The following is a 133,094-nucleotide window of genomic DNA, read 5'->3' on the forward strand; positions in this document are numbered from 1 at the left end:
TATTTTTTTCCATTTCTGCCGCGTTCACAGGTTCTGTACTGCTCTATGACTTGGCCGCTGCTTCTCGACCACTTTTTGTATGTTTTGGTGTTTTGCTTTATGTTGAAGTAAACATTTTACCAGATTTTTTCTGTAAGCACTTTTATTTTTTACAGTAAATTGTAAAGCTCAAGGACCATGCATCTTGACTAATTTAAGAATCATTACAAATACACCAAGGTAGACATCCATATAATAGTGAGAATTTAAAAGCTATATCTAAACATTCTATCTACAGTGAGGGAGGATGTGCATCTAAGCAACATTTGATCACAGAACTTGTTTTTCTCGGTGTAATTAACTCGCGTTGAGTCACACATTTTGACATTTATCTAATACTGAAATTTCCCTGACGGACAATAAAGGATTTTCTATTATATTTTATTCATAATATGTGCTGTATCAGCCTCACAAAGAGTGTTTAAAGATTCAGTGTAAATAAGGGACAAATGAATGTAACAGAAATATGTAATTATTCTTGTCTTGTTTGCCATGTTTGATTTTTCACGTGCTTGGAACATTTCTGTTTCCTTCCAGATACAGACCCCTGTCTTCTGGAGAAGCAGGAGCAGCAGCAGCCCACCTATGTTGCTCTAAGTTACATCAACAGGTAAAGAAAAGCATTTAGTTTAAAAATGAACACATCTATGCCGATAGAAAAATCTTGGACGCTCTTCTGTGTCCGTCTTTATTACACGTGTCACAGGAGGTCTAAGAGGTACTGCTGACTGTTTCACTTGCCATCTGGTGGGTTGCTTAAATGAATTGCTGTGGTATTGTGTAGCTGAGGTTTTCTACTGCCTTAAGTTCACCCCAGCTGTCTTTGATATGGGACTTTAATAGAGGTTATAAAGGCGTTCTGCAAGAAGCTAGCATATGACGTCTGCCGCCGTCTCCCTGCCTTCACCATCACGTGTTGATGTGGCTGTGGCTTAATGTGTTAATCCCAGTATTGCTTTAACAATGTCTATGTTAACATTTTATTTTTATTATAGTCATTTATCAAAGACTTTACTAATGTCTATAAAACCCAATGGTGTATCTTTTTTATTCTTTTCAAACATACACCCGTTGGTTGCAAACCTATTAATATTACAGCCCCAAAGTAATGGGCCTCTTTCCATATAGGTTTATTTTTCTATGAATATTGAGATATTTTCATTTTTTAATGCCAGGTTTATGACGGACGCAGCAAGACGAGAACACGAGGCTCTGAAGAAAAAGGTGCAGCCCAAGCTGTCCTTGTCTCTAACTGGCAATCTGTCCCGCAGCAAAATTCCCACACCACCCCGCCACACCAGTGGAAACCTCACCCCTCCAGTTACTCCCCCAATCACTCCGTCCTCTTCCTTCCGCAGCAGCACACCTACAGGTAACCACCCACAGGGTTCTTGATAACCTCAACCCAAGAAGATATTATGTATGGAGATATAATAATGGAATGACCTGCACTTGAATAGCTCTGTCCTGTGTCAGAGGACTCCAAAGTGCTTTGCACTACAATTGTTTACACGTTCACACTACATGGTAGCCATAGCTGCCCTGGGGCACACTGACAGAAGTGAGGCTGCCGTACACAGACACTACCAGTCTCTCCCACCACCACCAGCAGGCAATGAGGCTAAAGGGGGTCAGACTGAGTGGGGCACGAACCTGCATGCCTCTGGTTATAGGCCAGTTGCTTAACTCCTCATTTACATCCATCCATCCATCCATTTTCGGCCGCTTATCTGGGATCAGGTCATGGGGGCAGTAGCCTAAGCAGGGAGGCCCAGCATTCCCTCTCCTCAGCCACTTGGACCAGCTCCTCTGGGGGAATCCTGAGGTGTTCCCTGACCAGCTGTGAGACAGTCTCTCCAGCGTGTCCTGGTTCTTCCTTTAGGCCTTCTCCCGGTTGGATGTGCCGGAAAACCTCACCAGGGAAAAGTCCAGGAGGCATCCTTACCAGATGCCCAAGCCACCTCAACTGGCTCCACTCGATATGGAGGAGCAGCGGTTCTACTCCGAGCCCCTCCCAGAAGACCATGCTTCTCACCCTATCTCTAAGGGAGAGCCCAGCCACCCTAACCTGCAAACCCTAACCCTTCCGACTAACGGCCATGGTCTCGGATTTAGAAGATGTAGCTGTCCCTGGCACCATGAAGAAAAGAACGGAGAGCCTCGACAGGTGCATAAACTTTTATTTGTTTCTCTGGTCCGATGCCTTGGACTTCACTCCATGAGTTGCACCGTGAAAACTGTTTAAATATACAAAGCATAAATAAAGGTGAACACAAATTCAATGTCATAACAGAAAAGAGATTATATTCTTACATTTACCTTGCTCCATTTGCCAAGGGTGCTAAACAAAACAATAGTTCCTCATAAGCTGCTTCATCTGTAGCTCTGACTAGCCTAGACTAGACAAGAAAAACAAACAATGACTATAGAGTGTCAAACAAGTTACCCAAACAAAGCATCAATACAACAAAACTTACGTGGAGATGCAGTGGGCAACGTGCAGCTGAGGTAAATTCAGACTAAATAATTTCAAACAGTGTCGTCTTCAACAAACAAATTAACCCAAGTAGTTTGTGTTTTTTTCTCTGGAAGGGTGTGGCTTATTTATGAATTCTGTGAGCCAGTTAAGGGTCATCACCATCAGCTGCTCAGCTGGCAGCTACAGAAGAGCTGATTCTCATCCCGGCTGCTTCACACTCAGCTGAGAACCGCTCCAATGAGAGCCGGAGATCATGTTCTGATGAAGCCAACAGGACCACATCATCTGCAACAAGCAGACTCAATCCTCAGGCCACCCTAAACAGATCCAGTCCACACCTTGGCTGCACCTAGAAATCCTGTCCATAAAAGTTATGAACAAAGTCGGTGACAAAGGGCAGCCTTGGTGGAGTTCAACTCTCACCGTAAACAAGCTCGACTTACTGCCGGCAATGCGGACCAAGCTCTGGCACCAGTCATACGGGGACCTAACAGCCCGTGCCGTATCAGGTACCCCATATGCATGAACTAGTTTTTCACTCCTGGAAAGGATGCTTCTAATCTTAGCAATATTCCGAAGGTGGAAAAAGGAAATCCTACAAACCTGTTTAACGTGGGATTGAGGAGGTCTTCAAAGTATTCTGCCCACCGATCCACAACGTCCGGAGTAGAGGTCAGCAGCACACCGTCCCCACTATAAACAGTGTTGGTAGTGCACTGCTTTCCCCTTCTGAGGCACCGGATGGTGGACCAGAATCTCCTCAAATACGGAAGTCTTGTTCCATGGTCTCCCATGCCCGGGTTTTGCCTCTGTGACCAAATGGTCCGCATTCCGCTTGGCCTGCCAGTACCCATCAGCTGCCTTTGGAGTCCCACAGGCCAAAAACACCCTATAGGACTCTGTCTTCAGCTTGACGGCATCCCTACCCGTCGATGTCCACCAGCAGGTTTGGGAATTGTCACCACGACTGGCACTGACAACCCTGCGGCTGCAGCTCCGGTCGGCCGCCTTGACAATGAAAGAACGGAACATGGCCCACGGAACATGGCCCACTCAGACTCAATGTCCACCGTCTCCCCCAGAACATCTTAGAAGTTCTGTCGGAGGTGAGAATTGAAACTTCTTCTGACAGGAGACTCCGCCAGACATTCCCTAAGAGGTCTTCGGGCTGCTGTTTGTCAGCTCCCTCACCGAGGACCTGTTTGCCATGGGTGACCCTGCCAGAGGCATAAAGCCTCAGACAACATAGTTCCTAGGATCACTGGGACACTCAAACCCCTCCACCACGGTAAGGTGGCAGCCCAGGGAGGGGCTGTAAAATATGTCATTTACATAGGTTTTTTTTTTTTTTTGTTTGAACGGTTTAATATATAAAGAGAAGAATGTGGATTTTACCATCAGGAAGTCAACAAGCTTGAATCAAGGCCTTCTTCTCATGATATTCTGCTTTATAAATTCCCACAGGTAGTGATTGTGATGAAGCGGATGTAGAGTTTGAGGCATCTGACAGTGATGAATCGTGGACCACAGAGAGTGCCATCAGCTCTGAGTCCATCCTGAGCTCCATGAGTATGAATGGAGGAGACGAGAAGCCGTTTGCTTGTCCTGTTCCAGGCTGTAAAAAGAGATACAAGGTATGCCTCATTCACATTCTAACATCTTATTCAAAGATATTTTATAAAACATTTTACCTCGTCAGCTGAGAATACTAGAAAAAATAGGATGAGATCAAGTTTTTTTTATCCACAGAAACAAGTTCAAATGAGTCGAAAATAAGTTGTTTTTAGCAGCAAGTCACATACATCTATAGCAGTTTCTATTCACGCCTGGTGTGTGTGTGTGTGTGTGTGTGTGTGTGTGTGTGTGTGTGTGTGTGTGTGTGTGTGTGTGTGTGTGTGTGTGTGTGTGTGTGTGTGTGTTTGGGCCACAACAAATCTTCAGTTGTTTTTTCTTTTCTTTTTTCATTAAAAACACATAATATAAGACTGCATTTATTATGACAAAATGCACACCTCCAGTTTTCCTTACCCAGTAATACTCCTGATTGCATCCTTTGGCCTGGCCTTGAGCTAATGTGTTTTGATGAGATTTTCTGTTTTTGTGTCAATGCCCCCATGGAATTGGCAAAGTCTGTAAACAAACGTTATTCTCTGTTTATTCTGCAGAAACTCATTTCTCCTAAAGAAATTCATTATCTCCTACCATATCCGGCACAGCGTGCCCCTTTAGGGACATTGAAGGAAATAAAAAGTTAAACATTGTTTATTGTGTACATGACAAAGTATTACATGCTCTCAACAAAGACCTATTGGTTGGTTATGGGCTCGACACACGGGAGGCGACAAACGACCGCGATCAGTGAAATTCGTCGCTGTCGCTTTTATTACCAGTCACACGGGAGGAGATCTGCTGCAGCGGCCAGCGGCAAAGCCGTCTACGCGTTCTGTTCCATGGCGAAATCGAAACTTCCGTTGTTTTGTTTGGCTGTGTCAGGTTGGAGGGAATTAAGGTTATTTAAGCTGTTCAGAGTTAATAAAGCGGTAGATATGATGTTTCACAAGGTGCTGCTAGAGTTATGTGAAATCTTACTTCTGATTTTATTATATAAAACATAATAGTAATCAACTTCTCCTCCATGTTTGCTCGGAGGTGTACGGAGCATCCTGTCCGCTCATTGGTCAGTAAATGAAACTGTCGCGTGCCCGTCCCATTTACCGGTTCCGTTAGAACTTATGAGACGGTGCATCCATCAGGGTTCGAGTGGGGGTGTCGGCGAGTTTAATCGTACTAGACCCGGGTTTGGACCACCTAATTAGAATCGTGTCTTTTATTTTAAAGGTGAAATGACTTGTACGAATAGCCAGCCTCAGAGTACTCCACTTCTTTTAAACTCGTTACCTTTTGGTTAAGATACTAGAGAGAAGTCTGGAGGCAAGCCAAGCCTCTCAGCAATTGTTTGGGTTATCCGGATTAATTGCGCCTCTAACAGCTTATGTGGGAGGTTGGTAACTATAAAATGATTTATGCTAGTTGATCAGGCTATCATAAATTTATCAATTTATTTATTAATCCAACCACTCCAGCTGTTAGAGACTTTTTCAACCTGCAATCAGAGCCAAAATAACCTCTAATATTCTGTTTTTATCGCCCTTAAGACAACTCGTTACTCGCAAGGAGGGGGGAGTTAAACTCCTCTTATCTTAAGGTTTCTTTATATTATTTTATTACAAACTGTAAAGTAAGTCCTGATAATTCAGAGACCTATGATCGACATGCTTACCTCTGTGCAATTATGGCCTGGGCTCCAAACGTGAAGCTTTAGAGAAAACCTGAAAGAATCAGGATTATGTTTCTTTTCCAAAAAAGGTTTATTACAAAATAGAAAATACAAAAATGGGTAAAGTAAAAAACAACTGCTATCCCCCAAGGAGGAATTAGTTCAAAATGATTAAATAAGAGTTAGTTTACACTAGCTCCTGTCTTCTGAGAATCTCCCCAAAAACTCTCTAAAAACTCTTTCATCCCCCATCCAGGTTTGGACGGGGGATGACCCCTCCAAATCTGCTCTGTCTCTTCTTGTCGCCTGCCCCAGCTCTCTCTCTCAAGCTCTCTCTGCTGTTCAGAGCTGTTCTTATATACCCTTCCTGGGCCAGCTTAAGGTCATGGGGTCATTTACCAGATACACACTTTGTAGCTCAACACAAAACATTTGGTGTCATTTTCACTACATGCAGCATTCTTCTTAACACAGGTCATTACATCATCTTTTGCAGTATTCTTCAGTTTCTCTCCAATGTTCCCGAGAGGTCTTCTGGATCTGATGGGCTTGTCTTCACTCTGTTCTCCTCCAATCCCATCTTTCCAAGCCAGGGGTGGATCCAGGGGTGGGGCCAGCCAACCTGACCTTTTGCCCAGTTCTGTCCTCTTGTCCCTGTGACCCTTGTGTGACCCTTGTTTCTGACCACAGTTTTTTGACCTGCAGCACAGCTCCTGTCGGCTGGCTGATTTTGCTCGCACAAGCCAGTCCAGTGTGGCTCACCTTTTGACCCCGTACTTGCCACTATCTTTGGCATGTGGGGACTCGCAACAAAACCTCTGTTGATTGGTCCTCGTTCGAGCGACAGCGATGAAAAGTTGAAAATGTTTCAACTTTCTGGGATTGCGTCGCTGGGTTGTCCGTGCACGACACGTGCACGAGTGCAAAGTTTCACACGCACGTTTTTCGCGTTTTGCTTGGTAGTAGGGAGACCCGCGATTATCGCTTTGTCGCGCACGTCTCATTGAAAATGAATGGAGGAGAGGCGATGTCGCCTCCCGTGTGTTGAGCCCATTATCCTGAGTAAAGGCTGGCAGACACCCCAATGAGTTGACAGAAGGCCCTCCAGAACCAGGCGCTGAATTGGGGCCCTCGGTCCACGACCGCATTTTGGGGAAAGCTGTGGAGTCATATGACATGCTCAATGAGGAGCTCTGCCATCGTCTTGACTGTGGAGAGACCAGGTTGAGCCACCAGGTGGACGGACCTAGAGAAATGGGAACCAAATATAGCAGTGGAGTTCCTGCCATCGACGGTTGGTAACACCTTTGATCAAATCCACGCCTATGTGTGACTAGGGTCGAGATGGAATTGGCAGAGGTTGGAGGAGTCCAGTCTGACATAGGGACCTTGGCCTGAGCACAGGTAGGGCTTCCACAAAGCTCTTGACTTCCTGTGCCAAGGAGGGCCACCAGAGAAAGCGGTGGATGAACCGGAGAGCCCGGGCCACACCGTCATGTTCGGCAACGGGAGAAGAATTCCCCCTGACCAGGGTCTTTGACGGCACTGGGCAGGCACAAAGAGGCGATTGGGTGGTGTCTCTGGCGGTACAGGGTCTGTGCCCTGGACTGCGTGAATTCTGCCCTCCAACGGCCAATGCAACAATGCCAGGACACGTTCAGGGTCAACGATGGTCTCAGGTTGGTTTGGTGACTGGACTGTTAGTGCTGATGGGAAAGGGCGTCGGTTTTGCCGTTCTTGGAGCCAGGTCAGTAGGTGATGTGAAAGTTGAAGAGTTCAAAGAAGATGGCTCAACGGGCTTGCCAGGGATGGAACTGTTTGGCGTTCTTGGTTTTGGTGATTTGTCCAAATCAGGAAAGGTTCCGGCGTGCCCATGAGCCAACAGCGCTACTCTTCCAGTGTATTATTAAAAAAAAAAACTTGTATTTTGGTTGATTAACCATGTTTCCTGTTCATATGGCTGGGGATTGAGATGAAGTAATCATCTGTTGAGTATTTTAACATAAAATTGTTTGATAATGTTGATTTGAAAGCCAAACTATCGAGTCCACCAGACACTTGAACACTGGCTGAGTAACAAAAGAGCAAACCACACAGGGGTTAAGATGCTGCTGGTTAAGGATGCTCTTGTTAATTAGAGATTCAATCCAGTTAATTTAGTCCCAACATTAACATTTATTTTTTATCACGAAATGTTCAAATACAATATGAGAAAATTCCTACTTTTAACCTTTTATAAAAAATCTCTGTCAGAAGTAGATTTTGTAGTGTCTATGGAATAGATATCATCTCTTCATATTTATAATGAGATCAAATAAGAAAACCTATTGTCATGAATTATTGGAACAATATAGAAATGAAACTCAAGGAACTGGGAAGGCATTAAGTGAAATAATCAAAAAAGACAAGAAAAACATTCAGATTGCCCAATTTATTTATAAATGACAATCAAATAATCGAAAATGAGAAAGAAATTACAGATTCCTTAAATGTTTTTTTTTTACTAAACCTACATTAGCCAATAAAATAAAAGAACCAAAAGACATACATAGATCACATTTTGATCATACAAAACAATTTAAATTCTCTTGTTGAGATGTTGAGGAAAATGAAATTATTGACATTGTTGAAATAACAAATAAATAATTAACTGATTGTTTTGATATCAACATGATGAAAATGAAATAAACTTATGTGATTAAACCTTTTACATAAATCTGCAATCAGTTCTTTTTACAGAAAGTAGTTCCAATCTTTAAAAGAGGAAATACATTTTCATTAATGACCAGAGATATTAATGATCCATGCCTGGCATGAACCCCATCTCTGGACCTGGGCTTTTAAACCAGAAGAGTGGTTCTTTTTATTACAGGGAAGTTTAATACACTTTGCATGATCTGAGAGACGAGAAGAGAGAGAGACCTCCAAACGTTTAAGCAAAGTTTATTACCTAAATGATTTTAAACAGTTTAACAGGACTAACTCTCTAGTGATGAATGTGAGGTGGAGTGTGTGTTGGTGCGATGTCAGTTCAGAACCTCCGTTCTGAAGAAGCGAGTCTGAGTGGGAGATGATGTTTTGCTCCTAACTGATCAACGTTTGAACCGTGGTCAGAAAACAACATGAGACGCCATCTGTGTCGCTCTACATTATCAGTGGTGGGACTTCCGTCTTAGATCAGGCTGCCAGGTTCACGACCTTCCACTGGTACTGGAGCCGATGGAACAGCGTCAACAGCACGACAAACCAGTCTTTGGATAGTCTCCAGGTAAAAAGCGGCAGGTGTTTCACAGCAGCGAGTTCAGCTTTTATTCTGAAGGAACCGTTGTTTTGTTGATAACAACGACAGGATTTCCCAGCTTGGCAGTTCTCAGTTTAAAAGTAAAAAAGTACAGATGGCCGGTCCGTACTCCACTTAGCAATTATGAACATCAGAGGATCTTGAGCTGGCTGAATACTGAGCTCAAAATGGCCTTGTTCTGACTTATTAATCTTGGTGTTTATTATTTTGGATGAATCACAGCTGACAGATTAAATAAACACCACAGAGACTCTGCCACGCTTCAGAGTGAAGGTTCAGATTGGATTTTGCGACCGGAATGTGTCTTGATTATTTATCTTGTGTATCAGCTGACTAGTGGCTAGGATACGTCATTTCCTTATTAAACATTAATCATAACATTGTGATTTCACAGATCGGTCCCATGGTTATTATTGACTAACAGTTGTGTTGATTAGCTTTATTAAAATAGAGTTCTTTGATTAATTAAAAGAAAAGAGTTCATTCTTCGTTCTTCTGTCTTCACTGCTGGAATGGAAACATTAGAAGTGAATGCATGACCTTGAGGCTGCTTCATGCACACTGACACTGTGTCAAACAGAACAGCTGTTAGAGGGGAGAAATGGTTCCTTCATCACGTTACATAAGCTTGACAATTTTGTTAAGTATAATTTGTTAAGTGAACATCAGTATGGATTTCACTCAAATCGATCCACTATAACTGCTATTATGGTCTAGTGGAAGACATAGCTACTGCAATAGATAATAGTGAATATGCAGCATTTTTTTTATTGATTTAAATAAGGCCTTCGATACTTTAGACCACTTATATTTAAAAAAAAACTGAAATGTTTTGTGTCAGGAGGCCAGCATACTGTATGTCTGGCTGGAAAGTTATCTCAGCAATAGATATCAATGTGGACTCTGGAAAAAAATTAATTACACATGGAGTTCCTCAAGGCTCAATTTTGGGTCCTAAATAGCTCATAATTTACATTAATGACCTTTTTGAAGTTTTGAAAAATGCTAATTGCATTTTATACGCTGATGATACCAGCCTGTACAGTTCTGGGAAGGACCTGACACTGCTCCTCCATACAGCTGAAAAAAGCTGTCTGTACCAAAAAGGTGGTTTGACTTAAACTGTCAGCGAATCTTAGCAAAACAAAATATATTATAGTTGGAAATGGAACTAAGGGATCATAAAACTCTAAAAATGAATGATATAGAAACTGAAGGGTTTTTGAAAATAAATTTTTAGTAGTAACCACGGATGGAAAACTGGAAATCACACATAAATGCACTAAAAATAAAATTAGCTTAAACGATTGCTGTAATAGGTCAAATTTAAAATGTTCTGATAAAAGATCTATTTTATTATTGTATAACACCCTCATACCTCCTCACTTAACCTATGGCTTGGAAATATGGGGAAATAATTACAAATCTAATATTAATCTTAATTTCTTACTCCAAAAAAGGCCACTTTCAGATTTTTATGCACCAACAAATATGATGTTTGAAAAGTTAAAATTGTGAAAAATCCATGATTTTGTTGACCTTTACATTGGTAATAGTGTTTAAGGCTCACAATAATCTTCTTCCTTCTATGAATACAGGAATAATCAGTATAACCTCAGAGGAGGTGGTATTTTTAACAAAGCAAAAATGAGAACTAATAAAGAAGGTTGTATTTCTGTAAGAGGGGTTAATTTATGGAATGATTTGGATGATACAGATTAATACAGTAATGGCATTAAAAATATGTATAAATCAATTAAAATTCAAAAATATATAGCTCTAGATGAAAACATAAGGAATTAGTGTTCAGTGTTTTTGTAATGGATTTGCAAATGATTCAATGAATTAAGTAATGATGTGATTTAGTTTTAAATAAATAATATATATATTTCTACTGCGTCGCTGGTTTTGGGTTAAATCGCTCATGAATGTTTTCCTTTATTCATTTTTTTCTTTGTATTTCTATTTCTGTTGATATAACATGTGGTCATAAAGTCTGCTTTCTTGTAAAGAGGAATGTAATTAGGGTTAGGCACAAAGATTCAGCCTAAACCCTTTGGTGTTGTAGTACATGTTGTTTCTCTCAACCATTTAGTGTGGTTGTGATCGGTGAACTGTTACTCATGATGCTTTTATGTCCTCCTCTGCTACAGAATGTGAATGGAATCAAGTACCACGCCAAGAATGGCCACCGAACCCAGATTAGGGTACGCAAACCTTTCAAGTGCCGATGTGGGAAGAGCTACAAAACGTCTCAGGGTCTTCGCCATCACACCATCAACTTTCATCCACCGGTCTCCACTGACTTCATTCGTAAGGTGCAGCAGTAGAGGCTGAGGGCCAGTTCCCTCGCTCTTTCACACTCACCTACACGTCTCCATCACCAGCCGTGGTTTTCCCTTCAGCCCTGCCCACTTTGAATTCTTTGTCCAAGTTGACCGTGTTCTTCTTCTAATTTTCCAGAAACACCAGGTTTATTGCATTAACTAAGTGTATTACAGTTTCATTCCTCTTAAGTTCACACTTTTGTATTTTGCACATTGAGGAGATTATTTTCCTGACATTTGTTTGTGTGTTGGTGTTAGAGGGTAGAAAAGAGGAACTCTTTGCCTTTGTCATGCTAGTCAGTGTCTCTTTGAGCCTAAATCATCTAAAGTATGACGGACATGAATGAAAACACAACGTGTTAAAGCATTATCCTCGAGCCTCGGTGTGAATAACCCGTTGTTGGTTTTAATAGAATATCTTTTCTTTTTATACGACAAAACCCCATTTTTGGATGAGTTTTACAACACTTGAGTGGGAGCACCTAAGAGCTATCTCAGGTATTTTTCTGCACGCGTTTCTGCTCCACGGACCTACCCAAGTGTTGTAAAAGTATTAAAGTTGTTTGTTGGGATTACGAGTTCAGTTAAAAACTTTTAATAAATTCTCTCCTTGCTACTTTACAGCAAGGGGCTAAAGCACTTTGTAAATGTTACCGAGCATCACAGCGTTTTCTACCATTAGCTTTGTTCTTGTGTAAACACAGCAAGTAGGCATTTGCACACGTTGAATGTTTTAATGTTTTTAGATTTCAATGTCAACAGCAGTTGCCTTGGATTGCAAACCGTTCCAAAAAAAGTCCTGAGTTTGGACTTCAGACAAGGCGAGTCCTGCTTGCCTTTTGCATTCATGAGGGAACCTTTCAATGGACCGGCTAGGGTTGGTAGCCATACGTTCAGCTGACAGTCTAATTGTTAGAGTCATAAGGATCTCCTATGTCTCTCACTTTGTGCCAAAACAATGAGGTTCTCATCCCCAAATACTCTGTCACAATAATAATAATAATAATAATATTAGCCATTACATAACACAGAATACAGTCATGCTTACACTAATGGTGTACTAAACCATTTTACTTAATAGAAACTTGCAACACACAAATGTGATGTTACATTTTTGATAAAGTCAGGATAGGGGAGTTTTTACCGCCTCCGTTTCATCACCACCGGTTCTTTCTTTAACCTTTTTCTCTGTTTTTCTGTTGTTTTGCTTCTGAGGAGCAAAACTTTCTTGCAATGTTTTAAAATCACCCTTTTAAAGTTTTTATTGTCAAAAGCACCATAATAAAAATGCCACCATGATGTGAAATCTGAGCTGTTTGGTACCACCAAAGTGGAAAAAAAAATCCAGGAAACCTAAAAGAGGACCTGACCTGAAGAAAACCGGATGTTAGGATGCCAAACTGTTGATCTGAGCCATTTTAAAAAAAATCCTGGTTTTCTAGGATTCTAATGCATAAAAATAATAGGAATTTAGAAAAAACACATCATTGTGAACACTTCAGCATTAAACCAGTCTCAGTAAGTCACATTGATGCATCTTCAACCCCCCCAAAAGATGTTCTCTATACTTTTCAGATGAGTTTGGGCAGCTGGTTTGGTTTTTCCATGTGAATTTGGAGTGTTTAGCACAAGTATCCGTGTGCACAGCGGGGAGAGCTTGGCAGTGGACGGTGTTCCCGACACATTTTAATTTTCACACCAGAGTGGGTCCATCTTTGATCCAGCCCAGCCTGAAGATCCCAGCTAGTGCTGGGATTGAGACCGTCCTCGCTAACACATTTATTCTGGTTTTGCTTTTTTTCCTCACATAGATGTTTCAGATCATCACAACCATACAAAGAATACCCGAGTAAATACAAAACGAACATTTCATTGAATGAGGGGGAAAAGCTACCCTAACCAACCTGTTCCAACACGACTAAGGTAGGAATAGTTGATTCGAACAGCCTTGGAGGAAACGAAGGCAACACTGGTATCGAGTCTCTCACATCACCGAGGTCCCGCTCTGGTTTAGACTTGTTAGGATTCAGCCACATTGGAGGGTTTTGCAGAGTAAACTTAACATGTCAGCAGGAACTCAAACTGGTTTTTCTGCTTTGTTTTACATAAAGTAGTCTGCAGAATATTTAATAAAGTCTCAGGGATCATCGAGATGGTTTTAGGCTGGGAAAGTTATTTTATTGTTGAGTCTTATTGAATTTCTGTAGCACGGGTGTGTTGCTTTTTGAGAGCCTTTAGCTGTGTGTGTGTTGTCAGACAGGTGTTACTAACGTGATCTGTGGCTGCTGGGACTGAACGCCGGTTTCCTGATCATTCATGATTTCGCCAGGTTGGTTTGGGTATTTGTTCTCTGAATAAACAAAGGAATTAGAAAACTGCGATTTGCATCAACGTGGGTTGTGCGTGTCTGAAACAAGACAGAAAGTCATTTTTCACAGACCGTACATATTACTGGTTTTGTTTCTTCGGTAGACGATTCCTCTTCTCCATTTTAACTCAGGAAAAAATCCACGTTGCCTGTTCCTCGCATTAAAGTTCAAACTTATTTCTACAACTGGTTTGTTTGAAATGCTGTCCTACAGAAACGAGTGTATGACTCAGAGGGGAGGGAACCTGTGCCATTGGGTGAAAACCTTTACATGAGTCGTCTGCGTGGAACCTCTGGAAGGGTGTACAGAGAATGTACGGTCACATTAGAAGTGCATTAAATGTTTTTGTGTTTCTGTCAAACAAAAATAGATGTTGTACTGTATTTCTTCATAAAGCTGCTTCATGTAAAGTTTTGTTATATTTTACAATAAAAGTTTATCTGTTCCTTCGACTCCTGTTTAATAAATCAGACACAAATCAATGTCAGAGACTTTATTAGTTCATTTAGAGACACGAAACCCACTAAATTAATGAAGCTATTTGAATGAAATCATTTATGACGGTAAAAGAAAACAAAAAGGAGATCTGAAAGAAGCTCAGCATGCACTGCTTAGCTGATGAAATGAAGAAACTTAAGAGACGATCAAAACAAAAACCTAAAGGAAACCGAACCAAAAGTTACCCACAGGACAGACACATCGAGTCCGTCTTTAAATCTTCTAAAATAGATGAAGTTCTTCTGTATGATGGTGTAGATATAGTCGCTGAGGGTTCCTCCCACCGCGGCTGCTTTCTACTGACTGGTACAGCAAAGCAAAGAGGGAAGCATCTGTATGTTTTAGACGTACGTTTGGTAAACACTCATCTTTTTCCCTGATTAGTTTCATCCTGTAGTCTAACAGATCTGTGAGAACCAAGTCAGTTTTAAATCATTAAAATATATTTCTGCATGAACAAGTCTTGACCTTCCAAATCTAAATAAAGAGAAATCTCTGAACAAAAATGTTTTGTTAACTGATACCCAAGCCCTGCAATACACACTGATTTATAAACGTCATCTCGACGTGGATCTCCAAGTAAAGTAAGAGAGCATAAAGTCAGAATTGTCCTTAAAAGAGGATCTTCACACCATTACATGCAGAAGAGGATTTAAGGTGAATTATTCCAGTGGCTAACAGAAAGATGGCAGAGCCGATGTGCTGACTTTTCTTTCTGTTAGTCAAAGTTGAGCAGGTGGCCGTCAAAGTGAGTGAGAACGTGGTTCTCGAAGACCTTCTGGTCGCAGTCCAGCGGGAACTGCTCGCTGCACATGGGGCAGATTTTCCAGTGGCTCTCCACGTGCTCCTCGAACTTGCTCTGGTCATAGTTGGGCGGGAAGATGACCTCACAGAGAGGACATCGCTTCATGTCCATGCTGCAACACACGGGGGTGGGGCATGTCATTAACGGAAAGCAGAGAGAGCACTCGTATTAAAGGTGGTAGTGGAATGATCCGGGCCAACCAGAGGGTGGGCGGCCTGCTGCTCACATCATCCCAACAAACTAGTGTGTGCTGTCCCGATGCACATGCTGAGCAGCAGCAGGGCACGGCTTTGTGTGTGTGTGTGTGTGTGTTGGGAGCGGTGTTACCTGGGATCAAAGCAAAAAGCGTTCTGTCCATCATTGACAAATGAGCTACGGGTTTGTGACGCTGTGGGCTGCTCAGTGGTGTTGACCTGGAAGAGAACCACACAAATACTTTCAGGAGAGTTAAAACAAACTAAAGAATCCGTTCTAGAGTTGATTCTCAACATGTAACAGTTGCCTTTTTGTCATCGTTGGAAAAGCACAGCTGCCTGGGTGCCAGAAAGAACCATAATGAGTGAGTGAGTGAGTGAGTGAGTGAGTGAGTGAGTGAGTGAGTGAGTGAGTGAGTGAGTGAGCGAGCGAGCGAGCGTGTGAGTGAGCGAGTGTGTGAGTGAGTGAGTGAGTGAAAAGGTAAACGGGGAAAGCCGGTTTGTTTCAGATCCAGGTGTGTGGCTGAATGAGACAATCACCATGGTAACAGACTAAACTAAACCTGCGTGGTTTCCCTGGTTACCGTCCACCTGGTTCTTCACTTTTTAAACAATCCATGTGATGTCGAGGCAGAATTGATTGCTCATGCCTTCAGCAGGAGAGGAGCTCTGATTTCCATCAGAGCAAACTTTGCACCTCTTCCTGTTGGCCGAGCACAACCTAACGACAAGCCTGTCTTTGTATTTTAAATACTTGAAAACAAAAATGTACAGGATAACTATATTCATGTTCAATAAAAGTGTGATAATGCAAAGAAAACGTCGTCTGGAGGCTTCACTGACTTCATGCTGAAACAGACAACTTCTAAATATCGACATGGCAGCCGGTGAACGGGGGAAGAAATCCCTGTCGAGTTATATTTTACAGGCCAGCTTTCCTGAGCAGTGGGACGAGGGGGCGAAGGACTAATGAAGAGTAAATCTGAGAGCAGGAGGCTTACGTTGTTGTTTTCCTCTGGCTCATCGTGGCCTTCTGGCCGGCTGTGGTTGCGTGTGGGTTGGATACAGACCACGTTGCTGTCCCAGGAGGGCGGGCCCACGGGGGGCAGCTTGAGCGACTGATTGTCTGGGAACTCCTCCTCTGTCTCATCTACTGAGAAAAAATTGAAAACATCTGTAAATAAAAAAAGTGAATATAGAGATCTGATTTGTTCATCTTCCCTTATTTTTACCTTTGGAGTCTGAGATGGAGTAAGGGTTTCCAAAGTGCAGCTTACTGGGGCTCTGAGAAACCAGCAGAGGGGTGGGGGTGTCCTGGGTGTAAGGGACAGGATACTGAAGGACTAAAGGCACAACGGGCTGCAGATCCTCCAAACTGGTTCTCTCACTGGCCCCCTGATCACCCTTCCCGCTGCTCCTCTGGAGCTCCTAGAGGACCAGAGCAAAACGTTACAACAGGCCGCCTTTATGAGCACGTCTGCTACGAGAAGCCGTGTATGGCTGCTTGTCGTCACAGCCAGCCAGCAGCTTCTGCTGGGACTTTTCACACAATCAATTTAATTAATGCCTCAATGAAAAGCAAAAAGTCTCACTTTTAAATAACTTTGTTTTATTGATGTTATTTGAAGTTAATTCAGTAAAAACCTCAAATAGTGTGACTTCACCCCTGAGAACGGCACCAGCATCAACTAAAACTAAGTGGTCCGAAGTCATGGAGAACTTCACTTCTACAATTAGAGGCGTGTGAAACACAGGGCAGGCTGAGAGGGAAAATGGCAGGAGTGTGGAGTAACTCAGGGACATTTTAGACAAGTCTTTAAAAGAGAAAATAAAGCCGTCACTAACCCCCTCCAGTTTTTCTTTCTCCTTCACAACAAGGGCAAGAGTGTCCTTCAGCTCCTTCAGCTCCCGTCCTTTCTCAGCTACCTGGCTCTGCAGCAAACAGACACAAAAACAGAGGAATGGGAAAACGGTTTCTAACCAAGTCTTCAGACGTATCGTGCCGCTGATTGAAAACTGTGTGCCTGAAATACAGTCGGAGCTTGGGGTAACTGATCCCAGCCATAAACGGCTTCCTTTTAGCAAAAGTCTGATTTATGCACAATACGGCTCAAAGCAAAACAACCTGTTTGAATTCCTGCTGAGACATTAAGCAAATATCCGCCTGACCTGAGCCAAGCCCAGCATTAGCTGCACATCTAGAGAGGACTCCTCCAAGCCGAGCTTTACTCGTCTCCAGTCTGACATAAACAGCAGTAAAAGGTCAACATGCAGACAGGCCTGCTCATAAACAACACTGTCAGAGTAGCTGTGTTCAAGAGGAGATAGCATCAAAGTCCCCATCCCTGAGCTAGAGCAGCCCTACTCGCTGGTAAAAACACTCAGACAGAGCTGCTTTGAAGATACCAGAACGTTGCCATCAGCCTGAGCTAAGCTAAGCGTCAGCACACCGGCTGCTCCCACCTTGTAACGATCTTCTGCTTCTGCCAGCTGCAGCTTCAGATTCTCATTAGTCTTCAGCTGCTCCTTGAACTTCAGCTCCAACTTGGCCAATTCATCAGCAAACATGCCACTACGCTCCTTTTCCTCCTACAGAAGGACAGGCGTTGAGCGTTTAGTTTGACACATTTTCACTCTGAACTAAATGAACAAAAATCTATTTTTTAAAGTCTTACAAACAGCATCTGCTTGCACTTTCTGTACTTGTCATTCCTGTCAGAAGCCTCTCTGCTGATCCCCTTTAGCTTCTCCTGGATGATAGCTTCCAACATGGGATCAGCCGAACCTGGACTGCCTGTAAAATCAGGCGTAAACAGCTGAAGCAGCCACATTATGTTCAGTTTCTCAATTAAAACATTTCATAAGTGATTTTAAATAAACAAAATCTGTGAAAATACCAAACATAACAAACTCAGCGAATAGCAACCCAAATTATCGTTATTATAATTCTGAGGCTTTTAGGTAACTCTCACAGATGCTCGGATCTGAAATTGATAATTCATTCCTGATGATCAGACTGAGCTGATACCTGGCACGGATGTGTCTGGACTTCCTGATGCTGGCACTGCCGTGGTCACTGGTGCTGCACTTCTCTTCAGGTCCTGCCCAAAAAACAAAACAGCAGCAAAAGAGAAAAGACATCAAAATCACTTAGAACATATAGAATTCTTCAGAAAACAGAGGACGGCTGGAGCCCTCAAAGTGAGAAAAAAAGTTTTAATGGATGCAAACGAGATACTAACATTTCGACACTTATTTGGTCTTCATCAGAGTAACATCAGAGTTGGTTACTCTGATGTTACCCTGATGTTACGCCGATGTTACTCTGATGTTACCCTGATGTTACGCTGATGTTACCCTGACGTTACCCCAACGTTACCCCGATGTTACTCTGACATTACTCCGATGTTATCTGATGTAACCTGATGTTACTCTGATGTTACCCTGATGTTACTCTGATGTTACCCTGATGTTACCCTGACATTACTCCGATGTTACCCCACCGTTACTCTGACGTTACTCTGAAGTTACCTGATGCTACCATGATGTTACCCTGATGTTACTCCGATGTTACCTGATGTTACTTGATGTTACCTGATGTAACAATGATATTACTTTGATGTTACCTGAAGTTACTCTGATGTTACTCTGTTATTTGATGTTACTCTGAAGTTACCCTGACGTTACCCCGACGTTACTCTGACATTACTCCGATGTTATCTGATGTAACCTGATGTTAATCTGTTGTTACTCTGATGTTACTCTGATATTGCCAGATGTTACTCTGTTACTCGATGTTACTCTGATGTTACTCTGATGTTATCTGATGTTAACTGATGTTACCCTGATGTTACTCTGATTTTACCCTGATGTTACGCTGATGGAGGGTTGTCACAGTGTGAAAATTTTACCTCACGGTTATTGTGACCAAAAGTATCATGGTTTTCGGTATTATTGTGGTATTTTTTTAAACATGTTACATTTTCAGATAACTACATAAACCCTGTATATCAGGAAAATATTGTCCTCAGTTTGTGTCTAAATTTTGCCTAAAATGTGTTATTTTGTAATTATGTTATTTGTTTACATTTTTCCCCTTTAGTCTTTAAAATACCAATATTTGCCCATAACTTCTTATTTGTTGTCTGTTTGATGTCATCATTTTAAAAATATTAGACCAGATGATACTCAGTACTCAAGCAGCCTTCTAATCAGATACTTTTTTACCCTTACTTGAGTAATAAACCCTATATCAGGAAAATATTGTCCTCGGTTTGTGTCCTTCCAGTGAGCTTTGCAGATGTGGGAAAATGTCATCAGGCGGTAATCATTGTTAAATTCATAATTATTCTTGGAGAGAGACCAACTCTTATCTGCCCCTGGGAGCCCCGTAATGCATAGCGTCATTTCAACATGGGGGTGTCCGTGACACGGTTTATATGCAGGTAGCGGCGCTGCGGCTGCTTTATATAGCGACTTGTTGCATTCTCCCTCAACCCAAATCCTCGGATCAGGCATTTTAGCTAAAACGCTAACGTTAACTTGCCTCGCGTTGACTGTAGAGTTGTGGGTGATGGTCACGCAGATGTGTCATGAGATTTGAAGCGTTCCTGCCTTTCACAAACACTTTTTCTGCACGTGCTGCAAAAAGGATAGCCGTCTTCTATAAACTGTCCCTCGGCATTCTTCAAATATCCAAAAAATGCCCGTACTTCCCACTTTGTCTTCTTTAAAGGATAATAAATGTCCTGAACGCTGCCGTCTCCTCCTTTGGCCATTATTTCAGCTTTAGCTTCAAGAAGGTTTTGGTTGTAAACAACAAAGCGCGCATGTGCCGCCAGCAACTTCAGCAGATGATACGGTGGCTGGTAAGGGTCACCGCGCCTACACCTCAGCCGCGGTAAACCCACCGAGATAATATAGTTTTTTAAAAACAAGACGTTATTATTATTGTCAACTTTTTTACCGGGGTTTACCGCTACACCGATTACCGTGACAACCCTACTCTGATGTTACCCTGATGTTACGCTGATGTTACCCCGACGTTACTCTGACGTTACTGTGAAGTTACCTGATGTTACTCTGATGTTACTCTGATGTTACCCTGATGTTACCCTGATGTTACTCCGATGTTACCTGATGTTACTCTGATGTTACCTAATGTTACTCTGATATTACTCGGATGCAACCTGATGTTACTCTGATGTTACTCCGATGTTATCTGATGTTACTCTGATGTTGCCTCATGTTACCTGATGTTACCCTGATGTTACTCTCATGTAACTCTGATGTTACCTTGATGTTACTCTGATGTTACCCTGATGTTACCTGATGTTACCCTGGTGTTACCGTGATGTTACTCTGATGTTACCCTGACGTTACCCCGATGTTACTCTGACATTACTCCGATGTTATGTGATGTTACTCTGATGTTACCCCGACATTACTCAGACATTACTGTGAAGTTACCTGATGTTACCCTGATGTTACTCTGATGTTACCCTGATGTAACTCCGATGTTATCTGATGTTACTCCGATGTTACCCTGATGTTACCTAATGTTACTCTGATATTACTCTGATGTAACATGATGTTACTCTGATATTACCCCGAAGTTATCTGATGTTACTCTGTTACCTGATGTTACTCTGATGTTACCTGATGTTACTCTGATGTTACCTGATGTTGCCCTCATGTTACCTGATGTTACTCTCATGTAACTCTGATGTTAACTTGATGTTACTCTGATGTTACCTGATGTTACTCTGATGTTACCCTGACGTTACCCTAACGTTACCCCGATGTTACTCTGACATTACTCTGATGTTATCTGATGTAACCTGATGTTACCGTGACGTTACTCTGATGTTACCAGATGTAACCCCCAAATTCCACTACCTCCGCTCCGCTGCGCTCCGCTCCGACACGAAAGCCGGAGCAACATCGGTCCCGTTGTAGTCAATCAGAGCAATTCCACTACTGCGGCCGTGCTCCGGCAGTGCGGCGCCGTGCGCCGCCCTCTGTTCCGGCGTCCGGCAAAAATAGAATCGATCCTATTTTTGCCGGACGCCGAAGCACCTCCGCAGTAAATGGACAGAAATCACAACCGTCCAACAGGAAAAGGAGCAAGCACAATTTCCGTTTTTCACAATACATCGATAAACAAAAGGCGTTTTTTGTTTCATATGCACAGGTTTAACAACTTTTAACAACTATCAGTGGCGGCTGAAGTTTAAATGCACAAAAGTAAGCCATAAATACAGTTTCCACTATCAAAGTAGTCACACTTTGTTGATCCAAACACTGCTGATCTCTCAACACAAATGATGGGCAGATTAAACAGTTCATTTCGATGCTTCTCCCAAACAACGGGTGTTTGGATCTAACTTCCGCGTTTATTGCTCGGACTGTATCGCAAGATCTCGAAAATCCTGCGCATGCTTATTTGCCCACCTCAGGTCTCCGCACCGGAGCGGAGCCGTTGTAGAGCGGGTAGCAGTAAAAATTGAGTTCGGAAGCGAGCGGCTGCGGAGGGCGGGGGCGGAGGTAGTGGAATTTGGGGGTTACTCTGTCACCTGATGTTACTCTGTTACCCAAATAATACCCTGATGTTACTCTGATGTGACCCTGACGTTACTCCGATGTTACCCTGACGTTACTCTGATGTTACCCTGATGTTTTTGATGTTACTCTGATGTTACTCCGATGTTATCTGATGTTACCTGATGTTACTCTGATGTTACCCTGATGTTACCCTGATGTTACTTGATGTTAGCTGATGTAACACTGATATTACTCTGTTACCTGATGTTACCTGAAGTTACTCTGATGTTACTTTGATGTTATCTGATGTTACCCTTATGTTACTCTGATGTTGCCCTGACGTTACCCCGATGTTACTCTGACGTTACTCCGATGTTACCCTGATGTTACTCTGATATTACCAGATGTTACTCCGATGTTACCCTGATGTTACCCTGATATTACTCTGATGTTACTCAATGTTACTCCGATTTTACCCTGATGTTACTCTGATGTTACCCTGATGTTACTCTGATGCTACCCTGATATTACTCTGATGTTATCTGATGTTACACCGATGTTACGATGATGTTACCCCGACGTTACTGTGAAGTTACCTGATGTTACCTAATGTTACTCTGATATTACTCTGATGTAAACTGATGTTACTCCGATGTTATCTGATGTTACTCTGATGTTGCTCTCATGTTACCTGATGTTACTCTCACGTAACTGATGTTACCTTGATGTTACTCTGATGTTACTCTAATGTAACTCTGATGTTACCCTGATGTTACTCTGATGTTACTCTGATGTTACTACTCCAGCATTCTGATTGTTCATTGGCTTGCTGAGCACCGATTAGTGAGTGGATGACGCACAGGACGTCCTGCTTTTGATTATATAATTCTTGAAAACATCATTTGCAGAAACATTAAATCTAGCGAGTCCTGCTCTTTGCCTTTAATGAGCACGAGTGAAGAGCACTGTCTGGTTTCTGGCAGAACCTACCCCTTGCTGTTCAGAAAGTCTGACCACTTGCTTTTGCAGTCGCTGGCATTCCTTGTATTTTTCCTTGTAGTGTTCTGCAGCCATGTGCAGCCGCAGCTTTAGGTCCTCCACCTCTCTCTGCAGCTCTGCTACAACAGCCGGGTCTGTGGCGGTTTCTTCCTCCACTTTGGCCTGTTTATGTAAACGCAGAACAGATTGGACACAAACATCAACACTCTGATTTAAAACTCTGCTATCACTATAAATAAGCAGAATAATTTGCGACTAGAAGTTGTCAGCTCTGCTTTAATTGCCATCCTCACTGCTTCTGTCTTGGCTTCATCCTCCATCTGCTCCACCAGGACCTCCAGGCGGACACACTGGGCCTGAGCTTCCTCTTTGGCCTTACGGAGGGCATCCGCCTCCAGTTTCATGTGGTACAGCTCAGACATGGTGCGGTCTCGTGTACTGGAGGCATCCCTCAGCTCAGCAGCCAGCAGAGCGGACTGCTGCTGGTTGGCCTGGAGCTGCTCTTCCTTTTGCCGTAGCTGCTCCTTCAGGACCTTCATGTCTCCCTGTCACAGGCACATACTTCAGGTCATATGTTTCATTCATTTAATCTCTGTGAATGCTTAGGTGTTGTAGTGTAACATGTAAAGCTGTTTATACCAGAGGGGAAACTTTGGACAGGATCTCTCGGTGCTGTTTCTCCTTCTCTGTGAGGCACGTCTGCAGGCGGCCCACCTCCTCTTTAAACTGTGCAATGGTGTTTTCCTTGTTAACATCCACAGATTTCAACATCTGCAGCTCGGCACTCAGCTTCGTGTTCTCCAGCTCTCGGTTCTTCAGGTGAATCTGACGATGATCAAAGACAGATTTGCGCGGCCCACACAGGGGGCAGTAAAACACAAGATGAGTTTATAAGACAAACTTTTTGCCTCATTTATATTGAGACCATGTATCAAAGAGCATATTAAAACAAGACCATTAAAATAAATGTTGCATGACCTCAATCACAAAGCAGAGATTAAGATAGGCCTATAAAGTTGTCCTTTAGCAACAGTCCTCGTGTGATGGCACAAGTTAAATTAGATATGAGGGTTTTTAGCTCCATTTCTGTGGTGACAGTACAGTATGTGGCACTCCCACTTCCTGTGCAGCACCCACCACAACACCAGACACAAAAACAGCAGACGGAGTAAAGCTCAGCCTGAAATGTTCCCAAACACAAAGCAATGCTGAAAACAGACAAACAGGAAGAAAAAAGTTGACTGTTTCTAAGTTTGGTGATTCTAAAATAATAAAAACAAAGTGGTCATTTGCTTGGATTGTAAATCTCACCAGCGCTACGGCTAAAACAAACCGGTTCAAACTTTATTCACTAGTTTTTTTCCTGAAAGACGAAATAATTTATCTTTAAATTAGATTTAGAACCCAACATTTTGAAAGCTCAAGTAGGAACAAGTCTTCTCAGCACTAGCATTTATTAACGGAGTAACAAAAACCACTTCACCTTGTAAAGCTCCTTCTCATCTTTCTCATTCTTGAGGTGAGAGTCGAGAGCGTCCTTCTCCAACATGAGTTTCTTTACTCTGTCTTTAAGACTAAACAAAACATTTTCAAACATCCCATTACTCACATATGTCAGTGCCAATAATTATTTTACAATTACAATAAATATGACCAAAACATATCATTGAGTCACATTTGAAATAACTCGCCTATCCAACTCCGTTTCCTTTTGAAGGCCTTTCTGTGTGACTCCAATCAGATCCTCCTCCAGCTGTACTATCCTGGCTGTGGCCTCCTCCAGTTTCCTCTTGACATCCTCCTTCTCCTCCTGCACAGCCTGGGATGCATGCTGCACCTCCTGCACACACACAACCAAACAAAGTATGGCTGAATGCTTCAGCTTGTTTGTTATATAAATAACCATGACTGTAATTTGTGCCAAGACCAATGTGAACCTACAGAATAAATCCTAAAATTAGAGCAAACTTTTGTTTCAAGCAGGTAAAATTTTGAAAACGTCTGGAAAACACGTGAAAAGCATAAAACGTCATAGTCGCTAAACTGAAAGTTATGACTCTAAGTGGAGTTTTGAACTCTGAAGATGACATTAAAAAAGAAAAACAAAATAAAAAATGTTACAGTTTGCTTATGGGAGGAAATTTGGATTCTTTATATTCACAACACATAAAAGAAGTCTTATAAAAGTGAAGTCATAAAATTAACAGCCACAAACGCTGTAATCATATTTTCATCTGCAAAACCAGCAGATTTATGACACAGGAGCGGGCAAGATGAATTATTACTGACAATGCCTTCAAGACTTAATGTTGCGCTATAAAAGGGGAATTTCGACTTTGATAATGTAGACATTTATATTTGTCAGAGCGTGATTTACTCTTCCAGGGAAACGGGAGTCTGAGGCAGTGTGGGAGTTTGGACAGCTTCACTAGGGGGTGCTAAAAGACCGCATGAGTACGACGGTCTGAACATGTTCAAGGAAAAGGAGAACATCTCATAAATGACTGATTTAAGCCTCTGCTGCCAATTTAAAACAATACTTTTATGATGCTAAACCATTTAAGACGATATTTTGGTTCAACTCAGTAGATGAGATGGTTTAGAACAGTCGAGTTTCCCTGCCAACCCAGCTTGAGCTTACTTGGTTCTCTCGTTTCAGCTGAGCACAGATCTCCTTCTCTCGCTCACAGCCCTTCTGCAGGCTCTCCTTCTCCGCTTCCAGCTGTTCCTTCTCCTGCTGCAGGAGGGCCATGTTTCTGAGGAGTTCATCCTTCTCTTTTTGAGCTTCTTCCACCTTCTGCTGCTCAAAAACAAAACCAGTAAGGATAAACTAATCGACTCTCATACATTTTTATTATTTACAGCAAGGAAAAAGTGAAGATGAAGTACCTCAAGGAAACCAGCCTTGGTGGTGACTACAAGGATGTCAGAGTTGCATTCATCCTCAACAGTGAGCAGCTCATCCTCAGAGGGGCTGTTGGCACGGAACTGGAAAGGTGTGCTAGCCCCTCGGATCTCCCCTTTGTGGGTCACATAACAAAACTGGTAGAACTCGCCGTCGTCGTTGGGAACGTAGTACCCTGGGGAGAGGAAAACATTAGGTCAATAATCTTAATGCCGGACAGAGCTTAGGAAACTAACACACCTACCCACAGGTAAAACTAGGAAATGCTGATCACACACTACCTAAGATCACATTAAGTTCAGATACGAGGAAGTGACAGCCTGTAATGACCTCGGGTTTCAAAAATGAAAAAACACAACTCAAACACATTTTTCCTCCATTTAACTCACTTTAAATTATTTCCATATAAAAAGTGGCATTAAAATAAAAACACAAACTCAGGTGTAGCCGACACCAACACGTAGATCTGGGGGTAGTGGGGTAGTGGGACAGTTCTCCATATCCACCAGCTGAGTCTGAAACTTTTACAGTCTTCTGAACAGCTCTCTTATGTGCGGTTATTAAAAGGTGTTGGAGTTATAGAAGCGATGGTATGATCTTACCCTGAAACACCACCGTTCTGTTGGCCGTGGTGCCTTCCACGTAGTTTTCCGGGAGAGGTGACCACAGGAATGTGTAATAGTCTCTTGCTGTGCTCCAACCAACCTGTGACACATTGAGGGGAATCTATTAAACCAGATGCTCCAACCACATCAGCGTACTATAATAATAACAAAGGACCAACAGGGAGATTTTAGAGAATCTACATTGTGTCACTTCCAACATATGTCACACTGGAGAACTGAGTTATTGGATTTAGAAATGCTGCAATATTACTGTAGAAACATGTCTTTGTCCTAGAAAAAAAACTAAGATTGTCATCTTGCACCCACCCCCTGGCCAGTGGCCCGGCCCTCATCGTCAACAAGCCCAACCGTGGAAATGTGGCAACAACTCACGTTCAGCAGAAAGAAAATAGGTGAACATTTTATCCACAGGCCACTTGGAAATGAAAACCAAAATGTGATTATATATATTTTATGTGTCACTAACTGATGTTGTGTGTGTGTGTGGGGGGGGGGGGGGGGGGCATCCACTACTTTGGACCTGTGCCATAAAACTGTCAAAAGAAATCAGCATCACATTGAGTGGGCTGCTTTCTGGGGTTCTCTCGCACGCACGCACGCACACACACACACACACACAGGTTATATTTAGTTTGTTCTTCTCTCTTTCTGAACAGTTTGTTTCCTCAGCTGTGCACAAACAGCCTGCAGCCAGAATGCTGTGAGTGTTCAGCAGAGCTACCATAGAGGGCCCCCCCCCCCCCCCCCCCCCAATTGTTAGCAGTGCTTCCAGCCTCCAGCAGTTAAGAACAGGAAGCAATTAAAACATGTGCCTAGTTAGTGAGTGTCGTTACTAAAGGCTAGCCCTTACCAGTCCACTCATTAGAGTTGCCGACGTGGTGTTTGGTGAAAACTGAGAGGAACTTAAAGCCCTCTGGTGAATAAATAAGAGAACAGCACAGAGACAGGGTGTACGACACCCTAAAGAACGCTCAGATTTATCAATGAAAAACAATGCTCTCAGTGAAGTGTCTTTAGTTTTAGGGCAAGGTTTGCTGCTAGAAAGCTGTGAGAATATTGCTGCAGGAAGTGATGTATTCACGTGCCAGTCGGAATGCATGGATTCAGGAGTGAGTTGGTATTGAACCACTGAGAGGCTGTACTCAGACACAGTTTAATTATAAAGCTGAGCTTGCTTCCTCTCAAGTCACACACTCAATCTGGCGCAACAGACTTTCATGAAGCAGAGCGTTGCTCACACATCACAGCACAGTAAATGTTCCAACACCAGCAGCCAAAGTTGCATTTTACTAAAACAAAACATTCTTCCTTATTTGTGTATCATCAGTTACACATTTGGTCTATGTTCATTTATTCAGTCAGATTTTCTACCAAATAAACATCATTTGGTAAACAGTTGGAACAAAACTTTTAATTCCAATATGTAATCACAATTCATCTTGATGGTAAGTCACAATTTAGCCAACAGAACCACGCTCTTTTACTTCTTAAGGAGGTTAAAGAACAACTTTCAATTGGAAACTGCTCTTTGAGCTTCTATATAGTTTATGAAACATTGTTGGGGCTAACAATGGCCCAGGAGCCCCGATAAACGGCCCAAACAAACCAGGGTATAAGCTTTTCTCAGATTAAAATGTTTCTCAGTGACTTTTACAACTTTACTAATTTGCATAGGAAAGCAGGTCGAAGATGGAACAAAGTTTTTGGTACATTAGACACACCAAGCAGCCTTTATTCAACAAGGTAAACGTGGTTTTGAAATTCTAGGACTCTTTAAAGGGATTGGCCAGACTCTTCATGTAGGAATTCAGTTTAACTACACTTTCTATAAAAAATAAAACCGGATTACATTTTTCATTTTGTTAAGCAATTTTGTTATAAATCATTACAGAAAAACAAAATTCTTTCCCCTAAATACTGAAAACTGTTCTGTGCTTACATCTCACAGGGCAGCTGCTGCAGATAATGCCATGTGATTAGCTGTATTTTGTTCAACTTTGTGCTCTCAACAATGACAGAGAACTGTATTTACAGCTGCAGCAACAAGTCTGAGCCATGTGTCGAAGTCCTATATGCATTTTTAACTAGCATAGCAACATTAAAGTCATAAAACTGTTTTTGAGAAGAAACATAGTGAGCTGAAGCACAACACTAGCTTCCTGCAATGACCATTAGCACAGCTGACTACAAAGGCTGATCAGCAATATTCACTTAATGGTTTAATCTAAAATAATAATCTACATATTGCAACTACAAATCCATCTGGAACCGCTACCCTTCGTGCCCTTTTGGATTACAGCCAAAACTAGATGAGCTAACGAGTGGCCACAGCACCGCCTTCAGAAGAAGTTATTACATTAAACATATAGATGTATATATACATCTATATACATATGTGTATATACAGGGCATGCAGAATTATTAGGCAAATGCGTATTTTGTCCACCTCATCCTCTTCATGCATGTTGTCTTACTCCAAGCTGTATAGGCTCGAAAGCCTACTACCAATTAAGCATATTGGGTGATGTGCATCTCTGTAATGAGAAGGGGTGTGGTCTAATGACATCTATACCCTATATCAGGTGTGCATAATTATTAGGCAACTTCCTTTCCTTTGGCAAAATGGGTCATAAGAAGGACTTGACAGGCTCAGAAAAGTAAAAAATAGTGAGATATCTTGCAGAGGATGCAGCAGTCTTAAAATTGCAAAGCTTCTGAAGCGTGATCATCGAACAATCAAGCGTTTCATTCAAAATAGTCAACAGGGTCGCAAGAAGCGTGTGGACAAACCAAGGCACAAAATAACTGCCCATGAAGTGAGAAAAGTCAAGCGTGCAGCTGCCAAGATGCCACTTGCCACCAGTTTGGCCGTATTTCAGAGCTGCAACATCACCGGAGTGCCCAAAAGCACAAGGTGTGCAATACTCAGAGACATGGCCAAGGTAAGAAAGGCTGAAAGACGACCACCACTGAACAAGACACACAAGCTGAAATGTCAAGACTGGGCCAAGAAATACCATACCATACAATACCATCTTTATTTATAAAGCACATTTAAAAACGGCATGGCAGCCGACCAAAGTGCTGTACAGAATAAAAAGTAAAAACACAATATAAAACAATACACGGTCAACAATAAAATGCACAACAAGGCAGATAATTAAAGTCAATAAAAAGACACATAATAAAATAATAAAAGTCAGGGATTTATCTCAAGACTGATTTTTCTAAGGTTTTATGGACTGATGAAATGAGAGTGAGCCTTGATGGGCCAGATGGATGGGCCCGTGGCTGGACTGGTAAAGGGCAGAGAGCTCCAGTCCGACTCAGACGCCAGCAAGGTGGAGGTGGAGTACTGGTTTGGGCTGGTATCATCAAAGATGAGCTTGTGGGGCCTTTTCGGGTTGAGGATGGAGTCAAGCTCAACTCCCAGTCCTACTGCCAGTTTCTGGAAGACACCTTCTTCAAGCAGTGGTACAGGAAGAAGTCTGCATCCTTCAAGGAAAACATGATTTTCATGCAGGACAATGCTCCATCACACGCGTCCAAGTACTCCACAGCGTGGCTGGCAAGAAAGGGTATTAAAGAAGAAAAACTAATGACATGGCCTCATTGTTCACCTGATCTGAACCCCATTGAGAACCTGTGGTCCATCATCAAATGTGAGATTTACAAGGAGGGAAAACGGTACACCTCTCTGAACAGTGTCTGGGAGCCTGTGGTTGCTGCTGCACGCAATGTTGATGGTGAACAGATCATAACACTGACAGAATCCATGGATGGCAGGCTTTTGAGTGTCCTTGGAAAGAAAGGTGGCTATATTGGTCACTGATTTGTTTTTGTATTGTTTTTGAATGTCAGAAATGTTTATTTATGAATGTAGAGATGTTATATTGGTTTCACTGGTAAAAAATAAATAATTGAAATGGGTATATATTTGTTTTTTGTTAAGTTGCCTAATAATTATGCACAGTAATAGTCACCTGCACACACAGACATCTCCCTAAAATAGCTAAAACTACAAACTAACTAAAAACTACTTCCAAAAACATTCAGCTTTGATATTAATGAGTTTTTTGGGTTCATTGAGAACATGGTTGTTGTTCAATAATAAAATTATTCCTCAAAAATACAACTTGCCTAATAATTCTGCACTCCCTGTATATATATATATATGTATATATACATATATATATATATATATACACATATGTATATATACATATATATATATATATATATATATATATATATATATATATATACACACACACACACATATATATATATATATATATATATAAATATACATATATGTATTTACATATATGTATATATACATATATATATATATACATATACATATATATACATATATACACATATATATACATATATATATATATATATACATACATATATATATATATATATACATACACAACGGTAAAACTGGCAGCACATTGTTTTACTTTTCTGTAGATTATTGAATTATAGTTTCTTTCTTTCTTTCTTTCTTTCTTTCTTTCACACTGAGAAATCACATAATCACATAATCAAATCATAAGCTACATCTGACTTGATGAAAACTTGTCCTCTGCTATAATGTTAACACAGATAAACCGGACTTGGGGACTGTGTGCTCTAGCTGTACTCTAGTACTGTGTACTCTAGCTCCCCGTGAGATGTCGCCAGCTGCCCAGGGCTTAGACCGGGAACAATTTTGTATTTTTTGTCACGGTACTCAAAAACATCAGATTTTCTTAAAAATTCAGCAGTGAAAATCCAAAAACCTTTTACATCTGAGGTTTGAATACTTTTTTTACACATGCCATTAAAAGGAATTCTGCCTCTGGGCATTCAGTTTAATGTTATTACTTCTAGTGCTTCCAAAAGTTGGAGTCAGGACCTCAATATTGTGAACTAGCAAAACTTGAATGCATTTTTGGCAACAGCTAGAGCCAATTTAGTGTGCAGATTATCTAGGCTTGTCTATCACTGCTATCAACAGTGGTTGGAGACAAACAGCTCATCTGCCAGCAATCGCAAAACGAATGAAATGATTTAAAATCCAAAGCGACACATTTTTCAAACCACTTGCTTAGAAACAACATTTTTTAAATGTGACAAGTAGTAGATGTCTTCCTTGATGCCATACGCAATACTTGCTAAACTGGAGTGCTAGAGTTCAAATGGCCTCCAGGTAATACTTGAACAGCCTCTACTAACCTAAGATGACCTTTCCAAGGTCTCAAGAATACTCTTAACTGCATTAGTTCCTGCTATTTCAGCTGTTAACTTTACTTTTTCTCTAAGTGTTTTTGTCCCCAGAAGAAGCTACAACGATGTTCTGCTGAGCTGTGGTGGCCTCATGGAGGGGGCCATCGTCTAGCACACTGCTGCTAACCACTTAAACATTCTCCCTCTCCGGATAATAACTTTTTACTCTCTTTGACATTGGATGTGCTACTACTAGTTTACCCGTTTAATTATAGTTTCACTAGGATAAATACAATAAAGTTTATCTGTCACCAAATAGAATATTTGCTAAGAAATAACAATGAATGTGTGTGTGTGTGTGTGTGTGTGTGTGTGTGTGTGTGTGTGTGTGTGTGTGTGTGTGTGTGTGTGTGTGTGTGTGTGTGTGTGTGTGCGTGTGGCGTGGCGTGGCGTGCCGTGCGTGCGTGTGTGTTGTGGTACATGGCTGCTTATACTGAGCCAAGATCCTCTGGAGGTTTCTTCCTGTTATAAGGGAGTTTTCCTCTCCACTGTCGCTGCATGCTTGCTTAGTATGAGGATTGCTGTAAAGTCTCCAACACGAGTCAGTGACTCAGTGCAACCTGCTGGGTTCCTTCCATAGGAAACTTTTTACTGATTGGCTCAATGAACCGAACTGCATTGGAATGTTACTATGTGAAGTGCCTTGAGATGACTCTTGTCGTGATTTGGCGCTTTATAAATAAACTTGAATTGTACTGAAAAAAAATTCAGAATATGTATTTATATATACAGTTACGTAGAAAAAGAGTAGATAAAAATTAAAGAACCAACTAGGGCTGAAACGAATACTCGAATAATTCGATAAAAAAATAGTCGACTTTTATTTTGTAAATCTTTGTTTATGTACACTTATGTACTAACTTATACAATCTCCTTCCGGTATGACCGTGACAACGTTGATCACAGCACCTTAATTAACAGACTTTGTGGCTTGGTGGGGATCTCTGGAACTGTTCTAGACTGGTTTAGATCGTACCTTTCTAACAGAAGTTACAGTGTCTGTAGAAACCAAATCATGTCAGATTCTACTGATCTGTTCTGTGGGGCACCCCAAGGCTCTGTTTTGGGTCCACTCTTGTTTCTAATGTACATTCACCCTCATGGACAGATAATTGATTATTTTCATAATGCCTCTTATCACCTATATGCAGATGACATTCAGCTGTACTGCTCCTTTAAGGATTCTGGGTTCTATAAACTGAATTACTAGAGTGTCTATCAGCTATCACCAGCTGGATAGAAGATAACTTCCTTCAGTTAAACTCTGAAAAGCATGACTGATCATTGCCCCTGAGAGCATGGTTCCCCTGATTAGCCAAAAACGTGATCATTTATCTTCTGCCATCAAGTCAAACTGAAAGAATTTGAGTGTTGTTTCTGACCAATCAATGTCTCTTGATGGCCACTCAAAAACGTTGGTCCGAAACAGTTTTTATCACTTAAGAAATATCTCCAAACTGCAAAGGTTGGTGTCAAAACTTGAAATGGTTCTCCATGCCTTTATCTCCTCCCGTCTAGATTACTGTAACACACTTTTCACGTTTTAACAAAAAAGCCCTTGACCGCCTTCAGTTGGTCCAAAACTCTGCAGCGAGGCTCCTAACTGGAGCAAACTGAAGAGCACACATCACTCCTGATGTCTCTGCACTGGTTACCCGTTAACTTTAGAGTTCATTTTAAGAATCACGGCTATAACTTTCAATGCTCTACATGGTCAAGCTCCTCCCTATATTACTGAAATGTTAAAGCCTTATGCTCCAACCTGAGCCCTCAGGTCCACCCACCAGAACCTTCTAGAAGTTCCAAAGACCAGAAACAAAAGTTGAGATGATCGCTCCTTCCAGACTGTTGCACCTTGACTTTGGAATGATCTTCCTTTATCCTTACGCAGCACTGACACTCTGGACACTTTTAAAACAGCTAAAGACCCTTTTATTTAAAGCTGCTTTGACCTAAATCATTAATTTTCTTATTTTTTTATTTTATTTTATTTTTTATTTACCGTGTCCTGTCTGGCTGTGAAGCAAGCAGAATTGATGTCTGAATGCTGGTATCAAGCCTTACAGATTTACTCTCAGGTGGAGCATTTAAGCGTCTGCTTTTAATGTCACGCCTGATACTTAAAACTTTATTGTTATTGTTTTTGAATGCTTTGTAATTCCGACCAGACACAGAGACAGAGGTGAAAGAGAAAGGAAAAGAAAATGTGGGGAGAGGGGGGGGGGGGGGGGGGTTCCACAAAAATAAACAATAATGAACAAGAGTCTGCTTCTAGACCTGCAGAAAAAGACAAAAAAAAAGCAAAAGGACAAAAAAAGTGGGACACAGCAACAATACAACAAGATCTAGCCATCACTGCGTCAATTTGATGAAGAAAATATATAATCAACATTGCTTAACTGAAGAATCACGATAATAAATCACAGTGCATTAAGTGCCCACCACAGTCTTAAGACCTGTGTTTAACGTTCCCAAGCCCATACTTTTGAGAGCACCATGTGAGCACCCGTGTGTGTACACGCGCTTGTTTATTTAAGGTTTATCTATAGGAGCGCCCAACAGAGAGTGCGAGGGACCACAGATCTGCCCCCCAAAGATGCGCAGGAGACGGGGGGAGCTCCAAGTCCCAGAGATCCAGGTGCTGCCCCAGAACACAGGAACCCCAAGGAGACTGCAACCAGGAAGGCTCCCCCCCCCCCCGGGGGGCCACAACCAGCAGCCGGCAGAGTCCCGGGAGACATCAGCGGCAAGCCCACAGGCCCGCCCGCAGCCTCCCACCCCCTAGCCGGGCGAGCCCGGGACCCAGCGACCCGGGACCCAGGGACGACCACCCCCGCCGGGGACCCAGCAGAGCCCAGGGACCCAGACCCCACCAGGCAGCCACCGGGATCTATCAAGCAGATGCCTGAATCTTAAACCCCCAGACCCGGTTGCCACGAACACTCAGGCAAACCATGGCACAACCCCTCACACCAGGTGTGGTAGGGGGAGGGGGGACAAAGATCTATATCATCAAGAGAGGTTCCAGGAGAGGGGAGGAGTCAAAGGCCCCACCTGACATATACAATCATACACAAACACAGTCACACACTCCCTCCCTCATGCTCACACATGCACATACAACCCAAGACTTACAAAAATGCACGCCGGACACCCACTCATGCTCCCCATACACACCCTATTCACTCTGGTCCCGGTACTGCTGCACATTAGGTACAACCATCACCGGTAACCAGAGTTTGACCCTTTCTGCTGGGGTGCTGATGAGCAGGCTCCCCCGCCCAACGCTGAGCACAGCAACCCACCACCCCAGACCCCAACCAGACGGCCAGATCTCCCTCCTAGCCTCCAGCCCCAGGAAGCCAAGCAACAACAGAGGTGGCTCCATTATAGTGTTGTGTGATCATGAGGTGTATTCCATGGCTGTGGTGAGTGGGCAGTGCGGGCATCATCCGGCCTATGCCAGCTGATGCCACCGCACCACCCCACTTACACCCTCAGCCCTCGGTGTCTAAGTGCGGTTTAAAATTGGAAGAGGGCACCGGCACCCGGGAGGAGGCTGAGATATCCCCCTGCCAAATGCCGTTGAATGTGCTCACTCCCAAGGCCCTAAGTGTGTGTTTGTGTGGAATGTCGTCGGTGGAAGTGTATAAGGTGCAAATAAAATTGGGGGGCAGGTTGCCACAGGAATGCGGAAATGGGGTCCATACCCGCACTCCCTGACTTGCCCACTTGCCCCAGCAGAATATCTATGCCCATTCCCACATTTGCACAACTTCCAGAATATATGACATGGGAAATCCAGGTAAAGTTGGGTCCTCCCCCTCCCCTGTGATGGAACGGCAGAGGAGCCAAGGTCTACCTGAGGCCCCCGAACCCGGGCCAGGCACTGTTGCATGTTCCTGCCTTCTTCCCGGCAGCATACATGTCAGGACCCGACCCCCAAGGCCCCGCCCAGATCCCCACACAGGGCCGGCCATCCCGGCCAACAGCAGTACGTCCCCAGCACAAAGCATCCCAGTTTCAGGCATCAGCTATGGATCTAAGACAAGGTGTGTGCTGTAGAGTTTAAATGAAGATAAACTGAGTATCGCCAGTATGCTAACTGAGACTGAGAAATGTTTAGCTGGTACCTCTAAAAGGCAACAAGTGTTTTTTTTTTCTCCATGTTTTATTGCAAGTCAGTATGAGAATTAGACTAAAATGTTTGAAGAAGGAATGATCTTTTGTATAGCACCTCTCTAGATAAAAGTCACTAAGCACTTGCTTGCTTGTCGGCTTTGGTTTTGCATGCGTTTTTTTTTTTCAAGTATTTTATTTGTAACGTTGGAATTCTTATCTTTATTGCAAAAAAATTTATAACAGTAAATGTATAACAGTTTGGGAGTTAGTTTGTTTTATTGTTAGAAAAACAACCCTAGTTGTTAGCTGGAAAACAAAATGTATTTTCTCTATATTTCAGGAATCAGCATCATTTGACAGACTGGGCCAGAAAATCCATCCTTCTCAGCTGAACATGCTTCTGAGTTAAAGACTGCAAATGAAAAGGAACTGAATAAAATAAATGTTGTTATATAAATATACTGGTTGACTCATTTTTCACAACTAGTACAGCTCTGTTTACATTTTTACCGCATTTTCAAGTAAACAAAGGATTATCCAATTATTTCATTAATGAACAACTATAATAATCGATAGCTGCAGCCCTAGAACCAACCAGTGTAAAAAGAGCATATTTGCAAAATGAAAATTGTTTACTTCCATTTCAACAAATGAAATAAAGAAAACATGTGCAAGAGCTTTACAGGGAGTGAAATAAAGGCGTGTGTGTAAAATATGTACTACAAGACCCCAACTTTTATTTGGCATCCTTCCACAATTGAATGGAATCAAATAGTTGCTCTTAATAAGCTGCAGTAGTTTGACCAAGAGAAAATAGTGAACAATGTTTAGAACTTCAAATCAATGCTGATGTGTAACTTACCTTCTGGTGACACTTAAAAATAAATAGACTTTTAACGACTTTTTCTCAACAACTAAGATGGACTTCAGCCTTAGCATGAGTAATGATAAACTCTAATTTCTTTGGTTCCATCTTTAGACAAAGACCAAACACAAGGAGCCAAATCAAGCAGGAAGAGATGTGAACAGAGCTGTAAGTTTGTGTTTTTGTAACAATCGTCAGCCTATCTACACTTTCATCTGTTCTCTGGTAGATAAAACCATGCAGGTGGAGAAGAGACTAGCTAAACTTCAGACGAGGCCAAAATAAATTACTGCCACCGTATTGGGTTTAATGTGCCCCCTGTAACGAGATCCATGTGGGACACTTAAACGTGTGCTTGGGTCAAAATGCTCCACTCCTCTTGCCAAGCCTCTTGCCTTTTCCTTTTGCAGTATGAAAATCCTGAGCAGAGATTTACTTATTTCATGTTGCAACTAGCCAATATAAGATTTACCTTCTATGGTAGTCACAGAACTAAGGTAGGTTTACATTTCATAATACCTTAAATATGCCAACCCAGTCCTTTGGATGTGGTTTGATGAACTTTGTCAGGGTATAGTGACACTCCAGTGCAGCATGAGGAAGGTAACTCTTCCCCACATTCTGGAAGATGACATGTGCAAAGTTTGACGTGTCCATGTTTCTGCTCAATGAGGTTCTGTCCAGGTACAAATCCATCAATTTTTCAGCAGTGCCTAGACAGTGAGAAAGAAAAATGAAAAAATTAACAATGATATCCTGTGACTGGTCCACAGTTATTATAAGCTTTAGATTTTACAAAAGGCACTTCTCAGACCAAAAAGACAACATTGTGAGAATGCATTTTTAAACCTTAATGTGTAGAATGACTGTATCTAACTTTCAGTGATCTAACAGTTCATCTACATCTACTCGCTTCAATGCAACTAATGTATGGCTAATGACACCGAAGTGACTGTTTCACTCCTGTTCCATAAGTTTGACATCTGTTGCCAGTTACAGCTCAGCAATAGAAGTTTCCGGATGACAAGGAAAGATGAGTCATACACAGTAAGTTGATAATAAATACATTTCCCCGTAATATCAAGTCGTTGGTAATTGAAAAAGTAGCTTGAGACATTTTTAGAGCCGATTACAACAAAGTCAGTTATCAAACTGTGTCCTATCTTGTATCATGGCGCTAGTGCACATGTGGGCACCTTTATGCTTAAACATGGTGTTCATTATGGACAATTCATGATGAGCACAGAAGTCCAATAACAAAACACCACTTGAATTCATATTTGGGGGGGGGGGGGTCCCTTCAAACCACACGTCTCCAGATCTCATTGTTGTTGCCCATGTGAGTGTTGAAGTCTCCAAGGTGAACAAGGGAGTTACCAGATGGAGTGCTCTCCAGCACCCCTCCAAGGACTCCAGCGAAGATGGATAGTGTGATCTGCAGTTTGGTGCATAAGTTCAAGCAACCGTCAAGACCCGTCCCCTCACTCATTGGTGGAGGCAGGCTACCCTCTCATTCACCGGGACACACCCCAACGTATATGCACCAAGACTGGCTGCCACAAGTATGCCCACCACTGCTAGGCGCTTCTCAGTGGGGGCAACTCCAGAGTAGTAACATGTCCAGCTCCTTTCAAGGAAACTGGTTCCAGATCCAGAGTCATGCATCAAGGTGAGTCCGACTATATCTAGTCAGAACCTCTCAGCCTCTCACACCAGCTCAGGCTCTTTCCTCACCAGAGAGGTGACATTCTATGTACCAACTGCCACCTTCTGTAGTCGAGGATCAAAGCGCCTTTGGCCATCTACCATCTCACATGGCCCTTCCCACGAGCGGTGAGCCCATGGGAAAGAAGACCCACATCTCCTCTTCAGGCTGTACCTAGGGTTGCAGGTATTAACTGGTTTTACTATTAACCACGGTTAACCCCCCTGTAAAAAACAGGTCCAACATGGCCTATAAAAAGCAAAAAGACAATAACGTGACCTGCACGGATAAAACAAAAGTGAAACTTGAATGCACACACACTAAGTGCAAACACTAATGATTAATTGTATCCCGCTACATTACAGCGTTAATAAAAGTGCTCCTCTTCAATGAGTTTGTTACGTGCACGTCTCAGCAAGCTAACGGCCTGACCGAGGCCATTGTGAGCATGTTGGCCACGAGACTCCTGTCCATGGTCGGCGATCAAAGTTTCAAAGAAACGATCAAGCAGTTATTTCACCACAATGATGAAAAAGAAACATGAACAAACATGTGTGTGTGTTTATGTTTCTCTCTGGACACAAGTAAAACAAATACTAGAATTTAATGCATTTTATGATTAAATAAAAATGTTGCTGACTGAGCAATCAAGAACTACTTTCTTTGTGCTAAATTTTAACTTTCTTTATTTGGTATAACAGAATTAATAATTTGGTGAATAAACTAACTTTAAAGATATCGGCCAGAGGCAAAATTCCTTTAACGGGCATGTGTAAAGAAGTATTAAAACCTCAGATGAAAAAGGTTTTCGGATTTTCACGGCTGGAATTGTAAGAAAATCTGATGTTTTTTACCAGAGCAGGAAAAACAGAAACTAACTTCCGGTCTCAGCCCTGGACAGCTGGTGACGTTTCACAAGGAGATCTGCTGAAACAGCTGTAGTTAACAACGCCTGACTCCGGTGTTTCTGCGTTAGCGTTATAGCAGAAAACAACGCGGCCAGATGTAGCTTCTGAAGCCTCTGCTAGTCGGTCAGATTTGTTTTTTCTCTGGGATAGGGCCACGAGAACGGATATTGGATTACCTGAGACGTTCAACCGAACTCCGACCCCGCCAGCTGTTTATCACTACCAGAGGTGCAGACATGTTTTGGACCGTTTGACTCAGAAGACCTGCGACCCGATTTGGACACCTGGGGATGATTCTATTCATCTTCAGAACCGAAATCAGTCCAGTTAGTTAACTTTTATATTTTACTGCTCATTTCTGTGCTTCACCAGGAGCTCTAAGCTGAAGAGTTGTCAGCTGGTCTTAGCTCCACCATCCGTCTTATTATAATTCAATAATCTACAGAAAAATAAAATAATGTGCTGCCAGTTTTACCGCTGTGTGTATTTATTGATATGACTCTGGAAAATATTTAACTGATAGTTTACCAGAATAAATCTTCCTGATGCTGGAGGAACTCGCTAGCTCAGTTCGTCGTTTGCACTAATCCAGGATAGCACGGAGGTTCTACCGGTCCCAGGAGGATCTATTGTTGAAATATGGGGATCATGTTTTAGATTATATCTGTGTGTGTGTGTGTGTGTGTGTGTGTGTGTGTGTGTGTGTGTGTGTGTGTGTGTGTGTGTGTGTGTGTGTGTGTGTGTGTGTGTGTGTGTGTGTGTGTGTGAGCTAACACGGTTAGCAGTGTTCCTGCAGTCATGCTAACAGGACTCGTCTGGAGTCCAGAAGTAGCGGTGCGGTTCTAGATGGATTTATAGGTGTAGGTTATTATTGCAGATTAGACCGATGTCAATTAAAAATGTGTGTAGGACACGGACATATAACCCATATGTCCCAGACCATTAGCTGCAGCTGTGAACGCAATTTTCTGTAATAATTAAAAGCACGAATGTAAACAAAATATAGCTATTCACCATACTAGCAACAGCAGCTACCCTGTTTTATTTCTTGGAGTGACGTATGCGAAACACAGTTCTTCACTGTCTGGAGGAGAGAATTTTGATTTTCTGTAATGATTTATGACAAAAATCCTTAACAAAATGAAAAACGGAACCCAGTTCATATTTATATAGATGGTAAAGTGTAATTATACTGAATTTCTACCATTTTAATGCCGAGCCTTTAATATATTTTATCTTTACGGTAAAGCAGACCCTCAGAGCTGCATTTCCTGAGTTAAGATTGGAAGATGGAGCCCTTCAACCATGCCACCATGCCTCTTGTGAACACAAGTCATTTTTGGTTTTAGGTGCCTACCTCCATCTGACTGTAGCATTTGTATTAACATGTTACAGTTAATTAAAAGTTGTCTGATAAGCTACCATCCTGTCTTTATAATTAGATGGCACATAACTTATCACATTTCAAACTAGAAGCTAATGATGGGTATAATAGAGAATCCTGGTGCAAAAAGCTTTACTTTTATGAATGACACGATTAGTTGACTAATCGTCAACATAACTGCCATTAGTCAACTATTAAAATAGTCATTTGTGGCAGCCCTATTATGTTCTGTTGTTTCTGTAACAAAAACACGTATTTGTCGAAGTTACACGTTATCCATATCCATTAGTTGTTAGTGCTTTATTGTTTTTCTCAGTTTTTTTCTGTTGCGTCACGAATAATTGTTTGTCACTCAAGATATATCTAGTCTATTGTCTCTTAGCTTTTACTTACATATTCAGTAATGTTCATTCACATAATAAATGTTTCTGCAGCAAAGGCTTGACGCTTTAATCATGCCTCTTAACGTAGCAATCAGGTATATTCACTGGCACAGAAACACCTCCTGCATATAATAACGAGAAGGGCTTGTCTCGAAAACTGACTAACGTACTACAATAAAAAAAAATAATGAAAAAAGAACACTAAACAGAGTTTTACATCAGGTGGGAGTTTCCATTTTAGCCTCAACTGACTTTTGTATTCGACGCAATAGGCCCTTGAAAGAAAATGTAGCCACAGCTAGCTAGCGTTAGCTACATACTTAGACAACCATATTACCCATTAATGACATAGTAAACATGAGCTTCAAAGAAAACTTAACTATCGAGAAACATGTTAACCGCAGACCATGTTTCGTCATCTAAGGTTACACGCAGTCAACAGCACAGCTATCAGCTGAGAACAAGGTTATAGCTAACGTAAACAGTTCGCAGTGGCCTGTGCAGACCTGCTTTCTAGACGAGTATCAAGAAGATAGAGATAATAAAAGTTGTATTTATCGAAATATTTAAATAATGTACACTGAACATACCTGGATGTCATGTTAACCAGCGGCTAAAATCCAGATGTATCATAAGCACAATTGTTGACGCAGTTCAGTGGTTTCCCCTGTACTTTTCCTGGAATAATAACAACACTGCGTCATTTCCGGAAAGGGCCTGGTTTAGTAAACATACGCCAGTGTACTGAGATCAGCACACAGCAGTATGTGATCCAAACGCTGTTAGGCAAAATGTAGATGCATATTTAAAACACGTGCGAAATTTTTAATAATTTTGGGGTGAGTTGAGGTTTGTTTTTTTTTTATTCTGTTTTTGATGAAAAAAATTGTGTAAAATTTCGTTCCTCCCACCGCCGTAAAGGTAATCGTGAATGCGGGGATTCCATTTTTCTTCAGCTACTGCCCTGCATTTCATTGGCTGGAATGGACTTCTGCCGTGCCAGCATCTCTTACCTGATTGGACAGCCCGCTTGTCAGTTCTTTTACATAGACCTACGTCAAACATAAAGTTAGAGGAAAGAAGTATGGCCGCTGTGTTGAGGGGTCTTCGGTATCTGGTCGGAAGATGTCAGAAGCATGTTCACATTGCGTACGGTAAGAAAGCTAAACAGAATCTAGTTACTCACGTTGCAGATTAAAACATTTGTTTTAGCTACACAGCTTGTTGTTTGAATGATTTAGTAGCATTATAACATGTTACTTAACATTTTTGAGCGACACGTTCAGTAAATGTGCTCTTGCTGTTTCCAGTCAAGTTATTTCAGAATATGTTTTAATTAATTTGATTTTATGTTTGTTTGCTAAAGCTACGTATTTGCAGCTGCTGTGTGTATGCAGACAGTCAAATCTCGTTAACATTTTGTTCTTTTTAATTCTGTCTGTCTGCCGCAGTGCCATTCAGTACTTAAATATAACAAAGAAGTTACGTGTGAACATGAATTAAATATACCGTAAATCCTCTAATACAGGCCCGGGCCTGTATTTGACTCAAGCTCATCAAGCTCCAGGCCTTTATTGGAAGGATGACCAGAATTACAGGCAGGCCTCTATTTCTATTTGAGCAAATTGAACTAATGGTTCGCTGGAGTTTTTGACAATTAAAATTGCGCCCTCATTTTCAAAGTTAAACACATTTCTTTTAACAATGGTAGTTTCTGCTTCAGCCCTCTCCCCTCCCCCTGCGCAGCGGCCGCAAACTCACTGATGCGCCTGCAGCCTCTCGGAGTTCCTGCTGCTCTAAACATTAAAATAATTATTTCATTTTTTGTTCCTCACTTCTGATGACCTTCAATGGTGTCTGTTTGTTGCAACCAGCAGGTACAAAAACTAACTTGTTTTTATTTGACTATTTTTCTGTCCTGTCTGTTTATTATCTTCCTGCATCTCCTCTCAATCCTAAAGAGAAACTGCTACCTGGGTTCATATATATTCACCTTATGAGTTACCTTTGAGCTGCAGTTCTAAAAGATCTACCGACCACAAAAACAGCAGAGTACTCGCTGCTTGGCGGCCGCATCAGTGATCGGTGCGTCACCGAAGGATAAGGTGATGCAGCGAAACACATTAGGCGCAAATAAAAGACAGAAAACATTAAAGGAAATGAGCCGACATGAACGATCGCGTGTTAAATTAGTTTTTGAGGTGGCGACACCTGATTTGATAATGTTACTGTGGCCGTGCGGCATGCGCAAGCTGGTTAAGGTTAGGATGGGGGTGAGGGGAAGGTTAAATTGCAAGAGGGAAAAGGTCACAATTTGGTTAAATGTCCGTTTTACGGCGGGTGTCAGTACCGACGCCCTGGCACAGCGCGTGCGTCCACCCCCCACCCCCCCCCCCACCCCCCCGACGCGCAGGAGCTTGTCACCTGCTGACAGCAGGCTGCAGTCTTTTCCGTGGACTGCATCTTGCCGGTCATTATCACGTGACAGCGACTAGTCGATGACAGGCAGAAAAAGTCACTATAGAGCAGTAAAGTCGACTAGTGACTTGTTCATACAACCCCTACTGCTCCCCAGAGTGTTCTGCAGCATAATCAGCACGTTCTCTTTGAACTTGATATCAAATTTTCGCCTCCTCTTCGTCTCCGCACCAGCCAAATCGCGGTCTGTCACTGGCAAATCAAAAGTGAGACGGATGACACAACTGCTCGCTATTGGGCGGACAACAACCAACCAATTAAATAACTCTCATGCACCACTCAGATGATCAGTCATCATTTCCTCACAATTCCCTTCTTACTACTGCATGTGAAAGCGTTGCAACACGTACTACATGGCAATTAGTTGTCGTTAAAGTGGATGAGTTCCTTTCCACCGCCAGCAAAGTGGAATGTTTTGTACATGCCCCAGAAGCAAAGGAGCACTATCATTATGTTTCAGGTCCATTTTTTTATGCACTATGCTTCCATACCATGTCAAACTCCGTAGTTAAGGCCCTCTCTTAGGCTCACACCAGACTAGCCAGCCTGGTCTATCTATGCACTTCAGCTGCACTCCTCCTCCCCAGAATCCATGGTCTGTCTCCAGGGAGATGGAACAGCCTGGAAGAAAAATCAGTTGGGCTTCTGGCCACCCTGGAAATAATATTTGAGTGCCATCCTCTGTGTACACCTTATCAGCCTCCAGGGTGCCATTATTGACCTCTCTCCTGATTGGGCAGGCCCAAGAACGGGCAGCAGTGCTCAGCATTGATTACGCCCAATTGTAGCTGAGCTACATAAGACCATTTTCCTTCCTTAATATAGCATTGTTTTTTGAAAACAATGTAGCCAATTTGCTGCAGCGCTGAGCCGGCATCAGGGAGCCATAGGTGGTTCTGCTGCCAGATACTTCCGTTTATCTTGGACATGCTTTTATTGGGATCAAAGCTGCGCTCATTAAGTTTTTTTAACAAGCCACTCCTAAAGGTGTCTGTCTTCCACAGTCCCCTCATGAATAGTCAGGTGATCTGAGCTCTAGCTCTAAAGCCCTTTTCAGACTGACATTCTGGAACATTTGCGGACAATTCAATCCGGTTTTTAACCGGAACTGTGTTTTCAGACACCAGGGTATCCGCGGGTCCTTAAAAAGTCTTAAAAAGTCTTAAATTAGCTTTTCCTAATTTAAGGCCTTAAAAGTCCTTAAAAATGACAAATAATCCTTAAATCCAGTTTCCAGAGGTCTTAAATTACCAATGACCAATGGTACCAATGAAACAAGATTCTTTTATTTCTATAAAAATTTCGTGAATTTCTAGTTAGTGTTCAGCATTTTTTGTGTATGACGTTGACGTAAGCGGAACCGTACGCAGTCAGTTGGGTGTGAAAGGGGGCTATTTTTCTAGATAAGCACATTAGCTGGTTAAGCTAGTGGGAGCTTGCGCCATGGGGAAGGGCAAGTTTAATGGTAACTGGATGGCTAATCCCACGTTTGTGACGTGGTTAGCACCGGTTCCAGGCAATAGCTGGAAATTATCACTTAAATTTAATTTTTAAAATAGCTTAAATTTGGTCAAAGGGGCCTCAAAAAAGGTCTTAAAAAGTCTTAAATTTGGCTCCCTTAAATCTGCAGGTACCCTGGACACACCACTTTTGTACCGGAACTTGTCCTTTCGGCTGCGTTCACACAGCAGGTAAAAGTTCCAGATGTCTGACGGCAGCGGGGGGTGGGGTGGGGGGAATCGGACTTATGTTAAGAAGAAGAAGAAAATATCATTTCTATAGCGCCTCTCAAGATAAAAATCACGAGGCGCTTAAGCATAATTCTGCGCACACGAAGACGCATAAGAGACCTGGATGATGAAGCTCAATGGTTAAAGGAATCACTGAAGCGGTGTGAAGCGCTCTGTCGTGCGTCTAGGCGGTACCGTTGTCGTGTGCCCGTCCCATTTACCGGTTCCTTTAAAACCCAGTTCCGTTAGAACTTATGAGACGGTGCATCCATCAGGGTTCGGGGGTGTATCGACGAGTATAATTGTACTAGATCCGGGTTTGGACTATCTAATTAGAATCTTGTCTTTTATTTTAAAGGTGAAATGACTTGCACGAATAGCCAGCCCCAGAGTGCTACACTTCTTTTAAACTCGTTACCTTTTGGTTAAGATACTAGAGAGAAGTCTGGAGGCAAGCCAAGCCTCTCAGCAATTGTTTGGATTACCCGGAATTAATTGCGCCTCTAACAGCTTATGTGGGAGGTTGGTAACTATAAAATGATTTATGCTAGTTGATCAGGCTATCATAAGTTTATCAATTTATTTATTAATCCAACCTTCCAGCTGATTAGAGACTTTTTCAACCTGCAATCAGAGCCAAAATAACCTCGAATATTTTGCTTTTATCGCCCTTAAGACAACTCGTTACTCGCAAGGAGGGGGAAGTTAAAACTTCCCTTATCTTAAGGTTTCTTTATATTATTCTGTTATAAACTGTAAAGTAAGTCCTGATAATTCAGAGACCGATCTTCGACATGCTTACCTCTGTGCAATTATGGCCAGGGCCCCAAACGTGAAGCTTTAGAGAAAACCTGAAAGAATCAGGATTATGTTTCTTTTTCAAAAAAGTTTTATTACAAAATCAAAATACAAAAATGGGTAAAGTGAAAAACAACTACTATCCCCCACGGAGGAATTAGTTCAAAATGATTAAATAAGAGTTAGTTTACACCAACTCTTGTCTTCTCAGAATCTCCCCAAGAACCAAGCCCCGCTCGATCTGAGCTGCATCCTTTTATATCACTTCTGAGACTGCTCTAAACAATGTAAGAGTCACAAGTCATTCTCTCCTGACAGTTTAGGTCAAGGGGTCATTTACCAAATACACTTTTTTAGCTCTACATAAGACATTTAGTATCATTTCACTACAAGCAGTATTCACATGAGGGCACAAAAGTTACATGCTGCACTCCTGGAATGAGAGCACAGGTCATAAATCTTCATATTGGTAGCAAATTGTAGATCTTCTTTCAGCATTCCTGAGAGCTCCTGGGTTCAGTTGGACTTTTTCTCACTCCATGCCAGTCCTTCTTTTCCCGCCAGAGGTGGAGTTAGGGGCGGGCCCAGGGGTGTGTCCATGGGTGGATCCACAGAAGCCAGCCTGTCTTTTGACCCTTTGCCTAGTTCTGTCCTCACCAGCAAGTCCTGAACTCTTGTCCTCTTGACCCTTGTGTGACCCTTGTCTCTGACCACTGTTTCTAAGCCTTGACTGGTTGCTCGGACTTGCAACATCCCCCATGAGGACGAACTGAGGCAAAGGACCATAAAAAGATAGAGCAGCAATGCAAGCTTTCATAAATCTAGCATCCATCTCACTCAGGAACGGCTGAACACTCAGACACCTAACTGTGGCCTCCACATCAACCCTCATTCTCATCATAATGCCATCATCAGCTACGGGTAAGCACAAGGTCCCTTTGCGGGTTGTTACATAACCTTTAAACTGCTTTCTCCCATCTGTGGGATCTTCGCCCAGAAAGAATAAAGATAAATCCATCACCGGAGCCTCTCCACGCGGAAGCGATCCCATCATTTGAGGTGGGAAGCTGGCGCTGAAAACCAAAACATGATTTTTCGTATCCAACAAAGGTGCGGTCCCAAAAGAGTTACAGACTTCTGGGCCGAACCATCCAGTCTTTACAGACAAAATATTCATAAACTGAAAGCAATCTATAATCTTGCCTTGACAAACAAAGTAACACCCCTTCTGGGATTTAATCCTCCATCTCATTTCTCTCCCAGGTGCAATTCGGACAGGGGAAGGAATGCCTGCTGGCTCACTACTTAGACAGACCATAGGGATTTCACGTATCACATCAGGACACGGGACGCATGTCGAAGCTGCCGTCATTACTGATACAACCTCTTCAGCCACGTCAGATGAGGGCGCCGTTGTCAGCTCCTCGTCGTGGGCCTGCTCAAGCAGGGCATGTACTCCCGGGGAGGACAACATTAGTATGTCGTCTTCCTGATCAGTCTCCCGCTTGAATCCCTTTTCCATTTGGTCTGGATGTACTGAATAAACCTGCAAGACACGCAGCGTTTATTCATCGTAGCATGTTCACACTGGAGCCCGATTGTCTTAGTCTGAGGCAATCCATCCCTCCCGCGATTCACGGTGCACAAATAGTATGCGCCATTCAGAGAGAAAACAGTTGATGGACCTGCGGAGGGGATTAATCCCTCTATGATATTCTGCCGAATCGAGTCCATCTGGAAGGAACATAAAATATGTTCCACATGAGATATATAACTCATTCCATGAAGCAATAAGTAACTGCATTACTGCATAAACACTTCTTAATTATAGGAGAAAATAGATCATCAGAAGCTGCAGGAAGAACCACACTACAATTCCTATCTGCAGGCATAGTTTTACAACAATAATCCTCACAACAAGTGTACACCAGTCATGAAATGTCTACAACATCTTAAAGACAAACTGGATAAAATAGTTACAAAATCCTGACATACCTCCAGATTCAGAGCGTCAATCAGCTCAGATTCAGGGTGAGTTTGATGAGCCATTGGTTCACTTCAAGTTACAGACTGACAGTTAAGGAGCAAGTGACATGCCGTGCAGAGAGGCCTGCACTTAAACAGGAGCAACAAGAAGGGGGGCTAATACTCCCTCTACCTTGACACCTCTCTTCCCATCTTATCTGGATCTACCAGGTCCTTTCTCCTTTCTCCTAACAGCTTTCTTCCTGTCAACTGCCATTTGTTGTTTTTACAGGCCAAAATCATACCGATTATTAAAATAATCACCCCACACATTAATCCGAGAGCGCAGAGGGGCCAGAACAGAGCGTCCCAGACAGGCCTAATGATGTGCTCTCTCACTCCTTTTACCAACATGCCCATTGAATCAGAAGTTCCTTGAATTACATTATTAGAAACCTGCACTACACTGTCACTCATAATTTCATTTACACCACGTACTATCAGACTCACATGACGTAATGTGCCATTTATGCCATATGCAAAATAATCAAACCAGTCAGCTTTTTGCTGATCTAACGATCTTCGAAATGGTGAGCAAAAACCACTTCTCAGATCCCAATTTGGGAAATTTCTGAAGTTAGGAAACTCTTTGGGTGCATCAGGGTCAATTGTGAATCTTTCAGGTTGAGGATTTTTCCCTATTCTCGGTTCATTAAAACACACATGATGGTCTATGCCTAACCCGTTAAGGTAATTGAAATTGACCAGACTAAACGCTCCCCACTTCATCGTTCCTGGCGCTGTAAATCCAGGTGGCACTAAGTCTCCAACTTTATCATTCATAATCATTATACGATCTAAAAGACCATTTCCTGTTTTTGTATCATTTACTTCCCAAGTATTTGTTTTATCAATAGAAAACCAATTTGTTTTAACTCGAAGTTGACCATGTTCCATCACAAGAGTTTTAGTTCCCACTAATTTTCTTTCAAAGGTTTCTGCTTCAATCCTTGTGTCCTGGGGGTAATAATCATATTTTTGCTTATTATATCCCTCTCCATACCAGTATGTCATAGGATATGTCTCGTACATTCCTTTTCTATAATATCTATAATCTTCTGGAATATCTCTTTGCATATAACCACGTAAGACTTTATAGCATAATTCTCCAGTTCCTAAAGTAGCTATGTTTAGATAAGGAGGCCTAGGTTTAAAAAACTCTCGATCTCCTAATGTGTCTGGACGCAGACCTCCAACTGTTAATCCATATAGTTGTGAATACCAAAAAATACACATCCTTCTAGTTAACCCTTTAGTATTATTACAGACTTCCACCTGACATCCTTCAAGCATTAAGGTGTAATTTCTAGCCCATGTGGGACTGTGATAAAAATCTTTCTTATGGGTTGGTCTAATCATTTCATTTACTGCTTCGAAGATGGAGTCTGCCTCAATTATACTATCAGGAGTAGCTGTACCTTTTTGATAATATGCTCCTGCGATCCTTATTCTAAGTGGCTCGCCTCCTTGCCATACAGCGCTGTTATTCGCTTTCCTGGTTAAACAGAGTCTAGTTTCCTCATTCCATGCATGAAATCCTGTATCTAAGTTAGTGGGATCAGATTGATCCTTTTTCATCCATTGCACTACTTTTGGGTGTTTAAAATTAGGAACCTCATAAACCCATTCTGTATAAAGAGTGTGTCGTATTGGATGCAGTTCCCATCCTTGTGGCTGAAGGCCTACCTCATTATGGAGGCAGAAAAATGTCCAGTTAAAATATGTACTATTAGTGGGAAGTATATAATTCTGATATCCTGTGTAATTTGCATATTCACTATGACCTTTACGTAAGAGTCGAGCTAAGTCTGAAGTAGATCTCTTACCCCGCACACCGGGCTCTAGAAAAAGAGGAACGGTTTCTTCACCTTCCTCTGCCTCAGCCAGGGGATCAGACATTGCAGGGGGTACTTTTGATAACCATTTAATCACATTATCTTTTACTTTCTGCCACATGTGACTCTCTCCTATCATGGACAAGGAATCATATTTTAGTGTTGTGTTAGGAGGGGGGGTCGGGCAAACATCTCTTCGTTCCCTCCCTCTTGATAATCTTTGATACCAGTGCGTAATATTTCCTGTTTGCCAGGAACTTAAACTACTGTCTTTGGTCTGAAAACACCCAAATTCGATTCTACGAGGCCACCATCTTTCTATCTTTATCACTTTGAAAGTGGTGAAGTTGTGTCCCCATTCTAAATTATTTCTAAGGCAATATTTGTAAACCCACAACTCTTACTTCACCTGAAGTTTGATTTAAGATTTTCTTTTTCCTCAATATTATCTGACAAGATCGATCAAGCTCTGTGGATCCTGTCTGATCCATTAAGACTGCCATATACTCCGCCCATGGGCCGGTCTCACCACACTCCGTGTCATTCTTCTCCTCCTGCTCTGCTGCAGAAAATGATGTCACGGAGGGTGTAGCCATGATCCGGTCAAATCCATTTTCTCCACAGGGCAAGCGCAGGCAGCCAGTTTTGTTCCTTGTTACACTACAAATCTTGAATCCAATCTGTGTTGCTATCATGCAGGTGGTTATATTCTCATTAAAATCTTCTTTGGGCCATAACAGCTTAATTTTGGATACATTCCAATTCCCTATTAATTGTTGCGGTCCTCCGTGAGTTATGTTATATGTCACTGAGGACACATGATACGTTCGGAGATATACATGTACCCCATATGCAATCGCTATACTTAATCCTATGAGGCTAAATTCGAAAAGGATAAAAAAGGCCCATTTAATCCATTTTATTATCCAATCCTTTCCTTTCGGAATATTTACATTTCTCTTTTTAACTTTGGGGTCAACTCCCGCCGGAGTTGCATACCTGACCACTTTTCGTTTTCTGCTGCTTTCCCTCTTATGCTTCTGCGTAGATAACATCTGTAAGACAGAAGCATAAAAATCAGCAGGAAATGAAAGCGCCCTGCTCTAGTTAGGTAGAGTCAGATTGGGGACCAGCCTTCTACGAGACATTCTAGTGTGAGCAGTCCCATAAATCTTAGGCCAATATGTCTCTCCTCTCCGGGTGGTCACTATGTTAACAGCCGAGCTGCAAACGCGACCCGACAGGTCTATTACCTCTACCAAAGTTAACTGATAAGGCATGAACTTACGCTCCGCCCCTGGTCCCAGACTCTTCAGCTCAACCAGGTATGATGTAACACGCTTACGCATCCCTGGGGGCTCCTGAACAGACAATCCTGTATGCCAGTCCAGAGTCCCTGACAGATAAGTTCCCCATCTGTCGTCTTTATACTCTTGAGTTACCCCAATCTGTGTACCTGTTTCCCATGCATCAGCCAGCGTACCAAATTGCTGTCCTAATATCAAGCTCTTAATAGACTCAAATTTGGACCGAGCCTGAAGCTCTTCCAGTCCTTTTTCTCTGGTCTTGAGCTTGAACACAAATGGATAAGCTTCCACCCATAAATCTCTAACCGGCTTCACCAGGCTAGGATTCCTGAGCAGCTCTCCTACAAAAAACATACTTGGCTGGCTTGTCGGTAAGCAGGTAGTCAAAACACCATTCTTCGTGAAACAGCACCCATCTTTGATTTCACCTCTGTGGGTGCATTCACAGACCTGCCAGGAGATGATGCCTGGATTATTCCTCAAGCAGGTTCCGCAAAAACATATTTTAATGGGAGCAGACAGCTCCACCGCACCTGTATGCAAGTCTGTTCCTCTCTCCAGGTGAGTGGGCTTCTGCTCCCGGAGCCCCGACCATTTAATTAGGGTGCACAGATATCCGCATATCACGCATGTTCCCGGCCTCAAGCCTCCCCATTGCGCGTAACGATACGCATTTGCAGATTCTATGAAGCCCGGAAACATAGCCACTTTACAATCTTTAACACAATCCCCCTTCGTTAGCAAAATTAGGCCCGTAGTGCCTGGGATCTTACAAGTCATTTCTTCACTAGATTTTGGCCCAGCCATGACCTTTAATCAAGTAATTAATTTAAAAAAAAATGTTTATTTATTTATTTATTTATTTTTTTTTTCAATTAATTACTTTTATTTTTCAGAGTTATTTTATAACTTGATGAGGGTGAACGCGCAAACCAGTGTCAGTTAAAACCACGTTCCCAGTTACGTCTTTTATTATGAAGGGACCACTTACGTTATGCTTAATGCAATCTCCTTTTCGAACCGGTCCTCTTTTGACCCAAATTCTTTCACCTTTCTGTAACACAGAGACGTGTTCCGGGTTAGTTTTTTTCTCAGTTCTTTTCAGTTTCGTCATATTAAGGATCACATTTAGTTCTGAAACTCCCTCCGGTGTATCCCATCGGGAGCTCAGGTTAGTCAGGATGTGATTTTTTATCGTCCTAACTGCTCTTTCTGCTATTCTGTTAGTGTGGGACTCGTAAGGGATAGAAAAAATGTGTCTTATCCCCCTCGATTCAAGCAGACAAGAAACTTTGTCATTCTTAAATTCAGGTCCTCCATCCGAACGGAGTGACTCACACGTGAGGGGCAGGTGTAGAGATAAGGCCATGCTGACCGTATTTCCTGTGACACGTTTCAGCGGTATTATCTTGCTCTGATCACCTGGTCCATTATCTTTGATTACCAAAAAGAACTTATGTCCGTTCACTCCTCTAGAGGCACATTCACCAACATCCGTGCTGAAATGCACCCCCGGCACATCACACATGATGGGCAAATGGTCATAAATCACGGGTTGAGCCCCTCCTTTTACTTTACACGACTCACACGTCGCTTTTACTCGTGCTGTTAGTTCTTTCAGCTTTGGTACAGAAATATTTTCTTTTTTGAAAATCTCACGCAACCGTAATACTCCTACGTGTCCGTAATTTTTATGCGCAAATGTCACCAGCTCTTCATCAGCTGCAGCGCTCCTGTTCTGTAAAAACGCTGTGGGTAGAAACAAAGCTCGAGCTTGTACTAATTCATCCACTTCTGCGTTTCCGATCTCATCCTCGCTTTTTCCATTTGTATGGCTATTTACATGTGTCACCTGAATCTGTAATTTTTTCTTATAACACGATACTAAAGTCCACAAGTCAGCGTGTTCCAATCTCTCTCCATCAGTTTTCTGGAAATCTTTAGCTTCCCAAAATGCTAAATGATCATCCAGCCCGTCTTTAACGTATTTAGAGTCTGTGACCAATCTTACTGATCTGAGCTTCAGCTTACACGCGTCAGCAAGCGCCATGACAACGGCCGTCAATTCTGCAGTTTGAGCGGATCCGACAGTCTGTCCAGCTTGTTGATATTTCCTGTCCTTTAGCAGTCTCACAAACCCCCACTTACAGAAGTCTGCATCTGCTGTTTTCTTAGATCCATCAGTGTAGTAAACTGCCTCTGGTTTTATGGTTTTAACAACCTCTTTCCTGTCAGGCTTAAGTCTTGTTTCTCCTTCCACGTGAATCTGCGGGTTTGCCAATAACATCTCCCACTTTGCCCATCTGGGTAAAACAGCCCTCGCCTGTGGGAGGAGATCTTTCCGAAGTTCTTTAATCATATAATCAGTAGATTGAATTATGATTTTTTGCGATCCGGCCAGAGCGAACATCATATCTTTATGTTTCATCAGGGTGGTCAGCACCTTTTCGCTGGGCGTGTAACGGGTTTCTGTTGGTGCGAGTTTATAGCCTTTACATGTTATCAGACTCTTGCTGTCATAGTTCTGAAATAAACACTCTGTGAAATCCTGTCCTACAATCACTCTTACAGCTAACGGTTCGTGATGCTCTCTATTTGAAAGATTCACTAGATTAGCACCTATTTTAACCATCACTGCTTGGTAAGTCTCACGCTCCTGTGAGCTCAGTTTGCGGTTGTGCGTCACCAGTTTCTGACCCACTTTGGTTCTGAGACCTTTTTTAAGTGACATTATGGGATCAATGATGTTTCGAAAATCACGGACGTTGCTGGAAATGTACTGAAGCTGTCCGATTACACCTTCCAGCGTCAGTAAGTCATGCGGGGGTGTTATGTTTTGCAAATAGGTGAAAGGTACCGACACTGAATCTGACACCTCAAAACCTAGGAACGTGACTTTTGTGCGTCCTAGCTGGCTTTTCTTCAAGTTGAGTTTGAATCCTGCATATGTCAGTCTGGTCACCACCTCGTCCAAAGTTTTCAGGTGTTCGCTTTCACAATCATGCGTGAAAAATATGTCATCAATATATTGAACGACAGGTAAACCTTCCAGATATGACTGTACGACACTTTGAAATTTATTCGCCGCATTTACCCATCCCATAGGTAGAACGCACCATTGAAAATGCTTTCCTTCAAATGTAAATCCAGTTTTAGCTCGACTTTCTTGCGCTAAAGGTACAGACCAAAAACCGTTAGCCAAATCGATGCATGTTTTATATTTTTTAATAGGCATGGTTCGGAGCTGCATGTATGGGTCAAAAGTTTTACGCACGTCGTGCGGAGTCACTCTATTTAAACCTTTTAAATTGTGTACCAGTCTGTAGGTGCCATCAGGTTTAGGAACAGCTTGAATGGGAAGACAGGTGGATAATGTATCTTTCTCTTCGATTATCCCTTTTTCTTTAAGCTCAGCGAGAGTACATCTAATCTCATCTCTTCCTTCTCTGATCGGATACTGCTTTTCCCTGGCAGGCATCGCTCCTTTAATAATGCATTGTTCTTTTACTCTGCCACAATCATTTTTGTGTGTAGCCCAATTACCTTTTTGGATTATTTCTCTGAGTTTGTGCGGGTCCAAACTAGTCTTCTCCAGTTGTTCTTTAATGAGACTATCCATATCTAATTCACCTAAAAAACTCACATGCAGTGCTGGGTCTTTCGTTATTTTAACTAAATCCTTTAAACTAATTAAGTTTTCTGCACCTTTTATGTAAAGAATTCCCTGTTCATCTTTATGAACTGCCATGTTACGTACAGAGCCGTCTGCGAGTATCACATTCTTGTATCCTATTTGTTCCATCGGATTATTTTCACGCTTTACTGATATTAATGCCCCGGTATCTAAAATGTATTTTGTATTTTCGTATTTTACTTTAAGCCACTCCCCATCCCAATGCGTATGAGATGAGAGCGCCTCAATTATTTCTACTTTTGTGGTGGCGGTCTTCTCTGATTGTGGTATTTCGCGTCCCAATCTTTGATTGATTGAATCAATTTCTCCTTCTGTTCTCTGGTCATCCGGGCCCACTCCTCCGGATTCGCTCTCCTGGGTCGAGCCACAGGGCAGCCGGGGGGTCCCATGAAAAACGGCCTTGCATTTGGGTCCATTTGGCCCCTGGTTCTCTGGTTCTGATTCGGTTCTGCTCTGGGTGGGAGTTGCCTCGGTTGAGAACTCACTGATTGGCTCCCTTGCTGTTGGTGTGGAGGGGGCAGAGGGGATGGTATCTGACCTTTCAATCTGTTTCCGGCCTGCCGTCCTAATTCGTTTTTTGACTGCTTAAATTCCCTCGTGCGATCCCACGCCTGCGCTTGTCTGATTTTTTCTGCAGGGGAGAGATTAGGCCACATCGCAGCCATCATTAATCCCCTGGGCAGATCAGCTAAAAGTTTTTCCTGCTGTACTTGGGAAAGCCCTGCGATTGTTCCCAAACACCCAGCTAATGTAACTTTTCCTGTACTGATTTCAGAGCTTAAAGCTTTCCTCCGTCGTTCCCCAGAATCCTCACCAATCCCTCTGGGAGAACTCTCCGCCAGGGACATCAACGAGGCACCTGGGGTTAAACGCAGATCGTTCTTTAATGCTATAACCTGAGAAATTTCTGGACTTGAAAGTTGTTCAATCGTCATACCTCGATCCTGAAGCCGCTGTACATACCCAGCGTCTGTCTCACCCGATGCTCTTTGTGGCAGAATGGTATGATCAAAATGTCCTAAGCTTACTCTTGACTGTTCCTGAGCAGTTTGCCAATATGGGGAATATTCCTGTTCTAGGATTCTCTCTTTAGGCATTGGATTAAGCTGTCCTCCCTGCGGAGTGCTTCGGTTTACATCCAAAGGTTGGGAGGGGCTGCACGGCGAGTAGCAGTGAGTTTTCACTGCCGAATCTCTAGCCATACATCCACCTCGATAAAAATCATATCCTTGGCCTAAATAAGCATGCTTAAAAGGTTGCCCCCATCCTGGTTGCAACATGACTTCTTCCCTACTTTTTGCTGCTTGAATTGCTGAAGCCGTGAAGCCATCTACAGGGTACCAGTCTGGAAAAGGATTTTCTGCTACTTCTCCTGCATAATTCTGGTCTCCCTCTGTATTAATTGCAAACTGGCCTCGTCCTGGTTCTGGAACCGGTCTAACTGGGCCTATGTTAGGAGGTGCCTGAGGGTCATAATATTTCATCTGTACTGGACGGCTTTTCTTATTTAGTCCTCTAATGCCATAAACCATAGGATTTGTCTCATCTCCTTTTTCTGCTCTCTGGGGTTGCTGCTCTACATTTTCTCTGTTCTCACCTTGCTCATGGGCTGTAACTGGGGATAACCAACTCACTTTTTCAGGTGTTTTGCCTCCAGGGATCCGAGTGCTGCATTTTTGATGGGATTCGCATTCTGACCTGAGCGTCCCTTTGGGTGTGCCACGCACCACCAGTTGGGAACCCTGTTCTTCCTCCGATTCAGCCTCACTCTCGCTGCTTCTGTCTCTGGCCTCAAACCAATGTTTGACTTTCTTCTCTACTCGTGGCAAGGCTGACTTATCCACTAAAATTACGACCGGGATGTCTCCTAGCCTGCTAGAGGCTTCGGAATAAATCACTAAACCTGCGCCATATGCTTCAGTTATCCGACACACCTGGGGTTTGTTATTAAGCTTAAACACTAGCCGTCGCGCTCCTAAATCCAAGGCTTCTGACACCACCCGCTCCCAAGCTTGGTGAAAAGAGATGTCGGGATTATGAGGGTCTACGTTAATTATGGAAATCGCGCTGACACGACCTTCCAGATTCCCTAATTGCTTGTCTAAGAGAGTAGTAATTTCTCCAGCTTCGTAATTACGATCTACCAGCGGGATCATAGAACTTCTGCTTTCTGCCCCTAAAAGTCTCCTCAGAGAACTTAAGGAGGACGTAGTACTGGCAGAACTTTGTGGATCTTTCAGAAAGATCAACACATCTTCTTCTCGGATCTCCGCATCTATTTTCTCGCCTGATAAAATTATCACCGGTTCTTGACCTATCATAACATGATTCGGAGGAGCCGCGGGACTATGCGGTTCTAACGGGGGAAAAGGAATTGGGTTTGGAGTCCTTTCAGCCCCTGACCGTCTCTGAGTCTCGTCTTTGTCCCACGCAGCAACATGCTGTTCAGTGGGCGGTCTCTCCGCTCCTCTCATGGGCACCTGAGAAGGGGTTTGTACATGTAGAAACGGGTTCCACTGCGCCGGCCGAACCGCGTCAGGCGGGTTCGGTGGGGGTGGAGGAAATCCGCTCTCGGAACCGGGGCTCACAGGGAATTCCCCGCGGAGCGCTGGATACAAAGGGGGCGCGGTCGGAACCGATTGGACTTCATCCCAGGAGGCCGACATTTCAACTGCAGCTCGTCTCCGGTACATTTCCGCTTGGAGCTCCGTGATCCCCAGTCGGTTACATAACGCCTGTCTCATTTGAATTGCCTCATTTTTGCTTCTAGATAAGAAGTAAATTGTTCTACTATTAGCCCGTTGAACCACGAACTCCGCCATAGCAGAGTACATCGCTCCCTGATCACATCGGTACTGCCCGACTCCAAATGGAGTGAGAACTAAAGGTTCCGGTCCAGTTGGTATTTGCTCAAGCAATCCCAGAAGGATCTCATACTGCTCGCCCGTGGGGAGTTTCGCTGGATTTTCCCAACAACACCACGCTATCTGATTAAAAACAGGATCATTTTGTTGTTCTGCTAGAATCACCAAATCACCCACTAACGGAAATACATGATTATTCGTTACTTGAGTTTCAGCATTCGGACAGCGCTCCGCTGCGGCTTGAGCCGTTTCGGCCTTGTTCTGAAAGCTCCGGTTACAGGATACTGCTAAAACGCTTTGTGGTTCACCTTGAAATGTCGCTATTTCTCCGGTGACAAATCTCACATTAAGGAGAACATTTTCCGGTTTTACCGTTAAAGATCTATCTGCCATGGCTGGTTGAAAGTTTCTCTTTTTTATTATTTGTTTTATTTTTATTCGTTTTCACGTCTTATTCTTTATTCTTATTCTTTATTCCTTTTTATTTTTTGCCTAGCTTTTATCCTTGGCTTTTCTTACGTCGGAAAGCCGTGATTTCTTTATACCTCTTTGAGTTAATCGTCCGTTCTCCCAAATTTCTTTCCTTTTCGAGAAATTGGTGCGGTTTTCGCTCCAAGGTTATAAGCGTATCAGGTCCATAGTGCGTAAGCTTTTATCAGCCTAAAAGACATAGTTCTACGTCGAATAGTCCGGTATCTAATATTTGAACCTTCGCCGATTAGCCCCACGTTGCAGGCGCCATGTCGTGTGCCCGTCCCATTTACCGGTTCCTTTAAAACCCAGTTCCGTTAGAACTTATGAGACGGTGCATCCATCAGGGTTCGGGGGTGTATCGACGAGTATAATTGTACTAGATCCGGGTTTGGACTATCTAATTAGAATCTTGTCTTTTATTTTAAAGGTGAAATGACTTGCACGAATAGCCAGCCCCAGAGTGCTACACTTCTTTTAAACTCGTTACCTTTTGGTTAAGATACTAGAGAGAAGTCTGGAGGCAAGCCAAGCCTCTCAGCAATTGTTTGGATTACCCGGAATTAATTGCGCCTCTAACAGCTTATGTGGGAGGTTGGTAACTATAAAATGATTTATGCTAGTTGATCAGGCTATCATAAGTTTATCAATTTATTTATTAATCCAACCTTCCAGCTGATTAGAGACTTTTTCAACCTGCAATCAGAGCCAAAATAACCTCGAATATTTTGCTTTTATCGCCCTTAAGACAACTCGTTACTCGCAAGGAGGGGGAAGTTAAAACTTCCCTTATCTTAAGGTTTCTTTATATTATTCTGTTATAAACTGTAAAGTAAGTCCTGATAATTCAGAGACCGATCTTCGACATGCTTACCTCTGTGCAATTATGGCCAGGGCCCCAAACGTGAAGCTTTAGAGAAAACCTGAAAGAATCAGGATTATGTTTCTTTTTTAAAAAAGTTTTATTACAAAATCAAAATACAAAAATGGGTAAAGTGAAAAACAACTACTATCCCCCACGGAGGAATTAGTTCAAAATGATTAAATAAGAGTTAGTTTACACCAACTCTTGTCTTCTCAGAATCTCCCCAAGAACCAAGCCCCGCTCGATCTGAGCTGCATCCTTTTATATCACTTCTGAGACTGCTCTAAACAATGTAAGAGTCACAAGTCATTCTCTCCTGACAGTTTAGGTCAAGGGGTCATTTACCAAATACACTTTTTTAGCTCTACATAAGACATTTAGTATCATTTCACTACATGCAGTATTCACATGAGGGCACAAAAGTTACATGCTGCACTCCTGGAATGAGAGCACAGGTCATAAATCTTCATATTGGTAGCAAATTGTAGATCTTCTTTCAGCATTCCTGAGAGCTCCTGGGTTCAGTTGGACTTTTTCTCACTCCATGCCAGTCCTTCTTTTCCCGCCAGAGGTGGAGTTAGGGGCGGGCCCAGGGGTGTGTCCATGGGTGGATCCACAGAAGCCAGCCTGTCTTTTGACCCTTTGCCTAGTTCTGTCCTCACCAGCAAGTCCTGAACTCTTGTCCTCTTGACCCTTGTGTGACCCTTGTCTCTGACCACTGTTTCTAAGCCTTGACTGGTTGCTCGGACTTGCAACACCGTAGGAGGCGAGCTGCCGTGGTTCGCCGCATGCTACAGGAGCGGGCTATCTAGGTGCGCACAGCGTCCCCCGGCCCCCTCCTCCTCCCCCTCCCCCTTGTCCGGAACTTTACCTCACCAGTCTGAATCAGCCACCCTGTCCGTAACAAGTCCGGACCTGTTACTAGGGGCTTCGTCCGGTAAAATTCCGGAACGCGTTATCCGGATGTTTGTATTCAGACACAAAGGTCTTACGGACAGAGCCCGGAACATTTCCGTTTTTCATGGCCTGTCTGAAGGGGGCTTCTCAGAGAGAAGCTCCTAGAGTGCTGAACTGCTCCAGTTCATCATCTCAGATGGTTCTGTTTACAAAAGCGAAACTTAACGCCCACGTTTACTTTCATTTTCAATAAAGTTGCCGCTCATACCGCCTTGGCCTGCACATTCCTTCTGCCTCCTTCTGCCAGTCCAAGTCCCAATCACTGCTCACGCCGAGCCCAATGTGCAGGACAAATCCGTGTAGCTGGGCCACCCACCACCGAAAGAATGGGACCACCGAGAGGTATGCTTTGCACATACTGTGGGTAGTCAGGAGACTGAAATCTCCAGCTTCAGCTGGGAAACAACCAAGCCAGATGAACCTCAGAAGAGTCTCACCCGGGTAGTCAAGACCAGCTTGCTTCCTGCTCCCGGTCCAACTCATCCATCACCATTCCCAACAATTCTCTCAAGCCCCCCAGCCAGTCTCTTTCCCAGATACCACCCTGAGACCAATGGTCAGACAGAGTGCTCCAACCAGAAGGTGTGAAAGTACCCCCTGTGCTCCAGTGATAGATAGTTCTGCCCAGAGAAGGGCTACAGACCCTCCTCTGAGCAGAGCTATCCATCAAACTTCAGACCTCCTCCACCATGGACTTTTTGCCATCTGAGATCTGCTGCCAAGCCCAACGTGCAAGATGAACCCATGCTGCAGGAACACATTATTATTGCCATTAGTATTATCATTATATTTTACAGGGCAACCAAAATGCTCCCGTACATTCGACTTAAACAATGCAGGTGATTTTTTTAAGCTCCTCTTCTCCTCCCCCACCATGACCACCACTGTGTTTTTCTCATTTGGAGTGAACAGTGATGCTTCGGCCCTTCACGTGACCAGTTCTCTGAGCACATGCATGCCGAACCTTAGAGAGAGATCTGAATGGATCACAGATCAGTGATGACCTGTTGCACCCCTGCTGTGTACCACCCGAGGTCCTCCTTCTCCCTCCATCTCTATCGATGGGAGACCGCCTACCTACCAAGACTTGGCTAAGGCCTTCAGCAAGACCCAGGCCACCTTGTTACCACCCTAGACGCCCTATGACATGACTATCAACTAGGGATGCACAATATATCAGCATCAATACCGGTATCAGCTAGCACTACACAATATATAGCAAATATATTGTTATCGCAATATCTCTACGGGTTTCTTTTTTTTGTGATTATTTTTACTATTGATTATCAAGGGCTGGACCTGGTCACAGTTAAAGACAGACACTTGCTCCCTCTGCTCAACACAGTGCTGGACTCAGTCTTCCAGGCCACCACCTTCACTTGGCTGGTCCTACAGAATGCCTTCAACTTGGTTTGCAAACTTTGCCTTCGCATTCACCACCCTGACAGGACACTAGTGGGCCATTCCCGTCTGTACCTGGTCGGCCCTGCCCGGATAGCTCCAGTCGGCCCCAGCCTGGCCCAGTTGATTCCACACACCCTTGCATAGGTATGCAAGGAATGCAGTCAGAGACATTTTCAGCTTCTAGGTAATCAGCATGATAATGAATGATAATGAATTGAGCATGCCTTAAGCCCATGTGGGCGGATTCTACCCACCAATCAGAGGCTTGCTGTAATGGAAGGTGTGAATTTGCTGTCAGCAGTGGGTGTGTTGGCCCTGGTCAGCCTGAAGCAGACCACCTCAGAAAGAGGGCTGAAAAACAGTCTTGTTGCACCCTGAAAACAGGCAGGCCACCAAGATATGCTATCCGGGCCGGGCCGACCAGGTACAGATGGCAATGGCCCAGAGTGCCTCACCATGCCCTTTGACCTCTGCAACAGCTCCGCTGTGTTCCAGCGTCTTATCAGTGACGTTCTCCTGGATATGCTGGGCCATTTGGTGTTTGTTTATTTGAATGACACCCTTGTTTATTCCAAGTCAGAGGTGGACAACGTTCAGAAGAGCTGCAACTATTGAATATTTTAGTATTTGAATATTCTATCGAAACATCCATTGATTAATTGAATTTTCTATTTTATGATGTTTTACGTGAAATCAGACGGTGGTCGGCTTCTAAAAATATAAAATTAAAACAACAAAATTATAAAAGGCTCAATAACATGTATTAAATTTGTGTAATCTAGTTCCCTCTATCTCAGCTGATAATTGTAGTTTGTAAATATTTTATGGAACCAATTTTTACTTATATTTCATTAATATTTTAGGTTTGTGTTAATTTTACTCATTTTAGTCAAAATAACATATCTAAATATATCTGCATATGCTCAATAGAAGGTAATTATTTCATTAACATGTTCAGTAGTAAGCTACTTCAGAATCAGAATGAATTTTTTTTTTTTAATTGCCAGTGCTCCAGATCAGAGCATAGGAACTTGACTCCATAGTACAACCTGACCAAGGTTACACACACATATAGACAGGACAGATACAGGCAGACCATGGGAGCAGCCATGACGGCGCTCCTTTTGTAGATGAATGAGGGAATACATAAGGAAAGTTCAGGGGAGGGAGAAAAAAAAGGCATTAACAGGGTTACACCAGCAGGGTGTAGCACTCTAATGCAACAAAAAAACACCCGACATGTAAGCACGAACGTCACAGTTCACAACATGAGACCCGGTAGGTAGGAGGGAGGGGCTGGGATCCTGGTTTCCTCAGCGGGGGCTGCCTGTGTGATGCTCAACCAACTGAATCCGCAGGTGGGAGGGAGGTCATGGGGAAGCACAGAGAGCAGAGAGTTCCTTCAACGTAATGACCTCGCTAGAGACCACAATCTGAAGGCGGGGGGGGGGGGTTGGATAGAGTTTCACAGCTTGAAATGCTAATAACATTTAATTTCTACTGGTAACAACGTAATTGTGCCATATCTATTGCATTATTTATGGGTTGGCAACATAATCCAGTCTAAATTGTTTTCAAATAAATAAGCGTTTGTGAATTACATGCTACAACTGCTTGCCATATAAATGCTGTGATTTGCGGAGCAGAATCATACCAACAACCCAGACTCCAGGTAACTGCAGCATCTCTGCCCTGCACCGCTGCAGACATCCACAACTATGGATGATGGAGATGTTTCTTCTGCTTGTAGGGTTTAGTCATTCACAACCATCGCATTTTTTCTGAACCCCACTTGATTGTTAGCATGCTATGTGCTAACTTAGCATTAGCAATTCTGCTCATAGTTTAAAGCTTGATCCCAAACTTTGGACCTTTTCTGCCTTTTACAATGGTTTGTGTTTTTGCTGGTTTCTTTATTTTCCTCCACAGCACCTACATTACTACAATGTGTGCCAGTAAAATGTGTTCAGACTGTGGTTTGCACATTTAACAAAGCTTCAAATTAGTAAAATCGTTAACCAACAATTTAATGAATCAAACCATTCTAAAAGTTTAAAGATTTGTTTCAGCCCTAACATCCAGCTTGTCCCTGGGCTGTCCTTCAGTGTCTACTCATTAACCGCCTCTACTGTAAACTGGAGAAGTGTTCTTCCAACACCACTCTGTGACCTTACTGTGTAATGTCATTTCATCCAAGGGGATATTGATGGACCCTCAGAAAGTGTCCGCAGTAACAGAGTGGCCTCTATCCTCTTCCCTCAAGCAACTTAAATCCTTTCTCGTCTTTGGTAACTTCTACCGCCACTTAATTTGCAATTGCAGTACGATGGTGGCCCTCCTTACCTCACTGAACAGACCTGCCAACCAGTCCCGCATGTTTGCCTTACCCCCAGAGGCCAAACGTTTGTTTCACGACCCTTGTTTGTGAATAAACGACAGCTTGGGTGGTCAAAAATAGCATGCCAAAAAGTCAAAGCCATGTGTGACCTACGTTTTATGTAAATTAGAAAGTTTAAAAATGCCAGAGAAAAACTTCTTTTCTGAGAAACCTCTTATTAAAATGTCATATTGTGGAGCCCTTCCTCCTCCAGTCCGTAGTGTCCAGTGTCCGAGGCCTTCTGGTTTAAACCAACCAATCAGCAAGTAGCTCATTCGCATATTCATGTCATGGCAAAGTGGGAGGGGTAAACAGCTCTTTTCACAGCAAGGCTGATTTGGGGGGTTTAGAATGGCCTGTATCAGGGCTCCTGGGACAGATGAAAGCCAAAAGAAAAATTCTTATGCTTCTTAGAGATTCAAAGCAGTGTTTTAGATTGCTGATAAACTGCATTCTTTGTCCCCTTTAAGCACTTATTCAGCTCCATCCAGTTCCTTCCAAGTCCTACACAGTGGAAGTTGATGCCTCTGACATCGGAGCAGGGTCTTTTATCTCCCAGGTCAGCCCCTTTCCTCCCCACTACTCAGCCTCTGCTTCCCAGGGTTCTAGATCAGTGGTTCCCAACCTTTTTCCCAAGGGACCCCGTTTTTTACCAGTAAAATTTTTGACAACCCCCTCCCATTCTCTCTTCCAGTACAAACATTATTAAGAAATGATAAAATTGTTCAAGCACATTTTAATATGCTTTGATTCAATAGATTACAGTAATAGTAGGCTCCAGTACAGAACAAAGTCATTAACAAAACCAAACAGAGCATAATGTGCTTGACAGTTTGTATTACTTTTCTGAACACGTTGTTTCTTGCAAACACTGATAAATCAATCATTCCTTTCAATAAACGTTTGACACATAAAAATACACTGAGCAAAATGTACTTAAATGTGTATATTACTGTTTATACTAGATTATTTACTGTAAAGGCTGTGATTAATCAACCAGTCCCATCTTTAATGAACTTTTGACACTTGAAAATAAAACAGTGAGCTGAGCAAAATGTTCTTAAAAGTGTGTTACTTTTTCTGTACTAATTATTTCCTGTCTTAATATCAGTAAACTTTTCACTCATGAAAAAAAATATGTGAGCAAAATGTAGGCTATAAACAAGTAATAAATGAAGTTTTATAGAGCTGAAACAACTAATCGATTTAATCGATTATAATCGATTATTAAAATAGTTAACAACTTTTTTAGTCATCGATTAGTTTTTTAATAATCATATTTTACCGCATAAAGTCTATTTTGACCACAATCTGACATCGGTTACAATCTGTTAAATTTGCCGCCAGTGTGTGGCAGTAATGAGCCACTGATCTACCAGTGGAGCCGTAGAAGAAGAAATGAGCCAATGAGTGCCCTCGGTTTTCATGACGTATCACGTTACTGACGCTCATCTTGCTGTGAGAGATGGCGGAACAAGAAGAAATACGGAAGAAAAATAGAAGCGACAAAACTGAAGAGAAACCCCGGACTTCACTCTAGATGCCTTGAAAAGACGGGTGACCTGCAAAATATGCAAAATCCATCTAGCATGGCACGGAAGCACGATGTCCCTAAGTGAACATTTGAGACGAAAACATGTGGGGGCTGATGCAGCAGAGGAAAAGCACCGCGGTCAAGTGAGCCGTCATTTGGAAGAGCTAGCCCGGTAAGTAACAGAAAATAAACAAGCTGGACTTAGTGTTTTAGCTGAGATCGTTATAGTGGATGTTAAACATGTTTTTTTGCCGCGTCAGTCTACTGTGTTCTACTTCTGATTGACTAGATGCAATCGTGAATCTCCTCCGTGTTGTGTGTCATGCGCTTGCCAAATTTAGCACGTCTGTTTATAAGAATGTTCTGGTTAAGAGAAAAACGGCACAAACCCATAACCATGTTCCTCATTCAAAAAAGGACAACTCCGCGGAGAAAAATATACAGACGAGCTGTGTCCAGGTGAATATAACGCGGCATAGTTGTACGCTTTCAATTTATAAATACAGGAGAAATTCAGAAAAAGTCATTTTTTACTATTAAAAGGCTGTTTTACTGTCTAACACTGTAAAACGCCGCACAACACATTTTTATCATGTTTCTTAAACAGTATTACACAAAATAAACATTTTTCACATTTTCTAGCTAATTTAAACACTCCCGACTCAAAGTAAAAACCTCATGAGCTTCTTACTCAGAGCTTTTTAATAGTAAAAAAAATTAGACTTTTTTTCTGAATATCTCCTGTTGCGGGCTATTTTGTAGAACGTAATCCTCAAAATAAATGATCACTGTATATTGTTAATTAATTCAAATAATATAATATTGATTTAGTGTTGTAGTGTGTGTGCTGCTTTATTTTATATGTGTACTTATTTCAGTCTATTTGTGTTTCTTATGCAGAAAAAAACAAGCAACGATGGACAACTACATGGGGAACAAGACACTCACCCCCCAGCAATTCATACCACTTACAAACTCTATTCTAAACATGCTGGTAAAAGACATGAGGCCACTACCCATGGTGGAAGGAGCAGGCTTCCAGCTAATGCTAAAAAATTATTCTGGACTGATATTTTGCACTGTTTAGCTCATTTTATACTGCTGACTGTTCATGTGCAATAAAATAGATTGCAGTCAACTGCACACTTTTCTTATATTTTTTTTCTTAACTGAAATGCATCCATCACTTGTATAGGTTAAATAGCTAAACAATAACGAACTGATTAATCGATTAATCGAAAAAATAATCGACAGATTAATCGATTATGAAAATAATCGTTAGTTGCAGCCCTAAAGTTTTAACCCCTTAAAGTCAAGAGGTCCTGGCGACCCACTGAGAGGCTTTGGCGCCCCCTTGTGGGGGTCGGGACCCCCAGGTTAGGAACCACTGTTCTAGATGATAGACCAATTTAAAATGTCCATCAACTCCTTGACTCACGCCCCCCAGAGCAGAGGTTTTCAGTGCCTGATGGACTGGCAGGGGTTTGGACCAGAGGAATGCTCCTGGAACCTTCTCTCATCGCATACTTCCACTGCCTCCATCATGGTTGTCCTGGCCTTTCTGGAGCCGGGTCTAGAGGGAGGGTGTCCTGTCAAGTCTTTATCGTGCCCAAATCTCACGAGCCATGCATGATCATCTCCATCCATGCATACATCCATTTTCTTTTGCTTGAGTGGATTCGGGTTGCGGTTGCAGCAGTCTAAAGCCTGATTTATGCTTCTCCGTCTGCGTCAGTGCTGAAACACGCAACGCCATTATCCGTTCTTGCGTAGGGCTCCGGCAGGCACGCAAGTACGTACGGAGTCGAGCCCACTTTTTTAAACATCCGTCAAACGAGACGGATTATGCAAGCTTGTGATTGGTCAGGACGCCGTTGTTGTTTACAGCGCCGCCATTGCAGAGAGCCGAGGATAACTAGCGGCAGACACGGAAAAGCTTGAAGAATACCTCGCGAAAAAACTCTAAAAATATGAACGTTTAATTCTCCCGTGACTGGAGGAGTGAAAAGATGCGCAGCAAGCGTTTTATTTGTGGACGGAAATGACAGGAAACGTGGGTTTAGAGGTGGGGAGCGCATGAAGAGGTGGGAGAATGAGAGACAAATATGTCCGTGTTAAAAGTCTCTTATATACACAAAAAACACAATATAAACACACTATCTTGGACCGATACATGACATGATACCACAGAACAGCGCTACGCCCTCTGTGGTCCTGCCGGGCAATTGCTTTGCAACACTCTCCAGGAGACGGAGAAGTATGAGAGCAAAACACTTCCGTCAATCCGTGCGTGTCTGTCCCTTGCGGAGCTGACGGAGAAGCATAAACCAGGCTTAAGCAGGGAAGCCCAGACTTCACTCTCCTCAGCCACTCAAGCCAGCTTCTCTGGGGGGAATCCCAAGTCTTTCCCTGGCCACCCAAGAGACAGTCTTCCTCCAGCATGTCCTGGATCTTCCTTTGGGTCTCCTCCCGTATGGACGTGCCCGGAAAACCTCACCAGGGAAGCGTCCAGGAGGCATCCAAACTAGATGCCCAAGCCAACTCACCTGGTTCCACTTGTTGTGAAGGAGCAGTGGATCTACTCTGAGCCTCTCCCAGATGACTGAGCTTCTCACCCTATCTCTATGGGAGAAACCTGCAGAGAAAACTAATTTTGACCACTTGTTTCCGATTTACCATCCGCAATGGCAAGTCGGGAGCTCCGCCTTCTGGCTCAGACTACAGACCAGTACAACACTCATTGCTGCAGATGCGTAGGGCTGGGCGATATGACGATTTTAGACCGTTTTACGATCTACACATCTGACGGTCTGTCATTTTTGAGAGACCTTTTTATCACGATTCACAGCTCTGCTGTTGAATTTCTGCCTCTGAATGAAAAGGGAACTTACCCCAGGCGAATGACACGCCTTTGTTTGACCCTTAACCAATCAGAGTGAGTCATAGTAATATATTAGTGCCCTGCTTGTTTTCACCTGTGTGTGAACAAACATGGCTTCGGCCGCGGCTGAGAGCGACAACGAGGTTTTCGTTCCGAAGAGGAACGCAGGGTTTCTTTAGCGCGCGGCGCTAACAACTTAGCGACGTTACATGTCTCGGAGAAAGCGTAAAAACACATTGGACGCTTCTTATGAAGCAGGAAAATAACACCGCTTCTTAAGCAGAGCACGACGTCGCCTCGGCTCGTTCACCCTCTGCCGAGCCGGACTGAGCTCGGCCACTGGGTCATTGGAGCTGCCCCGTGACTGCCTGATGGAAAACCAGCGGGTTTCATCAGACTCGTAAAGTTTCTTGTTTTTGCTGGGGACCCCCTGTATTTTACCGCTCCCTCCTGCAGTCTTCCCCTATTAACATTTAAAATGATTCTGTAAATTCCGTGTATCAATAGAAACAATCTCTGCCTCTGCCAGCTGCAGTAAATGTAGTCTCCAAATAATAAATCTCCAAATAATTCACCTGTGTATCTCCTTTGATCCGCATTAGTGATATTCTCAGCACCAGAACAGTGAAGCAAAGAAAGATTCCTGAGTTTGTTCTTGTGAAAAATAGCATGAGGGGATCAGTAAACAGTGTAAGGTAACTTGTGTGCTCCACAGAAACACAACTTTGTGTGTTGCTGGACATTTTGCTCAGTTTTATGGCTTTATGTCAAACTCTGAACCAGGAAATGGCTGCAGGCAGTGAAACATAATGAAAAAAACTCTGGAGCAACCACTGACTCCGCCCCCTAGCCAATCAGCAGCCAGAATCACGATGCCGGCTCGACTCAGCCTTGCCAGGTACTTCAATGTAGCAGGGACTAAAAGTAGGGGAGAACGTAGAGGGAAAATACTGAACAGTGCCCTTTGGAGCAGTGGCCGTGCCAAGTTGCATCGTCCGCGTCGCTCTGAGTAATGTTCCTGGAAAAACATCTTGTGTGATTTTGAACGTGGCATGTTTGTTGGTGCCAAACGGACTGGTCTGAGTTTTTCAGAAACTGCTGATCTTCTGGGATTGTCATGCACAACCATCTCTTGGGTTTACAGAGAATGGTCTGAAAAAGGGAAAACATCCAGTGAGCGATATTTCTGTGGGCAAAAATGACAGATGCCAGAGGTCAGAGCAGAATGGCCAAACTGGTTCAGTAACTGAAGTAGCCACTCGTTACAACCAAGGTATGCAGAAGAGCATCTCTGAAAGCACAACATGTCCAACCTTGAGGCAGATGGAAGACCACACCTGGTGCCACTCCTGTCAGCTAAGAACAGAGGCTACATTTCGCACAGGGTCACCAAAGTTGGACAATAGAAGACTGGAAAAATGTTGCCTGGTCTGATGAGTCTGAATTTCTGCAGCGACATTCGGATGGTACGTCAGAATTTGGCAACAACATGGATACATGGATCTATCCTGTCTTTTATCAACGGTTCAGGCTGGGGGTAATTTTTACTCATGACAAAAATAGAACGAGGTGATCAGTAAACTGTGTGAATTAATCTGTATGCTCCACAGAAACAAAGTTCGGCACAAAAATGGTGGTGGTGCTGGACATTTTGCTCAGTTTTATGGTTTTAAGTCAGACACTGAACCAGGAAATGGCTGCAGGCAATGAAGCAGAGACAGAAAACTCCAAAGCAACCATTGATTCCGCCCCTAGCTAATCAGCAAGCAGAGTCATGATGCCAGTAGGGCTGCAACAACGAATCGATAAATTCGATTAAAATCGATTATTAAAAGCGTTGGCAACGAATGGCGTCATCGATTCGTTGTGTCGCACAACTCTTCCCAAGCGCGCCCCACCCCACCACCCCCGGCCCGCCCGCCGTTGCAGACCGGACCGGAGCAAGCCAGATCAGCGCCAGGGAGAGCCGGCAGGTGTTTGGAAAGGAAAATGGCAGAAGCAGCGAGACCCAAAAAAGTTAAAACTTCTAAAGTTTGGGAGCATTTTCTGTTAAATCAGGCGAAGACTTGCGTTACCTGCAACGTTTGTAAATCAGACTTGGCATGGCACGGCAGTACTACGGTAATGATGCAGCATCTGAAACGGAAGCATGTGGGAATCATCTGCGAGGAGGGAGAGAGCTCTATGTCCGGGTAAGTTAAAAACTTTTCAAAAGTGATTCACCCAAGCCCCGGATTATTACACAGGATAGACAAGCCCTAAGCTCGTAAAAAAAAGTCTATAAAATCGTAAGCGCGACGCTTATTAAAAAAACGGGGTGGAGGGGAATCTTCCCGTAGACTCGCGCTGCTGCGAACCGGTTCCGCCGTCACATTCCCGCAGAAACCGGTTGATTTGATCACACTGGGGCCAGACTACTAGCATGTGGTTTTACAACCACAATCCTCAGAAGCGAAAACGCTTTTAAAAGGGAGGGAGGAGTCCTAACTGTTGCTGCAGGCGTGTTGTGTGAGAGCGCAGTTATATACTGGTTAATGTATTTGTGGCTATGAGACCCAGGCGCGTAGAGACTGGTGTTGAATGGTGACTGTTATGTGGCAGCGTGAGAAGTTCTCTTCCCGTATGGTTTTAGTGTTTTTAGTTCTTAGAATGGGTTGGCGTCTATCGTTAGATGATGACTGAGTGCCGGCTCAGCTGTGAGAGGTTCTTAAATAGGTTCAGCGGGATGACGTCACCGTGTTGCGTCGGTGACGGGGATGCTGGGAGATGGAGTGCAGCACCCTCCAGGCCCACGGAGGAGGTCAGGAGGAGGAGTTCATGACAATGTGAGTCTATTTGGGATCATTGGAATGATCAGCAGCATTTCTTGATGTGACTTTATGGCAGTTGCCCAGGGCATCATCACAAGGAGGATGGCATTCATTTACTTTTGTTTATTTGGTATTTTTTCAGTCATTTTTGGAAATAATGATTAATTTTGATTAATTCACAACCTGTTTGATTACATTTAAAAATTAGTCGTTTGACATCCCCAATTATAATAAATGTCTACAGATGAGATCAAACAAAACAGATGAGAATTGCCCTTAAGCTGTTTAACTTGGACCAAGCATTTTAGGTCACAGATAGGTGTAGCTTAGGGTCTCTGTCTATACACCTCATCCTCCCTTGCTCATCCCCTTCCAAAGTATTCTGCAGGCTTCATTTCTGGTTTTTCATTTTTTGAAAAATGAGGCAGAAAGAGGTGTTGTCTGGCGAACCACATGGTACACATGGAAGGGGCTGGGTGGAATCAACACTTTCTCACTTGCTGTGCTAAAAGTTCATGTTGTGTCATAATAGGCTGACTTTATTCTTTATGATCTCCAGGGCAAAACAACAAACACTGAGCAGCTTGTTATTGTCAAGCAAATCATGCACACCTCAACATGCAGCTGTCATCACAAATAGCATCTTGAATATGCTGGTGACTGACATGAGGCCTCTCTCAATGGTGGAGGATGATGGTTTTATCGCCATGGTCCATACCTTGAATCCTGGTTATACCCTCCCATCCAGGACCCATTTCACCAAACTCATGGAGAGAAAATATGTGGACACATTGCAAAAGATTATGACTGTAGTTAAATCAACAAGCAGCAAGCTTGCTCTTACAGCTGATGTCTGGACCAGCATTGCCACTGAAGCGTACCTTGGAATTACATGTCACTACATCACAGAAGACTGGGAAATGCAGTCAATCTGCCTCACCACCAAACCACTGCAGGACAGACACACTGCATCCAACATTGCAGAGTGGTTAGAGGAGGCAGTAACCCGATTTGACATTCCTCTCAACAAAATCATTGCTCTAGTGCATGATAATGGTGCCAATGTTGTGGCTGCAGCAAACATCCTGGAGGAGAAACATGGGTGGTCCTCTGTCAGTTGTACTGGCCATACCTTACAACTTGTGATAAACTCTGCTTTGAAGAATCAAGCTATCGATAAAGCTGTTAGGGCGGCAAGATGTCTGGTTGAACACTTTAAGAGAAGTGAGCTTGCCACCACAAAGCTTAAAGAAAAACAGAAACAAATGGCCACACCTGAGCACAACCTAGTCCAAGATGTAAGCACACGGTGGAACAGCACATTTTATATGATCACCAGACTGCTTGAACAAAGGTGGCCCGTGACAGCAACACTGTCTGACAGCTCGGTCACACACAAGGACAAAAAGTATCTGGACCTGAAACCAGACCAGTGGAGCTTGCTTGAGGAGCTTTCGGAGGCTCTTAAGCCTTTTGAATGTGCCACTGTCTTTATGAGCGGGCAGACATACACCACTATATCTGCTATACCTCCACTGGTGAAGGGGCTGTTGAGGTCCACTCTGAGTGCAGATTTTCAGTCAGCTGCACTGCAGGCTTTCAAGCTTACGACTGTGGAGCAGCTGCAAGAGCGATGGAAGTTTGAAACATCTTTTTCAGACACTGCACCAAACACAGTAGTTCTTGCAGCAGCCCTTGACCCAAGGTTCAGGAGACTGAAGTTTCTGTCACCACAGGAAATCTTTGATGTCCAGGGCAAAATCCAAGCAATGGCATTTAAAGAGAGAAGGGAGGTGGATATGCAGCAGCGAAGCAGTAGCAGGACCACATCTACCAGTGATGCAGCTTCTAAATCAACACCAGGAACTCTTCTTGACTCACTCCTTGACTCTGATAGTGATGAAGACAGTCCAGGGCAAGTGGAAACTAGTGATGATGAGAATGTTCGAGTGAGGAATGAGGTCAACAGTTACTTTGGAGAAAAGAACCTTGCAAAAGAAGAAAGTCCATTGAAGTGGTGGAAAGAGAACCAAGACATATATCCCATGTTGGCCAGGCTAGCAAGGTCCTACTTGTCCATCCCAGGGACCTCAACTCCATCTGAGCGTCTGTTTTCTGCTGCTGGCAATATAGCCTCAAAGAAGCGAGCCAGTCTGAGTCAGGAGCATGTTGATATGCTAACATTTTTGCATTGCAATGCAACTTATTTGAAGCTGTAAGACAATTTAGGTGATAGCATGTTGTTTTTCTGTTATTGAACTGTTTTCTAATAATGTTATGTGTTTAATAAAGTGAAGGAAGGAGAGAAATAACGTTTCCCTAGCAGTTTTTTAAAATTTCCACATGTAATCCGATTAATCGATTAATCGTGTCGAGACCCCATCCGATTAATCGATTATCCAAATAATCGTTTGTTGCAGCCCTAGATGCCAGTCCAACTCAGCTTTACCAGGTACCTCAACAGAGCAGGGACACAAAACTGGGGAGAAAGTAGAGGGAAAATACCAAACCGTGCCCTTGGAAACTGTGGTCGGGCCAATCTGCCCCACTCCAAGTTACTCTGAGTAGTGCTCCTGGAAAACTACCTTTAGTACTAATTGGTCATCGTTGTAATGCCACAGCCTACCTGAGTATTGTTGCCGACCATGTAGCACCCATCTTCTGATGGCTACTTCCAGCAGAATAATGTGTCATATCATAAAGCTCAAATCATCTCAGACTGGTTTCTTGAACATGACAATGAGTTCACTGTACTCAAATGGCCTCCACAGTCACCAGATCTCAGTCCAATAGAGCACCTTTGGGATGCGGTAGAACGGGAGATTCACTTCATGGATGTGAAGATGTAAAATCTGCAACAACTGCATGATGTTATCATGTCAATATGGAACAAAATCTCTTGTTGAGTCTACGCCACGAAGGATTAAGGCAGTTCTGAAGGTAAAAGGGGATCCAACCCGGTACTAGAAAGGTGTACCCAATAAAGTTGCCAGTGAGTGTAGTACCAGTTTGAAAAGAACAAACTCCGTGTGGGGTGAGGTGAGTTTTTAAGTTTGAGTTTGTCTTTTGACTTAATTGTTGCTGTAGCATGTTGGTGTAGATTCTCAGTCATCCTAGACGTGATCCACCTGAGAGTTTTAGCTGAAAACAGCTGGACTTTTCTGGTTATGTTGAAAACATTTTGCTTCTCATCCTAGAGGCATTTTCAGTTCCCAGACTTTGGTTGTGGTCTGAAACAAACACACTGACTGTGCTGCAAGTATTTTTTTCCTTTCTTTAAAACAAGTGTTTTTCTAAATTAAAGTGATGTTAGAATTAAAATTCAGTTCAGGTTATTTCATCAAGTAAGACCTATGGTTGGCTAGCTCATTTAAAACATCTAAAGTTTTTGGATCCTGCCTCTAGAAAGAATCAGAATTAGACATCAATGGGAATCGTAATCAAAATGAGGAATTTGAATCAAAACCGAAATCGTTTAAATTCAAATGATGTCCAACCTTAGTATCTATAGTAGCCCAAATGCATCAACAATGCAACGTGTCATAGTGGTGTTGCCTGTACGGCTGCGGGGGAGAAGGAGACACTGTAGTACTGACAGCTATTTTAGTTAAGGCCGTCCGATCTGACGATATCGGATTGTTAAGGATTATGAAGTGATGACGATCTACCAAAGCTTGGAGATCATAGAACTGTCCATTTGCATTTGTGCTGTTATTTCTGGACACGTCTACGGGCACAGTTAGTTTTTTCTCAGCCAAGTGTTTGCTAGTTTGCTTCTGGCGGGACCACAGTCACTCCAATGAACCAATCAAGGCAAGTTTAAGGCAGTTGGTTGGTTTGTTTAGCTGGGGTGCTTGGTAGAAAATAATCTAATAACTGATGCGGACATAAATGATTATGAATCTTTGAAAAAGCACACTATACTCAATTATAGTGGCTAGCCACTAGCATTAGCCACGCGTTTGCCCAATCAGGGAACCTCTGGGTCAATATTCAGCTCTAAACTTTGCATTTAGCATTGTGGGTTTTGTTATTTAGGGACATTTGTGTGTTTTAGCAAGCTTTGTCACCGTGGCTGCCGACCGGAGCTTTTTGTAAGCCAGACCCTTCCCCAGCGATTTCAGGAAACAGCTACAGAGAGTTGTGATGCACAATTAGCGGGAGTGTAATCCTGACCAGGATGCATCATCATGAATTTAGCAAAACATGATAGATTTTTTTTCCTCTGGACAAGAAATAATTACTGTTAATATTGTGGATGATATGAGCCACCTAAGGTAGGATTTAAATGATTTTACATTAATTATAAATATATAATTAAATGAAAGTGCCTGTGGAACATTTGAGACATCTATCTCTAGCTCATCGTCTGATTCCTATGAACAAATGAAGAGTCTCTGATGTCATTTGCTGCAGTTTTCTTTTCTCACATGCTTCTACCATGCCTAACGCATCAACCATGTCTGCTGTGTCACTCCTGTCCTTCTCTGCACACATCTTTGCGCACACCGCCACAGCTGTACAGGTCCTTCTCAAAAAATTAGCATATTGTGATGAAGTTCATTATTGTCTGTAATGTACTGATTAGGGGTGCTCCGATTGATCGGCCACAGATAATTATCGGCCGATTTTCCTGCAAAAGTTTGTGATCTGTGATCGCCGATCACTGCCTTTCATTTCCGATCTGGCACTGGCGCTTACTCTTCCCGGCCGGTAGTTCACCCTTCCGCTTCTCCCCGCTTAGTGTGCATGCTCGTGGCGGGCGGCAAGCCCGCAAAGACAAACATGTCTGCCGTGTGGAACTTCTTTACGGTGTGCGAGAGTGATATTAAGTTTGCGTCTTGCAATACTTGCAACGAAAACATACCCCGCGGAGGAGGCACTTCAAAAAAATTCAACACAACGAATTTGATCCGACATTTAAAGACTAAACACTTGGCGGAGCATGGTGAGTTTTTGAGGCTCACCGCAGACAATGAAAAGAAGCCAGCTAATGCAGCCACAGTCAGACGGCAGCTAACGCAGCCGACGCTTGGAAACACTCGCCCATATGAGCGTGACAGTCAAAAGGCTAAGCAAATTACCCGTAAAATCATCGAGTTTATTGGACTAGATGACCAGCCTTTTTCAGTTGTGGAAGACGTCGGATTCCGCCGACTACTAACCCACTTGGAACCTCGCTACGTGCTACCGGGACGTAAATATTTTGCCGACGTAGCCCTTCCAGAGCTCCACCAGACAGTGTATTCTTTCATCGAGGGACTCCTTAAAGAAAGCGTCTCATCCTCTGTGAGTTTCACAAGTGACATTTGGAGCTCAGATGTCAGTCCTGTGTCAATGCTGAGCTTTACAGCTCACTGGATGTATCTGAATGTATCCTTGGTTACTTAATTTGATTTAGGCGGTGATGTGAGATATTGACTCTTTTTTTGCACTATTTGTAGCCTAAAGAGAGCCTTAATGTTTTCAATTTCTTATAAATTGTTACTGATATTACATAATTTGAAGTGAAGTAAAACTATGTTTTTTCTGAATTAATATGTAACACATGCATTAGAACTCACCATAGCTAAATGAACAATTTACAGCCAATCTATGTAATTGGTATCGGTAATCGGCTGATCGGCCATGATCGGCTTCTTGGCTGATCGGTATTGGTGATCGGCAGATTAAAACCTGATCGGAGCATCCCTAGTACTGATAAACATTAGACTTTCATCTATATTAGATTCATTACACACAACTGAAGTAGTTCAAGCCTTTTATTGTTTCTAATATTGATGATTTTGGCGTACAGCTCATGAAAACCCAAAATTCCTATCTCTAAAAATTAGCATATTTCATCCGACCAATAAAAGAAAAGTGTTTTTAATGCAAAAAAAGTCAACCTTCAAATAATTATGTTCAGTTATGCACTCAATACTTGGTTTCGTTTCATTTTATTTTATTGAGATCCTCATTAGCTTCTGCCTAAATGCAGATGCTAGTCTTCCTGGGGTCTCGTACATTTTCATACAATGTTTGCATAATAAGATAATACCTGCACACACACACACTCACACACACATCCCTAATTCACATAATCCCAGTAGCTCAAGATGAAATCCCATATCTAGAACACAATTACATATATAAACTAATATCGGGAAAGGAGTTTATCACACCAATGTTTATGTATTTATCAATAAATATTGAAAATAAAATACAACAGAATGGTGACCTCATGTCCATTGTTTCGTATCATAGTCCATCGATATCCAGTAGTCAACCTCAAACCCAGATACCCAATCCTTCGTTACAGAGTTCATAGTCACTATACAATTAAGTGTATAAACAAAAACATTTTCTCTTTCTTCTGAAAAGAAATGTTATTACTTTCAAATATTAAAAATCTAGGTGCATTCCATGCAATCATAGCTTTAAGGTGAAATGATCGTTGAATTAGATTTGTTCTACTGCGTGGTAAAACACCTTTCATCTCATTTATCTGTCGTGTATTATAAGTATGATTATCTGAGAAAACAATAATTTGCTATATATAATTTTTGATGTTTTGTAATTATAATTTTCCTCATAATTGTTACCAAGAAATACTTCAATCTACTCTTCACATTGAGCCAAGCAAGTTTTTCATGCATAGTTCCCACATTTGTTCTGTAAGGGCAGCCTAAAACAATACGAGCAGCTTTATTTTGTGCTACTTGTAGCTTATGCAAATTATTTTCACTTGTACTGGACCAAATAACAGATGCTTGATCTACACAAAAAAGCACTAACAATTGAACAAGGCTTTTAAGGTAAGCATTGTGGTATATATTTGCAACAAAATTTAATTATGCCCGTACCTCTCCCCATTTTCTGTAAAACATAATTAATCTGGCTTGTCCATGATAACTTACAATCAACTATTTCTCCCAGTAATTTTACTTCTTCTAGTTGTTCCATTACATTGTTACTCAGAGTTAAATGTAACTTTGGCATAGTCTGTAAAGTATGTTTGGAGCCAACTACCATGCATTTAGTTTTCCTGCATTAAACAATAGTTTGTTAGCAGTTATCCACTGCTCGACTGTTCTTAACTCTTTATTTAATATTTCATTCAATGCACTCTCCGTATTTGCTGAAGCTAAAAAAAAGGTCGGGAATCCTTTTGCAGAAATGACTGCTTCAATGCGGCGTGGCATGGAGGCAATCAGCCTGTGGCACTGCTGAGGTGTTATGGAGGCCCAGGATGCTTCGATAGCGGCCTGAAGCTCATCCAGAGTGTTGGGTCTTGCGTCTCTCAACTTTCTCTTCACAATATCCCACAGATTCTCTACAGGGTTCAGGTCAGGAGAGTTGGCAGGCCAGTTGAGCACAGTAATACCATGGTCAGTAAACCATTTACCAGTGGTTTAGGCACTGTGAGCAGGTGCCAGGTCGTGCTGAAAAATGAAATCTTCATCTCCATAAAGCTTTTCAGCAGATGGAAGCATGAAGTGCTCCAAAGTCTCCTGATAGCTAGCTGCTGACCCTGCCCTTGATAAAACACAGTGGACCAACACCAGCAGCTGCCATGGCACCCCAGACCATCACTGACTGTGGGTACTTGACACTGGACTTCAGGCATTTTGGCATTTCCCTCTGCCCAGTCTTCCTCCAGACTCTGGCACTTTGATTTCTGATTGACATGCTAAATTTGCTTTCATCTGAAAAAGGTACTTTGGACCACTGAGCAACAGTCCAGTGCTGCTTCTCTGTAGCCCAGGTCAGGCGCTTCTGCCGCTGTTTCTGGTTCAAAAGTGGCTTGACCTGGGGAATGCTGCACCTGTAGCCTATTTTCTGCACACGCCTGTACACGGAGACTCTGGATGTTTTACTCCAGACTCAGTCCACTGCTTCCGCAGGTCCCCCAAGGTCTGGAATCGGTCCTTCTCCACAATCTTCCTCAGGGTCCGGTCACCTCTTCTGGTTGTGCAGCGTTTTCTGCCACACTTTTTCCTTCCCACTGACTTCCCACTGAGGTGCCTTGATACAGCACTCTGGGAACAGCCTATTCATTCAGAAATTTCTTTCTGTGTCTTACCCTCTTGCTTGAGGATGTCAATGATGGCCTTCTGGACAGCAGTGGTCGGCAGTCTTACCCTTGATTGCGGTTTTGAGTAATGAACCAGACTGGGAGTTTTTAAAAGCCTCAGGAATCGTTTGCAGGTGTTTAGAGTTAATTAGTTGATTCAGATGATGAGGTTAATAGCTCGTTTAGAGAACCTGTTCATGATATGCTAATTTTTTGAGATAGGAATTTTGGGTTTTCATGAGCTGTATGCCAAAATCATCAATATTAGAAACAATAAAAGGCTTGAACTACTTCTGTTGTGTGTAATGAATCTAAAATATATGAAAGTCTAATGTTTATCAGTACATTACAGACAATAATGAACTTTATCATAATATGCTAATTTTTTGAAAAGGACCTGTAAATGCCTTCCAGCTTTCAATCCAGCAATCACATGCAGTTGGATCAAGGCCAACAACCCGAGGGGAAGGAGCAGAAATTCCCCAAACCAGCAAGGCTACCACAAGCCATTTTCATGAAACAATGCTGGCAATTTTCCCGCAACACCATTGCTGCATCAGGGAGCGTTAGGTTGCAAGTGGTCAGACCCTAGCTGTAATGTAGTGCAAATGAGTCCTTTTTACAAAGAATTACACAATAACGGCATAAATGGGGTATAGGGGTGGTCTCTGTGCTGCTACACACTTACGTTTGTCTTGGACATAACTTGTTTTATTAAGATCAAAGGCACACTCAACGAAGGTTGTTTAACAAGCCGCTCCTAAAGGTGTCCCGTCACCCACAGTCCCCATGCACTCTCTGGTGATCTGACCTCCAGCTCTAATGGAGTGAAGCTCCGGAAGCGCTTCATTGCTCCAGTTTGCCATCTCAGCTGATTCTGTTCAAAAAGGAAAACTTATGGCCTGAGTTTAGTTTCAATTTCAATATAGTTTATAAGACACACCATTGCGGTAATATTATGCTGATTTGCTGGCACATCATGTCTGTAAAAAGGGCTACAGAGAGAACCAGCACCATTCCACGCACAACGTTTAAGGGGAGAAGGAGAACTGTCGCCAGGCTAAGCGTCATGCCCTGCCCCCCTCCTCGCCCCTACCGTGTCCACTGACACAAACGGCGCAACGAAATTAGAGCCCTCCATCAGCTGATACTGGTGAGACACATCAGCGGAACGTGTGCCCCCCCCCCAAGGCCAAATCTGCCAGGCTTAACTTAGCTTAGCATAAAACACAGTAACTGAGTGGATCCAACTAGCACTGTGAGTAAAAAAAAAAAGTCCTTAAAATCACTCAGTAGTGATCCCAGTTCTGCTTGGTGACCTACATAATCAGACTGACTGCAAGTGAAAATCACAAGGTGCCTTTTTATACTTGGAACTACTTTATGACACAGCACGGCTGTAGGCCTCCGCTTAAGGGTGCAAGGCAGCCCAAAGACCTGCTTCTGTAAACACAGGTTAGCAGGTTCTCCACTCATTACCGGCTCGCACATTTTGCAACAGAACACAGCTGGTGTCTCCTGGAAACAGCCGTTTGCTACCACTTCACCTTTAGGACAAACTACAATCGTCTCAAAAAGAAAAATGCCATTTGAAGTAACAGAAAACAGAAAGACGTTTCAACAGTCAAAACAAAACTGCAACTGGTGTTTAGCTCTTTTGTTTACTGTGGCAATGTGCATTACCATATCAGGGGGGTGTGCCTTAGGGATGATAGCCAACTGTAGGGATGAGAGTTCTGTGTTCGTGTTTGTGTTTAAAAGTAATCTTGTTGTGCAGATTTGCCATTGCAGCTTTAATGAGCTTTCTGTCTTATCTTCAATCTTAATAAATATTCAATATGATGTCCTAAAATCCATCTATTCTGTGATTATATTGTAGTTTCCACAAGGTCTATGGCCTCAAAGACACAGGTTGGGTTTGTTGGTTTGGGAAATATGGGAAACCCAATGGCAAAAAATCTGTTGAAGAATGGATATCCAGTCATTGCAACAGATGTGTTCCCAGAATCCTGCAAAGAGATCCAAGAACTGGGCGCTCAGGTGATTGTTTGCATGCATTTCTGGTTTTAATATTTCTAAAACATTCCTACCTGATGTGTTTGTGTTTATTTATTTGTTTATTTATTTTTTGCAGATTGTTGACAATCCTGCAGAGGTTGCAGACAAAGCAGACCGTATTATCACTATGCTTCCATCTAGTCCTAATGTCATAGATGTCTACACCGGACCCAGTGGCATTCTCAAGTACATTTGTGTTTGTTTTTTTAAACTTGTACTATAAAATCTATTGCTCTTTTTAAAGATTCAACCTAACTTTAAACATTTATACAGGAAAGTGAAGAAGGGTTCCCTACTTATTGACTCCAGTACGATAGACCCGGCTGTTTCTAAAGAGATGGCTGCTGCTGCTGAGAAGTTGGGAGCCGTTTTTATGGACGCACCAGTGTCAGGAGGTAAATAGTTTCCTTTTGTTTTTGTTTTTTACATTGAGTCTATATTATGTTTCACCATTTAATCTTTTGAATAGAAAACCTCTACCATGAATGTTTGAGATAATCTTCATGCAGTAAAAGGTCTAGTTGTCTAAAGTGGGAGGGAACATGTATTATCTTTCTGAGTAAGTAAAAACACCAAAAGAAAATAATCTCTTCCGAGCGTCACATGGTAGCCACTCTTGCTGAAATCCACACGTTCCAAGTACCCACTTCAGCGTCAGCAATATTTAAATGCTGGTTGCTGTGATGCTACTGCAGAGCTACAGTAAAGCCGGGCGTACACTGTGCGACTTTTTCACTTTTTTGAGTCGATTTTCCAGTCGTGCGAGAATCCACGACATCGGGGCGAGTTTTGCGCCGAGCGGTCGTGTAGTGTACAGGGGGTTACGAGAGGCGATTAACACCACGTGACCAGCTACCGATCAGCAGTCGTGAGGTCGCACGGACTTCTGGCGTGTTTAATATTTCGCTCGTCCCTCGTGAGGGTATCGCACTGTTGAAGCGGCGCTGCGAGCGGCTGCGACCCAAAAAGTATCAGAACCGCTCACGGCGCATGTGCAATCATGCATCAACGCCGCTCCCCGCTATTTCCCTAATAACACACGTTGTTCATTTTTGTTTCTACACGTTTTTTTTACTCACAAAGATTGTCAAGTGTTTGTCGTGTTCATGTCAAATTAAACTGATCACAAAACACAGATTTACTTTCTTTATTTCGTTTTCCTCATCCAACCCCCATAAAAATCCCTGTGTGTCCTCCTGCAGCACTCCCGAAGGACAACAGGCAAAACAAGACAAAAAAGTCTGACGTGTTGAGTAAAAACTGCTATTTTTAGCATATTTTTAGGGCCGACGTGTCGCTACCAGATGTACAGTGTGAGCAGTCAGGTCGCATGCGAGAACTGGGTCGTGCAGTGTGAGCACATGACTCGTGAGATCTGCCCTGCGAAGAAGTCGTACAGTTTGAGCTGAAGCTGAACACTGCGAGTGAAAAAGTCGCACAGTGTACGCCCAGCTTAAGCCGAGGCTCTGGTAACACCAGCCTGAGTTGCTAGCTTCAGCTTGTTGAAAGAGAGAAAAACAAGTCCAATTGCCCAAATACTGTCAGTCTACAAAAATATAGTCATATAACACTTAAAATTTAACGGTCTTTGACAACTGTCCACACCACAAAATACGCACTCAATAATTTACCTGAAGCTTTGAGAAATAGTCACAGCCACATAAATTGACAAGATCAAGCAATGCTGCATAACTTGTGTGATGGGCCATTTCATGTTTCAGCAGCCAGTAAAGGCATTTAAACCCATGAGTTATTGTCTCGTGCTCCATGTTAATCACTGACTCAAAGGCTTCAGCGAACGACAGGCCTACAGCATGAAAAACGTGAATGCTTATTAGTTATTTCATACCACTCGTTTAATTTTAATCACTGAATTCACAGTATTGATTGCTTTTGCTTGCTGCTACCTTACCTAAGAACGTCAGAAAAAGCACAGCTATAAAATAAAGCGTATCTAATGCTCTATTGAACCTAAAAATTTGCTGAACCAACACCAATTAGTGGCCTTATTCCCTGTTGTTATTTTTGTTAGAGTCTTAGATAGGGATTTTTTAAAGGGGACGTTGTTGACGCTGCTTCACTATTGAGTCACTCAGCTGCATTAGTTTGCTAATAGTTTGCTTGAATGGAAGAATGGGGGAAGTTCTGTGCGTTTACCATAACACTGCTTGGTCTAAGATGAGCTGAAATATAATGTGTCGGTCTGGCTGCTGGGTAAAACAAACTAGAGCTACAGACAATGAGGAACATAAGTATTGGAACACCTTGCGATTTTGTAAGTTCTCCCACTTAGAAATCATGTAGGGGTCTGAAATTCACATAGGTGCATTCCCACTGTGAGAGACAGAATGGAAGAAAAAAAAAACAGGAAATCACATTGTATGATTTATAAAGAATTTATTTGTTTTGCACTGCTGCACATAAGTATTTGAACACCTGGCAATCAGCAAGAATTCTGGCTCTCAAAGACCTGTTACTCTGCCTTTAAGAAGTCCACCTCTACTCCACTTAGTAATCTTAATTTGTAGCACCTGTCTGAGCTCTTTAAAGACACCTATCCACCCCACAGTCAGTCACACTCCAACTACTACCATGGGCAAGACCAAGGAGCTGTCAAAAGAAACCAGAGACAAAATTGTGGACCTCCACAAAACTGGAAAGGGCTATGGGGAAATTGCCAAGCAGCTTAGTGAAAATAGATCAACTGTTGCAGCAACTGTCAGAAAATGGAAGAGGCTAAAGACGACTGTCAGTCTCCCTCGGACTGGGGCTCCATGCAAGATCTCATCTCGTGGGGTATCACTGATGATAAGAAAAGTGAGGAATCAGCCCAGAACTACACGGGAGGAGCTGGTCAATGACTTGAAGAGAGCTGGGAACACCGTTTCAAAGGTCACCGTTGGTAGATCACTATGCCGTCATGGTTTCAAATCACGCATTGCACGAAAGGTTCCCCTGCTCACGTCATCGCATGTCCAGGCCCGTCTGTGTGGAAACATCATGCTTTGGGGTGCTTTTCTGCAAAGGGGATATGACGACTGCACTGTGTTAAGGAGAGGATGAATGGGGCCATGTGTTGTGAAATTTTGAGCAACAACCTCCTTCCCTCAGTCAGAGCATTGAAGATGGGTCGTGGCTGGGTCTTCCAACATGTCAATGACACGAAGCAGACAGCCAGGATAACCAAGGAGTGGCTCCGTAAGAAGCATATCAAAGTTCTGGAGTGGCCTAGCCAGTCTCCAGACCTAAATCCAATCGAAAATCTTTGGAGGGAGCTGAAACTCCGTGTTGCTCGGCACCAGCCCCAGAACCTGACAGATCTAGAGATGATCTGTGCAGAGGAGTGAGCCAAAATCCCTGTTGCAGTATGTGCAAACCTGGTCAAGAACTACAGGAAACGTTTGATCTCTGTAATTGCAAACAAAGGCTTCTGTACCAAATATTAATACTGATTTTCTCAGGTGTTCTAATACTTATGTGCAGCAGTGCAAAACAAATAAATTCTTTACAAATCATACAATGTGATTTCTGTGTCTCACAGTGGGAATGCACCTACTTTGTGAATTTCAGACCCCTCCATGATTTCTAAGTGGGAGAACTTGCAAAATTGCAAGGTGTTCAAATACTTCAATCAATCAATCAAAGCTTTATTTATATACAGTTGTGGTCAGAAGTTTACATACACTTGTAAAAAATATAATATAATGGCTCTACTGAGTGTCCCGTTATTTCTAAAACTCTGATTTTTCTCTGATAGAGTGATTGGAACAGATACTTCTTTGTCACTAAAAACATTAATGAAGTTTGGTTCTTTAATGTCTTTATTATGGGTTAACAGAGAAAAGTGATCACATTTGCTGGGTCACAAATATACATACAGCAGTGCTAATATTTGGTTACATGTCCCTTAGCCATTTTCACTTCAATTAGGCACTTTTGGTAGCCATCCACAAGCTTCTGGCAAGCTTCTGGTTGAATCTTTGACCACTCCTCTTGACAGAATTGGTGAAGTTCAGTTAAATTTGATGGCTTTCTGACATGGACTTGTTTCTTCAGCACTGTCCACATGTTTTCAATGGGGTTTAAGTCAGGACTTTGGGAAGGCCATTCTAAAACCCTTGTTCTAGCCTGATTTAGCCATTCCTTTACCACTTTTGATGTGTGTTTGGGGTCATTGTCCTGTTGGAACACCCAACTGCGCCCAAGACCCAACCTTCGTGCTGATGATTTGAGGTTATGTTGAAGAATGTGAAGGTAATCCTCCTTCTTCATTATCCCATTTACTCTCTGTAAAGCACCAGTTCCATTGGCAGCAAAACAGCCCCACAGCATAATATTCCCACCACCATGCTTGACTGTAGGCATGGTGTTCTTGGGGTTAAAGGCCTCACCTTTTCTCCTCCAAACATATTGCTGGGCATTGTGGCCAAAAAGCTTGATTTTCGTTTCGTCTGACCATAGAACTTTCCTCCAGAAGGTCTTATCTTTGTCCATGTGATCAGCAGCAAACTTCAGTCGAGCCTTAAGGTGCCGCTTTTGGAGCAAGGGCTTCCTTCTTGCACGGCAACCTCTCAGTCCATGGAGATGCAAAACACGTTTGACTGTGGACAATGACACCTGTGTTCCAGCAGCTTCTAATTCTTGGCAGATCAGCTTTTTGGTGATTCTTGGTTCACTCTTTACCCTCCTGACCAATTTTCTCTCAGCAGCAGGTGATAGCTTGCGTTTTCTTCCTGATCTTGGCAGTGATGAAACAGTGCCATGCACCTTATACTTACAAACAATTGTTTGCACTGTTGCTCTTGGAACCTGCAGCTGCTTTGAAATGGCCCCAAGTGACTTTCCTGACTTGTTCAAGTCAATAATTTGCTTTTTCAGATCCATGCTGAGCTCCTTTGACTTTCCCATTGTAGCGTTTGTGGGCGTTTGTATCCAATGAGCCCTATTTACCTGGCTTAAGAGAAGTCACCAGCTGTAGTCACTCATAATCACTCACAAGAAGTTAAGAGGCCATGCTATGAAGCTCAGTTCATTGACACGTTTCTAAGTCACCAAAATTGCTAGTTCTTGTTGCTGTATGTATATTTGTGACCCAGCAAATGTGATCACTTTTCTCTGTTAACCCATAATAAAGACATTAAAGAACCAAACTTCATGAATGTTTTTTGTGACAAAGAAGTATCTGTTCCAATCACTCTATCAGAGAATAATCAGAGTTTTAGAAATAACGGGACACTCAGTAGAGCCATTATATTATAATTTTTACAAGTGTATGTAAACTTCTGACCACAACTGTAGCGCCTTCCGCAACCCTGTCGGGTAGCCCAAGGCGCTGAACATATTACATGACAAATTGAAATATGGTGAATAAATCGAAAATAAAAGCTGTTCAAATTACAAAAAAAGGTAAAACATTCTAGTAGAAGACAAAGGGTAAAACAAGGGATAGAGCAAACCAATGAAAACAGGGAAATAAAATCAACATTAAAGAGGGCCAAATTCAAACACGTTCAGGAAACGCCAAGCGGAGGAGGTGGGTTTTTAGGCGACTCTTAAAAGACTGGCAGAGATGGGGACAGCCTAACTGAGGGTGGCAACTGGTTCCAGAGTGACGGTGCTAGGACTAAGAAAGCCCGGTCCCCGCGAGTACGACACCTCGAACGAGAAACAGCGAGCAGGCCTTATGTTAAGCATAACTCTGCGCACACGAAAATGCATACGAGACCTGGATGATGAAGCTCAATGGTTAAAGGAATCACTGAAGCGGTGTGAAGCGCTCCGTCGCGCGTCTAGGCGGTACCGTAGGAGGCGAGCTGCCATGGTTCGCCTCATGCTACAGGAGCGAGCTATCTAGGTGCGCACAGCGTCCCCCGGTCCCCTCCTCCTCCCCCTCCTCCCTGTCCGGAACTCGACCTCACCAGTCTGAAGCAGCCACCTTGTCCGTAACAATTCCGGACCTGTTACTAGGGGTGTCGTCCGGTTTAATTACGGAAAACGTTATCCGGATGTTTGTATTCAGACACAAAGGTCTTACAGACAGAGTCCTGAACATTTCCGTTTTTCATGGCCTGTCTGAAGGGGACTTAGGAGAAACATGAGGGGAACCTGGAGGGGGCTGGGGACCACAAGGACACAGAACATGACAAATGGTGATTTACTGTGTTGCGCTGAGGTGGTGGTCTAATGATGAAATAACCAAACTTCTTCAAGTTTATCATGAATTATTATATGAATAAATAAAGGATCTCAACATGTATTTTTTTCATGTTGTTTTCACAGCGTTACTGCTGTAAATAAATAATTCCTTTCATTCTGCAGATCTTATCCTAAGTTTCTGCTACGATAGCCTTTTAACCAGTGGGTTGCAGGTTAAAATGTTGCAGTTGTTGTGCCCTCAGGCAAAACACTATTCCACCTTGCCTGCTTGTGGTGGTCAGAAGGACAAGTGGTGCCAATTCTCTGCAGCCTCACATCGTCTGTGCTCCCCAGGGCAGTTGTGGCTAGGGATGTCCCGTTCCGATGTTGATATCGGATATCGGCCCTAAAACCCTGTATCGCATTTATTGGACTGCATGAAAAATCATGGACAGCACAGGTATATTTTATTGATGGCATTTTAAATGCACAGAGATACCGTGATGAGAGCCTGAGGCCAATTGTTGTGCCAGTCATCCACCAACAACACCTCATGTTGCAAGGATTTGTTCTCATTCCTGGAAGCCCCAAACTTCCCCGTCCGTGCACGGTCAGCAGACTCACCGGCAGTGTTGTCAGTAATGGCGATCCTTTTTAGATAATTGCTAGGTTAATTACTTTTCCCATTGTTGCATCACCGTTACCGTTTCTGGGCGTGTAAAGTGGCGCGTTACTATAATGTAGTTGAATAAAGCACAGCAGCACCGCCAGGCTTCGAGACCGCCGCAGTAGCGACGTGTTGGTTGCACACTAAACTTGGACAAGCTGGACTGAGGGACTCGGACTCCCCCATCCTATCCCAAGCCGATAAAAAACAGCTAGAATGAACATTCATACGTGTTTGATGCACACACACACTCTCTCTCTCACACACACACACACACGTTCTTCCAATCGCTATGAGAACAGGGTGAATTATTAAATTATTGTGATGGACCTGTAAATATTGCTGGGGACCAAACAGCACTTCAGAACGTGAGTGAGGACGTGAGTGAAAACAGGACATGCTGGGAACAAGCATCTCTGTGGCAAGCCGTTTTAACATTTAACCAACAATTGTTTTACGTGGCATTAATTTAATTTATCCTGGTACTAATTGTATTCTTATCAGTCAAACTTGCAAATGAAGACATCAGCAGCTATGTTGTTATTATAGAAATTATAATTAAGGAAATCAATACTAACAACTGTACTATTAGGATAGAAGTTTGAGCTGTCTCTAAAAACCTACGGTGGCCTATTTAAAAAGTATCTGGTTGTCTACTCCAGATGTCTGTAATCCTGTTGTTCCCAATAGAAATGAACACTCCAAATATCCATGAGGAAATTCTTACTGCAAGAACTTTTCTTATATCTGAAATGTTCATCCTACATTACGTATTCAGCCACAGAAATAAAAATCTCTGTTTTTCTCTATTAACGAGATAACAATTACAGAAAAAAAAAATCCCTCTGAAGTGTTAATGATGCTCTGTGGCGTTACTAGAGGAATTCAAATATGTCTCAGTTGCTGAGTTTGATTCACTTTCACTTGGTTTTGGAACTGAGCCACTGTATGAAATAGCTACTGTCTCTGAAGTGAATGGGCAGGAACGATAATTCAGCCCTGGAATACAGTAATCCCTCGTTTATCGCAGTAGATGCGTTCCAGACCTGGCCGCGATAGGTGAAAATCCGCGAAGTAGGGACTCCCAGCATGCCCCTCGTGGGGATTCCCTCCACGTCGCACCTACGTCACAAACCGCGGCTAAAAACGGAAGTCGCCTTTCCAGCTCACCACTCAGTCATCGTTTCTTCAGATTCATGATCAGAGTTTCCAACCTACCGATCAATCCAAAGAACTATCAGCTCATAGTAAGTTATCTTACTTACTTCTGGAAAGCCCGGCATTTCCGTGTCACTTCGTTGACGCTCGAACGCTCGGGGGTTTCCTAGGTCAGCCGGCGTTTCACCGACGCTATCACTTCCGCGTCTGTGAAACCACGCTCCCTATTGATTTATCGTATGATCACATTTTCTTTTTGTGGGTAAAACTCAAGAAAAAAAATTTTTTACTTGGTTTTTTTTAGTTTTATTACAAAAAGTGCATTTTATGATGAAATTGATGAAAAAAAACAAGAATTTCTTGATATTTCGCATAGAAAAATACCGCGAATCAGTGAAAAATACCGCAAATCTGCGAATTCCCCCTGAAAAATGCTCCAAAGAAAAAATCCGCGAAGCAGCGAATCAGCGATGAACGAACCGCGAAGTAGCGAGGGATTACTGTATCTCCGTCGGTCCAGAGAGGGTGGGCGGGGTTTGGAAAACCTCTTCTGAATGTAGCAGGATGACCGCATGGACCTGCAGTTAAAACAGCCTTTGACATGATAAATATGAAAGAATGGAACATAAAGTAGTCACGGTTACTTTGCTAGGTGACTAGTTACAGTCTGGTAACTGAGTTACTAACTGAATTACTTTTTGGAAAAATAAAATTTTTTAACTATAACGGATTACCTTTTCAGTGTAAGATGCCTAACACGGGTGTTATTTGTGGAGATAAAACATCACTGTTGGAAAGCTAATGGAGTCGGTGGTGGAGTCCCATTGCTGTTATCCAATCAGAGGCGAGATGTCAGAATACCAGGAAGTAATAAATCCTGATGCCTGAAGCTACTTTCCCCTCCAGCTGACTAGTACTTCCTAAAACAGGCTCATCTGTTTACTCATTTCTAGTAAATGTAGTAAGTTCTGGGAAGAAGGGATTCATATTTTCTTGTATAATTTAATTTAAAAAATAATACAGTTTTTACTTTTCTTGGTCATTAGTCACTCTGATAATATTGCAATGCGGTTTCTTTTTTCAAGAAATAATTAGTGACTATAACTAATTACTGAATAAAGCAACTGTCCCAATACTGTCAACAGCACATTCAAGATGGAGTCTACCTCCATTGTTCTTTAACTTGAACGCACCCACCAAACCTCGCCGTTCTAAACCAGAAAACAGTCGGTGGCAATTCCAACGCCTCCGTTTTAGCGCCATCTCAAATGCAGGTCTATTACCATTCTGACAAACTGAATCTTCAGCATTTTTCCTTGTTGCTTTAAAAAAAATCAAATGAGGCCTTTTAGCCGGGGGGGCAGACTGCCTACGAGGATTATGGAAGGGGAAACGTGTAACACCCTCCTCCACTGCCTTCCTGTAAACTCGGGGATTAATTATAAGACTGATGGTTTACTGCTTGGCACCCATATGTCCTGCACCTGGTTATTGTGTAGTGCCAAGCTTTAACCCTGTATGAACCCGAACCAGAACCAGCTGTTCCTACACGAGCCGCTGTGAGAACAAGCTAAACTGGTAGTGTTTGGTTTTAATACGATGACACCCGCATCTGCCTCATGACTCATTGCTTTATTTCTGCGTGAAATGATGCTGAAAGAGCATTTTTAATTAATAAAACATTTTTACTTTGCATTAATGTGTGAAATAAAAAACACTTTCTATTATTTAGCAACATTCTTGCTGCCTATTTACTTTGTTCTTGTAAATCAGGTGCATTCAGAAGTTTGGGGAATAAAGAACAAGCTTTGTTCTTAATGGACCTTTTCATTCTTTTCTAATGAGTTTTATTGGAGTAATGATTTAATATCCTCTATTAGACTTGACGGTTTTTGGCAGCTCTGTATAAAAGATGGCTAACTCTGTGTTATTTGTATTTACCTGATTGTGCGTGAACATGTTTTTAGGTGTGGGTGCTGCCACTTCGGGTAAGCTGACGTTCATGGTCGGAGGAGTGGAGGAGGAATTTACTGCAGCCAAAGAGCTTCTCAGCTGCATGGGCGCTAACGTGGTTTACTGTGGTCAAGTTGGAACTGGGCAGGTGGAAAACTGTTTGTTTTGTTTTAGTTATTGTTAAGTAAGTCTGTAAGAAAGTTGGTTATTTATTGTAAGAACTTGAGATCAAATTTTTTTCCTTATCTCGTAGGCTGCTAAGATTTGTAACAACATGCTTTTAGCTATCGGGATGATCGGGACGTCAGAGACGATGAACTTGGGCATCAGGTAACGAACGTTTGGCATGGAATGAATAAAAAAGTACCTCAAGTTGCCACAAGATCATCCCTAAGAGGACTTTTATTTACAGACTTGGTCTTGATCCCAAACTTTTGGCCCAAATTCTGAACATGAGCTCGGGTCGCTGTTGGTCCAGCGACACCTACAACCCGGTGCCAGGTGTCATGGAAGGAGTCCCGTCTGGGAATAACTACCAAGGAGGGTTTGGAACTCAGCTAATGGCTAAGGTGTGTTGAGAAAGGTTGAGATTACACAGTAAGGAGTAAAATCACTCTTTTATATACAAAAATGTGTTTTTGCCATGAAGTAAAATTCTATTAGTCATTTTTAAACAGTTTCAGAACAATCTGTCAGTTTTTTTTTATCAAGCATGAGAAGGACTGGAGAGTTTCAGTTTGGTTCATAACCCTTAAAAAGTGTGTGTGTGTGTGTGTGTGTGTGTGTGTGTGTGTGTGTGTGTGTGTGTGTGTGTGTGTGTGTGTGTAGGGGGGGGGGGGTCGGGATTTAATTAACATGTTCTTTTCTCTTTAAGGACTTGGGGCTTGCTCAGAACACGGCCACCAACACAAAGACTCCTGTCCCCCTGGGCTCCTTAGCCCATCAGATCTATCGTATGATGTGCGCTCGCGGTTACGCCAGTAAAGATTTCTCCTCCGTGTTCCAGTTCCTGCGTGAGGAGGAGGGTCAGTAGTGTTAGCCTCCACCCCATCCATCACCCTCGCCATGTGCCTAACATGGCATGGTTCTAGAGTGCGTGCGCGCACACACACACACACACACAGACTTTTCTGTTATTTTCCATCAGATGTTGTTAAGAAGGTTGGCACCGTCTGAGTGAATGTGAACACTTATTGGAAATGATGTTTTACATTTAAGTCTTCCTTTTATCAGGAGACTCTCCTTTGAGTTTTACTGAATAAGCGAATGGTCACAGAGGGCAATTACATAAACTGTTATCAGCTACAAATGTGGTTCATAATTTATCCTTTCTTCCGTTCTGTGTGTCACTCCTGTTGTCATTAGTTTTTTGACATTGTGTTTTTTTTCTGTCACATTCAGTCAGAAATGAAGACAATAAACTAGATTATATCAAAAAATAACTGTCTGCCTTCCTTTGTTTTGTTCTGTCCTTCTTTTCTGTTGTTACGTGCTGCTGTTTGTATTGTTTTGTGTATTTTGGGCACACAGTGATGCAGTAGCACTGTTGCCTCGCAGCAAAAAGGTTCCAAGTTTGAAACCCTGCTGCAGACTTTGTGTTCTCAGTGTGTTGGTTTCCTCCCACAGACCAAAAGCATGTATGTTAGGTTAAATGTACATTACTTTGGATAAAAGCGTCTGCTAAATCAATACGGAGCTAATCCTTGGAATATCCCTAGCTAAATTTTCCATTCTCAATGCTGTCTCAGTGGCCTAGTGGTAGAGTGTCTGCCCTGAGCCTGAGAGATCAGGGTTCAAATCCTGGTTGGGTCATGGACTAGAAATGGTGTGTGACTAAGTGACTCTCTGCTTGACACTCAGCTTTAAAGGTGCAGTATGTAACAATATAGTAAGAGTTTAACAGAAAATCCCAAAAGAGTCTCTTGTTCCAACCATTTGGAAAGGAAGGGTATACTGAAACACGTTTCATATCCAGCTGGCTGCAGGGGTTGTCCGTTTTTCTTCCAGAACAAAGGAAGGAGGGACGTAACTGTTTACCCTCAGTGAGTGCGGGGGTGCCGTGTCTCCTGAAAGTTGATGCTGCAGCGCCGACAATTGTCATTTGATGACGGCCAGCAAGAAGCTCTGGAGTTGTTTAAGGTGGTTGCAGTAACCAGGTTTTACCACAGGACTTAATTTCTACATAATGCACCTTTAAGGGGTTGGATTGGGGGTTAAACCAAATGGTTCCCAGGCACAGCTGCTGCAGCTCGCCACAGGGAGGGGTCAAATGAGAGGAAATTCCACCAGGTGTGGCGATGACTGACGGGACTTTAACTAATTTCTCTGAGTTGATCGAGGACTCCCTCTGAGAACCTATCAGGTGTTTGCATCTTTTAACAATTTAAATTGCTGTTTGGAGGAAACCGCTGGTTGCAGAGTAACATCTGTACTATGTGTTTCTTTGCAGATTTAAATATTTTTAAATACTCATACAGGCCACTTCAAATTAGGGCTCCATCCCTCTTCTTCCTCCCCCTCCACGGCAGGAGCCGGCATGTTTCTGATCTGAGAGGCCAAGGTGCCACAGGTCATGCGATCACAAGACGAAGTCATAAAAAGTCCATTAAGCACTGTAGGCAAAGAGCTGTGCTGTCATCTGTGATAGGTACCGCAAACAGAGCTGCACTTTGGTCTCAGGCCTCCAGCAGACTGCGACACACACACTACACACACACACACCATCCTCTATATCGCCTACATGTCGACTCGAAGCCGCTTCGCTTTTTAATCAGCTTTACGCCCAGCAGCCATTGTGGGTTTTTATTTGCAAACATAAGTTGTTTTAATGCCTTGTTGACTTTTGCATCAACACGGTTTGTTCTCCCAGACGAGAGTCACGTTCTGGAATTAGATGGTAAATTGCGTTAAAATCTTATTTTTACTTCTTAGGGCTTTGTCTGCAGAAATAAGACAGACAACAACAGTGTGGTCCTCTGTGGCCGAGGTGTTGGTTCGTTTTTCTGCTGTTGGAACAAACTCACCCACACGTTTATTCTGTGTGCTGGTTAAATGAAGGAAAATGAAGATGCAGTTTAATACGTGAAAAAACGTCCCAAACCCTAGGAAAACAGCGTATTGAGAGAATAATGCATCTATTATTAATTAAGAACTAGATGTTTAGCTATTGCCTTTATTTTAAATGGGGATGCTTTTCTTTTTGTGTTTAAATGTTGATTTAAGCTCATCAACTGAGTAAATTAATAACTTTATTTGTTTTACAGCAACATGTGCATTCATGAATATTTACAATGTAAATGCACCCAGTTACAGCCAAAGGGCTCGTTCTCTTCCCTGAAGGCACGTGGCAAATATTCGTTATAGCCCAACTCACCATGTAGAAAGGGAGAGTCAGTATCATTCATGGTTCTCTGGTTCTAAAAGTTCGATATCCATAAAATAATTAATCTCCAACATGGCTACAGTTTTGATTTCATCATATATCGGATTATTTTCAGGGTGTTTCGGTGGTTTTTGCAGTTTGTGGTAAAATCAGGAAACTGTGCGTTGGTTTAATTTCTGAGGTGATTCCTGAACAACTGAACATGGAATGATATTTCTAAATAAGTAATAAAAATAAACGATTGTTTTTAATGTGATTGTTTATGTAAATATGAAATAAAAGTATTTTAACGTTCAGTATTTGTGCCTGTAATGTAATGTAATATAATATAATATAGTATAATAGTATTGATTGATTAAATGTGATGTAAAGTGAATATTTTTATAACCACGTTTATGGTTCTTATTTTTTATCACGAGCTGCATGAAGTTAGAGAAAAGTGCGTCTTTATTCCATCTTCTGTTTAAATATAGATTGTTTTAGAGCTAGAAATGAAAATCCGATTTGAGGTCGTTAATTGCGTTTGATTAGAATAAAAAAAGCGAAGCCAGACAAAAAACTTTATGCCTTTTATTTCTTCTCCTCAAAGCCAGGCTTCCGAACGTTATTGCCTACAACTTGGGCCATAAAGATTTACAGCCTCAAAAGGTGGGAAAACTCTATTGAAATATAAAAGGTGCTCAACTTTATTTGGGGAGCTGTATACATTCGTCGGGCTCAGCGGTGTGGAGTTTAAATAAAGTCACGTGGCACAAAATCTGAGTTTGAAACTCTTTTCTTTGTTCTTGTCTCCTGAAGATGACTTTCGTTGGTTTGAAAAACAGCCGGCCGCGTTTTATGGTGATAATCTGTTTTCAGGCTCAGTTTAGCGTCGATCTGATGAGTCGTTTTTAAATCTGACGCGTGAAGGAGGACGGGACCATTTTACACATTTTATTCGTTCCGTCGTTTAGGACTCTTTTCTTTTGCTCGGACAACGACTTTCAACTTGACCTTAGCCCGCAGCCGCGTGTCCGACGCGCAGGATGAAGAGCGCACACGATAATGGCGCTATCTGGACAATGATCTCGTGTCTGCGCCTGCCTCAGGGCTGATGTCATTGAGGGCCGGAAGATTTTATTGTTTTGTTTCTGCACAAAACCTGGATAATTATTTGTTTCTGCGTAAAATACATGTGCGTAAAAACGACATTCAATGATAGACACGTTACTGATTTAATGTGATGCAAGTTTCACTTTTGACTAAAAGATTTAAAAGACCCGATATCTTCCCTAAAATAAACATATAAAGGTTATATCGTGATTTTATGAAACACTTGTTGCTTTTCTTTTAGTCGAAGGTTTCCCAAAATCCAAATATTTGCGCGAAAGTTCAAGAGAAAATAACTTGCTCGGTGATTTGATAAAATGAGCAAAATGGAAAAAATAAAATAAATATGTTACATCAGAATCGTCTTCTCCCATTTCAGATTAGATAGCGGAGACGAATATCTTCATCCAAGTCTAGGTCTCGCTGTCTTCTTTGCATATCACGTGTTTGGCCCCGGCCAATAACCTCACGATCTCGAAGTACTCGGTGGTGTTGGTACCGTTACTCTGCCCGAGTCCCAGTCTGGGCTCAGTCGAGGGGATTTAAAAAAAAGAGCTGGTCCTCTCGATGTGGGACATGCTATGACCGCCTCGCTACTGCTCCACTCGCACTGGATCGACCCAGTGATGTTTCTCTACGACAGCGCTTTGGAGGACAGGAACAAAAACATGGAGGGGTTCTCTGGGGGCAACGTTGCAGCGAACCAGTGCAGGAATCTGTTAGCGCATCCGACCTCTCTGGCTCCCAGCACCACCTACGCAGCAAGTGATGTGCCAGTCTCCGGCGTGGGGGAGCCTGGGAAGCAGTGCAGCCCCTGTTCGGCCACCCAGAGCTCCCCCAACGCATCGTTGCCTTATGGATACTTTGGCAGCAGTTATTACCCATGTCGGATGTCCCACGGTGGCGTTAAAGCCTGCCCACAGACCTCCGGCTACGGTGAGAAATATGTGGACGCGTCGGTCTCCGGTGAGGAGTTCTCAACCCGAGCTAAGGAGTTCGCGTTTTACCAGAGTTATTCTTCGAGTCCCTACCAAGCCAGTTACCTGGACGTGCCTGTGGTACCTGCGCTGAGTGCTCCATCCGAACCGAGGCACGAGCCTCTGCTGCCCATGGAGCCCTACCAGCCCTGGGCCATCACCAACGGCTGGAGTGGACAGGTTTACTGCGCCAAGGAGCAGCCGCAGTCCAATCCTCTGTGGAAATCTTCACTACAAGGTGCGTTCTATTTGAAAACGTTCAATTAAGTGCGTAAAATGGCCCACGCAAAGCCAAATGTTCCCGCAGGGGAAAATGTTTATGTTCGTGTCTTTTGGCGCAAACTCCAAAATTAAAGTGATTTCTCTCCTACAGACTCCATAACTGGGGGAGACTCCTCGGGCCGCCGTGGGAGGAAGAAGCGCGTGCCTTACACCAAGGTGCAGCTCAAAGAACTGGAGCGAGAGTATGCCGCCAATAAATTCATCACCAAGGACAAAAGGAGACGGATATCAGCGCAGACAAATCTGACTGAGAGACAAGTGACAATCTGGTTTCAGAACAGGCGCGTGAAGGAAAAAAAGATTGTCAATAAATTCAAGAGTTCCAGTTAGCTCCAGATATCCCAAAATATGACAAATAAAATATAATTTATTCTGTTTTTAACGGGTTTGGCTGTCGCCAGTGCGGCTGTGTTCTGAACATTCCCCTTTCCTCACGTTTTAATTGGAACCAGTCCACATGGCCTGCTGACAGAAGATCGGAAGTGGTTTGGATTTTATTCTGCGTGGGAAGTTTTCACCAAGACTCAGTCCCCAAAGAGGCCACGATCTGTCCACTAATGCGCATTTTCTGTTCGATATAGAAATAACATTTTATTTAATTAATTATTCAAGAACACGTATATATTGTTGTTGTAATGCTGCAGCAAACATTCCCGTTTCCAATAATGAAATAATAAGAAGTAATTTTAATCAGATCGTGTTTAACGAGGAACCTGTTTTCCTAATTCTGAAATCTTTAAAACCAGTTTACATCGATTATTTATCCCGTTTATTTGTTGTGTAATAAAACATTATCAAACTTTCTCCTCATCGCTGTCTTTCTGTGCGAAAGGGTCATGTTTTATTTGTTTACAGAAAATCGTGTTTTCCTGCTTGAGGATAATATATATAAAATATTTTAGACACATTTAAAGTAAATATTGAGTTTAACAAACCACATCCGCTGTTTTCTCACTGCAACCCCACTCTTTCTAACAATAAAACTTTGGGAGACGCCGAGTCCTTTTGTTACTAAGATTTACTTATAATTGTCAACAAAAATACGATTTCAATGGCTTACAACAAGGAAAGCGTTATACATTAATAGCTCAAATGGAAAGAACAACGCTTAAACCTGTTCGTTGTCATTATATATATATATATATATATATATATATATATATATATATATATATATATATATATAAAGTTTTGTGTAGCTCTAAAACTACTAATTGTTGTATTGACTATAAAAAAAGGCCGAAAGGCCCGCTGCTCCACTTAACTGGAGTAAGACCAGTGGTCGCCATCTAGTGGCCAATCTCTGTCAGCACATGTTTCTACTCTATCTCTATCTATCTATCTATCTATCTATCTATCTATCTATCTATCTATCTATCTATCTATCTATCTATCTATCTATCTATCTATCTATCTATCTATCTCTCTATCTATCTATCTATCTATCTAGCTCTCGAAGAAAATATAATATAATATAATATAACATAACATAATATAATATAATATAATATAGTATAATATAATATAATATAGTATAGTATAGTATAGTATAATATAGTATAGTATAGTATGATGTAATGTAATGTAATGTAATATAATAGATTTTAATATAATATAAAATAGTATAGTATAGTATAGTATAGTATAGTATAGTATAGTATAGTATAGTATAATGTAATGTAATATAATATAATATAACATAACATAACATAATATAATATAGTATAGTATAGTATTGTATAATATAATATAATATAGTGTAGTATAATGTAATATAATATAATATAGTATTGTACAGTATAGTATAGTATAATATAATATAATATAGTATGATATAATATATTATAGTACATTTTCTCTCAGAGAAAAATTTGAGGTTAATGAATCAATGTTAAGGTAAATATTATTATCCATTAACTCTGATTAAGGCCAAAACAAAACATAGATTCAGAAAACATTTAAACAGCAAGAGTTTTTTTTAGACTTATTTCACTTATCATGTTCTAAAATGAAGTCAGAAACCTCCCTCTGGTCTGCAGCCTCACTTTGGGCAGTGTTATATGTTATTTCGCCTCCTATCTGTCGATTAGGAAACTTCTTCCTCCAAAACATCCTGTCTGCAGGCCAGAGAGCTCATAATAATTATTCCAATGGCAGCTTATATTTATTAACAGTGAGCAATAAATGCCAGACTAAATGTTTTTACGCACCTCGTAAAATAAAGCTTAACATATGTAAAAGTGACAAAGTATGTTTTATTAATATTTGCTGATAGGAGCTACAGTAGTGGTACGGGTACTATTAACTTTTCATTGAAGATGGGGGGGGGGGGGGGGGGGGGGGTATCAGACACAGCCAAACAAATAAATTAATGGCAATCTGAAGATTAATTTCTAAAATTTTTCCTTATTCGGTTATATCTGTTTAAATTTTGTCAATTACCACAAAACGATTAAACATGAATATATTCATTAATATATCAACAGGATCACAGATGAAAAACGAGTGCTGAAATTTCATTTTCACTCCCGTAGGTGTTGCACTCAGTTAGGAGTCGCTTTTTTAATTCAATTCAGGTTTGCGCCAGAGTCGCCTCAAGGCTCTTTAAACATCAGTTGATCCACGAGCTCCTGTGTAAGGAGACCCAGCAGACCTCCCCGTGGCGACAGACAGGTGAAGCGCGCAGCTGAGCGTGTTGATGCTGTCTGTACTGGGCGGGCCAACACACACACAATTTATGTGAATGACACAAAAATCAAATACTTTACAACTGATTTCAGGTCTTGTGCGTTTTATTTAGTTTTTGTTGCCTCCACCCTCCATCCATCCACCCCCTTTCCTCCCTGTGTTTACACCACCCCCACAACCGCGGGGTCCTTCCTGAACGTACACTTGACTTCATTAGACTGACGTGGAAAACGAAGAATAGTCAACAAATGAGTCATTTTAGACTATTTATCAGTTTAAGATTTCCTGTCGTTCTAATTTCAACAAAATAAATCAAAACGTTTAGCCTTTTTTTGCATTTGTTTAGGCCTCTTTTCAAATAAAATTAGAAAAAAGTACAACTGGCTAAGATGTTAAAATAATTACTTCTTCGGTTTTTATCCCAGAGAAAAATTAATTATAGTGTTTTGCACATTCATTTGATGGATGTTTGCAATCAAATTTATTTATTTATTTGTTTGTTTGTTTGTTTGTTTGTTTGTTTGTTTGTTTGTTAATTTAACTACGTTGCTGATTATTAAAATCATCAGATTAGATTTTTGTGTGGACATTTTTCAAATGCAGTTAGAGAGTGATCTGGAACTATATATGTCGAGGGATGGTCACAGCTGGATGCGTCTTCAGCCCTTCAGACTTACTCACAGCAAAACACAAAACAACATATACTTGCTAACATATTCCAGAAAAGATCACTGCAGTATGTAAACCCTAAACCCGTTTCCATTTAAGATTACTGGCCTGTTGCCTAATAATATGGCCACTATGTCAGATTTGGAGGGAAGGATTTTTGGCACACCACAAATTCCCAAACGAATTTAAAATTAACCGAGAAAAAATCAAAACAACTAACTCCCCAAGAACGCCGGAAACCACCAAAATCCAGTTAAGCACGGCCAAGCGGTCCTTCATCCACCCTCAGCGTCTCCATCGCCTTACGCACAAAAATAAATACAACCTGAACGGAATAAAGTGTGTGATGTGTGACGCTCATTTGTGCATCAGCGGTGACTTTCTCTCTCTCTCTCTCTCTCTCTCTCTCTCTCTCTCTCTCTCTCTCTCTCTCTCTCTCTCTCTCTCTCTCTCTCTCATACACACACACACGCTCGCGCGCGCGCGATAAAATTCGGACCTTTCAGTGGCACAGCTATTCCCTTTTCACCGGGGCAACATCAAATATCAGTCACACGTTGAGAATCTGAAACTGGGTGCTGTTCCAAACAACGAGATGTCCTCTGTGGAGACAAAGGTGCAGCTCTGCCTCCGCTGGTTCAGAGCAGGTTTACTCGCCTCTGCAAAAACCAACCCTGCATGTGACAAAAGATTCAAGTAAATGAGCTTCCATCCTCCCAGACGCAACAAGTTCTCGGTTACCGTCTAATTCCTGGACCCATATCAGGGTCTGGTATTAAAAGGTTGGTTTGGTGATGCGTTTGACTTCCTAACGTGTTAAAAATAACAAACACACGCTTGACAGTATGGACTTGGACAAAAGTCTTTCTTGTGAACATGAAGTCCAAAAATCCCGAAAGGAGCTGCGCTGAAGCCATTTGTCCCAAAACGGGTTCTCTCCGTTTGTTTCATGCACTCCACTTATAAAGCCGAGCTCCTTGAGCTATAGCCCACGCGCTGAGACGTAGGCTATCTGTCATATTGTGCCAGTGGTCACATGGCTTTGGCCCTCTGGAATGGATAGAGATGGATCCCCACGTCAGCTTAAGGATTTTTGCTCCAGCAGTCCGCCTCAAAGTGGCTGCAGCGCAGCGCCACGGAGCGATGCGCGGATTGTCGTAGTTCGTTATTTTCTCCCTCTTTCTCCCTCCCCAGCAGCGGAATATGGAATTTGATGATCGCATTTCTGGCTCTAATATGTTCCTACCGAGCTGCACGTATTACGTCTCAGGAGCGGACTTCTCGGGTCTCCCTCATTATTTAACGCAGAGCCAGTCCTCCTGCCCCGTGAACTACTCTTACCAGAGCACCGCTCTGCAGGTTCCGGCTTTTAGAGATTATGGCATCGAGCCTTCAGCTAAATGGCACCACAACAGGGGGAGCCTGGCGCACGCTGAGGACATTGTGCACAACAGGGACAGCTGGGGTAGAGCGACCTCCCGGGGTGGAGAGATCCTGGTCAAAGGCTCCTCCAGCTCCTCCGACCCGTACACCCTGGGCTTCAGCAGGAACGGGGTCCTCCCGCAGGCGTTTGATCAGTTTTTCGACCCCTCGTTCGGGAGCGCAGAGGCCAACGCAGCTGCCACAGACACGGACACGGATACGAGCCCGACTCCGGCTCAGCCCGGCTCGGACTCGACGGACCGCTGCAGCCCCAAGTCCTCCTCCGGCCGCGGCGAGGAGAAGCAGAGCAGGAGCAGCAGTGAGTGCAACGCGTCGCTTTTAAAGCGCTTTTATTTGAGCTTTTATAAGCGCGCAAGGTTTATGGAGGGCCTGCAGATTCACCCCGGAACAAAACTCCGTTATAAACAACAAGATCACGTGCTTGGGATTGAAATTGGCCGTGAAGACGTTGGTGCTAAATTTATGTTAACATTTGAAAGAAAAGCTGCACCTTTACTGCATTTCACTTGTTTTTTATACCATTATTCTGTCAAAGATGATATGTTTTCATCCTCAAACCTTCATCTTAATAATTACGTTAAAAGTTTACGCGTTTCCCGTGTTGGAATCAAGGCCCAGTTAAGTTTAGGTGACTTTCATTCTGTTTGGTGATTTCTTTAAATTAAATTCGTATTTTTAGGATGAATATGTAGACTAGTCGCCAGCTTACAGCGGAACTGTAATACTCCACTTTCTCAAGCTCCCAGATTTCTTCAGGCATGCAGTTTTCCTCCCAAAGCGCAGTCTTTGTTTACAAATGCCGCTCTGCAGGCCTGAGAGCAGGGAGACACTTGAACTCCAAAAGCTCTGCGGACCACCGCTGGTGGTGCAACTGCAGAGAAAGACAAACACAGCAACGACTTCTTCTCTCGAGTCTGTTTTAACTCGGATTTCTTTGAGTTGCAGGTGCGCAGAGGACACGCAATAAGAGGTGTCCCTACTCCAAGTATCAGATCAGAGAACTGGAGAGGGAATTCTTCTTCAGCGTTTACATCAACAAAGAGAAGCGCTCGCAGCTGTCGCGGATGCTGAATTTGACTGATCGGCAGGTGAAAATCTGGTTTCAGAACAGGAGGATGAAGGAGAAGAAGCTCAACAGGGACCGTTTACAATACTACAGCACAGCCCCTCTGCTGTAGGACACACAGACTGCCACAGAGCGCACAGGACGTTGTTTTATTCTCCTAAACTGTCAAACCAAACAAAATCTTCATATTATTATTATTATTATTATTATTATTATTATTATTATTATTATTATTATTATTATGTTGTTGTTGTTGTTTCTGTTGTTATAAGGGGTACGTACAGTTTTATTTTAATAAAACGGTAATAGATACTGTATTTTCAAAATGAAACATTAATTAATTTACTTCAGAATTAAACTTTATTTTCCAGTTTGTCTTATTTTTCCCAGAAATAATACGAGAATTTGGGTTTTGTGGGAGGAATGTGAACTAATTCCTTTATTTAAAACATGCTGTAATATTCGGACATGCTGTGATCATTTACTCCTGCCTAAACGAGAAGAACGTCGACCCTTTAGCCCTCTGGTTGAGCTGCTGTGGATCATCAGAGCTGAAAGCTCCAAACCGCTGATGGAAGTAACCACATCTCTTGTGTTTTTCATTTGGTGCACGTGGGTCGTATCAGATGCACCATGTGCTGATTTTTATTATTATTATTGATGCTGTTCACTCCCTCTCATCCGGAAATAAGAGCCGCTGCAGTTATGTGATCGCCGTTACAAACACCCCATTCATTTATGAAGGAGGGGGTGGAAAAGCTGCTTTTTGGCTTAACACGCCTGTTAGGACGGAGTGAAACAGCCAGACATGGTGAATTTAAAATAAAATCATAGCCCATCATAAATAATCGGTGTTGAGGTACTTTGGCGATTTTCAAATAAAAGAAAGCAGGACAATCGAACAGAATTACAGTGAGTTCTGATGGAACCAGAATCCTGCCCCAGATCGCGTTTTGTGGCCCCTGAAGACAACGCGAATGGCCTGTCATAAGCTAATGAGGGCTCATCCTGTGAGGCTCCCAGGAATTCCCCCTTTGATTGCATGCACATCCTCCCAGTTGCTCCAGTAACTCGGCCATAAAAGGCAGATTCGTCTGGAGCATTTGGAGTGTGGTGCCATAAAGCGTCTGAGAACCAAGGTTATTAACTGGGACTAAAGGAGAAACAACGAGTTGAAACGTGCGTTCGCGGAGCTCTCCGTCATTCGTTGCTGTTTCTCTCCGTGGAGAGGAGGCCTCCTTCTGCGCTGCGCCGCGCGCCCACTGGGTGGCGCTCCTCAGATCAATGTCATTGCCGTGAACTGAGATATAAACGAATGTTCGCAGATGATTTAGGAAATGTTACCACGTCCGGATTTCATTAAGGTAGGCGCAGAATTATTATCATGTGCAATAATGACTCTGCAGTCTGATTTAGGAGGATCTGATCTCAGACCAGCTCCATCTGAGTCACAAATCTGCAGGCGCGCTTTCCCATAATGTTATGATTTAATGAAGGCATACAGGAGGAAGACATTTCCAACAGAAATGTAACTTTTTCATACTTTTGATGTGAAATGCGATAAGCGACATGTCAAGCGGGTTTATGCAGCTGCTGCGTTTTCTGGTCTAAAACTGCAAACACAAAACGGAGTTTGATGATGCCCTCTGCTCCCCGCGCCTCAACCAGACATGTTTCAACCCTTTGACTCTTTTTTAGAAACCAGAAGAGAAAGAAACTTTTCCCATAAACGGTGGTGCTTTATGGGTGTCCTGAGGGGGTGACTATACAAGAACGCAGCGTCTCTGAAACATGACAGGAAGTAATCCGCCGGGTTCATTGCCTCTCTGGACTGCTGCAGGTCTGACGTCATATAAAACGGGTTGTTCATAAACTGCGGCTCTTATTTCTAGACTTTATGACTCCAGACCGTGTGTGTGTGTGTGTGTGTGTGTGTGTGTGTGTGTGTGTGTGTGTGTGTGTGTGTGTGTGCGTGTGTGTGTGTGTGTGTGTGTGTGTGTGTGTGTGTGTGTGTGTGTGTGTGTGTGTGTGTGTGTGTGTGTGTGTGTGTGACGACCGATGCTGTATTCTAAGGTAAAATATTTTTGACAGGCTATTAAAAACCAATAAAGCAAATCTTAAGCAATTGTTGGCTTTTCAGTTAAATCCCAATTTTAGAGGAAAATTAATAATAATATAATAATAATAATAATAATAATAATAATAATAATAATAATAATAATAATAATAATAACAAAGCTTAAACTCAGAGCTCTACGTTTCTAGACCCTCTCCTGTTGTAACAAACCGACTATGTGCTCTTTAACTACATCTATCTCCAGAGTTGTGCTCTTCCTGCTTGCAGAACAGAAATTCTTTAAAGTTGCGAGTTAAACTTTATAATTTGGTTTCACCTTCAGCAATGCGACAAGCAAGTGCTGCAGGATCTAAATGTTTAATCCGAGCTCCAGAAAGGTGCCCTGGACATTTTTGATCTTATTTTTCACCCTTTGAGTTTACAGTGCTGTAAAACTGGCTGTAAAACAATGCATCCAATAACTATTTGCAGCGTGCAGCAGGAACAGGAAGGCTCTGGGTTACATCCAGCTCCAGGCGATCTACAATAATTATTGCACGGTATTTGATGCGCCACTTTCCTCTTAGTGTTTTCTGTTTTACTTGAGCCTAAAACCAAATCTGTGACCGAGCCGAGCTGGCTGCTGGCTCTGGGAGGAGCCTGCAGCCGCCTGCTGTTTTAATTGGCTGCAGTCTTCAGTGAGAAGCGTGAGGATCAGTAATTATTCAGCAATGTTTAGCACAAGAAATGTCAGCCAGAAAGGGCTATCTCCATCCGCTACCAAATTACTGCACGACGATGTCATGTTCCAATAACCAAGCTGGAAATTCGTTTTTTGTGGACTCTCTAATTAACGTGAGAGCCGACACCGGCTCGTATTACCAAAGCAACGGCCTGTATTTGCCACCGGCCTCGGAATATTCATATGGACTCTCCAGTGGCTCTTGTTTCTCGACCATCGGTAAGCGCAGCGAGCCGACGAGCCAAAGCGCCATCCCGTCCTCTGCTCCGTATGTCCAGGGGATGGAGACGTGGCTGGAGGCGTCCAGATCCTGCCGGGTGGATCAGCATTTGGCTCAGTGTTCATTCTCACCCAGCATAAAGGAGGAGAGCGCGTGTTGCCTTTACGAGTCGGACAAATGTCCCAAAGCAGCGGCGACAGATGACGTTTCTTATACGGCTGCGTCCTGCCCCGTTACCGGCACCACGGTGCCAGTCCCGGGCTACTTCCGCCTGTCTCAGACGTACACGTCCTCCAGGCTGTATCACGACGTTCATCCAAATATGACTCAATTTACTCTGCAGCGACCTGCGCGGTCGGACGGCCAGCTCTCACGGTCCTCTGCAGAGCCGGAGCGCAGGGACAACCACGAGGAGGCGCCGCCCGTCTCTGCGCCATGCGCCCCCGACAGGGAGGAAGACAGCCGCCTCTCCTCGGAAAGGTCATCTTCCCCAGAACCAGCAGAGACGTGCGGGCCTGACTGCCCAGAAAAACCCGCTAAAGGTGGTCCGACTTTATGAATGTGATCATGTGGTTTCAGGTTTGATGCTTTTAGCCAAATATTGGATCAGGAAGAGAACCACTTCAGCTGAATAGGGCCTTTAGTACAGAGCTGAGGATTGGAATCGTTTGTTTAGATGTTCAAATGATAAAAACAGGTCACATTTTAGTACTTTTTCCAATACTAAATGGAGTAAAGGCCTGAAACAATAACCTTTCAGATAATTAAACCTTTATTATTTAGGATTTTCTCTTTTAAAAGAAGGATTACGGCCCAAAAGTGCCAATTTAATTCCGCCATTGAATATTTTACTGTAAAAAAACCCCTCATAGTTAACCCTTTGATGTAACCATGATTTTTTAAAACATTTTTTTTATTCATCTTCAGATGTGAATGAAACAAATTTCAAAAAATATTTTTTGTAACATTTAATAATTTATAAATAATTTATTACATGTCCGCCTCAGTGGACAGCGTGCATTCTGAACATGAAATATGTTGGCTTGCCTTACTGAAGTCCAAATGGAGGTGCTCACATGCAACAAAGTCTTCAACAGCTGTGCTTAATAGCAAAAATAAACAAATAAATAAATAATTATAATAATAACAAGCTTGAGTACCTGTCCACTGTAGTGACCATTATGTATCAAATGGTTAATATGTTTTTATTTTATTTCATGGCAATTTTGTTTTAAACAACAATCAGTCAGGTCAGAGCATTTGCTTTAGCTTCCGCTGTAAAAAAAAAAACCTACCTGTTGCTGCTCAGGTTCATGCGTAAAACTAAAGATCAAAGCAGCCAAAAACATCAGGAGCACGTCAAATCTTGTAAACAATCTTACAGAATTTAATACTGATTTTAGATTGTTCCCGGAAATTGGTACGATTCATCTCAAACGATGTTTCACGTTGAAATTCTGGTTTGTCTCCATCACAGGAGATGGGAAAACAGAAAGCACGGCCAACTGGCTCACAGCTAAGAGCGGCAGGAAGAAGCGCTGCCCCTACACCAAGCACCAAACTCTGGAGCTGGAGAAGGAGTTCCTCTTCAACATGTACTTGACGAGGGAGCGCCGTCTGGAGATCAGCCGCAGCGTGCATCTCACCGACAGGCAAGTCAAAATCTGGTTCCAAAACAGGAGGATGAAACTGAAAAAGATGAGCCGAGAAAACAGGATCCGAGAGCTCTCCACCAACTTCAGTTTCTCCTGAGACTGATCAGAATAAAAGAAAAAACAAAAACCTCCATCCATGGTTGAGGAACCCCCCAGACCCCACCCAGCTGTGAGAATGTCCATGAAATATATCAGATCTTGATGCTAACTTATTGCTGTTGAAAGCCTATTTTGTTTTCACGTCTGAGTCTTTTAGTCGTGGGTTTGTATTTGGTTACGTTTGTAATCAATTTCAAATGTTCAGATTGTGTCAGAGCCGCCGCCTTGTGTGCATTTTGTGTATTGGAAGAGCTTTGCATGCGGGAGTGACCATTTAGAATATTCGTGACACAGCTGCACATGGCGGCTGAAGAACCCGAGGAGTTTGGTGAATATTTGCACATTTTGATGGTCATAATAATAAAATCATCCCTGCAGCCGCGCTGGCGTCTTTCTTCTCCCACAAACACAGATTGTGTTGTTGTTTTCTTACACATTCGTTTTCTGTGCTTTGCTTTAAGTATTCCTGCTGACCGTAGACACCGAGAGAAGGTTTCCCATCGTGAACAGACACACAAACAGCGAAAGCAGTGATTGTTTGATTCTATGTTTTAGGATAATTTTGTGGTTTAGACCAAAATTCGCACGTTGTTTTCCTTCAAAATTATGTAATTCTTGGAGTATTTCAGTGTTAAAAATAGAAGCATGGATCTTGTCTGAATCTCTTACGCGCAATAACATCATAACAACCCCCCACCCCCTTCAAACAAACAAACAAACAAAAATAAAATCAGAGCAGGCTGTTGCGTGGTTTAGGTAGTCTCGTGTTGTTGGGTTGTTTGGATTTCCCCAGAACATGAAACTGCCTGAATTACCTCAGTAAAACTCGTCGTTTAGTGCAGAAACTCTTCTCACCGTGCGTAAAAGCTGCGCAAACGTGGATTTATTTCACAAATTCTGATCAGAATTCTGGTCTCCAGCTTCAGACGTTCAAAACAACAAATGTAGTAACCTCAGAGCAGAAAGCTAAATGTGCAGGCTGGAGGGAATAAAGGGATTTAAACACGCAGAAGTCCAGCAGGACCCAGAGACAAGGCCTCGGTTATGACCATTGCAGCCCGCCAGTTGCCTCCAAAATGCCGGATGCGTCTGCTTGAGCCAGAGAAAGGACACAAAGGCCGATCTTTATTGGTGATATTTAGTTCGGACAGCCTGGTTGTAACCTGAAGAAAAACAACCCAATTGCCCCCGTGATAAAACAGGAGCGATAAACAGCACCCGGATAACTTTAGGCTGCTTTCTGTCGCTGATTGCCTCAAAAGTGCAACACTTGCAGACCCAAACTCTCCCTTAGGTGCAACAAAATCCAACGATCATTTAATCGCAACTCTTATCTTCTTAAAAATCGCTGAAGGGTTTGTTTCATTCTTTCTTCCAGAGAAGCAGCATTCAGAGCAGCAGAGCCTTCATCTTTTTAGCACGTTGATCTTTTTGATTTTTGAAAATGGAGAAATTCCTTTTTTATTTTTAAAGGGCGCGTTAAAGCCCTTGTTCCCGTTCTCTGCTGTCCTCGGCTGCACTAAAAGAAGATCTCTCGACAAAAATCATAACGTTTATTGCTTATAAAAGAAATATTTGCCAATAAAAGGCGCGGAGGTTTGCTATTAAAATATAGTGGGGAAAATGGTGGCCCTAGCAGGCTGATTTATTATTTATTGTTCTGTCCCACGGTCACGTGTTTCGGGGCGCCCTATCCAGGTTTGGACAACGTTCAACTTAACTGGACACAGCGAGCTCCTCGGTGGTGCACCAAAGCGGCACCTTACAGTGAAATGAATTGCCATTTCCTCCCCACTGCAGGACCGTAAAACCCAGCTTTTATTTGTTTTTTTATATGTGAGCTTTCTGGATTTCTTCTGCAATGTCGGCGTTGGGAACGAGCTACTATGTTGACGCTCGCATTCTCCCGGAGCAGGAAGAAATGGCACCGAGGTACCCGTCAGCTGCAGAGGTGGAGCAGGCTGTGCTCACCGAATATGGCGGTCAGGAGACTTGTCCTTTGCAGGCCAAACCCTCTATTTTTGGTGGATCTTGGAGCAGCATCTCCAACACAGCCGCTCCGACCTACATCCATCACCAGACCTATTCGAGCGGGGACACCGACGGCGTGTTTGCGCGCTCCTGGGCGTTGGAGCCGGTCTCTGCGTCGCTGTGCTTGACGGGAATCCCATCCACGGCCATGCGTTACGAGATCAAACCCGAGCCGCTGATCGGGAGCACCGAGTGCACGACTCTGGAGACTCCTCTTTTGTCTGACATTGAAAACGGGTCGTGCATCGCAGAGATTCCTGAAACCTCATCCGCGTCTGGAGCCGCAGAGGATCAGGCGGCAGAGAAAAAAATAGAGATAGATGCAAGTAAGCAATGCAACACTTTAAATATGTTGTTTGGGGACATCCAGGGGGTGTGAAACGTCGTGCATGTGCTTACGAGTGTGCACGAACTTTTATAAAAACCAAAGGCCTTTAAAATGAGTTGATTTGGCATAAATGATCCTTAGTTCTGTCTGAATATGCAGGATTTCACCTTTCTGCAGCGTCGTTGAACAAGGAAAACAACAGACCATAATTAAGTAGTTTTAATAAAAGCGCGTGCATAAAATGCTTCCTAACTGTTGTTCTTCCCCCTCTCCCAGATAACCCATCATCCAGCTGGCTGCACGCAAAGCCCACGAGAAAAAAGCGTTGTCCTTACACAAAGCACCAAATCCTGGAACTGGAGAAGGAGTTCCTCTTCAACATGTATCTGCCCAGAGATAGGAGATACGAAGTAGCGAGACTTCTGAGTCTGACCGAGAGGCAGGTAAAGATCTGGTTTCAGAACCGAAGGATGAAGATGAAGAAAGACAACAAAGAGCGGCGGAAGGAAAGCTAGCCTTTTTTCTTCTCCTGCTTTGAACGGATGGTGCGTGCGGACGGAGGGGGAGGGGGCATTAATATTCCTAACCTGTGTTGTTGTGTCGTTAAAACAATGCTGCTGGATGGTTTCATGTTGTGAGGACAAAGTCTCGTGATGAATTTAAATGTGTTGTATATTTTTGGCGCGCACACGGATTATTAACCGCAGACCAATTTGGTTAACGCATGACTTTATCTCTGGCTATGAATGTGTCTCAGCTACCTATGTGAATGATTTAACTTATTGTTTTATATGTGAATTATTATTTTTAACATTAAGGATTTGCTATTTGTGGAAAAATTACGCACATTTGAAATACCTCGTTTTTCTTTTCACTCCAAATAAAACGTAGTATGTGGCAAGAGTTAATAATGGGTTCATTGTAAAAAAGTAAAAATCAATATAAGTCTTCACTTCTTCGCATTTATTTAACCTGCACAAAAAAATCTGGAAACTTTCTCATATTTCCTTACACAGTGAGATCTTTGCTGTAAAAAGCAACAAGAGCACTTCTAGACAAATCAAATATTTTTTCAAAACTGAAACTTGCTATTTAAAATTTTAGCAGGATAATGCATAATAAATAAATAAATAAATAAATAATCACAGCACACTTGTGTTCTTTGATCAAAATAATAATAAATGTATTTTTGATTAAAACCAAAACTTAAATTCCTCTCTATCACACTGGACGCTGAGAACAAATAAATGTTTTGACGCAACAAAGCACCGAGCGCGAGTTACAATAGAAAGTACTGCCTTTTGAAGATTTTTCTTGAAGTCTTGCAGCACTCAGAAAAATGTTAAGCTTTTGACACAAACCTCTGTGTTTAATGTTCTTAGCCTGACTGCTAATGAGGTATAGCGAAGCTCTGACCAGTTTCCACGCAGCCAAATATAAAAGTTCAACAGGAAGGAGGCAGCGGGGCTGCAGCACAAAGACTCGACTGGACTGCAGCAGGAGCGCAGATGGGTCTGTCCTAAATGACTTTACAATCCCACAGTCTCTGAGCCATCCGTTTGTTGTTTTGTTGCAGCAGCAGGGCTCTGCAGGATTCCCACAGAAGAAAATGTGAACACTAAAAAACAACAAATTAACTTTTAATTCTTTACTTCATCGCCTCAAAATAACAAATATAAACTCAAAAAGATGCTGTTGATCCTAAAGGGTCTAAAAAAACAAAACAATCGTAGAGAAACAACATGCAGCAACTTTAGGGTTAAACCAATCTACTCATAGTGCTGCTGTGCGCTCAGACGGCCAGCAGGGAGAAGCAGAGGGACACCAGAGACCTGGCTGATACGTTCGCTGCACCTCGGAAAACCCATGATCCTCTGAAAGTCGAACATTTATTGTTAATAAGAACAATCAGTCACTTAAAATTGATTAAAAATACTTCATTTCATTTACTTGCTTATCATTCAACTAAATATTATTCTTGTGCACGTTCTCTCATATTAATAAACACACAGCTGCATTTCACTCAATTATGATTAAATCATAAATGACTCCAAACTGACATGTTGGCAGAAGCATCCAATCTCAGCACCTCGACATTTCTGCAATAAAATTCACGTTATGAAAGAGATATATTGATACCTTTTTTCTCCCAGCCCTCACCCATACCCCCCCCCCCCCCACACACACACACACACACACTAGCAGCTAGAATAGTGATGCGCGGCCGGTTTGCTAGATATTTATTGTAGGTTTTAGAATATTTCAGAGTCACTGAAGGAAACTACAATCAGCTGCAGAACAGCGACAGGAATATTCTCTCCTGGCACAAACTCCTGCTTCAATCAATCAATCAAAGCTTTATTTATAAAGCGCCTTCCGCAACCCTGTCAGGAAGCCCAAGGCGCTGAACATGGTTCAGTACAAAGTTAGAGAAAGTGAATAAATCAGAAAATAAAAGCAATTCAAATTACAGATTACAAATTACAAAAAAGGTGAAACATTCTAGTAGAAGACAAATGTGTAAAACAAGGGAAAAAGTGAACCAATGAAAACTGTGAGATAAAATCAACATAATAAGGGCCAAATTCAAACATGGATCAGATGTCTCCAGCTGCTTCAGCGCAGGAGTCGGTTGGTTCGAGCCCACCCGAGCTGCGTCTGGGTTCGAGCTGCAGGACAAAAATTCTGGGCAGAAGAAAAAAAAGTGAAACATATTCAGGTATCATCATGAAGTTACTGTCGTGTTTTTGATAGAGGCCTCTTATATTTATTTAAATATGCTAACTCTGGTTTGTTAAGACCGTTAGATAAATCATATTTTTGTCAGCTTAACAAAAAGCAGGATTTTCTATAGTTTATTGTTTAGCCTAAACAAAGTGAATCGGTTCGCTGTTGTTACATATTCCATTTTCCAGCCAAACATGACAAACCTGCATCTGAGTTATTTTTTAATAGAATGGGTTTTCTTCTATGGTGTCAAAACGAATTAGAGGTAAAGCAGTGGCTGAAAGCCAACACCTCACCTCAGCAAACACTGATCCTGCGGGGAAGAGCTGCCCCTTTCCATCGAAAAGCCTCAACCAAAGTCCAGCTCTGTCTTCTTGACTTTTATGTCTCTTTTCCAGTGGAAAACCAAAAATTTGGTTTCCATATTCTTTATGTTAAACACATGGCCCCGTGCGTAAAAACGCACCTCATCCTCTGTTTTACAGAGATCCAGACAGAAGCCAGAGTACCGCTCAAAGTGAGGTTGTATCCTTCCAGGCTGCATGTCATCTAAGGGGTTTTGGATGGTTGCAGGGCAGGAGCTGTCAGACCTTTTGGCCGGAAAGATTGATCCCACCGGGCTCTTTGTTTAGAGGCAGAGTCATAAACACCATCAGCTCCCTTCTCCGAGCTTAAAGATCATTTATTTGCATTCTGCACGGGTGGTAAGTATATGTGTGTGTGTGTGTGTATATATATATATATATATATATATATATATATATATATATATATATATATATATATATATATATATATATATATACACACACACACACACACACACACACACACACACACACACACACACACACACACACACGGGAAAATTTTAAATAACTATTTTATTCTGATGGAAAAGCAAAAATGTTCCAGTATTAATGTGTTGGAGATGGAAGAAAAATCGGAATCTGTGAAAGATATTTTAAAAGAAAACACAAGACGGCCGTCATTTTACTTCTGAGCATTTAATTAGAAATAAATGCACCAATTGGTTTTTTATGTATTCTGTAGAGAAGTCACCCCCCCGCCCTAATAAATAAACGAGTAAATGAATAAATAGATAAACATAATAAGTAGAAAAAAGTCATAGCTTTGAATGAAGTGTTACCCCACAGGCTTTCTTCGTGTGTGTGTGTGTGTGTGTGTGTGTGTGTGTGGGGGGGGGGTCCTTGCCCTCACATCGTCATTGGGTAGCTACAATCATGTGACAAGCTGCACGCTCTGATTGCATGTACATGAAAGCAACAGCCGACTTCATGGCGCAGATGTTTCCATGCAGCAATGACTGGCTTTAGTAATAAATCCCTTTTTTAGTTTTCAGCATCTTCCGTGCGCGTGCCCGCTCTGACTAAGATAAAGGAAAGAGATGAAAAACGAAGAGAGAAAGTTTCCTCAACAGCCAGCCGTCGCTCGCAGTCGCAGAGCAACATCTTTGGCTAATCGGTGATGCGTTTCAGACTTCATCAATCAAGAGCTCCGCTGCGTCCTCCTCCTCTTCTTCCTCCTTCCTATAGACGACACACCATGCCGGTGTTGTGCCATAAATCGACTCGCTGCCAAAAAATGATTAGCCACTGAAGAAAGGAAGGGGAAAAAATCAAATCGCTGGAGAATTGTTTATTTACATTTATACAATGTTTACATTCAATACAGGGCGCCATTTTACATTGTTTATTTATTTTTTAGTATCAAGGCTGTAACATAAAGAAAGCCAGTTCTTACCACAAACCATCTTTCAATCGCAAATATTGCAAAAATGATTAATATATCCTCATTGTGAACGTTTAAAACAAATAGCAACACTTAAAACAACTTCCGAACTGGAAAAAACTAAGCTAATCATTTTTTGGCAGTGAGTCGATTTATTGCACAACACCGGCATATCAGCGTAAGATTACCGCAATGGTATGTACATAGCGTTGCGCGAATATTGCGGCATTCGTTCCGCCTCGCTTGGTAGCATTATTGCCGCATAGCCCCTCGCCTCTGACGGCTAAACGCGTGTCAGCCCCATGCGGGGTGGGGGGCAGCGACCCCTTTATATCCCCTCTTGGCTGGAGAGGTGCCTGATGGCAGTATATTCCAGCTTCAGCTTTGCTACTAAAAATGCCAAAATCCTGCCCAGGGTTCCGCGGCTAATCCCGTTTAGAAAACGCGATGGTGTAAAACAGCTCCGGTGTGAACTCCAGCGTCCATCCGCACCACAATGCTCGGGGTCCTGAGATGCTGCAGCCCGCTGCGCGGCCTTCCTGCCTCTGGAGGACCCGTGGATGAAGGAGAAGAAAAGCATCCAGACGAGCCAGACCAGTCACTCCTCCACTTCTCCCCTCAAGGCAAGACATGATGATTCATAATCTCCATGTTTGTTTTTAAGGCTGCCGCGTGTCTGATTCCTTCTCTCGCAGCTGTATCCTCCTCCCTCAAGCTGCGGTTTAACATCGGCTCTGACTTGCTAACAGCGTTAAGGTTTGACCGTAATAGAGGATGATAGATGGTTCTGAAGCGCGCCAGCAGCTGGTCCGTTCATCACCCTCTGTCCCGTCCTGTCCACACAGTCCCGTCATATCCAACCGGAGGCCCATAAATCCAGTAATCCCAGCAGTCCGGGCTGGCGCCTCGCCACTACGCGTTTCACACACACACACACACACACTCGCCGCAACACATTTCACTCACACTCTCTCTCTCTCTCTCTCTCACACACACACACACACACACACACACACACACACACACACACACACACACACACACACACACACACACACACTCGCCGCTACACATTTCACTCACACTCTCTCTCTCACACACACACACACACACACACACACACACACACACACACACACACACACACACACACACACACACACACACACACACACACACACACACACACACACACACACACACACCACTCCCCATTTATTTTATTCCATCACACAATTTTAATGTATTTAATTTGTTCCAGCCAGGTTCTCCCAAGAGGAGAGTGCTGCTGCACGCGGAGGAGCATCCAGCAGGCTGAGGACTGCCTGCAGCACCCAGCTTCTGGAGCTGGAGAGGGAGTTTCACTTCAACAAATATCTGAGCAGACCCAAGGCGGGTGAAGATCAAGATCTGACCGAGAAGAAGGTTGAAGCGTGGTTTCAGGACGGGCAGATGAAACACATGGCAGACCCACTGAAAGGAGGACAGGGGGAAATATGCAGCGTGTGTGGAGGAGGACGCGCCGGAGACGGAGGGAGGCGGCGCGCCGCGGGAGGGCCGCTGCTGCTGCACGGGGAAAGGGACCCCCACCTAAACACCCTCTCCGCACAGCAAAACGTACACAGTACCAAGAATCGGAAAAGTTTGAGATGCGTTGAGAAAAGTCTGAAACGTCTTAAACACGCAGCGTGCACGTGCGCCACAACGGCCCGGACACTGCCCCAGATGGGCGCCTTGCAGGATTTCTTACCGGGTTTGTCAGGTTCAGCTCACGGTCTCTGCCGTCAGTAACGTTCGTCCTTTCCCCGGAAACGCTCAGAACAGACCGGAATAATCTCAGCTACTGAAATCTTTGGGCTAATCTCAGAATATTTGATGTCATCTGCGCGACACACAAGGTGAGTTAAAGCTAAAACTCATTTCACTCAGATGATCACACTTCTGCCCATAAAGATCTGAATGAAATGCAACGTTATCTTGAATAGAAACTGTACAGTTTGGTCTGATTGTTCGATTATTTTAGCTGCAAAAAGTTCTTCTCAAATACTAAAAAACATACAGAGACTTATCCAGGGTAACACTGCAGCTGCTTAAACAGACAAACCGAGATTATGAAAAGAGGAGGAAATAGAAAAAAACATACAGAAAAGCTATTGAAAATGACCCACAGGAGGCCCAGGGCAAAAGCTGTGACTTCTCTCTGTCTTCTCGTTACATTTATAGCTTATTAAACTCACAGCACCGCGGGCGCTTGTTCACAGGCTGAGCCGTAATGGTGTCGCTCCTCCGCTGTGTTCAAACATCGCGAGAAAGCTGCACAATCAACACAGGTTTGGTAAAACACACAACTTGTATTCATTTATTGTCTGTTAGAATAAAATAAATTGAAACAGGTGAGGAGTTGCGCATCTATACGTTTGATCGCTTGTTTAGTTTAATTTAAAATCCACAATTTGATCGCTGACATTTTCATTGCTGCTACTTTTATTCTTACAATAAACTAGAAGCAGTTTAACAGTTTAGGGAAATGCCGCTCCTAGGCTCAGCTCTCAGGCCTTTTGCAGTTAATAATTCTAACAGGACTGCAGCACAAAGCTGCTAAAACACTTAAATCAGGGAATGAATTCATGCTCCTGTTCTGAAGAAGGATAGTAATTGTGCATGAGCTTAATCGAAAACTGGACAGGAGCAGTAAAAGAAACCCATGAAAACCACACGGTCAGTACATGTGCAGGAAGAAGCTTCTTTATTTCTACCCAAACTATTTCCAGCATGTTGTTTCAGCCAACAGCTGATGGTTTTTGTTACTGGGACCATTTCTGAATAACGCTCGCTGTTATTTGGATAACAATTAACACATTTGATTACAGATTGATGCAAAAGTTAAGGAAAATCTCTCTCTCTCTCTCTCTCTCTCTCACTCACTCACTCACTCACTCACTCACTCACTCACTCACTCACTCTCACACACACACACACACACACACACACACACACACACACACACACACACACACACACACACACACACACACACACACACACACACACACACACACACACAAAGGGCAGAGGTCACACTGACTTTCCTCTCCTCAGGAGGGGTGAGTGTTTGCATGAACACATGGCTCATGAGGAATTTTGAGCAGGAAGTGACATCAGGAACTGTTTACAGAATCAATCTTTTCCTGTGATGATTTTGCTTGAGCTTGTTGGCTGGTATCAGGTGGAGGGAGTTGAGGGGTTTAGGGGAAAATAAATGAAACCTGTAATTAGCCTGCAGCATATTTGCTGTTCTCTGTTGTGTCATGAACGTTTAATAAAAAATAATCAGACTCTAAAATATTGCTTCATTATTTTGTTGTTGACTTATAGTTTAAAAGCCCAACAAGTTCATATAGATTTTCAATCCTGAATTATTTGCACACATTTAAAAGAATGAAATCAGTCAATACCTCATTTTAATGTTTTGTTCTAACATTTCCAAATAAGATTCACAAAAATTGCCCGATACTGGAAGGTATCCAGAATAGTGCCTCTTTGTAGAACCAGAAGTCAAGAAGTTGATTCTTATTATTGGCTTAAAACCAAAAGATTTACATGCATCCCTGCAGGCTGTGCAGCACGCATCACGGCTCTCATCAGTCAGGTCTAGCCTCCTCTGCAGTGACTGATGTGTTTCTGCCGAGTCTGTTTGTTTACAACAGCGAAAACAACACCTGCAGCTACAGTCAAGCCCGAACTCACACGGCTCTGACCTTTGGCAGACTCCCTCAGGATCCCAGCAGCACATGATAACTTCTCAGACTCATGGTGCAATTATAAATAATATTTTTTAATTGAAAACATTTCTGTGAACAAAATTGGCATAATTTAATCAGTTGTGTTCAAAGTAGAGCCTAAACTTGTAAAGTGACTAACGAATCTTTGTATTTTCATAAAGAACTGGCAAAAAATACAATTTTTACAATTTTATATGTATTCTTGTCAAAAATAGTTCTAAATATTACAATGTTTTTATGTATTGATTACGACTTGTTATAACAAATGAATGTGTTATTTTCACACAGTGTTTATGTAGATATTACATAAACAGATTGTTTAATATTTTTCAATTATTTACTGTGATTACAACCAAAAATATGTGTTTTTTAGTTTACAGTACTGTTCTGTTGTGTATTTAGACTGTTTTATGTACATTTCTGGGTCATTTTAAACTTTTTCTTAAATGCCCCAGCTGGCACAGGTTTCACTCAACAAAAGGAGAACATTTTTATTTTTGTTTGTGCAATTCTACCACAAAGCTTGTTTTTTGTACCTGACAAAAAAGCCCCACATTATTTTAGTTTAAAGGGACATTCTTGACCGTTTTGAGACGCGTTTATGTGTGAAAATGATAACTTCTACTTGCTGATGTCATCCTGAACAGAAAAGAAGTAACATAAAACAGCTTAAAAGCCTAAATCTTTTATCTTAGACTCAATTGGTTTTACTCAAAGAATACATAGCTCCACCCACTCCTGCCATCATACACTGGACCTTGTGGTGACTTATGGCATAGAGTGTGAGGAAATAACGATCTTTCTACATAATCCAGTCCTCTCGGGACCACTTTCTGGTAACCTTTGAGTTTTTTATAACTGAGTTCTCGAGACATGAAAGTAAATTTCACTATAGTCGGTCTCTATCTGACAACGCATTTGCATCTTTTAAATCAACTGTTCCATCTTTACTGTCCTCAGAATCTCAGAGGAACGTAGCAGAGGGCAATATTTTCAGTTCTAGCCCCTCACAAATTGATGCCTTAGTTCATCATGTTAATTCCTCTTTACGTGTGGCATTAGATGATGTTGCCCCTTTAAAAAAGAAGGTAATTAGGGACAGGAAGTTGGCTCCCTGGTTTAATTCTCATTTACGAGCTTTAAAACAAAACTCTAGGAAATTGGAGAGAACATGGCGCTCTACGTACCATGAGGAGGCCTACCTATCCTGGAAAAATAGTCTGTCAGGATCTGGGGTGAGTCTGCACATTCCTCTAATCACCTTAAGTCATTGCAGGTGGGCGGCTCCGGAGAGCGGCCAGCTGCGATGATTTCCCTCATCAACTTCATGTGTTTATAAGGAGCTGGAGATCACTTCACCTCGCCAGAAGATTACTTACCTTGGGTAGCGCTTGCCACTATAGAAAACTACAGCTTAGTCTAGCCTTATATTTGTCCGTCGTCGTCGTTTTTTTGATGACCTCTGCCTTCCCTTCATCAGGAATTCTCACCACGAACCTTTCCTGCAATAACCTGGTTTTTCATCTCCAAGCCTGATCTCCCTCCTCACCTGGACCGACCCGCTCTCCCACCGCTCACCTCCCTTGGATTTTGGATTCACGCTGACGTTGCTCACCCCAGTCCTGGCTACCCTCCCAAGCTCTGGATTTCAGTCCCCACAGTAAGATCCACTACAAACTGAGTCCTGCAATTCTATTCCCCACTGCCCAACACTGACAGTGTTTGTCTCAACAGACCCAGCCCCGGAGCTGTGCTCAACATCACCGCCACGTCTGGCGGCGCACCTTTTTTCTCCTTAAAATAAAACATTTATTTTTTCCTACCTACGTCTCCTAGTGTGAATTCTGCATGTCTTGGGTCAGGAAACTTCCCTCAGTCATGACATAGTCTTGTGCTTTATAAAAATAAGCTTAGACAAACTAGAACTGCTTCTTTCTCAGCGTTAATTGAGGAGAATAAGAATAATCCTAAATTTCTTTTCAGTACAGTTGCTAAACTTACAAAGAATCATAGATCTGAGCAATCTATTCTCTTAGCCCTCAGCAGCAATGACTTCATGGGATTTTTTACAAGTAAAATTTATTCTATTAGAAACAAAATCTTTAGCATTCTCCCTAATGCGATTTCTTCTTCCTCAGTAAGTGAGGCAGCATCAGAGGTGACTGTAGAACCTCATCTGTGCTTGAACCGTTTTGATCCAGTTGAGCTTTCAGAGTTATCAAAAATATTAGCTTCATCTAAACCTTCCACTTGCATTTTGGATCCAATCCCAACCAAATTATTTAAAGATGCATTTCCTTTGGTTACTGCCCCCCATTCTAGATATAATCAATCTATCCTTAGTAAATGGATATGTACCACAGGATTTTAAGGTTGCTGTAATCAAACCTTCACTTAAGAAGCCTTCTCTGGATCCAGATGACCCAATGAATTATAGACCAATATCTAACCTTCCATTTTTATCCAAAGTCCTGGAGAAAATAGTGGCCATCCAAGTATGCCAGCATTTAAACACTAATGCTCTGTTTGAGGAATTTCAGTCTGGTTTTAGAGAGTATCACAGCACTGAAACTGCGTTACCCCCAAATTCCACTACCTCCGCTCCGCTCCGCCCCCGCCCTCCGCAGCCGCTCGCTTCCGAACTCAGTTTTTACTGGTACCCGCTCTACAACGGCTCCGCTCCGGTGCGGAGACCTGAGGGGGGCAAACAAGCATGCGCGGGATTTTCGAGATCTTGCGATACAGTCCTCGCAATAAACGCGGAAGTTAGATCCAAACACCCGTTGTGCGGGAGAAGCATCGAAATGAGCTGTTTAATCTGCCCATCATTGTGTTGAGAGATCTGCAGTGTTTGGATCAACAAAGTGTGACTACTTTGATAGTGGCAACTGTATTTATGGCTTATTTTTGTGCTTTTAAACTTCAGCCGCCATTGATAGTTGTTAAAAGTTGTTAAACCTGTGCATTTGAAACAAAAAACGCCTTTTGTTTAGCGATTTATTGTGAAAAACGGAAGATGTGCTTGCTCCTTTTCCTGTTGGGCCGTTGTGATTTCTGTCCATTTACTGCGGAGGTGCTCCGGCGTCCGGCAAAAATAGGATCGATTCTATTTTTGCCGGACGCCGGAACAGAGGGCGCCGCACGGCGCCGCACTGCCGGAGCACGGCCGCAGTAGCGGAATTGCTCTGATTGACTAGAACGGGACCGATTTTGCTCCGGCGTTCGTGTCGGAGCGGAGCGCAGCGGAGCGGAGGTAGTGGAATTTGGGGGTTAGTGAGAGTTACAAATGATATTCTCATGGCCTCAGATAAGAATCTTGTGTCTGTTCTAGTCTTGTTAGATCTCAGTGCTGCCTTTGACACAGTTGATCACAATGTTCTTTTAGAAAGACTTGAACATGTTGTAGGGATCAAAGGAACAGCGCTAGGCTGGTTTAAATCCTACCTGTCTGACAGATTTAATTTTGTAAACGTACATGACAAATCGTTTTCATACTCCAGGGTTACTTGTGGAGTACCACAGGGTTCAGTGCTTGGAACAATTCTTTTTACTATGTATATGCTCCCAATTGGTAAAATCATTAGACAGCATGGGATAAACTTCCACTGTTATGCTGACGATACTCAGTTATATTTCTCCCCAGGGAGCCAACTTCCTGTCCCTAACCCTGATGAACCTAAACGGTTGGGTAGATTACAGGCTTGTCTTGAGGACATAAAAAATTGGATGACTCTAAACTTTTTGCTTTTAAATCAAGACAAGATGGAAGTTCTCATCTTTGGACCAGAAATCCAGAAAAGGAAATTGCTTAGCCAATCGCCTGACCTGAATGGCATTACATTAATCTCCGAGAACAAAGTAAGGAACCTTGGTGTTATTTTTGACCAGGACATGTCATTCAAATCCCAGGTTAAACAAGTTTGTAGGATTTTCTTTTTCCACCTTTGGAATATTGCTAAGATTAGAAGCATACTTTTCAGGAGTGATGCTGAAAAACTAGTTCATGCATTTATTACATCAAGACTGGATTACTGTAATTCATTACTCTCAGGAAGTCCACAGAATGTAGTTAAAAGTCTTCAGCTTGTCCAAAATGCTGCAGCTAGAGTTCTGATGAGAATTAAAAAGAGAGATCATATCTCTCCTGTCTTAGCTTCCCTACATTGGCTACCTGTTAAATTCAGAATAGATTTTAAGATCCTCCTTCTCACATATAAAGCTCTTAATAATCAAGCTCCATCATACATCAGTAATCTGATTGTTCCATACGTTCCTAACCGAGCACTTCGCTCTCAGACTGCAGGTCTACTGGTGGTTCCCAGAATATCTAAAATTAGGATGGGAGGCAGATCTTTTAGTTATCAGGCTCCTCTCCTGTGGAACCAGCTCCCAGCTTTAGTCCATGAGGCAGACACTTTGTCTACTTTTAAGAATAGGCTCAAAACATTTTTATTTGATAGGGCCTATGGTTGAAATCTGATGTTAGCCTAGATCTGAACAAGTGGGGGAGTACAGGGAGGTGGAGTGTACAGTCAGTAAAGACGGCTCTCCCTTGCCCTGCCTCCAACATGCCTCCATCTAAAAGGCTAGGTTATCCAGAGTTATCTCTGTAGTTATGCTGCTATAGGCTTAGACTGCTGGAGGACACACTGACCACTTTCCACACTACTGCTTTCTTCTACAGTCTGCTCTTTAACTGTATTATTTCCTGCTATTTCAGCTGTTAACTTTATTTTCTCTGTAAGTGTTTTTCTCCCCAGAAGAAGCTACGGTGATGTTCTGCTGAGCTGTGGTGGCCTCATGGAGGGGGCCATCGTCTAGCACACTGCTGCTAACCACTAAAACATTCTCTCTCTCCTGATAATAACATGTTGCTTTCCTCGACGTTGGATGTGCTACTACTAGTTTATCCGTTTAATTATAGATCCACTAGGATAAATACAATAAAGTTTATCTCTCACCAAATAGAATATTTAATAAGAAATCACAATATAACTATAGACACATTATTGTGTGTGTGTGTTTGTGTGTGTGTGTGTGTGTGTGTGTGTGTGCGTGCGTGCGTGTGTTCTGTCTTCTCGATCCCCAGTGAGTCGTGGAGGATGACTGCTTATACTGAGCCAGGATTCTTTGGAGGTTTCTTCCTGTTAAAAGGGAGTTTTCCTCTCCACTGTCACTGCATGCTTGCTTAGTATGAGGATTGCTTTAAAGTCACTGACACTAGCCAGTGACTTGATGCAGTTTGCTGGGTTCCTTATATAGGAAACATTATTTCTGATTGGCTTAATGAACTCACCTGTACTGGAATGTTTATTATGTGAAGTGCCTTGAGACGACTTTTGTCAAGATTTGGCGCTATATAAATAAACCTGAATTGAATTAAATCTCTCAATTTTCATATACCATACCATGCCAGATGATTTCTATAGCACATTTGAAAACAAAGTGCTGCACAGGCAAGGGCTACAGTTTGTTTTCAGAATTGCTGGGGACAATAACCATACACTTGAGTGGGGTTTAAAAATTGCTGGGGACAATAAAATAGGCTAGCAAATCCTCATCGGCAGGCTTTTTTGAAAGTGGGGGGGACACAGCTGCCAATCACAAATTTTGCCCGGGACATGTCCCCGGCGTCCCCGGTTAAAATGACGCCTATGTGCACAGGACAGCTGTTACAGATGCCACCTTTGTGTGGTAAGCTTTTAAAATAAGCTTTTACCAGGTGTTTTAATCAGTAAATTGTTTGGGACTTTTTATCAACTTTGGGATTTTAAAACACCTTCTGCTCGGTTAAACTTTTAATATAAGTTTTAACCAGGTGTTTTATAGTTGATAATTTGGCTGTGTAATGTTAACCTTTTTAGAGAGATCTGTTTGCTTGTGTTTTAATACCTTTTTGTTACAAATAAACCCATTTTAAACTCCTCCGCCAGTTCTTATGTTACCCCCATCCTTCACATTTTACCATCTCATGTCGGGGACGTAACAACAACAATCATAAAAACATTACAAAACAGATAGAAACAGACAAAAAAATAAAAATAAAATAAAAACAACATAAAAAGGAGTCACTGCCCAAAAGCCAAGTCATAACAGTTGGTCTTAAGCCGTGATTTGAAGACAGCGATGGATGAAGACTGTGTAATTGTGAGGGGTAATACATTCCAGAGCATGGGGGCGACATACACAAAAACCCGCTCCCCCTTGCTTTATAGTCCATGGAAGGAGTGCAGAGTAGCAGTCAGCTGATCTCAGTGAGCATACTGGTATAGCATAATTCATACTTCTCCATCAGCTCCACGAGGGAGCTTTATTGTAACAGCATTTCTCCACCGCGCTCATCTCCCATGAGTCCAGCATCACTCTTTTGTTTCCTTTTGGTTTGGAGGTTCGTGAGCGGCACGCGCTCCAGACCTGCGTCATAGTCCCGCCTCTTAGCTTGATTGACAGCAGCTTTTTTTGCCTCACAATCAGTTTATACAAGATTCAAAGACAAAATGGGAGACAGTCAAAAATGTCGGATGGTGTCTCAACTAGCAGGATCTGTGAAAAATAGTGTAGATTCAGGACTGTCCCACAGAGAGCAGGAACCTTGGTCACCCTAACAGCAGCATAGCAGCACTCCGCATGGGACAGAGCCTCAGAGCCAGTCTGGAAAGGTGAGCAGGATCAAACCATTGTTGAGACGGGAGGTTTGCTGTATTTTTGTTTTTAAAACATTATATTTTGACCTATTGTATGTTTACGTGATAACAGCTATGTTACAGGTTTGATCAGAGAGAAGGAAAAACTCTGGCATGGATTTTTCATATGTAGGGTGGTGGGGGCTTTTGCCAGAACGATGCTCTGAAGAACAAGTTCAGCATCAGCAGGGACATGTCTACAGGAACAGAGACAATGACAGGACAGAAGCTGCAGCCTGGAGACACAGCTGTTTGTTACTGTGTGAGACGCCCACACTGATACAGAGATGCCTGCAGAAAAACTCGAATCACCGAGAAACAGTTAGAAATAAGAAGAAAACAATTGAATGTCTACAGCACTTTATATTGTATGAAACACAAAGATGCACCGTAATTACCAAACAAGACGAAAACAATAAGATGTGACAACTTGTAAAAGAGAAATACCAGTTTAGACCAGTTTAAGAGAAAAAAGACAAGTAAATCAAGACCCAGATGTTAAACCTCCACCGTCTGAAATACAAATGTAATCTATTCGATCAGCCTGCTGAAAAATATTATGATGCTTTGTTGTTATTCAACTGAATCATAGCAAGACAACAAAGTTTCTTTCATACAAGCTTTACTTAATCAGCAGATTGGAGCCTGAACATGAAAACAGCAGGAATCGTTTTCTAGAACCTGCTGCTTTTAACAGATTTTGTGTTTGGAAACATCAAAAGTGCAGTTTTCTTAGAAAGCACAAACAGTAATAAAATACACAAATAAACAAGCATGCTTTCATCCTGACAGAAATGATAGGCTGTGTCTCAATTCAGGGTCTGCATCCTACCTCGGCCGGATTCGTCGGCCGGTTACGTCACAGCGCCGCGACTCGGCCTGTCCCAATTCGAAGACTCCTTCAAATGCGGTCGACGAATGCGGCCTTCTTTTCGCCTTAATGAAGGATGGGTCGGGTGTATCCTTCAATAGGTAGCATTTCCCAAGATGCCTTGCGGGCCGGCCGGCAGAAAAACTTAAAAACAATGGCGGACAGTGAAGCGGGAGCTGTCGGAGAGGATTGCGCATATACATGTAAGTATAAACTTGAAAACTGTCAGTTTAAGGACTTTTTGTGATACATGAACGTTATTTTAGTTAGAAATGTTACAGTAAAAGTGCTTGTATTGCGGTCTCGGCTCGTATGTTCGGCCGCGCTCGGTGTCGTACTTCTCCCGCTACGTTTCCCCCTGATTTTAATAGAAGTTTGTATTTTAGGAACAAAAGAGAAAACCAGGGAATTTATTAAGCTTAGGACGGAGATGGACCACATGATCACCGGAGCAAAGTATTCGGCGGCTGTGGCATGGAGGTACAATAACATCTCATATTTTAAAAACTCGTTTGAGTTTATTTTTTTTCTGCGAAAACATGAAAGGAATAACCCGTTGTCCTCTTTTCTCTTCCTGTTTCTTTTCTTACATGTTTGTTAAAACTATTCTGGAGAAAATGGGCATCCAGGGGAAGGTGCCAGCGATGAGCTTCTGGAGCTGATCTGGGAGGACATGAGGCTGCAGAGGGAGGCAGAGCTGCAGAGGGCCCAGGAGAGAAGGAAGAACTTTGACAGCTTTTTACTTTGCTAGAAAAAAATGGTTAAGGAAGATTAAACATGTACATGTAAAAGAAATATCTAAATAAAATCAGTTCTGCATTAAACTCTTGAATTTTATTTTTGTTTACAAATGAGAATTGTTTACTAGAAGGTATCCGCTGGGTCTTGAAAAGTCTTAAAAGGTGATAAATCGGTTTTGGTCAAATTAAGACCCTTAGAAAGTATTAAAAACTATTATCACATCTTTGCTCAGGCTCAGCTAGTCTAAAGTATTTTCTCTGAATTAGCTCTCCAACAGTCAAGGAAATGATTAACCCCCAGAGACCCACGGTTGTAATATTACAACATCAGATTTAAGTCTACAAGAATAAACCTTCCCCATTTTTTTTTCTTTTTAAAACCACATTTACATTGCTAATAGGTCCTATTGTTCAGTTCTGCAACACTATTGGCTGTTAAAATGTGTAAATAGGCCCGTTTATCTGGCCTCCTAGAACATGCGAAAGGTTAAAAAAATATTTTGCAGTTGTTTTCTAAATTTGGGTTTCTGGGGGTTAAAAAGCTAAATAAAACGTCGAGCTCCATCGTTTAAAGTTCCTTCTCCCTTCTGCCCAGCGGTTCCACGGTTGCTAGGCGACGGAACGTTCGCCGAGGGAGTTCATGAAGGCTAGGCCTGTCCAAATTCACAGCCGTTAACATCCGGTCTACCCGGCCGACGGAGGACGCAGCCCACGTCGGCCGGGTGGGCTGGGTCCTTCGAAGGATGCAGACCCTGAATTGAAACACAGCCATAGATTCACTTTATAAAAAGTTACACTGAGATTTTTATTTCCTGGCATCAAATCATGGAGGAAGAGGAGGAGTCACATTAATCTGAGCCTTGTCCATCTTCGTCTAGTTCATCAGTCAAAGCAGCAAGCAGATGATCACCATGTCTCCATGACGACTTTAACTCCGAGTTAACATCACACTTCTTCTGTTCTCATGTTTTCTGTTTGTCTCTCAGGTGTTTGCAGGCAGACTCTGAATGAATGTGAAGCAGCGCTGAAACGTCCCGGAGAATCCCACACACTGACCTGCACGTATTCAGGAACATCATAGAGATGCTCAGATCAGCTGGATCAGACAGGCTGAAGGAAAAGGACCATGTGGGCCGCACACGTTTCTGCTCCCAGTGGAACCATCATATATTATCCTTCATCAGTGCAGAACCGCTTCACTGTTTCCAGAGACAACAAGGATCAAGTGTATCTGCTGATGAGCAGCTTGAAGACGCTGCAGCATTATTATTGTGCTCAAAGAGCCACGGTGATAGAGGAAGCCACAGAGCTGAACTCAGCAGCAGTCTGACTCTCTCTGATGTTCAATTACACTAAGAAATCATAACAACCTCCCAGGGTGTGAATTACACAGAGCCCAGAGACACGGGGGTGGGGGGCGGGGTCTGTTTGACCTTGGCCTCCAAAATGACTTGATACGGCCCTGTGGACTGACTTTTGAAGGTGATCTGAATGACATCAAATATATAAATGTTACACGCTTATAAATGACTGCTTTAGGTAAAAGCTGCAGTGGGATAAATCTACCTGTTCCTTTTTAAGCCTTTTGTTTTGTTTTTTATTTTTATGGGACTATTTTCCTGTCCCGTCTGTCTCTGATCTTCCTGCATCTCCTCTCAATTCTCCAGAAACACTCTTTCCTGGCTTCCTACTTTTAAACTAAGCAGATCGAAGGGATCCGAGCGCAAAAGTGCGCACTGCAAGGCTGCGCCATGAGCAAGGGCGTCAGTTTGTTGTCAGAATTGCTGGGGACAATAACCATACACTTGAGTGGGGTTTAAAAATTGCTGGGGACAATAAAGTAGGCTAGCACAGGGGTCGGCAATTCGCGGCTCTGGAGCTGCATGCGGCTCTTCCATCCATCTGATGCGGCTCTCTGTGCTTGTAAAATAATGAATGGATATTTAAATAAAATGTTTTATATTTTACTGCATTAATTTTACATCTGTATGCCAATTCTAAATGTAAAGATTGTCTGCGTAAACCTGAACAGGTCCAACCCGGTCTTACTGTGAGACCGGGTTGATGGGTCACGCTTGTGCGTAATCATATGCGCTGTCTGAGCTGAAGATGTGAGATTCTGGGCTTCTCCTCAGACGGCTCCTGGATGTGTCGCCACATTGGAGACAGGAACCAGTGCTATAGAGCTCCGGACCCCACGTGACTCTCAGTTAGTAGACGCCATTTTGGCAGGAAAAAAAAAGGTAAACAAACACGGATGTAACCATGAACGTGAATGGGATCCGCTTGGATTTTAATTCGTCGGAGCTTACTTCACACTTTAAAACCGAAGAAATCGTTTTATATAGTCAGAAATTAAGTAGACTAAACATCTCCGACCCTTACCGTGCCCCTGGGATACTTTTTAGAAACGCCAGAAGCTGTCGGAGCGGACAACACCGGACCTGGCCGGGGAAACCCTTGGGATTTCCCCGGAGGAGCTGGCTCCGGCGGCTGGAGAGAGGGAAGTCAGGGCCTCTCGGCTACTGCCCCCGCAACCCAACTCCGGATACGCGGATGAAAATGGATGGATGGATGGATAAATAACATAGATTTACATGTAAGTAGTTTAAATAGAGTGCTGTGCTGTTTGAATGTATAAACTGAACGCCAAGAGAAATCACTAGTCTGATTTTTTTTTTCGTGAATAAAATAAATATGTCAGTCAGGAGCATCTCAGGATCTGTCTGAGAGCTGTCTTGGTGAGACAGATAATAGCAATCCAAAGTGCTTTTTATGTGTAATCTGACAATTGATCAACCATTGCTTAAAAATGAAATACAGCTTAGCCGGTTAATTGCTGTGATCATAAAACACGTAAACGGCAGCACGCAGAACTCACGAGGCAACGTTTTACGTGATGTTTACTTGTTGCTATGAGTAATAAGACAGAAAAAGCCACGCCAAAATAAGTTTAGGAAGCCCACTAAGAATCGTAATAAAAGCATTTAAAATAAATACCATACACAGTTGAGGAAACGTTGGGTTAAGTACCTGATATGAAGTGGTCACTGCATAAGCAAAAACCTTTACTCTCGGGATTCCACAGTTTCATTTTAGCCCGGTCACTAGCGCGTTTTATCACAATGATCCAACGTTTGCGGCGCTCCGGATCTTGGGGAATCCTGTAGATGACTCATTCCTTATGTCGTCCGCGTCTGTTCTGCATCCTGGGGCACAACAGGAATCTACCATATTTCCCGTTTGATTGAGTTTTCTGACAATAACAAATAGTCCAGCTGCCGGCTTCTGCATGCCAATATGGCGCCGTTTCGATTTGAACTGTTGCATGCCGGGAGAAGTGACGTCAACTCCCGGAGCTCTATTCAGCCAAAGTTTCATAATCAGGGAACATTTTCTAAGTGACAAGTCTCTCTGAGAGACAGGGTTTGGAAAACTCTCGCTTCAGTGGGAGGAATCTTCCCGCATGCACTCTGGTTCTCTAGGGTTAATCAAGTTTAATTGTTTCTCTTTGCAACAATCTTCACAGGAAGGCAAAACAGTTAAATGGCAGGTTACAGATATTTCCATTTGACTGTTTATTTTGACAGATGAACTCAAGGATGTTGCTTGGTTTGAAAGAATTACCCCGACGCACACTGATGCGCATGGATGAGCTGACATTTTAATCGTTAATGCACATCGCGGAGGTAAAATATTCCCATCAGAACATCAGAGCTTTATACTGGACACTGTGTTCAGCGTGGCTCGGAGCGCCCACGGTGGACAGTGAGCTGAAGATCTGGGGTTCGCAGCGCAGTGCAGAACGGCGCATGCGATAAGATTTCCTCCCACTGAAACAGTCTGGAAACCCGGTCTCTCTGAGGGATGTGTCACTTGGAAAAATGTTCTTTTTATGAAATTATGAAACTTTGGCTGAACAGCGCTTGTTTCCGTCTCTAATATGGAGACGCATGACGCGTAGAGACATTTGATCACGCACTAAGTTTATGTGGAGCAGAAGCGGTCGGGCCACAGCAGGTGAAATGTTCCTAGCCTACATGAAGTGAAACTGTTTAATTGTAACATTAATATGTTACTGGACACGCTGGTCTGGTTGGTTAGACCAGTGTTTGAAGTGGAAAACACACACACACACACACACACACACACACACACACACACACACACACAACAATTAAAATAATGCTGATAGCGTGGACTAGTAGACAGGTGATGGTTTACGTATTTAAATGATGATCAGGCTGCTGTAAAATGTAATCTCCATCCACATCCAGACACAATCATCCTCTATTCTTTCTCTATTTGCTCTGCTCTTGTCTGGGCTGACGTAGCTGACGGTGCGCGCGTCGCGCCTAACTAGCGGCTGATGCACATTTTACGCATTTGGAGAGGTGGGCTGGACGCTTTGCTTTTACTGGAAGATGGTCCACTTAACGCACGGGTGTAGACTACATATTAATGACAAATGAATGTAAATTAAATTGTGAGTTTTTACTTCATATTTTATAAATAAAAAGGATGGGGGAACACATTTATGACGTCTTTTTAAACTAAATTCTCTACGCCTGCTTCACTTAAGTCACTGCTTATTAAGGTCCGTCCAAAATTACCGTGGGAAACGGGTAATAATGGCTCTTTGATGGGAACAGGTTGCCGACCCCTGGATAAGATCTGAGCTGGTAAAACAAAAATCCTCATCAGCAGGCGTTTTTGAAAGTGGGGGGGACACAGCTGCCAATCACAAATGTTGCCGGGGACATGTCCCCGGCGTCCCCGGTTAAAATGACGCCCAGTGGCGGTTCTACATGGAATTACTCCCTGGGCGAGGCCCCCTTTGAGCGCCCCCCCAACCGCCCCCACCACCACCACCACACCACCTGCATGAACACACATGTTTTCTACAAACAGGCATGTTTTATTAGAACGACTATTGAACATTCATTTTTCTAATATGCACATATTTACATTAATTACTATGAAGTTGTCAGAATGTAAAGCAATATACATTATATACTGTATCAAAATATATAGAATTAAATATACAAAAACAACTAAACTAACTAAATATTAAGAATACAGGTGCTGGCCAGTAAATTAGAATATCATCAAAAGGTTGAAAATATTTCAGTAATTCCATTCAAAACGTGAAACTTGTACATTATATTCATGCAATGCACACAGACCAATGTATTTCCAATGTTCATTACATTTAAATTTGATATTCATAAGTGACAACTAATGAAAACTCCAAATTTGGTATCTCAAAAAATTAGAATATTCTGAAAAGGCTGAATATAGAAGACACCTGCTGCCACTCTAATCAGCTGATTTACTCAAAACACCTGCAAAGGCCTTTAAAAGGTCCCTCAGTCTTGTTTTGAAGGCACCACAATCATGGGGAAGACTTCTGACTTAACAGCTGTCCAAAAGACAATCATTGACACCTTGCACAAGGAGGGCAAGACACAAAAGGTGATTGCTAAAGAAGCTGGCTGTTCGCAGAGCTCTGTGTCCAAGCACATTAACAGACAGGCGAAGGGACGGAAAAAATGTGGTAGAAAAAAGTGTACAAGCTCTAGGGATAACCGCACCCTGCAGAGAATTGTGACGACAAACCCATTCAAAAATGTGGGGGAGATCCACAAAGAGTGGACTGCAGCTGGAGTCAGCGCTTCAAGAACCACCACGAGGAGACTCATGAAAGACATGGGATTCAGGTGTCGCATTCCGTGTGTCAAGCCACTCTTGAACAAGAAACAGCGCAAGAAGCGTCTCGCCTGGGCCAAGGACAAAAAGGACTGGACTGATGCTGAGTGGTCCAAAGTTATGTTTTCTGATGAAAGCAAGTTCTGCATTTCCTTTGGAAATCAAGGACCCAGAGTCTGGAGGAAGAGCGGAGAAGCACAGAATCCACGTTGCATGAGGTCCAGTGTAAAGTTTCCACCGTCAGTGATGGTGTGGGGTGCCATGTCATCTGCCGGTGTTGGCCCACTCTGTTTCCTGAGGTCCAGGGTCAATGCAGCCGTCTACCAGGAAGTTTTAGAGCACTTCATGCTTCCTGCTGCTGACCAACTTTATGGGGATGCAGACTTCACCTTTCAACAGGACTTGGCACCTGCACACAGTGCCAAAACCACCAGCACCTGGTTCAAGGACCATGGTATCCCTGTCCTTGATTGGCCAGCAAACTCGCCTGACCTTAACCCCATAGAAAATCTATGGGGTATTGTGAAGCGGAGGATGCAATACGCTAGACCCAACAATGCAGAGGAGCTGAAGATGACTATCAGAGCAACCTGGGCTCTCATAACACCTGAGCAGTGCCACAGACTGATCGAGTCCATGCCACGCCGCATTACTGCAGTTATTGAGGCAAAAGGAGCCCCGACTAAGTATTGAGTGCTATACATGCACATTCTTTTCATGTTCATTCTTTTCAGTTGGCCAACATTAGAGAAACAAACATTTTTTCATTGGCCTTTAGAATATTCTAATTTTCTGAGATACCAGATTTGATGTTTTCATTGGTTGTCACCTATAAATATCAAAATTAAACGTAATAAACATCGGAAATACATTGGTCTGTGTGCATTGCATGAATATAATGTACAAGTTTCACGTTTTGAATGGAATTACTGAAATATTTTCAACCTTTTGATGATATTCTAATTTACTGGCCAGCACCTGTAATATATAATAAATATTCTAAATAGCAAAAATATTTCACACATAACAAACTAAAG

The 133,094-nt window shown here is 42.6% G+C and overlaps 7 protein-coding genes and 1 long non-coding RNA gene across 9 annotated transcripts; 7 read left to right on the top strand and 1 right to left on the bottom strand.

Annotated features, from left to right (window-relative positions):
- The first annotated feature begins 552 nt into the window (after positions 1-552).
- On the top strand, positions 553-11,573 carry LOC107395570 (juxtaposed with another zinc finger protein 1). Its single transcript, XM_070546401.1, has 4 exons — positions 553-649; positions 1,215-1,411; positions 3,983-4,152; positions 11,250-11,573. The coding sequence occupies exons 2-4, from the start codon at positions 1,219-1,221 to the stop codon at positions 11,424-11,426; spliced, it is 540 nt and encodes a 179-aa protein (XP_070402502.1). The 5' UTR covers positions 553-649; positions 1,215-1,218; the 3' UTR covers positions 11,427-11,573.
- Positions 11,574-14,270: 2,697 nt separating this feature from the next.
- Positions 14,271-41,727, bottom strand: tax1bp1b (Tax1 (human T-cell leukemia virus type I) binding protein 1b). Of its 2 annotated transcripts, none has more exons than XM_015974971.3 (18): positions 41,600-41,727; positions 37,149-37,342; positions 26,339-26,441; positions 25,721-25,911; positions 25,473-25,631; positions 24,523-24,671; positions 24,315-24,405; positions 23,471-23,656; positions 23,125-23,376; positions 22,823-22,993; positions 18,318-18,390; positions 17,965-18,083; positions 17,753-17,878; positions 17,135-17,221; positions 16,522-16,717; positions 16,291-16,439; positions 15,423-15,508; positions 14,271-15,207 (listed from the first exon to the last, which is right to left on the bottom strand). In XM_015974971.3, the coding sequence occupies exons 2-18, from the start codon at positions 37,323-37,325 to the stop codon at positions 15,009-15,011; spliced, it is 2,514 nt and encodes an 837-aa protein (XP_015830457.2). In that variant the 5' UTR covers positions 37,326-37,342; positions 41,600-41,727; the 3' UTR covers positions 14,271-15,008. The 2 variants fall into 2 exon arrangements, with proteins under 2 accessions (XP_015830457.2, XP_015830456.2); XM_015974970.3 differs by having other exon boundaries at positions 16,291-16,442.
- Positions 41,728-41,972: 245 nt separating this feature from the next.
- On the top strand, positions 41,973-92,508 carry hibadhb (3-hydroxyisobutyrate dehydrogenase b). The gene is made up of 8 exons (XM_070546400.1): positions 41,973-42,163; positions 80,975-81,135; positions 81,230-81,339; positions 81,427-81,548; positions 91,081-91,214; positions 91,320-91,396; positions 91,479-91,635; positions 91,941-92,508. Exons 1-8 carry the CDS (start codon positions 42,094-42,096, stop codon positions 92,097-92,099), a joined length of 990 nt encoding a protein of 329 aa, XP_070402501.1. The 5' UTR covers positions 41,973-42,093; the 3' UTR covers positions 92,100-92,508.
- Positions 92,509-96,026: 3,518 nt separating this feature from the next.
- On the top strand, positions 96,027-97,261 carry hoxa13b (homeobox A13b). The gene is made up of 2 exons (XM_015941913.3): positions 96,027-96,752; positions 96,888-97,261. The coding sequence occupies exons 1-2, from the start codon at positions 96,119-96,121 to the stop codon at positions 97,124-97,126; spliced, it is 873 nt and encodes a 290-aa protein (XP_015797399.1). The 5' UTR covers positions 96,027-96,118; the 3' UTR covers positions 97,127-97,261.
- A 3,959-nt stretch (positions 97,262-101,220) lies between these two features.
- On the top strand, positions 101,221-103,032 carry hoxa11b (homeobox A11b). The gene is made up of 2 exons (XM_015941915.3): positions 101,221-101,894; positions 102,542-103,032. Exons 1-2 carry the CDS (start codon positions 101,357-101,359, stop codon positions 102,772-102,774), a joined length of 771 nt encoding a protein of 256 aa, XP_015797401.3. The 5' UTR covers positions 101,221-101,356; the 3' UTR covers positions 102,775-103,032.
- A 2,359-nt stretch (positions 103,033-105,391) lies between these two features.
- hoxa10b (homeobox A10b) lies at positions 105,392-107,602 on the top strand. Its single transcript, XM_015941912.3, has 2 exons — positions 105,392-106,222; positions 107,158-107,602. The coding sequence occupies exons 1-2, from the start codon at positions 105,466-105,468 to the stop codon at positions 107,430-107,432; spliced, it is 1,032 nt and encodes a 343-aa protein (XP_015797398.1). The 5' UTR covers positions 105,392-105,465; the 3' UTR covers positions 107,433-107,602.
- Positions 107,603-109,122: 1,520 nt separating this feature from the next.
- hoxa9b (homeobox A9b) lies at positions 109,123-110,492 on the top strand. Its single transcript, XM_015941916.3, has 2 exons — positions 109,123-109,791; positions 110,070-110,492. Exons 1-2 carry the CDS (start codon positions 109,296-109,298, stop codon positions 110,306-110,308), a joined length of 735 nt encoding a protein of 244 aa, XP_015797402.3. The 5' UTR covers positions 109,123-109,295; the 3' UTR covers positions 110,309-110,492.
- Positions 110,493-113,931: 3,439 nt separating this feature from the next.
- Positions 113,932-119,880, top strand: LOC107373764 (uncharacterized). Its single transcript, XR_008559735.2, has 4 exons — positions 113,932-116,170; positions 119,331-119,438; positions 119,535-119,714; positions 119,789-119,880. It is a non-coding gene; the product is annotated as an uncharacterized lncRNA (long non-coding RNA).
- Positions 119,881-133,094: the final 13,214 nt, after the last annotated feature.

This window comes from Nothobranchius furzeri, chromosome 17 (genome assembly GCF_043380555.1).
Source record: "Nothobranchius furzeri strain GRZ-AD chromosome 17, NfurGRZ-RIMD1, whole genome shotgun sequence".
NCBI classification, from domain to species: domain Eukaryota; kingdom Metazoa; phylum Chordata; class Actinopteri; order Cyprinodontiformes; family Nothobranchiidae; genus Nothobranchius; species Nothobranchius furzeri.

Bases quoted from the DNA above. Each gene is read 5' to 3' on its own strand.
- hoxa13b (XM_015941913.3), top strand. From the start codon at position 96,119: ATGACCGCCTCGCTACTGCTCCACTCGCACTGGATCGACCCAGTGATG. The intron at 96,753-96,887 runs GTGCGTTCTATT...TCTCTCCTACAG, and splicing joins GTGGAAATCTTCACTACAAG to ACTCCATAACTGGGGGAGAC.
- hibadhb (XM_070546400.1), top strand. From the start codon at position 42,094: ATGGCCGCTGTGTTGAGGGGTCTTCGGTATCTGGTCGGAAGATGTCAG. The intron at 81,136-81,229 runs GTGATTGTTTGC...TATTTTTTGCAG, and splicing joins TCCAAGAACTGGGCGCTCAG to ATTGTTGACAATCCTGCAGA. The intron at 91,215-91,319 runs GTGGAAAACTGT...CTTATCTCGTAG, and splicing joins GTCAAGTTGGAACTGGGCAG to GCTGCTAAGATTTGTAACAA.
- tax1bp1b (XM_015974970.3), bottom strand. From the start codon at position 37,325: ATGGATTTGTACCTGGACAGAACCTCATTGAGCAGAAACATGGACACG. The intron at 25,632-25,720 runs GTACTTCATCTT...GTTTTTGAGCAG, and splicing joins CCAAGGCTGGTTTCCTTGAG to CAGAAGGTGGAAGAAGCTCA. The intron at 17,879-17,964 runs GTAAGACTTTAA...GTCCTTCTGTAG, and splicing joins AGTGCAAGCAGATGCTGTTT to GAGGAAAAGGAGCGTAGTGG.
- hoxa10b (XM_015941912.3), top strand. From the start codon at position 105,466: ATGTCAGCCAGAAAGGGCTATCTCCATCCGCTACCAAATTACTGCACG. The intron at 106,223-107,157 runs GTGGTCCGACTT...TCTCCATCACAG, and splicing joins CCCAGAAAAACCCGCTAAAG to GAGATGGGAAAACAGAAAGC.
- hoxa9b (XM_015941916.3), top strand. From the start codon at position 109,296: ATGTCGGCGTTGGGAACGAGCTACTATGTTGACGCTCGCATTCTCCCG. The intron at 109,792-110,069 runs GTAAGCAATGCA...CCCCTCTCCCAG, and splicing joins AAAAATAGAGATAGATGCAA to ATAACCCATCATCCAGCTGG.
- hoxa11b (XM_015941915.3), top strand. From the start codon at position 101,357: ATGGAATTTGATGATCGCATTTCTGGCTCTAATATGTTCCTACCGAGC. The intron at 101,895-102,541 runs GTGAGTGCAACG...TTTGAGTTGCAG, and splicing joins GAAGCAGAGCAGGAGCAGCA to GTGCGCAGAGGACACGCAAT.
- LOC107395570 (XM_070546401.1), top strand. From the start codon at position 1,219: ATGACGGACGCAGCAAGACGAGAACACGAGGCTCTGAAGAAAAAGGTG. The intron at 1,412-3,982 runs GTAACCACCCAC...AAATTCCCACAG, and splicing joins CCGCAGCAGCACACCTACAG to GTAGTGATTGTGATGAAGCG. The intron at 4,153-11,249 runs GTATGCCTCATT...CCTCTGCTACAG, and splicing joins GCTGTAAAAAGAGATACAAG to AATGTGAATGGAATCAAGTA.